At 44.2% G+C, this 144,179-nt stretch overlaps 1 protein-coding gene across 2 annotated transcripts; it reads left to right on the top strand.

Moving 5' to 3' along the window:
* Window positions 1-23,740: 23,740 nt before the first annotated feature.
* CHL1 (cell adhesion molecule L1 like) lies at window positions 23,741-141,450 on the top strand. Of its 2 annotated transcripts, XM_058678959.1 has the most exons (28): window positions 23,741-23,934; window positions 88,815-88,899; window positions 90,878-91,041; window positions 93,225-93,330; window positions 96,928-97,115; window positions 103,233-103,355; window positions 104,609-104,779; window positions 105,409-105,456; window positions 107,118-107,238; window positions 110,024-110,208; window positions 113,927-114,058; window positions 115,931-116,071; window positions 116,687-116,798; window positions 117,957-118,123; window positions 119,857-120,022; window positions 123,642-123,766; window positions 123,997-124,098; window positions 124,237-124,434; window positions 126,147-126,217; window positions 129,327-129,549; window positions 130,662-130,777; window positions 130,893-131,097; window positions 131,206-131,328; window positions 134,325-134,504; window positions 137,199-137,360; window positions 137,967-138,098; window positions 140,151-140,223; window positions 140,770-141,450. In XM_058678959.1, the coding sequence occupies exons 3-28, from the start codon at window positions 90,951-90,953 to the stop codon at window positions 140,984-140,986; spliced, it is 3,678 nt and encodes a 1,225-aa protein (XP_058534942.1). In that variant the 5' UTR covers window positions 23,741-23,934; window positions 88,815-88,899; window positions 90,878-90,950; the 3' UTR covers window positions 140,987-141,450. The 2 variants fall into 2 exon arrangements, with proteins under 2 accessions (XP_058534942.1, XP_058534943.1); XM_058678960.1 differs by lacking the exon at window positions 137,199-137,360.
* Window positions 141,451-144,179: the final 2,729 nt, after the last annotated feature.

Genomic DNA, 144,179 nt, shown 5'->3' with positions numbered 1-144,179 from the left:
TTTATGTATAGATCTCACAATTATTCTGTAAAGCATAAATTATTGTTCATGCTTATTAATGAAAAACTGAATGGAATGCAAATGGAATTCATCCATTTTGAACTAGTTGACAAATGATGAATGAAAATTCAAATGAAGCTTTTTTGTATACAGTATCACATGATTTTAGTAAGCATTGCATCTAAATAGCAAGGGTCTAAAGTGTTTAAAACTGAAAGTACCAAAACCACCAAAACCTTCACCAGAATCCCTTCTAAGGATCATGGGAGAAATCACAGTGGGTGACCTGTGAAGGAGCTGAGTGATTGAGTGAGGGAGGACAGGTGAGGGATTCGATGAGTGACAATGACAGTCGAGGTATCTGGAACAGTGATAGGGACAGGTGAGGAAGCTCAGTGAGGGATGCTGATGCTAGTTGAAGAACCACTGTGAATTAGTTAGGACAGGTGAGGGTTCACCGTAACCTACTCTGATAAAAAGCTAGAGTCCTTAGCACACAGAGGGCTTGTTCCCACCACTGACTGCTCTGTCCTTGTCCCCAGAAAAGGACATGTGATCCCTGCGTTTCACCTGGGCGTTACAGTCCTGTGGTTTGATGTTTCTCTCCTTCCTACACTGAACTTAAAGACAGGGAATATGGACAAATGTAGCTCTTTGAGAAGAGGTGTTTGTCTCCATTCTCCTCCCAAAATAGATACATTAAAATTAATGAAGCAAATCAAGTCTCTTAATTTCTTGGGGTGAGGCAAGCAGCAAATGCAGAAAGCAAGTGCTCCAGCTGTCCCGTACAGCTACTTTGCTGGTTCATAGAGAAACAGAATTAAAACGGATGGATAACAAGTTGTTTAATGAATAGTTAACATTAGCAGTGTGATAGTAGGTATCTAGATGTTCAGTGGCCAGAAGTAGACAAAATCACCCTAATAGCCTGAAGCAGTTTAAGGCAGGTCTGGCACAGACAGCCCAGACAGCATTTAATCATTGATCATTTATGCTTCTACTGTTGGCCTCCTCAGGCGCTGTCACACTTCCCCCGTGGTCTCCATTCATGGAGATTCCTTTACTTCCTCATGTAGACAGACACACAGTGTGTGCCCAGGCTCATCATGGCTGGAGATGCAGGGGCAGCACTGGCAGATTCCCCCTTTCCTTGAAATGAAAATCGAGAGTGACTACAGGTTCAGATTTTACTGTGAAGTGTCCCATTTTCTAGATCACTGTGTACACATTCAAGAGTGTGTCAAAAGGTTTGTGAAGAATGTGAACCAAGCACAAAACTGACCTCTAAGGCAACACTTAGTCATACATGTGCTGTCCATCACTCAGCCATAGCCTCAGACCACATGTGTCAAATTAATGAATGGATTTAGTAAAGAAATGTAGCCAAAGCCTAGAAAACAGACTTTGACTGGCAACAAGCACCTGAGGGGAGATGCCCTGGTCAGACCTTGGGGTTGGCATGGTGGTCATGGGCATTCATCGAATGGTGTGTGTCAAAGGCCACATTTCTAGACCCCAAGAATTTGGACAGTTAAAAACTGAAACACATCATAATGGCAGGGGAAAACTCAAAGCACAAGCAATTAAATGAAGCAAGTTGTATTTCCAGTGACAATGAATTATAACATGGAGAATAACAAAACAGAATTGCAGAGAAGCTACCAAGAACTTCAAGACTGGGATACATGCAAGCTGAAATGGGATAGTCTCGGGAGCTTGATCAGGAGAGTCCATAATAGGATGTATTTACACAGATCAATCCAGGAGAGGAGAAGAAACTGGGACTGGAGATCGGCAGGCTGGCAGATTGGCAGAGACGGAGGTTGTGCAGACCAACGCAATGGTGACTTAAACCAGGGTTGTTGCTGTCGATTCAGTCTTGTTAGGTCTCTGAGGCAATTTAGGAGCATGTTCTTTGAAGAGCAACAGGGTCACACCCAGGCAACCCAGACAGCTCAGTCAAGCACATCTTTGCTGTGATCCTTCTAATTTCAGAACTGCTAACACAATGACAAAAAGGCTGCCTCCTTATTGTTTACATTGCAGGCATGAGGAGCGCTGGAGATAGCTCTGAAATTCTCCAGGTTGAATCCAGGGTGGTCTTCACATCACCCAAACCTGACTGAGCCTCACCTGTGGAAAATGGTTTTGTATCTTCCCTTCTCCTACAGGGCACAATCAAATTTCATGTCATGGTCAAGAGAACACTTTAAAATCTGGGTTTGCACTGAAGGGTGCTCAGTCTGAGCAGTCTCTCAGGCTCTTTTATGCCCTGGCTTCCCTCACCTCCATTACTTCCATTTCAGTCTGTCTTTGCTCAGTTAATTTCCACCCCACCCTTTCTCGTTTTATCAGCTCAGGGCTATGAGTGCTACTGTCTATAGATTCTTCCTCTAGGATTTGTAACTGTGGTGCAGTTACAGGCTGTGGCAGCACTGGTGCATCTTCTCACTGCATGTTGTACACATTTGAATGGCTGCTTAGTTAAACTGACCTCCTACTCCCACCACCCCAGCTGCACTAAGTTCCTTTAGGGAACAGACCAAGTCTCCTTTACTTCATCACTTGCTGTCAGCGTTTGACAATGTTTACACATAAATACTGAACAGATGGATGAATACATGTGTAATCTGATTGGTTTAGCACTTAAATTTTGGGGCTGGCATGTTGGCTCAACTGGCTAATCCTCCACTTCCAGGCATGGCGTTCCATATGTGTGCTGGTTCATGTCTAGGCTGCTCCACTCATCCAGCTCCCTGCTTATGGCTGGGAGAGGCAGTAGAGGAGGACCCAAAGCTTGGGACCCTGCACCCATATGGGATACCGGGAAGAAGCTTCTGGTTTCTGATTGGCTTAGCTCTGGCTTTTGTGAACATTTGGGGTGTGAACCTGAGAATGGAAGATATTTCTCCTATCTCTCTTTTTCTCTCTGTAAATATGCCTTCCAGGTAAAAATAAATAAATCTTTTAAAAAAAAAACTTCAGCATTACTTACCTTTCTGTTTCTCACCCTTCAGTGCAATTTGTTTTCTTGGAAGGATGAGTAGAAAGTCATTGAATAGAAAACTGCTGCCAAGTTGCACGGTGTAACTCCCTGGGAGAGGAGAGACTTGGCAAGGCCCAGGCCCCAGCCCCTTCCTTCCCGTACTGGCCTGGGTGCTTTTCAGACTGGCACAAATGCAGGCAGTCGAGCAGTTTAACTTCCTGCTGGGAGGAGAGGCCCTTGGCAGCCTGGGTGCTAATGGTGCCAGGCCAAGCCCTTGGGCTGCCTGGAGGTGCACTCTGGGGACTTGGAGGATGGACTTTCAGGGGGACTGGGGGATGATTCATTTTGGGGCAAGCGGGGACCTGAGGATTCATGGCCATGTGTGGAATGACTACTGAGGGACTTTCATAGGCAACACCCATGTATTTGCAGGTAAGCGAGGGGACTGAGACTGAGTGGCTTGAAGTGAGGGTTGGGGCGGGTCTTTAAGGGTCAGACTAAAGCATCAGAATGTGTAGGAGGCTTGAGCTGGGGTAGTTAGCATTGACCACCACTGGACACCACTCACTTGCCATTAGCCACACACTAAGCTAGAGCTGGGGGCCTACCTGGTGGATTAGATCACAGTACCTACCAGTGAGATCTGGAACAAGGGATGGGTAATATCAGGCTGGCCTATGACATGAACTAGCATGTGAGAGAATCAGGTCTGGGTACAGTATCTGTGGGGGAGTATGTGGGCTCATTCTTATGGAATGCAGTTTTCATTGGCTCATGCAAGATCTGTGGCTAGGAACAGGGTTAGGAGATGCCCTGGTTGGACTGGGGTTTCCGTTGGTGAGCATGGTGGTGCGGTGGGGTGGAGATGGGAGCAGTGGTCTGGCTGGACATGGCTGCAGTTTCCCTTGACATGGGTGTGGACTGAATCTGGGGAGCCCCAGACTGGGACAGATTCCAGCACCCACTGGTACTTGTGAGACACAGGGTGGGTGTAGAACAGGCTGGGTTAGGTCTCAGCTACTGCTGAACCACGTGAGAGCTGTGGCTGGGAGTAGCTGGATTGCAGCTCCCAGAATGAGTAACAACCAGAATGGGTATGGGCTGGCTGGACAACGACATTATACCTGCAGGGCAAGAGGTGGACTAAGTCAAGGACTCAGTCAAGGACTCACCTTGCCTTTGTTCTTGTGCTCACCTGTAGGGACTGCATCATGACAAAGGAGTTCCCCACACTGCTCTATCCGGTCTCCTCCCAGTGGTAGGTCATTGCCAGTGTTGGTCGTCGCATGAGGCTGCTGGGGAGGAATAAGCATCACCAGGTAAAGGCCACTGGAGACACATTCTTTGGGTGAGTCACACTGACCACCACTGGCAAGTCTCATTTGCCAGCCCAGAGATGAAGGCTTTATTTGCCTGAATTTGTGCCTGGCACAGTTTGAAACCAAAGTGAAAGAGCTGTATGATTTTAAGCAGCATCTAATGTTCTTTAATATTAATTCATCAAGTTTTTGACATTTTCATGTTAAAAAAGTGAAGTGAATTATAAGCAAGATTAATTCAGTTATTTTCAAACTGGTTGCCTTTACAAACGTTACCACAAAACTTTGAGTAAAAGCAGAAAGTAGTCTTATAATATCATAAAAGAAACATGAACAAAACAAATTAGTGATATTACATGAGTTTTGACTAAAATGGCTTTACATACACTAAGATAAATATGTTATCCTTGGCCCAACGTTGTAGCCTAGTGGCTAACTCCTCACCTTGCATATGGGCTCTGGTTCTAAGCCCAAGCAGGCTTCCAACCCAGATCCCTGCTTGTGGTCTGGGAAAGCAGTTGAGGACGGCCCAAAGCCTTGGGATCCTGCACCCACGTGGGAGACCCGGAAGAAGCTCCTGGCTTCTGGCTTCAGATCAGCTCCTGGCTCCTGGCTTCGGATCAGTTCAGCTCTGACCGGTGTGGCCACTTGGGGAGTGAATCATTGGATGGAAGCTCTTCCTCTCTGTCCCTCCTCCTCTCTGTATATCTACCTTTCCTAAAAATAAACAAATCTTTAAAAAAAATATGTTATCTGAAAGGACTAAAGAGATTTCACCATGAATTGTACATGCTTAAAAAATTCTGTCAGTATTTGATTACTCAGCTGAAGCAGGATGTCTCAATTTTAAGCACTTCTCATAAATTCTGTCTCTTAATTTTTATGTAAACAGGCTTGTATATGCTAACAAGCAATTTAAATATATATTTTGTATGGGATTTGGGGTCTTTACTAAACCAGGTGAATAACCCATAAAGGCAGTTGGTGCTGATAACCGTTAGAGCAGTAAATACAAGAACAAGGGAGCAGAAAGCAACTTGCATCTGCTGAAAGGGAAGAGGCTAGGAATACTGCTGAGACGCAGGCAGAGCTCAGCGGCAGGGAGGGTGTGGGCAGCACTCAGGCTGCTGGTCGGACAAGGCAGCGCGAGGTCTGGCAGCAAAATCCCACTTGAAGAATCGTCTGCACTTTGTTTGCAGTCAAGAGGGGACCGAAGAGTGCATTTAATGGTAAAGATGTACTACTGGGAGAATTTAGCGATTTGAGGTTGGCAAGCAGGAAATAGAGGAACCTCACAGCCCTGAGAGTAGCTTGAAACCAATCCGGTGCATTTGCTTTCTTTACATGGGACACTGGGAGTTAAGGAAAAGGAGAAGTCACCAAATCATTAGAAAACCCAGCCACAGGCGAGACTTTCCTGACACAAAAATCCTGATGCGCCTACTCTGGAGTTACCCCTTCCCCAGAGGACACTGGGCTGTGGCCTTCAAAAATATTTGTTTCCTTTCCTTGTTTTGTATCTGCCCCTTTTGGTACTGATCTGTATGTGAATCAAATGAGATATGCATATGAAAAAATGAGCATCATTCCTGGCCCACAATGATCAGATCTTACCTTTTTTCCTGACCTCATTCTAGTCCAACCTAGCTGTCTTCTACTGTGTTATGGGGGAGAACCACAGATTTCATTTCTGAGAAAAGCATTTACTTCTAACTTCATTTTAAGATGTAGAAACTGACTGTTCAGGAAAACCACAAAGGATGAAAATCATACATCTGTGTTTCTGTGAGGGGTGCTCTCCCAGGGCTCAGGCTCAAACTTGAGCTAGGGTTGTGTCCAAGGCACAAACAATGCCTTGTTCTTTGAACTCTGTCTTTTTTGTTTTTACTTTTTTTTTTTTAACTTTTAAAGATTCTATTTATTTTATTTTATTTTAAAGGCAAATGTACACAGAGGAGGAGAGACAGTGCGGAAAATCTTCCATCCAGCCTGAACCCTGTCTTTGCAGTATTTTTTCCTGTGTGGCACATCCCCTGCCCTGTTGTAGCTGCCTTACCAGAGTCATCTCCTCGATCGTTTCCCATTGCCACTGTCTCTGCCAGTATATCTCACTCATCCTTGAAGGACAAACTTTTTGTTCACTTTCTCTACAGATTCCCAGTTTGACTTAGATGAGTCTGACATCTTTTGCCTCACATGGGATGTCCATTGCTGTTGGCTGCCAATTTCCCAGTTTATTCTTTGAGCACAGCTGCCCATCTCATCCATGCAGATGTAGAAAGGGCAGCTGTGCTGGGGTAGAGCCCTGACCCTTCCGTGACCCAGCACGGTCCCTCCGTTCACCTCACAGCTCCTCACTTTACTCCCAACTTCTGGTCATCCTTAGTCAAATGAAACCTGGAACTGAAAAACAGAAGAAATGTAAGGAAACTCCAGGAAGTTGCTTGTGTCCATTCATACCAGTTGCTGCACACAGTACAAATGTTCTGTGAATTAACCTACTTAAAGGCATGTCTCCTTCATTAAGGTGTAAGTAAAATTTTCATGTGAGTGAAGGTTCAAAAGGAAACAAAAATTAAGGCATTTTTATCCATGAATTTTCTCCACTTGCAGGATAACTTTTTGTGTGTGGAAGAAAAAAGAATTGAACTTATGTAGCTGATTTGCTTTTTGATCAGCCATGCTTGGCTGTCACTCATTCCTTGATATCTCCTCTGTGCTTGTAAAATGATTTTTTAATGAATTGTTAGGAGGTGCCTCCAAGTTCTTCTGGTAACATTACATTTCCTGCTTATTTTTCACATCCAAGACACCCCACTCAATGGTTTCAGCTCCTGTTGGATCCAGACCACACACAGACCACCAGGGTCCTCCTCCCCTGAGGTCTTCTACCACAGGGCTTTCCTCGGTGTCTTTAGAAAAAGCTTGTGAACAGTGCCACAAGGCCAGGTAGATACGCTGGTCGAGGATGCATTTGAGAACATATATAGGCAAATTAAAAATGGCTTTTAGAGTTTTAATAACATTAAACTCACCATTGATTTCTTATGCAATACAAAAACAAATTTATTCTACTTGAAAGCAAGTTTAAAAGATTGACATTTTTAAACTTAAAGACAAATCAAAACCTTCATTGCTAGGAGGTTCACTTCTGGGCAGTTAACGCTGCAGCTTATTCAGATTTGAACTTGAACCAGAGCTCACTCTTGGAGAGGAAGGACTGCACTGTCTCCAGCTCCAGCTTCGTGAAGCATAGATTCTGAGAGACACCAGATGAAGGCTCAGGTGACAAGTTCTGAGAGCACACTTTGAAAAATCGGTGGATGATCTCACCGTTTCTATCTGACATTGGAGGATGAAGGCCACAGTCACAAAGTCGAGCCTTGGAAGAACTTAAGAAGTGAGAGATCACATTACCCTTCTTGACTGAACAAAGTGTGTTTTTATTTTGACATGCCACAGACTTCTCGGGGTAAGTACAGCTTGGATTAATGTGTTCATTAATTTGATTTATAACTAATACTATTATTTTAGGCTTAAATTTGGAATTTAAGATAAAATACTAAAGAACTTTATGGGCCAGTGTGTGGTGTAGCAGTGTAAGTCCCTGCCTATGGAGCCAGCAACCCATATGGGCACAGGTACAAGTCTTGGCTGCTCGACTTCCAGCCCAACTCTGTGATGATGTGCCTAGGAAATCGGTGGAAGACACCCCAAGTGCTTGGGCCCCTGCAGACAACTGGGAAACCTGGATGAAGCTCCAGGCTCGTGGCTACGGACTGTCAAGCTCCAGCCATTGTGGCCATTTGGGGAATGAATCAGCAGATAGACAATCTCTCTGTCTCTCTGTAACTTTGCTGTTCAAACAAAAATAAATGCATCTTCAAAAAATTACAAATTGTAAATTTATAGAATATTATTAAGCCCACCTAAATGTATAGAATATAAGAAACATGTTTCCAAAGCAAATCAAATATGTATCATCTAGATTCTATTTTAAGGTATTTTATGTAAGGGAGGGAGAGAGAGAGAAAGAGAGAAAGTGAGAGAGAGAGAGAGAGAGAGAGAGAGAGAGAGAGAGAGAGAGAGAGAATGTGAATGAATTATTTTGCATATGCTGCCCCTAATGGTCACAGTAGCCAGGGCTAAGGCAAGGTGAAGTGTTGAAGCAAGGGACCTGAACTCGGGGTCTCCCACACGCAGCCATCACCTGCTGCCTCTCAGGTGCTCATGAGCAGCAAGCTGAATCAGAGGCTGAGTGGTCAGGACCCTTTCCTAGCCATGTCACCAAACGCCCACCCCACAAATCCTGCTTTGTTCTGCAAGTACAGCCATCAGAGGAGAGCACTGTGGAAACTGATAATTTGGATTGAATCCAGGCTTGTTAGTTTCCTGGCAAATCTCTGGAAAAACTGCTTCGTTGGAAAGAAAATTTGGTATTTAAGACTGGGTCTCTGTCTTCACTTGCTCCCCGACACACTCAAACACACACAAGCACCCACATGTACAGCATTCCTTCTGCATGAGTTATCCAGATAATTTCTTAATTAAATACTTGGCTCTGCCTGTATTGCCATAATGATCTAAGAATGGAAATGATGCTGAATCAGAGGAAAACACGGGATCGTTACTGTTGTTCTACCCAATTAGAAGACTCAGATTGGCTAGTGAAGGATCCATGGTGTCTTCACAATGTCCGGGAATTCGGGACACTCATTCTCAGCGGGAGCAGGCGTAGCAGGACTCATACATGCACTCAAGCAAGAGAGACAATAATGCCAAGTCCCAACGTCTCTGCTCTGAGAATGAGGACTACAGTAGCCTTTTGGGCATGAAATTGTGGTCTGAGTCTTCTGCATATTGCATAGCTTGGATCATTAAACAACTGAATATAAGGCTTCATTTTCCCTTGGACCATTCAGAGCAAATTAGCTAGGCTATGCTGCCTGAGAAGAATCTGAAGTGAAAAATTCTTTTAATAATAATAAATCCTACCTAAAATTTTCAATACTTTAGTTAAAAACTGTGTTGGACCTAGCACAATGGCCTGATGGTTGAAGTCCTCACCTTGCCTGTGCCAGGATCCCATATGGGCACCAATTCTTCCAGCTCCATTCTGGTGGCCTGGGAAAGCAGCAAAGGATGACCCAAAGCCTGGGCCCCTGCACCCATGTGCGAGACCTGGAGGAGGTTCCTGGCTCCTGGCTTCTGATCTGTGGAGTGAATCAGTGGACAGAAGATCTTCCTGTCTGTCTCTCCTCCTCTCTTTATATCTGTCATTCCAATAGAAACAAATAAATCTTTTAAAAAATATAAGTTAAAAATTTTTTGTTAAATAATTTCCATGTTAGCCAAGCACCTTATTTCAAATAGCACTCATATACCATAAGGTTCTTTAATATAAACTTAATTTTACCTCATAATTAAGAGATAGATGTTTAAATGGTAATATTTCTCTTCTCTCGATAACAGTAGAGGTCTCCATGTATTATGAAAAATGATTGCCTGAATTTCAAAGAATCTTTGCACCGAAATAAATGTATCTTTTAATTCGACTTTTCCACAAAACTTGGGATTAGCCCCTTACATTTTATTCAACATGTAATGCCAAAGATTTCTTTTCCAAATATCTCTCAGTATAATACTTTGACATAGTACCTAGTAAAATAATTCACAACACTAATAATCTTAAATTATCAATACTGTATAAAGGCATTAATTCCCAGAAAATTTGTTAGCTAAGTTTTTTTCCAAAATTACAAATGAGTATTATAAATTAATAAAACATAAAGTAAGTAAATACATAGCCATTTTTCCTACTGATTCTTAATTTATTAATCACATGTATGTATATTAACAAATAAGGGCCAAAGGAAGCATCTGATTAGAATAGCTTGAGAGTTGTTATAAAATATCACCTTGGTTTAATTCTTCTACATAGAAATAAGCACAGCAAATTTTTGATTATTCCAGTGGAATTAGTCTAAATTTAGCTTGTGAATCCCAGGTTAATGTAATTTCTGAAATATTTGTAAGATTTTATTTTGCAGGTTCTTTGCTACCAGTTCTGCACTCCTACATTTTAGGTTGTTCTTTCTCTTTCCTGCCTTTACAATCTCTTTTTTTTGAGGTGGTGAAGTTTTCTTAATACATAAATTTTGTTTTACTATTATCATTTTTTATACAGTTCCATAGGCTCCTGGTATTTCCCAGCCCCATTTTCCCCCGCCAACCTAGTTCCTCTATATCATTACTAAAGTATAGTTCTTCATATAAAGTCATATGTCCATCATTGTGGGCATGGACAATGGCAGAGAGTCCAGCATCCTCTTGTCAAGATATAGTGAACAGTTTCATTGTAAGTCCGTCTTTTTCTGGAAGTAGACTTGCATACTACGTTGTATCCTCACATCTAGATATGTTAGTCTCCATTTCATAGCTACTGTACATCCCCTTAAATGAAAAGTCATAATACAAGATCAAAAATAGAAAGAAAAGCAGAAATATACAATGCCATGAAGTTAAATAACATGTTACTAGATATGACAGTCTCCATTACACAGCTCCTATATATCACCTTAAATGAAAAGCCATAAAACAAAATCAACATCAGGAAGAAAAAAGAAATAACACCATGCAGTTAAATACCATGCTACTAAATGACTAACGTGTAGCTGAAGAAACGAAAATTAAGAACCTTGCAGAAAATGATGCTACTGTATGATCTATGAGTCATTGAAGAATTTAACCAGAAGAAAGTGCTTTGAAGAGATGAAACAAACAGAAAACATCAAAACCCATGTGATATAGTTTGCGCTGATTTTTGTTGGTGAAATGTGTTACTTCTAGACAACAAATAGATGAGTTCTGTTTTTTAGTCCGGTCTACTAAACTATGACATTTGAGCTTAAGTCATTTACATTCAGGGTTAATATGTATGGGTGGTACTTTGGTCCTGTCATTTTAGGAATGGGTTGTTCATTGGTTTAGTCTTCTGTTGTCATTTTACTGGGATGTTCTTCCCATTTGCCTTTGATTTTGTTTGGTGCTATTCCTCTTCTCTGTCAAGAGAACATCTTTAAGTTTCATTTGTAGGGCAGGTTTGGAAGAGGCAAATTCTTTTAACTTTTCTTTACTGTGGAAGAATTTCATTTCATTTTCAAAGACAAAGGAAAGCTTAGATGGAGATGTTATCCTAGGCCGACGATTTTTGGCTTTTAGAATCTGGAATATGTCACTCCATTCTCTTCTTGCCTGTAGAGTTTCCTGTGAAAGATCTCCTGTGAGTTTAACTGGCATTCCTTTATATGTCAACTGATTTTTTTTTACATGCACATTTCAGGATCTTTTCTTTATGGTCCATTGAAGAGAGCTTGATGATCATGTGCCTTGATGAAGATCGCCTTTGATCAGGCCTGTTGGGAGTTCTGTGCTCCTCCTGGATCTTGTTTCCCAATTTTTTCTCTAGATTAGGGAAAATTTCCTTTATTATTTTATTAAATACATTTGTAAAACCAGTTTCTCTTTCTGCACTTTCTGGGACTCCCATAACTCCTATGTTAGGCCTCTTAATAGCATCTTTCAATTCTTGAATACTGTTTTGGCCTGATCCAGCTCTGCTTCCAGCTTTTTGTTTGCTTCCCCTCAATGACAAGAAATACCTTCCAATTCTGAGATTCTTTCTTCTGCTTGCTTCATTCTATTTTGGAGACTCTCCATTGTATTTTTAATTTGCTCTACTGTATTCTTAATTTCTGATATATCAGCCTTGATTTGCTTTATTGCTGCTATTGCTTGTGTAAAATATTCCTTAAATTCTTTGAACTCTTGTATGTGTTTCTCATTGTTGATTAGAAGCTTTAAAATGAGTTTTCTGAATTCTGTGTCCCCATTTTCTCGATATCTTCCTCAGTTAACTCTGAGGTTGGCATAGGATTTTGCTCCTTTGCAGGGTAGTTTTCAGTAATATTCTTTGTGCTTTTGTCTCTTCTGTTGCTCTTGGTTATTGTACTTCTGGTTAGCAGAGTCTTCTCCTTGGGGCACGTTTCTAAGCTGTGTCACCCACAGGTCTGCAGTTTGATTTTACTTATTGCAGTTGGTACACAACACTTTCCTTGCAGCCAATTGTGCCACTCCCTCCAGCAAGTTCCAGTTCTGGGTTCTCATGTCAGATTTCCACCGTGGTCTCCACAGCCCCAACTCCTGACTCACCAATCTCCACCTTCTGTGATACCATGGAGAGGCTGCACCATTGTCTGTACAACCTTTCTCCCACTTCCAGTTGGAGCAGGTCCCAGGATTAGGGTCATACCATGTGCCCTATATAGCTAGGTTGTTGGTGGCACTGATCTTGCCGGAACCTGTTGAATGTTAGGTCTGGGTGCCACACGGACCTATTTTGACCTGAACAATGCCACAGTCTGTATTATTTTCCTGCAGGACCAGTGCAATCCACTAAGCTCAGTGTGTTCTCAGGAGCTCAGCACATGCGCAGTTCACTGTTGTCCCCTGCAGTCCTAAAGCTTTTACCCCAGTGTACAAAATGGCACCTGATGTACCACTACTAGAGTTATTGATCTGCTGGCTGTCAGGTCTGAGGGCTATCCATACTTGCCTTGGGTGGAACCTGTAGGATGCCACATTGATGCAGTTCACTGAGTCAGAAATGAGTTCACTCCCAGCTCAGCATATGCTCAGCCCTTTCCCTTGCCTTTGCCTCCTTAAGCAAAATGGCACCCAATTTAGCTCTAGGGGGCTGACTGGGCTGTGAAATCCACCCTGTTCTCGTACTGCCCGTATGGGGTCTGCTGCTCAGTCTCTGCTCCTAGTCAAATCAAACAGACCAGCAGGACGGACAGTTCTTTGTCTGGGTTCACCTCCCAAGCTCCCAGTGAAAGTCCCTTCTCACCTGGTTGCTGGTGGAGTTTCAGCTGCTGATGGAGTTCAGATGGCCATTAGCTGAATGCTGCTGGAGTATCAGTCACTGCAACACCATACTGTTGTGTCCGCTGCTTTCCTGTGTCTGTCAGTCTCCAGGTACCCCTCTGCTGTTGTTCTGTGCTTTCCTATTTCCTGGAATATGTCCTCTGTGCTTCATCCTGATTAAATGTTTCTCCATCCGTTTAAACATGTCCTTACCCTATTCCACCATCTTGATTCTCCTGCCTTTATAATCTTGGTTATCTTCTCCCATCTCCCTAGATTGTTTTCTCTGAAGACAGTTGATGATATTTGAGGACGTGGTCTAACACTTGATGTAATCTAGCATCTGTACAGTTGCATTTCCCAAAGGAGCTGGCTGTAACCCTGACAGAGCTTTGGCAGTTTCACATCACTGCTGACACAGTAGGGAAAATGAAGCTGAGCAATGTGGCTACTTTGTCTTAGGGCAAGAGAAAGGGATGCTTTGGGAGAAATTTGTCATTTTTAGTGTCCCAGCAGTGGTTTGCAGCCTGATGTTCTGAGAAAATCAGACTCTGTTCTCTGTTTGCCCATCCAGATTCTCTGAATTACCAGTTCTGAGTGGCTTTAAAGATAAGAGCTGGATGGATTCTTAGTGTTGAATTCAACCCCTGATGCAGCTTAAAACATGGGTCAGAGCAGCAAGCTGTCCTGCCTGCTTCTGTCGCTACAACCTGAACACCATCACCAGCCAACCTACAGTTTTCCTTTTGAGATTTCCTCAGAAGATGTTCAAAGAAATGTAAACAAATAAATGCTTTAGAGAAAGGGACAATGTTAGCTTAGGTCAAAACTCAAACACTAGGTTAATTGAGGGAGGACTTTCTCAGCCAAGACAGATGCAGAAGAGCAGGTTAATCAGGAGCCATCACTCAATGTCATTTCCACATTAGATTAAGAAAAGTCCATTTGAGCACTTCATCTTATTTTCTCAGAGGTCATGATCTGAGGCACTAACCGGTCAGAACAAACAGCCACAGCCACTCTGCGTTCACTGTCCACAGCCTAACTCAGCTTTAGTCTTGCTTTCTTTTCGCCAGCACACCTTCTAAGCAAATTGTAAGCATCACTTAATTTTGAAGAACTTTCTACAGCAGCTCTCATATATCGTTGCTCATACGCATTTTTTCAAACCAAGGCAGATAATTGGAAAAAAAATCCAAAGACTAATTTTTCATCAGCAGATTGCTCAGAATTCTTCCAAGGAAAATAAATTCATCAATTTTGTTAACATGCTGTTAAGACCATGGGAAAAGTGAGGTTCAGGTGTGCGTGTGGGGGCTGACATTATGGCACAGAGTGAATGAGGAAGCAGAGGCACGAGCTCTCTCTCTCTCTTGTTCACTCTCTCTTCCTGTCTCTCTACATATCTCTGATGCTCAAATAAATACATAAATTTTCTTTCAGTATATGTGCTGCTAAACTGAGCACTAGATCATTTAACCTTTAAAAAATGGGTACCTGCAGAATTAGTTTTGTGGCTTCAACCAAATTAATGTGATAACATCATTCGAAATTGTTTTGTGTTCATTGATCAGAAATTGAATTTTGGTCAGAGCCAGTCACTTATGCACTCAGCTGCTGCCTCATGCATAATTTCCTTCTGAGCCCTGAAAATATGTCACTAATTAAAGATCTAGAACTCATAGCAGTATTAGTTCAGAAGCAATGCTGCCTCTGCATGAGTAAGGTGAATTCAATGCACAAACAGTTCAGAAACAATTGGCAATTTCATATTAAAATCAACTGGTTCTGAAGTTGATTGTTCACTTTGCTTGTTCAAGTCATGGCAGTAGAGTGAATGGATATGGCAATTTTAAAAATAAATACATAATCTAGTTTCAGATAACAAAGAAAATGGTGAGTTTTTCATTTTGTATACATATCTAATCAAGGAAACAAAACAGGCAATTTATGTAATGGGTGAAGAATTCTGTGTTTAATCTGGTCACTACATAAAAGGGGAGGAAAGCAGACCATATTTGGAAGCCATAAAATTATGATGCTGAGGGTAAGAGGAAAGATAGCACGAATACCACTCCTGGGTAGTTTCCCTTCCCTTCTCTTTAAATATTCATTGCAACAGTGAAAACATGATAATCTTCTTGGTTAAATTTAATGATGGCATCCTTTTCTATTTGGTTTGTGCTTACATCTTGTGTGGATGCACATGCATGTGTCACATAGGAGGAGGTGTGAGCTGTGGCACATCCACTCACAGCACACATTGGGGTGGGCACGGAGCTGCCCCAGATGGTAAACTGTGGGGTTGTGCAGTGGCAGAGGCCATTGACTGGCCACTCCTGTTCTGCAACATGTCCAAGCAAGCTTGTGAGAGTTGTGTGTGAATAGCAGAGGCAACACTGTATTTTTTTGGGGGGGGTCATTCTTTTTAAAAAATTTTTCCATTTTTTATTATTTATATTTTATGATACGGTTCTATATGATCTGGGATTTCTCTTACCCACACCCCAAACTCCCTTCTCCCCCACTGATTTGTCTTATATTATTATCATAGTATAGTTCTTCATAAACAGTCATAAGTCCATCATTGTGGGCATGGACAATGGCAGAAAGCATCCTATTGTCAAGATATGTTTAACAGTTTCATTGGGAATCCATCTTTGAGTTGGAAGTAGAGATGCATACTGCATCGTATCCTCACATCTGAATATGATAGGCTCCATTGCACAAGGCAAATGAAAAGCCACGAAACAAAATCAACAACAGGAAAAAAATTGAAATTTACAACACATGTCAAATAACATGCTACTGAATTAACTACTGTGTCACTGCATAAATGAAAAAGAAAATCAAGAGCTTTCTTGAAGAAAATGATGCTACTGTATGACCTATGAATCAGTGAAGAATTTGAGAAAAAAAACTTGTTTTCAAGAAATGAAAATAAAAATAAAAACATCAAAACCCATGAGATACGGTTTCCGCTGATTTTTGTTGGTGATATGTGTCTCCTATGGGCAACAGATAGACAGGTTTCTTTTTTAAATATAGACTGCTGTGTGAAATAGAATGCAACTAGCATAAATGAATCTTAGGTTGTGTGTGTAGATGGGATTGTTGGTGAGGAGGGAGCTGAGTGTGCAGGGAACAGAGAAAGTTGCTTTGGTATGGAACCCTTGGGCAGGAGGAACCTCTCTCTTGTGCCTTTTTTGTAGGTAGGAGATGTTCCATATCTCCCTCCATCCTGAGTGTTCTCTGAGCAAACTTGTATCAGAGCTACATTGGAGGTGAACAGGGCCTCTATCATGTTCCAAACCGAAAGTCCCCACAGGACTTAGGGTTAGGCCTCTTCACAGGCCATGAATCTCTTAACCTTAACCTGCAGAAATGATCCAGACCTCTTTAGGCACGCTGTTGGAATATTGTCCACTTTCACTTAATTTAACCACGGAGGACGTTTAAGGACATATCAATGTTCCAATTATTCCAAATGTTTAGGAAAAAGTTACTCCGGTCCATGGAGAAACACCAGGAGGAGAGACAGAGCTCAAGATCTTCCATCAAATGATTCCCCAAGTGGTTGTAACAGCTGGGCTGACCAATCTGACGCCAGGAGTCTGGAGCTTCTTCCTCCAAATCTCCCACACGAGTGCAGGGTCCCAAGACTTTGGGCTGTGCTTGACTGCTTTCCCAGGCCACAAGCAAGGACCTGGATGGGAAGCAGAGCCGCTGGAATTAGAACAGGCACCCATATGGGATCCTGGTGCATGCAAGGCAAGGATTTAATCACTAGGCTACCGCACCAGGCCCAATGGCAACTTTTAAAAGCAGCACAAAGCTGGCAAATACAAAGATATTTCAAACAGTCTAACTTACATTGCACAACTGTTTAGCAGTATCTTGGCACAGTTAATCAGGTGGAATTTTGGGCTATTTTTTACTTTGAAGGTAGTTTATCTGAATGATATTGTCTTTAATGCTTTGCTTGCAGAAATCACTGCATAGTGTGAAGTTTATGAAAGGAACTGGCTGTCTGCTTTGAGCCTGTATATGTTTCCCTTACCTTTTAAATGATCTTCCTTATGCAATTTACTTGGATCTCAGAATGCCACTTATTTTATGGCTAGGACGATATAGTTCTCAAGAAGTATAGCATAAAAATATTTTCTGGACAAGACATTTTGGTACATATCATGCAATTTGTGCCTTTTTTCTTTTCCTCTCTCCATTATTTCTATTTAGTTTGGGAAGCAATGTTGGCTTCCTTGCTATTTGCTTGACTTTGCTATACACGATGGTTTCCCTGTTGAGCAGTCTCCCTGTACCCTTCTACCCAAGTTTAATGTCTTGGGAATCAAGTATAAATCAGTTACCCATCTTCAGCAAACACAAAACAGCCTTACTGATGGCAGTATACAAAATTGGCAGTGTGTTCCATGGCTGGAATCCCTTTTAACCATCATTTCCCAAGGAAGCTGAGTCATTTATTGGAGAATAGAAACAAAACGAGCCATTGTTTTGGAGAACATATTGTATTTTCCCTCTTTGAGGTAATTCCAACAAAGGGCTGATTCTCCTTGTATCTTGAGCCACATGATGCTGAGAAAACGATGTGGGTTAAGGGGTTGTAGTTTATTACAGTAAGTGTAAAATGGGACAAAACAGTTGAGCTTCTGGAACGTTTTACGGGAAGCCTCTTCTGACACTCCTGTGAGAGTTTCTTATTCTATGTGGTTTGCTCCGTCTTTGGTGTTGAGTTATGGTTGGGATAAATTCTTGCTAAGGGTTTGAAGGTTGGCATGGGGATGCCTTTGTTTTTGAGATTTTGTAATGAATGTGTGTCATTTGTCAACTAGAGGGATATGTCATGCTTTATTTACATTTAAAGAAATTGCAAGCTATCACCTTCAAAACCTGGCACTAGAATTTGATATTTAAATTATCTGAATAAGAATCAGTAGCAAGACTTTCCAACTTATCCTTAGCAAATATGAGTATACCATTAAATAAAATTAAATCAAGAGGATTTTAAGTTTTCAAAAGCTTACTATGTATTATTTATGCCTTATTGCATTTCCTGGGAATCTTGTCAGATTTTCAGTGTATCTGGATTTTGGAGTATACCAGTTATAGATATAACTGGATTCCAACATATTAGCAGGTTTCTAAAACATCTAATTTGCATTTTATTTGGGTAGCATTTGCTACAAAGTTGTGTTTTTTATATATTTTATTGATATAGATATTTATTTCTCAAGGGATATGAAATAAAAGCATGCCATTTATTTTCTAGATGAAGCACTTTGTTACATCATGTTATTTATGCTTTTACCTTTTGATTTTTCTCTCTTCTTGGTGCTTTTGCCATGGTAGATATATGGCATTTTTTATATGTGTTAAATTCTCTCAATGTTTACTTCATAAAGTAAACTTTTAAGAGTGTAAAGCACCTCACAAAAATGCATTTTGTACCACACCTTTACAATTAAACATTAGATTATTGTGAAAACATGTAAATTTTATCTTTGTTCTGCCCCTGGCAACTAACTTTCACACAAGAGCACAGGTGTCTGTGATGTCTGATGAAATGCTGTAGGGAGATCCTTGCTTCTTTTTTCTGTTTTTTCTTTTTAAGATTTATTTTATTTTCATTGCAAAGTCAGATATACAGAGAGGAGGAGAAGCAGAGAGGAAGAGCTTTCGTCCGATGATTCACTCCCCAAGTGGCTGCAATGGCTGGTGCTACGCCAATCCGAAGCCAGGAGCCAGGAACTTCTTTCCGGGTCTCCCACGCAAATGCAGGTTCCCAAGGCTTTGGGCCGTCCTCGACTGCTTTCCCAGGCTACAAGCAGGGAGCTGCATGGGAAGCAGGGCTGCTGGAATTAGAACCATAGCCCATGTGGGATCCCAGCGTGTTCAAGAAGAGAATTGTAGCCATTATGCACTGCGCCGGCCCAAGATCCTTGTTTCTTTCGGAGTATTGAGTCTAGTCCTCAAACAGCTGTCAGCCAAGAGTGGAAACTTTAAATTAGCAGTCCAATTTTGAGGATAAAAGCTGAACTTCCCCACATCGCTCTCACTAGACAAAGCAGATGAAACCAGTGAGATTTGTGAGAGTGAAGGCAAACTCCAGGATGTAAGGTGTTTACCAATCAGGTCTGTCTGCATCCGCAATGGTTTTCTTCTGGGCAGGCTCAGAACATAAAACATACTTCCTCTTAAGCATTCTCAAATTTATGTAGATTTTTAAGTTCTTTATTTTTGAGTGAACTAGCTGTATTTATCCTATTGTATTTGTACATGCAAATGGTTAAGCATTTTGCATTCGAATCGGTAGGCAGCCCTTTTACTAAGTCATAATTTAACTATCTCTTTCTTCCTATTGAGGTGATGCAAAATTTGGATCTAAAAAGAGAATTTTTATTTTTATCTGGTTGAGCTGGTCTTTCTATAAAGTCTTTGCAGGCTTCTTGGGTTGTACTAACTATAACACATTAAGAGAAATCAGCATCTGTGATAAGTGATGTGTTTTTATTCAGGAAATACCTTTGTATATAACATGATATTTTTCATATATGTGTGATAATGTGCATTTTCTTAAAATTTTTTTAAAAATTCCATTCTATTATTATTTACACAATTGAAAAAGATGCATTCCCATGTGGGCCTCTGATTAGTGTGGGGAGGGTGGAAGTAGAGAGGAAGGTGGGTGGGACAAAGGTTTTGCTTCTTTTAATTCTCCTGGTTTGTTAGTGAGGAGGGGGCGGAGACTGCTCCTTGCTGTCAAACTTCAGTATTGGGTATGGAGGACAGTCGTTTGATGATACCCCAGAGACCTTGATGTTCTCTGAGGTTGGAAATTGTCTGCTTTACTAGGAGATAGAACAAGGCCTTTTGGCTTCTAAATAAAATGGTAGAAGAATCTTGGACACTTGCTCACATGTTTAGCACATTTGCTCTTTATTTCAGGGATCCCAGATGAGTCCTCTGGGTCAGTCCATGGAGGCAGGGCATTGAGGTGGGTGGGAAGAGGGGAACAGAGGCTGGCTGGCTGGAGTGTACTCCCCACCTACTATGCAGGCTCTGGTTGGCCAGCTGAGCAGCAGGTAGCCTGTGGTAGGCAGAAGGAGGGGAGGGTTCCTGCTTGTCTTATTGTTGCTCTTATTGCAGACAGCATAGCAGCATTGGTGAGGGATAGATGTTACAACAGACATGCTAAGTTAGGGTGAAGGATAGAGCTTACAATACACAAGGGCCCAAGGGAGGCCGCGTGTAGGCTCTGACATCACAGCCATTGCTCTCTAGCAGTTCTTATGTTACCCTTCACAGTGATGGATGGCTTCAGCATAACCAGAGGGAATGGAAAATCCAACTGGGATTTTAATCCAAGATTAGTCATAAGAGAGACTGGGAAGTACAGTTTTTAGGAGGCCATGGGCCTGGGGCAAAGAAGTTAACCTGTCTGGGGTGAGGGGCTGAGGGAGGAAGCAGCAGCACCACCGACTTTGAGGGCTGCCTCTAACACCTCTCTTCCTCTAATATGTTTCCTTTGCACCCAGTGGACTCTGCAACAGGAGGCAGCAAATGAGGGGGTAAACTCAGTCTCTCAGGGTGGCTGTTTGAGTCTGCAGGGCAATCCTGTCCCCTGAAATCACCACTACTTCAAAGTGTCTGCTTCATTTGTTGTAACAAAATTGGAATAAATAAAATCTTTTCAGAAGTGGCAAGGGATTGTCATATCCTGAGTGAGGCAAGCCTAAGAATCAGAGACATTGTAATGCAGTACAGGTCACTAGTCAGTTGCACAGACTGGAAGATATTTCATAATCTCAGTTTCCTCACTTACAAAAAAGAAAAGTGGGAAAGGAAATGTCATTTGGGGTCCTTTCCAGAATGGGAAGTGTTACATTGGAAACAGAGAGGTGGGGACAAAATCTCCATTCTCCAAAAATTCTAGGACTTACCCTACAGGTAGGAAGTTATCCTACAATCCACTGCACAGGTATTTAAAATAAGATTGTCTATGATGGGGTGGTGGCGGGAAACAGCTTTTCAACTTGCACAAGTGACCCTCCAAGGGATGTCTTGAAGCGTGAGGTCTGACCACAACCCACCATCCCAGCTATGTGAGTGCAACTCTGTGACCAAACCCTTTGAGAATCCACAGAGTATTCCAACTCCATGGCATTTGAGTGCTTGGTTTCACATGCTAGACCACTTCTTCAATTGCTCCAGGATGGTTCCCTCTGATTTTTCATACATGTCCCTTTGTTCTCTTATTAAAGGACAAGGTGCAGGGATATCGACTGTCTGCAGTTAAGGGGGTCGTTAGCTTTGCTAATATCCAAGCCAGCAGTGACTGCTTTGTACATCCAGTTTGTCTTTGAAGGGCCTTTTCTCAAGGGAACATCCTCGTCCCTGTGTCACAGGCTTATCCAGGAAACCTTTGGAACTGCTAGATTGAAATGTTGCTTCCAAAACTCCTGCGCTTAGCTAGATAGTTTTTCTAGGAGTGATGCCATATCACTAGCCACTTGGCACTGCCAAAAGGCACAGTTCTTCCACTGGCCCTGCTCTGGGAATGGACCCAAATGATGGTTCAGGCTGCGGACAGGCAGTAAATCAGCAACACAAGCTGAAAAAAAACCCTCCAGTTTTTTAATAGCTTTTATCTTTCTTCCAGATGACTGGCCTATCTCTCTCCTCACCTTCTGCTTCTTCTTAGGGGAGAAGCTCCTACCCCTTCTTTCCTGGATGATTGGATTTTCCCTTTACATTGCCTTTTTAATTGTGGGAGAGAAAACCCACACCTTTCAGGGCTAATGCCATCCAATTTTCACAACTCGAAAGAATGTGTAGCCTCTCCCAGGCACCTGTGTGCTACCATGCACAGTAGTCTGGGATTGTTTGTCAAGTGGGAAATGGGTTTGAACAGAGTGTCAGACAGTAGGATCAGGGTCATGAGAGGGTCTGAAGCAGTAACGGAAGGTATCTTTCCGCTGCAAACATCAGCTTGCCTTTGGGTTCCAACAAACTCAGGCCCCGACTTTGTGAACTGCTTTGGCCAAGAAACCTTGATCTGTTGACTGTAACTGAGGATTTATTGGTAATGTGAATCCATCATTGTGATGAAAGCATTTGCCTTCATTTTTGACTCCTGTAAAACTATGGTTCTTCTTTGGTTCCTCATTCTCCTACACCCTCCCCTTCCCTCCCTTCCTCCTTTTTTCCTTTACCCATCTTTTCCTGTCTGGTTTCTTTCTTAAAATTGGATTGCCTGGGGTAAAGTGTATTGTCTATAAGCTGCCTTAATTACTGTTTCTGGAAGCTGTGGGTGTCTGTTATTTCCTCATTTATATGCAGTATCAGAGGCTCAGAAGGCTGTCTGCCATTTTCCTTTCTGATATTGGACACTCAATGTTGTGCTCTGGATGTTTGATTTAAAGTGCAGTGCCTTGCTAGCGCGTTTCCCATGGTGTTCTGACGCTTGCCCAGTGACTGTTTTGGCAGGTGCTTTCCCTGGGTGGGGATGTAGCGCAGCAGACTTGAAGTCGATCACTACATCCACAGGGACCACTGAGCTGCATTTTGAGGAGCGCTCTGTGGTCTGGCCAGCATGGAGTTTCCAGTCTTTTTTTCTTCAGAGCTCTCTGGAAGGTGCTGCTCAGACAGGATCGCCTTTGTCTCCTGTGGCCTTTTGACCTTGGAAGTGTTTTTCCAACAGGCACAGAAGTTTCCCTGTTGGAATTTTATTCAGTACCCTTTGTTTCTGTGTTAGAAAACATGCCACATGAATAATGACACCTCAGCAGCACAATTTAAGCTTCATACAAATCCTGCTCTCACTTGCATTTTCAGTTTGCCGAAGCAAACTGGTAAAGAATGGTGCCCACACACGAACGGAGGGAAGGGTGCCCCCCGAGGTTAGGAGCTATTAAAAGTCCATTTATTTGCTCTCAAGGTATTTCATTCAGCTGCTTCTGAGTTTTCTCCCCTTGCACCTCAGGGTGATGCCCCAGAGCTGGGGCATTGAGGTGTGCATGCTCAGCACCTTCCACCAGAACCTCAGGGCCCTGGGCAGCATCCTCTCCGCCTCAAGGAGAACTTCACTCCGGTGGGGACAAATTAAAGGGATTTACAGATAACTTGTGCAGCAGCCAGAGGCTTTGTCGTATTTGAGACTCTAAATAACCATTTCCTGTTGTTGTGTCCTTTAAAGGCAGCAGAAAAGGCTTTTTGCGTGGAAGCGGGGATGTGAGGCTACTGGTCATAAATCAACAGAGAATAAGTCGGGGAAAAGGTTATGTAACCATATGGCAAAATTACCGACTGAATATTGGGGCAACGTTGGAAAGGGTGAATGGAAGGTTTTCCAACATTTGCGTGTACTGGCCTGACGGCTTAGGAGGCGGCATCTTCTGTAGATTCAGCAGCAAGCTCCCCCCCTTCCCCGGAAAGAGCCGGGAAGCAGAGACTGGCATTCAGCCCGCCAAGCACCACACCCCTCCGCGGCTCAGCTCTGGTGAAACCCTGGCTGGCGGTCGTGCGCGGAATAAGAACCGTGAGAAACCTCAGGGAGGGGCCCCAGCAAGATTCCTCGTTTTCGTGGGGGCAGAGATCTCACCTCGCTGGACCACGAGATACCGAAAAATGAGCAGCGAAGTTTCGGCTTCCACCTGAGAGCAAGGCTTAGCTGCGTTCCGCGAGGTGGGTCAGGGAGGGGTGCTGGGCGCTGGTTCCGCGGGAACCTCCCCCGGGTCCTCCCTTAGGGCCTCCCCGAGCTGCGCCTCGGCCCGGACCCATTCCCTACTGCAGATCGGCTCTGTGCACACGTCCCCGGGGACAGGATCGCAAGGCGCCAGGACGCTCAGGTGTGCGGGAGGGGCGCGCGCGTCGTCCTGCCGGCCCCATTCTCCCGGGCCGTTGACCAGGTCGGGGCGTGACACCAGGCTGGGTTTGCTAGCGGGAGAGCTGGGCGAAGGGTCGGGGCGCAGCGAACGCTCCTGGGTCGGAAATCCTTTTCCCAGACCGGCCAGGAACAAGCTGGGCTTGATCATGCAAGGTTGACGGAGGGAGGAGGGGCCCCAGCTATCCTCTCCATTTTCAGGAGTGGGAATCCTGACCTACACCTTGTGGTACAGTAGGTCTCCAGGAGGTTAGCTGTCTGCGGGAGCCTGGTGTCAGTCCTGGCCTCGGCACCCAACCCTGTCCATCTCTAAGCTCTTGGGATTCGTGGCGGGTTTTTAAGAGGATCCTAGGTCAAGGTGGGGTGTGGGGTCCTCGAAAGCTGAAGACCTGCCTTGGGCGTCCCCCCGCTGTGGTGGTCATAACCAGAAAATGGGGAGGGTGCGTACTCTCTTCTGCAGACCCCTGTAGGGGCGAGCGCTAGACTGGTTGCCATGGTTCCCGGCTGCTGGGCGCGGGGAGCAGTGCCAGCCCTGGCGACCCTTCCTCTTTGTGCGGCGCCTACCCCCTGCCCCCACATCTCTCTCTCTCTGTCCCTGTCTCTGTCTCCATTTCACTCTCCTGCGTGGGGAGTAGAGAGGAACAGATTGGGTTGGAGCTCAGGGATTGGAGCGGGAGGCTGGGAGCGCCCAGTCCTCCCTGAGCTCCATGAGCCTCATTCCTATCACCCGGGCAGGCTGAGGATCTTGCCTGGAGCCAGAAGCCGTCGCCGCGTGGGCCCAGGTGCGCAGCCCAGGTACCCTGGTGCCCAGCAGGGCAGAGAGCAGGGAGGATGCAGAGTGGGTGCGTGGGCGGGAGGGCGGAGCTCGACCCGCACCAGGGACTGGCATCTACCGGACAGGTGCAGCAGCACCGCGGGGTGCTTGGCGTGGGTGTGGCTGGCCTAGCACTTGGTTCAGCGCCCCGCAGGGACGAGCCAGGTGGGGGTTTCCATGCGCATATGGGTTGAATTAGGCCTCAGGCCTACTGCTGGATCCTGCAGTGCAGAGTCTGAGGGCTTCCACGTGGGTTGGGATTTCAGCTCCACCATCGCTGAGCTTTCTCAATAGTGACGGTATCAACTTGCGCACCAGGTTGTCGCACGACTGGGCAGAGATAGTCCAGGCTGGCGGGCTCAGCCCTGACACACAACACACCTGGAAATTTGGTCACCGGAGATCTAGCAGTACTGCCAATGCTGATAGCTCCTCCATTTCGTTAGGTTCAGCGAGTTATTTCTTGGCATCGTCAGTGCAGGCAGGTTTCTGTTCTCTAATTTTGGAGGATAATCTCAATTCATGTGGTCATTCCCGCCTTAGTCCCACAGAAAGGAAGTAGCCAATTGCAGGGCACTGGTTCGCAGTGAATCCATGCAGAGGGAAACTGGAACAGTTGCCCTGGGGAACCTTGGAACCAAGAAAATGAAAAGCTAGCTCCACGGCTTTGTGTGTGGGATTTCCCACTCCTTGAGGTGACAACAGGACTTGGTTCTGGATTCTGGTGGATCCGCAGCACCACCTGTTGTACTCTTGTGTGCCACACTGGGTCTCCCTCCATGCCAGTTTCCAAATGTCACAGGAGAATAAATGGAGACAGATTATTAGTAGCAAGCCTGGCACTTCCTGGTCTTTCAGGGTTTGCCTGTGCCAGACCATGGTGATTCCCGAAGGAAGGGCTGCATCCTGCGTGGGAGCCCTCCAGCCCTGGAGATGTCCCCTCCCTGGTGATGTGCACACTTCCTGCCCTGCAATGAGCAGGTTTCCACTAAAATTTAAAAGGCCATCCTCTTTTTAAGATGCAGACACAGCTTACTGTATTTAAGTAAAGCCAGGAGGGTAGCATCAACCTGAAGATTTTTCGTGACTTTTATGTTAGATAGAGTTTAATTTTCTAATGACTTCTGAAGTCTTTGAAAATAGGAGTTCATTTCAAACAATATGGCTGTGTTGAAATAATTTAACCTGATTTACTTTGTGGAGACCTGAAGGTGATTTTTTTTTAAAATATTGAGGCAAAGCATAGTGAGAAGAAATACTGAAGAGAACACTTGTCAGAGAGGCAGCCTTTGAGCCTTAAGCCAGATTAGAGACATCAGGATCTCATGCATGTAGGTATGGGCTCTCCTCCTTCCTGCTGAGAGAAAGGCTTCCTATGCCAGAGGTACCTACAGCTTCCCTCAGAGGTCTTTAAATGGCCCCGTTGTGGTGTGGAGGGTTTTTTCTGTCCTGGTATAGGTTGGAGGTTCTCTCTGTCCTGGTGTAGATGTGCATGGTCTCTCTGTGGTGGTATAGGTTGGAGGTTCTCTCTGTGGTGGTTTAGGTTGGAGGTTCTCTCTGTCCTGGTGTAGGTTGGAGGTTCACTCTGTGATGGGGTAGGTGTGTAGCTTCTCTGTGTTGGTGTAGGTTGGAGGTTCTCTCTGTGGTGGTATAGGTTGGAGGTTCTCTCTGTGGTGGTATAGGTTGGAGGTTCACTCTGTGGTGGGGTAGGTGTGTAGCTTCTCTCTGTCCTGGTGTAGATGTGCATGGTCTCTCTGTGGTGGTATAGGTTGGAGGTTCACTCTGTGGTGGTGTAGGTTGGAGGTTCACTCTGTGTTGGTGTAGGTGTGTAGCTTGTCTCTGTCCTGGTGTAGGTGTATAGCTTGTCTCTGTCCTGGTGTAGGTTGGAGGCTCTCTCTGTCCTGGTGTAGGTGTGCAGGTTCTCTCTGTGTTGGTGTAGGTGTGCAGGTTCTCTCTGTGGTGGTATAGGTTGGAGGTTCTCTCTGTCCTGGTGTAGGTTGGAGGTTCTCTCTGTCCTGGTGTAGGTTGGAGGTTCACTCTGTGGTGGGGTAGGTGTGTAGCTTCTCTCTGTCCTGGTGTAGATGTGCATGGTCTCTCTGTGGTGGTATAGGTTGGAGGTTCACTCTGTGTTGGTGTAGGTTGGAGGATCTGTCTGTGGTGGTGTAGGTGTGTAGCTTGTCTCTGTCCTGGTGTAGGTTGGAGGTTCTCTATGTGTTGGTGTAGGTATGCAGGGTCTCTCTGTGGTGGTGTAGGTTGGAGGGTCTGTCTGTCCTGGTATAGGTGTGTAACTTTTCTCTGTGCTGGTGTAGGTGTGCAGGGTCTCTCTGTGGTGGTATAGGTTGGAGGTTCTCTCTGTGCTGGTGTAGGTATGGAGTCTCCCTCTCCTCCTCAGAGTGTAGTTTTTCTCCTCATTTATGGAGTCAAGTTGTACAGATTCCTTCCCTTAGGGAAGGGGAGCAACCTTTTTCAGGTCATTGAGAAAGTGTTAAACCCATCATGTTTCGTTTCTTCCTTCTACATGTTTCTACAATCCCCCACAGAGAAACTTCCTGCTTCGCCTTCAGCTTCTTTTACAAAAAGGTTTATATTTTTGTTCTTCCTAAATATTCCTCTATCCAGAGAAGTATCTTGGGGTAATACAGATTAATGTCCTTCCTACATTTTCTTCAGAGCTGACACATGGGCACAGGATTCTTGTGGCCATTCTCTTGTGTCTGTCCTACGGTGTTCAGAGGTAACCTGAGAAAATATTGTCCCGTGCAGTCCAGGGGGCTGATCCATTGTACACTCAGGATGGACTGAAGCCCTGGGTACTCCATACACCTGTCGTGAGGTGAAGCAACCATTTGTAGCTGAGAAAGAGCCACTAGGTAACAGAGCTTACGGCATCCCAAGTGGATGACAGCTGTCAGCACATACCGCTTCCAGCAGTGGCAGGGACATTGCTTTGGGTTTGGCTTGTGCAAGACGACTCTCTCATCTCCACGGCGCAAATGCCACCTCTGAACGACAGCTCTAGGGATCTCTGACAACATGTCATTTGCATACTGTTTCCCAGGATTTTTGGCATTTTGTGTTTCATTTATCAGAGATTATTTTATGTTTTGAGTGACGGCAGCTAATGGTGGGATAGAATCTAATGTATTTTAGAAGCAAGAATTTTGCTTTCATCTTTTTTGTGTTTTCTGCAAAAATCCAAGCAGTCATGTGTCTGGGAGGCTCAAGTAAGTCCAAGACAAAGGGTGACATGAGAACACAGGAGGTTGTGCGAGGGTGAGTCCTGAACTCAGGAGCTAATTGACATGCAGAGGTGTCAGGAGAGGACGCGCCCCTCCCTGACCAAAGCCTGCTTCACAGCACACCACGGTGTCTGATTAAATCAGTGCTCCTTGTTATTTTGTCAGACCAAGACTGAGAATGCTGTAGTTTCAATTATGAACATTTTGATTACAGCTTCATTCTAACTAATTCAGCCTGAAGAGAATGCAATTATTATGGTGATTTACATACAATATGCTAAGTTAACACAGCTAATGAGTGAAACCGTAATATTCTTTTTATTCATTCCTGGAAAAATATTGTGCTAAGCATTCTTTCAAAGAAGAGATTACACGTTCGCCGGCATTTTGTGTCTGCCTACAAGTGGACCTGGCACCGAGTTGTATTCTCTGCTCGGAAGTGAAATATCGCGTTTTGATGATCACGTGTGTCCACCCGGCACGGGGTGGGCAGACACAATTCTTTAGTTAATTATGTGGGGTGCTTTCTCCTTTCTGAACATCTTTATTTGGGAAAAGCTTTTGCATTTTCTAATTTTGGAGGCCGGCTAACACCTTAAACATTACTAATTACTGCATTTTATTTTATGTGTGTCGCAATAGTGTAGTTAGTTAATTACAGCTTTCTCATTAGCACCATGTAGAGAATAATGAATTAACACATCCCTTTGATCAAAAGAACATCTAAGTTTATCTTCTGAGAATAAAAGTGCTATTGTGCTGCCTAAAGTCACTATAATTTTCCCAAGAAACAAATTGGTGGAATTCTGCAGCCAGGTTAGCAGGCTGATGGATGATACAGGCTGATCACCCGCAGGACTAGAGCTCGGTGGTTGCCTGGCAACCCGGTGTGACTCTGCGATTCTCTTGGTGCATTTATCCAGTAAACTAGAAAATTCTGTTTTGTTAACAAATATTTTTAGTCAGTGCACAAATAGACCATAACTAATTGAGGTTTTATATATTGTGGATAAAAAAATGATCCTTCTTACTTTCTTATTGAGTTTACATAATAAAAATACAAAGAAGCAAATTATGACTTCCGTTTTTAAAGTTTTCTCTGAGAAATGCTTATTTCATCTAGAAGAATATTGAGAGTCAAATTACTAGCAATGTGGTTGTGTTTGTATGCATAATTTCAGCAAGAGTTGTGAGCAGCCTCTGAGGTGAGGGAATTCTTCAGAAGTCATGGCTTCCTCGATGAGCTGAGCAGCGGTAAACTTGGAGTGTGTATAAATACCTCGTTAAGTGATGCCGGCAGATGAGAATACGACCAATGTGCATCGGATCTGCAGTTGTGTGGGTGTGGCCTGTGTCTTGACTGGACTTTCTTCTCCTGTGTTGCTATCACCTCTCCCATCTGAGGAGTGCTGCTCATTTTCTCTGTGATCAGGAAGCGTGTGTGTGTGTGGGGGGGGGGGGGAGCAAAGCAACTGTTCTCATCTGCTGACCTCCATCCTCCTACCTCCAGGAGAACAGCCAGACTGTGTCAGTGTCATCATGCGTCATCAGTGTGCCAGGTCAGTGTCCATCATGCGTGTTCTCTGGATGGGAAGTCTCTTCGGGATCCTCCTGCAAGGCCTGTGTCTGAGGCCGTGGCGGTTCCCGCACATTGGTGCTGGCTTAGTACACTGGCTGCACAGCCCAACCACCAGGGTTCAGTGCCAAAGTGTGCCGTCTTGGAGCTGTATATTCTTGGCCAAACAATTGCAAGTTCTTTGAGACTGAGTAAAATCAGTTCTTGCATTCAGTGAACCACACTGACACAGAATAATTTGACCAGATCCAGACCCAGGTATTCAGATTCCAGTGACTTTTGAATTCCGAATGCATGTGTATTTTTCCTTAAAGATTCAATTAAGAGAGAAGAGTTGTTATTGAATAAGAAGCAATTGCTTGAGACTTTCAACCATATTGCTGTTTTTATGTAGTATAAAGAAACATAGACTTGCTGTTTCTAAATTGAAGCCTCCATAGTGTCCTTGGAATCCAAACCATTACTCTTTGAACCAGATCTAGCTGATAGGAAATGGCTCCAGACCAGTGGGCTTTCGGGTAAGGACAGGCTGCATAGACTGTGTCAGGTGGCCAGACTCAGATCTTGTCCAGGGTGGCCAAAGCCTAGCAGTGAGAGCAGGGAGCCAGGTGGGAGTGGCTTGAGAGTCTTTCTCCTGGAATAGAGCAGTGTGGGGGAAGAATCTTGGCAAAACTGGAAGGCTGGCTGCTTGTAGGAAGTGAATGATGGTGGAGAGGAGGGACAAATTGGAATCAACAAAAACCGTGCCAAACAGAATCACTGAGTTTGCATTTAGGGGTACTCTCTTTCTCCTTCTTCCCCAGTTCTTGCCTTCTTCATTAGCATTGGCCCAGGTGGGCATTAGCTTCTGCCCAGAGGCCAATTTTTGCTGTGATCTCTGGACTTGAAGACAATGTTTCCTGGCAGTGTCTTTGTGTCCTGCAACAGTGCTGATGGGCAGGCTTTTAGGGAAGCCCCTCCCATCTCAGGCTGCACCTGCGAGTGGAGCCTCTGATGCTGGGAGGGACTTCAGCAACCTAAGTCTCTGTCTCTGGAGGGAGGAGATGTGAACCCCAGCGAGGGGGAATTGAGCAGGTACGGACGGGGGGCAATATTGGATGGTTTGATGCTACTGGAGTGAACTCAGCTTGTTGCTGTGTTGGGGCTTTTCACTGAAGAATGGAAAGCAGCAGTGTATCAGCTTATTATGGGACATTGTAGACTGAGGCATTGAGAAGAAATACGCACCTCACGTGCAGAAAAAGTTCACAGGGAGGACACATACTGCTCTTTTCTGAGACTCCAAGTTTGAGACTGCATTTCCATAAATCTAAGGGTTACCTGTGAAGATTTCTATTAAAAATCACAATATCCTGCATTGTTTGAATGCTTCATGCTTTTTAGAGAATTTTCCCCCTCTCATCTTTGATGACATAACGAACAAAAGGAGCAGGTTGTTAGTTAATTTTATGATGACAAAATGTTCATTAGCAGAGTGGGCCACCAGTGTCTGAGCTCAAACACCTGGTTTGTAAACTGGTTCCTATCCAACTCTGCTGCTTTCAGATCTCCTCCGAGGCAGGCAAGTTCTTTTGCACAGCTGTCAGTCAAGCTTTCTTTTTTTTTTTTCTTCTAAGCAAATCCAGAATCATTGTGTGAACTGAGGGCTATAGTGGTCTGAGGGAATACTGAGTATGTCATTAACTATGTTTCCAGGGTTGAAGGTAGGGAGAGCATGTTTTCATAAGACCCCCAAAATTGTAATACTTGGTTTCATGTTTTAGTTTGTTGTGGATCCAGTGAGACACAGACAGCAACCAGTGATTGATTGCAAAAGCATTTATTGACTTCCCAGTGATGTGGCAAGGCCTGACTGGCAGGAGCTGGGACGATGCTGTGAGTATTGTGTGGGCACTGTTCTAGGCTCTATCTCAGTGCTCTGAGGGATGTGATGTGCTTGTGACACTTGGTGTAAGCTGGGAGATGCTAGCCTGCAAGGGGAGAGAAGTGCACTAGCCCAGCACCATGGCTCCATCATGTGGGCTTCAACCATGCTGGAGCATAAAGCTTAGCTTACCAAGAAGTATATTCATTTTTGTGTCAGAAACTCAAGAACTTCCAAAAATTGTTGTATAAGATTGTTCTTTTTGGCACCATGGTGAATCCTTTCTTCAGACTTAAATCCACATACTGCATAGAACATTTAACTCATTGTATGATGAAAAGAAAGAGAAGATATTGCCCCGAATGATAAACTTAGGGCCAAATGAAAATAACAGTGTTACATTCATAATACACACCTGCCTGAATAATATACTCATTTTACACATACACTGTTTTCTTTCCTTAAAGAAGATATGAATGAATTGATTGAAGTAGAAATCACTTCACTGTATTTTATTTTGTGATCTCTGTGGTTCTCAGAGGATCCAGATTTCAAGGGGTGTTCTTTTTTCCCCTAGCATACACATTTCTGAGTGGAATTGATTTGGGCCCAATAGAGTTTGAATACAATTGATTTGTTTCAAGTAACATTAAGAGACCAGTGATGAGCAGCAATTCAGGTACAACTCCTGTGTGTGCTTCTGTGAGTCAAGTTCAAATAAATTAGATTTGACCTAAACCACCATCCACTTAAAGAAAAAGACATTGGAGTGGTGTCATCCAGTTGTACAAAACTGGTATGAGCTGTGTGAGTTGGAAACTGTCTTGCTCACACAAAAGCATCTTCTGAAGATTCGGCCATTCTTGTCCCTCTCCTGTTTCATTAGCAGCAAGCTGAAGATAGACACAATATTCACGGCTGCCTCCCCTGGTGACCAGAGATTGATGAGCTGATGTTTGTACACTGCATTCAAGATAAAGGTACCAGCTATTATTATTACTAATAAACCATTTTTCTCCAGGGTGATTTTGGACAGCAGACGTTAAAAATCCATTATTGTATTTAACCTTAAAACAACCCTCAGCCTAGTATTTACTGCCTCAATTAAGTCTGTCCCCCATTTCCTCTGCCCTACAAATTCAGTTAGTTTGGGTGTACAGAATGATACCATCACAAGTCTGTCTAAACCACGGTGTGGATCCTCTGCTTCAGCGAGAGTAGTTTGGGCTGCACCCCTGTCTCTGCCTTAGGAATGGAGTGGATGCCTGGTTCTGAGCTTTTGTTCAGGTGTTGGCATGATGAGTGAAGTGGGTTTTCCTGGATGGCTGTGCGTGTTCTGGGGACAGAGAAATGTGTGCACAGCTCACACTGACATTGTTCCTGCTCAGGTGGAAAACCAAAGTGATCACTCAGCCATTCCCAGTCCACACACATTAAAAAAGAAGTTTGGGGTCTGAGTTATTAGTTATAAAACTAGATTTTCAGTGACAAAAAATATTGTACTTCACGTACGGCATTAAATTCCACCAATTACAGTTTAATGGTCTTTAAAGATGTTCTAAAATACGGCCTGATTCAGGATAGTGCAGATGTTTTTTACATGTTACCAAGATATTGCTCATTTTCTGCTGAGGCTATTTTACTACTGTAAATCAGATATCAAATATTAATCTGTGACTATCATGATCCTGTCCTGGCTTATCGCCAGTCATCTCCAATGTTTAAATCCTAGTCCCATATTGACAGTTGAGCAAAAGAGCTCTCATAATGTCCTAACTATTTCTAGAAAAATTTCATTACCAGTGTTTCACTATGGAATGAATTTTCTAGCTTGGCCATTGTCCACTCTTAATTTAGAGCGATTCTAACAACCACATCTGCCTCCTTTTCAGTGTTGATAAAAGTATAAACTGAAAGCACATAGGAGGGGAATCATATATTAATTCACACCTACAATCTTTTCAGTGAGAAGACAAGGAGAGATTGATAAAATGCAACTCAGGGGTCATTATGCCCGCATGGATGTTCCTGAGTGGTTAAAAAATCACAAAAGGGCCTGGCACAGTAGCCTAATGGCTAAAGCCCTCACCTTGCATGCGTCGGGATCCAATATGGGTGCCAGTTCGTATCCTGGCTACTCCACTTCCCATCCAGCTTCCTGCTTGTGGCCTGGGAAAGCAGTTGAGGATGGCCCAAAGGCTTAGGACCCTGCACTCATGTGGGAGATCTGGAAGAAGCTCCTGCCTCCTGGTTTTGGATCATCTCAGCTCCAGCCATTATGGCCACTTGGGAAGTGAGCCAGCAGATGAAAGATCTTTCTCTCTCTCTACTTCTCTCTATAGATCTGACTTTCCAATGAAAATAAATAAACCTTAAAAAACTCACAAGGCGTTTTAAGGAATTTAAAATAAAAGTTAAATGTTGAAGTTCATATATGTATTTGTGTTTATTCATTTGTAAGAGCGAGAGAAACAGAGAAAAAAGAAAGAATAATGGGAGGAAGGGTTAAAAAGAAGGAAGAGAGGAAGGGAGATAGGGAGTGGAAGAGAGGGAAGGAGGTAGAGAAAAAGAGAGACAGAGGGAGAGAGAACCTTTCATCCACTGGCCCCCTCTAAATGTATTCAACATGGGCAAGAGTCAGGAGCCAGGAGCGCTGCTAGGTTTTCCACATGAGTAGCAGGGACTCAAGTACTCAAGCCAGTATTACTTCTGCTACCTCAGAGTGTGCACCAGCAGGAAGCTGGAGCAGAAATGGAGGTGGGACTTGATCCCAGGCACTCCAAGGTGAGGTATGAGTGTCCCAAATGAAGGCTTAAATACAATGCCTGGATGCTCATTCCCTCAAAACAAATTTGGAGATATTACTTTTGGGAATATAGGTTGTTTGACACTCATGTGGAACTATATCTTTCCCTAGTGGTCTTAGCTGTTCAAGATGCTACAAAAAAGGTCACAGACAGACTCAGCGTATTGGCTCAATTGGTTATCCTCCACGTCATGCAACACAATCCCTTATGGATTTATGATCCCGCTCTCTACTTCCCATCCAGTTCCCTATTTGTGACCTGGGGGAGTAGTGGAAGATGGCCTAAAGCCTTGGGACTCTGTACCCACTTGAGAGACCTGGAAGAAACTCCTGGTTCCTGACTTTATATCAGCACAGTTTCAGCTGTTGTGGTCCTTGGAAAGTTAACCAGCCGATGAAAGATCTTTCGTTCTGTCTCTCCTTCTCCCTGTAAATCTTCCTTTCTGGTGAAAATAAGCAAACCTTATTTAAAAACAGAAGTCCAACAAGGCACACACATTGAGAAGGCTTCTTTTCAGGGGATGGCACTGTGGTATAGTTGGTAGTTACTGCATACAACACTGGCTTCCCATTTGGGCACTGGTTTGAGTCTCAGCGTCCCCAGCTCCATGCTAGTGGCCTGGGCTTTGAGCTGGCACAGCTCCAGTTGTTGAGGCAATCGGGAGTGAAACCAGCTAATAAAAGATCTCTGTCTCTTCTTCACTGTTTCTAACTCTGCCTTTCAAACAAAATAAATAAATTTTTAAAAATATTTATTTTATTGCGAAGTCAGATGTGTATAGAGGAGAGAGAGAGAGGAAGATCTTCAGTCCATTGATTCACTCCCCAAGTGGCTGCAACAGCTGGAGCTGAGCTGATCCGAGGCCAGGAGTCCGGAGCCTCTTTCAAGTCTCCTACGCAGGTGCACGGTCCCAAGGCTTTGGGATGTCCTTGACTGCTTTCCCAGGCCTCAGGCAAGGAGCTGTATGGAAAGTGGGGCTGTCGGGATTAGAACCGTCACCCATATGGGATCTTGGCGCGAGCAAGGTGAGGACTTTAGCTGCTAGGCTACCGTGCAGAGCCCAAAATGAATAAATCTTAAAACAAAAGGTTTCTTTTCAGAAGCAGTACGCTAATATCTGTCCAAGGTGTCTCGTCCCACAGTAGGACTCGAGACATGTTTTTTTTTTTAAAGATTTATTCATTTTATTACAGCCAGATATACACAGAGGAGGAGAGAGATATACACAGAGGAGGAGAGACAGAGAGGAAGATCTTCCGTCCGATGATTCACTCCCCAAGTGAGCTGCAACGGGCCGATGCGCGCCGATCCGAAGCCGGGAACCAGGAACCTCTTTTGGGTCTCCCATGCGGGTGCAGTGTCCCAAATCTTTGGGCCGTCCTCGACTGCTTTCCCAGGTCACAAGCAGGGAGCTGGATGGGAAGTGGAGCTGCCGGTATTAGAACCGGCACCCATATTGGATCCCGGGGCTTTCAAGGCGAGGACGTTAGCCGCTAGGCCACGCCACCGGACCCTCGAGACATGTTTTTAAAGTCCGTATAGATAGGACTTAAATTTTTTTTAGTTGTTTAATTTGAAAGAGTGTGCTTTCACCTGATAGTTCACTCCCCAGATGCCCAAGAGAGGCAGGGCTGCGCCAGGCTGAAAGCAGGAGCTGAACTCAACCTGGGTTTCCCATGCAGTAGCTGAAATCCCAGGATTTTGTCATCACTGCAGCTTCCAGAGTGTCCACTAGCATAAAGCAGGTCAGAAGTCAAGGAGAAAGGACTTGAATCAGGCACTTTAGTCTGGTCCACAGGCATCCCGATTGCTAACTCCCTGCTCCCCCAAGCGTCTGCCCGCCAAGGCCATGAGCACAATCACCGGCTTCGTGGAGGCATTTGCTGTTCCCTGGTCTTCCCCAGATGAGCCTGTGTTAATTTTGTCAAATGTGAAGTGTGTGGAGGAATTCACCATATAGTTTAAGCCTTCTTAAGACCTCAGTAGATTTGTGCTGTTCATTGAAGGCTTTTGAGGTTTCAGGAGAGAAGTAAACAGGCCACTTGCTGCTTGTACTGAGAAGGAAAAGTGCCTGTGTCCATCTGTGAGTCAAGAGGAACGCTGACAGAGTGTGTCTGATAGTCCTTTGTGTAAGTTGTGAGGGACACTTCCTGTTTGACTCATTTCATGCTAACCCAGGACCTAAATGACATCATTCAGCAACAACCACCTCATGAAAACTCCTGACTGTGGGTCAGGCCTTCAGGCAGGGCTCACTTGGTGATAACTGGGTCTTATGTGATGTCCAGAGGGGACTGGGTTGGGCTGGTGGTCTCTTTACAGATCTCGTGTTGTGCAAGGCAGGCTGAGCTCTGATGGAACCCTCATTCCCCTCTCCCCAACCTTGCTCTGCCTTGGTCTTGGCAGCAAAGTCATGGCAGTTTTCACAAGTTGTCTTGGGGCTCCAAGAGTTCCACTTGGAAGCTTGTGAGTTCTCTTAAAGACTGGTCCTGCACAGCCTGGATACACAGGAAGTGTACCGCAGTCACCTGGCTGGGGAAGGCATGCAGAGATGTGCTTACTGACACCTGTGATTGATTGCAAAGGTGGAGACATGCGCACCCGCGATGAAAGTTCCTCTGTTCCAGGAAACCCTTCTTTTGCTCCTCACTTCCTGAATGTTCCAGGCCTGTTTGACTTGGAAGAGTTCAAAGGCAGTGGTCTTTGGGCAGCTTGAGGTTTTGTGACTGTGAGGAAGGACGTGTTGGGTGGCCAAGAGCACTGGGCTTTCTCTGATGCTTTGTCTTCTCAAAACTTGGATGTGGTTTGAACTTGGGAACATCAAGAGTCCCTTCACTGTAGGGCTGATGGGGAACCCCAGAGCAATGAGCAAGGAGGAGGCTGCGTAGATTTCTCCAGGCATCAGGTGTGGGGTGAGAGAGGACGGGCTCCCATTCCTTCTGTAGGCGCTTTACAGGCCCTGTGAGAGGCAGGCAGCCTTCCTGCCCGGATGTGATGATGGTGCCTGTGGTGAGACACCTCCTCACTTCTGGCTCCCAGCAGCATGGCTGTGGTGCAGAGGGCAGTGATGGAAGAATGCCAGTGTTGTTCCATGTTTCCCTACAGTGCTGTGAGAACCCAGCGCAAGACTGGACTGAGAGGAGGTGGCTGTGGCCATGCCTGGAAAGGGCTGCGTGATGACCGCTCTCTTGGTGGGTGCTGCAGCCAACCTGCCGAAAGAGGTAGCGCAGGTTCTGCCTGTAGCCTTGCTAGCAACAGATGTAGAGCACTGTGTTGTATTTTAAATGTTGCAACAGGCCAGATGCAGCATCTGTTACTCTTGAACGCTGTAATTTGCTTCTTGTGTGCTGTGGACAGTGCTTACAGGGTTGCTGTGTTTCACATGGCCCTCTCAGTTGTGACCAGCACGGAAGGGTTTCTCCTCAAGGCCAGGCAGCTGGAACCCAGTGGGTCTGTGTGTTTGTCTTAATGTCAACTCATCCAGGTGATGGAAGATTTCCTCAATCAGAAACCTGAGATTTTATGTCATATTCTAACATAAATGTTTACACATGTTAAATTCTGCTTTTTTCGTTTTCGGAAAAAAAAGTACTAGGCACAGCAGGGCTGTAGTGGTTAGGGTCAGGGGCAGCAGTGGTAGCTGAGACCCTGTAGCGAGTCCAGCTTCAAGCTGTGGTGCACAGGGCCCCATGGGAAAGCCTTTTTTCACCACGGCTCCTTCTCCCTATCTGGCTCCAGCCCCGCCAGCTTTTCCCTGCTCTGCTCTTTTCTCACTTTCACGTGACCACAAGATCTGCGTCAGCCTCCTCTGCACATTTGGATTTATTTCTTCATCAGCAATTCTGGGAAATTCCCCATCGAGGTTTCTCACTCCAAAGCCACTGGGCCTTCCACTTGCTGGCCCTTTGCCTCCCACTACTGCTCTTCCCCACGAAGGCCAACATGAAACCGTTAAATCCCTTTTCTGCTTGTCACTGGGCTGAGCTGTTTCTTCCTGGATGTCCTTGGCTTTACAGGCCAGCAAGCTGTCAGCCCAGCTCCCTTGCTCCCCTCTGTGTCTTGTAGCCCTGGAGACCCTCTGTCTTCTCACATGACTTCCTGCTGTCCTCCCTCCCCAGTCACCTCAATCTCTTCCTTTCCTGGCTTGCAGTCCCTAGGTCATATATTTTGCTGCTTGCTGCAGCTCACTTGAATTTTAAACAACTCACTAAAAAAACCTTATTTAAAATGGAGGTTTTATTTCATGACTGTGAATGAAGCACCAGTGTCAGAAGCAAACAGTGACTGGTAGATGCAAATACTAACTGTGATACTCAGGAACCTGAGGCCATTTCAGTCCAGTTCATGCTGCTGCCCGAAGGGCAGTGGTTTGGGCTTGAATCCTACCAAGTCTTCCTGAAGACAGGTGATTAACAAAGTTAAGATGCTGTTAGTGAGGGCAGTACCTGCCCAAGTTTGCAAATGCAGACATGGGAGACCCTTGTTGCTGTGCTTGCTGGGTCCCAAGCATGATTTGTTCATGGTACTATTTCTCTTGACAGCTCTAACTTGAGTTTGGGACAAGGTGCATTGCTGTCTATTGAACAACACAAAAGTGAAATTTACTTCTGAATTTGTCATTTTATGATTTCTGGATTTTTTTCACTTTCAGCTTTGTTAGTGATGTTTTACTTGCTGGCTCTGTGAATCAACCAGTTTCATGAAATTTGTCATTGCCAGCCCAAATCTTTGGGAATTGGTATGCTGAATCTCTGTATGAAACTAGGTGTCTCAAGGGATGTTTTAAATGTGAAGGTGATAGGACTTGAAACTAGCTACCCACAAAACTGTGGCAGAAAATTTGTAACAAAAATGTTCCTCATTCAGAGGTATAATGTGTGAGATGCTGTTTAAAAACAGATGCTTTGATGTTACAATTTTAAATTGAGGTCTTAGGATAAAACGGTTTTTGTTGTATTGAAGTTTTTCCTCATTAAAGGTGAAATGAAGGGTGAATTATAATTCTAAGGATATTTGGCACAGTCCTTCTGTTTAGGTGAGAGCAGAGACATCCACAGAACCAATGGCTCGCAGCAGCACAAATGAGGGAAGTTTGCGCACTGTGTGAGTTCAGTAGTGATAATTAGAAAAGGCAGGACTGAAGCTACAGAAGTGAGACCCTCGGGTAAGTTGAAGAATGAGTTTTTATGTCTTGGAATTGTACCTCAATAATGTGATACGAAAGTCAGGATGAGGACATCGTTACCACTCACTGAGGGTCATGGTGATTACATCCAGGAGGGCATGTCCGGGGAGATTCAGGAAGTGGGTGCACTCCTCTGTGCTGGTGTGGCGCAGGAGAAACGGTGCGGCTGAGAGTGTATCTTGTGCTGTACCAGCTATTCCACCACTGCACCATCTTCCAGGAGGAACACTTGCCTGTGTGTGCAAGGAGAAGCATACAGATGTGTCATGCACCCACAAAAAAGCGTGGGGAAAGGAAGCAGCCATAATGTCAAGTGATGCAAAAATACTTTGGAGTATATTCAAATGAATGACCCAAGTCTAAGTGTAGATTTCTTTCCATTTAAGGGGATGTACAGTAACTGGGAAATGGAGACTAGCATATCCAGATGTGAGGATACAATGCAGTATGTATCTCTACTTCCAGACTAAAGATGGACTCCCAATGAAACTGTTTACTATATGACAATAGAATGATAGACTCTCTGTCATTGTCCATGCCCACAATAATGGACATATGACTGTGTATGAAGAACTATACTTTAGTAATGATATAGGGGAACTTGGGTGTGGGGGCGGTTTCTGGGGAAGGAATAAGGGAAATCCCAGGGGCCTATGGTACTCTATCATAAAATGATAATAATAACAACAATAATAATAAATAAAATATTTTTAAAAAGAAAAAATTAAATGACATTTTGGCGAAAGCTTTATGGTCTATTCATTATCACCCTATGGATATAAACAGGAGTCCCTAGGGGAAGACTTCAGGGACAAAAGTCTAGAGAAGGAAGTTAGCGCAAAGATCCTATTAGTACTGATTCATGAGCCGGACTAACTTTGCGTGAACGCTACTACATCTTTTCTTTTGAGAGTAGTTTACCATTCAAAATATACTAAATTTTTATAGAGTGGACACTATTATCGCATGAGGTATAAGGAATTAGCCCTGTCTTGGGAGGTTGTTGCAGTTAGTAAACGAATTATTTAGATACTATTAGAACAGTGACTGCATATAACCTTTGCTTTGTCTGCATTTGCTGCAGTTGTTACTATTACTAGGGCCACCGTGGGTATTTGGCTCAGTGGCTAAGTCATTTGTCTTCCATCTTGGAATGGCTGGCTTCAAAACTTGGTTCTGCTCTTAATTCCAGCCTGCTGCTAATGCATGCATCGGGAAGCAGTAGAAAATGGAACCCACCGAAGACACAAAGTAAATTTCTAGTTCCTGATTTTGGTCTGGGTGAAATGTGAGATTTGGGGGAGTGTATCAGTAAACATGAGCTCTGTCTCTGCTTCTCAAATAAATTGAAAAGTGTATGTTATTAGAAAAATGTGACAATCAAATTCACTGGAGCTGTATCACATTGAAGAAATAGGTGAGAGGTGAAAGACCAAATATCCAATGAAAATTAGTTAAAGGGATTATTTTAGGCCTGGATACACTAAAGGACGGTTATATTTATAAACATTTTATTCATTCAACATGCAATTACTGAAAGTGGGAATACAGCCAATCTGTTGTTGAGTTTGGGAACAACAGTGAGCAAGTCATGGTGGTCTCTATCCTCAGGGGACATCCAGTCAATCACAGAGGCCAATGGCTCATAGAGGGATGGTGGAGGTGACGGTCTTTTTACAGGATCATGGTCTTTTTACAGGATCCTAGCAGCTAACACCTGTGAAGTCTGAAAGTGAATGCAAGTTAAACCACAACATAGGCTTTAATCAGTTTTTCAATTACATTTCTTGTTCCTTGTGAGGCAGCTCATCAAGCGAAAGTGGAGACTGACTCAAATACAGTACAGTTGCTTAGACAGGCTGTACCTTCTATGCACATGCCAGTGCCTGGAACCAAGGCATGGGAAGTTAAGACAGGTCATGAGGATGGTAGTGGGTGGTCTTCTGCCTTTTTTAAAAGAAGGAAACATTTCCATGACTTCCTAGACAAAATTCTTTTACCCCATGTCGTTTTATTTCCAAGAGCTTCCTTTTACTCTAGTGTTTAGCAGATAATTCAGTGAGATTATTTTCTGAATAAATTTCCTATGGGAGAGTTTTAAAAGTAGGATTATAAAGGTGGTTTAGTCTTGTCAAAATATTTTCTTGTTGAGAACAGAAAAATTCTTGATGAAAGCTAAATCTGTGGCAGGTTAATTTGTGCCTATTATTTCAGATAACTAATTTCACCAGGAGTCTTCATGGACAAATTAATGCTTATGTCATATAAGAAATAGCAGGTGTAAACCAGGGGTTGACAGTGCCATGCCTGTGTGCAAGTTTCGATGCCCATTCCTTTAATCAAATGGAAAGCACTGCATGTCTGAACTAAAGGGTAAATACAAACTCTTAGCATTTCCGGTCACTATTGAAGAAAATCAAAGGCTAAAGCCCGACTAATTTTGATTCATGTCTACAAAACAGAAGCAGAAAGTATGGGCTGGGAAACTAGGATGTGTCAGAGATGCCTGCATATGGACAGGTTGTGCAGTGCTGATGCTGCTAGCCAGGGAGATGCCAGAGCCTTCAGTCCTTCAGCTGAGTCGTACCACGTATTCCTTGCTCCTCTTCAATTTTCCTCTTGTTGTATCTCCCTAATTTTTTGCACCTTTTTATATTCCTTTGAGTACTTGCTCTCACTGCTCTCAGTTTCCTGTGAGTGTTTTTGCTGCAGTGTTAGTGGTGTGGCCAGCATGTGTGTGTGTGTCCGCACACATGTGTGGCTGGCAGCAGCTCCTCAGGATCAGGGCAAGGTCCATGGAGGCCCACCCACACTCATGCCTCCGACTACATGGCCAGGTGCTATGATGAAGCTGAGACCCAACACCAGATGTGGAACCAACACCAAAGAAACCAACCAGTGTTGTTGGGGGCTTGGCAAGCCTGTTGGCCATTCATTTACTTCTCTGTTTATCCATCTACCTGTCCATCTGTCTGTGTTGATCTGTTCTTCTGTCCACTCTTCATCTGTCGATTTTGGCATCTAGCTACATGATAAAAGCAAACAATGCTCATATGGATTTGATCTACAAAGCCATAATTGGGATTGAAGAATTAGGATGCAGAGGAAATTAAAACAAGATATAATGATATTATTAAAATGTATAGTTTTAACAAATTATATTTTCAGGGCAAATTCAACTCAAATATATGCTAAAAACTTGGGGGTGTTTTAGGAATCTTTTTTGTCCTACTCCAGGTAGCATGCTTTTGGATAGAACTCGATAAAGTTCGAGGAGTGAAGGATAAAAGCCTACAGTCCTATTGCAGCCATTGCATCCATTTTTCTATGTGTCCTGTGCTCAGTGGTCAGCTCAGATGTGAAATACACAACGGGTCTGTTGCATATGGTTGTGCTCATGTTTATGTAGTCTGTTGTGTATAAATGTGTACATGTATAGTTGGAGTAATTTGAAATCAGAATAGTTGAGTAACTATTCTAAATAACTTTTCTGTGCAATAAGGCAGACTGTAACTAACATAAGTGAAATACGCATGGAGCCACACATCTTCAGGTGGTGTCAAGCACGATAACCCAGTCATTTTGTAATGGCTCTGCAGCCTTGTGGCATCCCAGTGATATGAGGCAACAATAAATCACTATCAACTCCAGGAGAGTGATAAGGTGCATCTTATGTAGATTTCTAAATCTTGCATTACTTTGAAATTAACTCAGAAGTGTATTTAGTCACAAGATAGACTGTCTTCTGGTTCCTGATGGTTGATTTAATGGCAGATTTGGCCATATATGTATTGGATAGGAAAGTAACGTCCATTAAGCAGAATAAAAACGCTAAGAGGGAAAAAACGTTGGTTTAAATCTTCAGCTCCTCATAGGATTTCATTAAAGTTCTCTCTTTAATATACAGTACAGCCCATGGTTGTCAGCAGCCTTGCAGTATGCTTCGCATAGGTTTTGCAAGAACCAGCATAGCTGAAAACTGTATTTTGCCAGGGACCATGTCCTGCAGGGTGGAGTCACTTTTCACTCCAATTAATTGTAATTTTTGCCAACATATTTTATGCCCAATATTATCTATCAAAAGTCTTTTTTAATCTTTTTTTTTTTTACTTTTTTATGTCCTTGAGAAATTTCATTAGTTTTGAGCAATGATGTGTAAAAAAATGGCAGGAGAAAATGACATTCTTGAAAGGGTCTTTGCTCAGCTGGTTTCCTCATTCTTTCCCTGAGAAGTTGCTTTAATTCTTTGGCTAAAACATATAACCAAGTTCAGCTGCAGACACTGCATGCCTGCTACGTGAGTCACCAGCGTAAGAAATATCCACCAAATATTCATCCGAATCTGGAGGCCTTCACAAGCCTCCAGAGTTCCAGGGTCCAGTTGGCTCTTGAGCACTGAGTCCATTTCTGCAGTGTGCAGTCTCGTGTATTGCAGAAGTTGCTTGTGGGCCTAGAGAGATGAGAAGAAATGGTCTATTGGATGACTTTTCAGGATAATTAGTTTAACATTGAACTATATTGAAATTATGAAGTAAGCGTTAGAATTACAATAGAGCTGTTGAAATGGGGTCAGAGTAAACGCAGTGTTCAAAAACCCAGAAAACATGAACTGCATGTAACTCAGAAATTAATCTTTCAACATTTTTGTGTTGAACTTGAAAATGTCTGGCTGTCTCCCCTGAAATCCCAGATGTGAGGGATAAAATCTCACTCCTGGGCCACATTTATGGTCTTTAGAATGGGAGGGACTGCACCTCCTTGGTTCTGCCCATTTGTTTTGTTTTGGGTGGTCATATCTCCTCTTTTCCTCTCCTGCCCACCTCCTCTGTCTCTTAATGTCACAAAAGAGCTGTGTGAATTGGGTACTTGGAATGTGTGCTGTGGGACCAGCTTGAGCCTATTCCCACAGCTTCCTAAAGAGCTCGCTGCTGAAGGATCAGGGGACCTGGTGGCTGATGAATTCTGAGCATTCACTAAATAATGAAGGGAGGATAGGGTGCCTTTTAAGCTTCTATCTGATGTCTGGATTATGTGGAGAGACAGGGATGTGGGGACTCCGGTTTTACATCATTCCCATTAAATTGGAATAGATAAAAGTGAGGGATTAAAATGGACAAAGCTCTACATGGGGAAGCTCTCTGCCCACTGTTTGTTCACTTGTGTGCAACAAACCACTAGCTGATAGTTTGAAACAACCATTTGCCTTTCATAAAGAGAGACTGAGTTTATTTGGTGCCATTTTGAACTACCCTCTTTCATGCAATGTCAACATTTGCTCTTCATGTAGAGCATGGATTGTCACATGGTTGAGAAATGACTGGAATTATAGTCATAATACTTGGAACCTATATTTCAGTACTGTCATATCTTATGTGTTACAGTCAGTAAATGATTTAATTATCTGAGTTTTAATTTACTTCATTTATGGGTGGACTTAATTAAATTAACATACAAAGTTCTTTCAAGTGTTGGGTAAAAGCATCTTTTTAAAATGTTGTAAAATGAAGCTGCTCTCTCATTGTAGGCAAGTTGTAAGCACTTAGAGTAGACTGTAGGTCTCTGGATTAAGGCTGAGTATCTTTTTTACAGTTCAACTTTGTCTTCATCAGAGGTGAGTTTTGACTGTTGTTACAGTGTTCAACATGCTGTATGTGTGTTTCTAGACTCTTAGACATTTTTAGGAGCGTGATGGTGTGATAAGCAACTGTTGGAGAGTCCTCCTATTGCAGCACACCCTGGACACCTGAAGGTTAAGCTTGTATGATGATTTGCACGTACCATGGGTGTTGTCTAACAAGAATCCCCAAGTTCTCAAGGGAGATAGTGCCAATCATGAATCTGAAGAATTCCTCTCGAGTATTTATAAAAAAATTAAGATTACCCTGGTTATTTACATATTTAAGGCAGATTTTTTTACTCCTTCCTGTCCCTCTTTATACAAACACTCCTTCTTTCTCTTTTGCTTGAACTGGATAGATAATTGCAGATAATGTTATAGAGAAATGAAAGATAATGAACTAGCCTATGAGCGAAAGAAGTTTGATATTTTACGAAAAAGGTTGAATTCCACATAGTTTATGGTAAAGTTGATTTTTAATAACTAAAAAAGTTTACTTTAATATAAATTTTCAGCTGGGAGTGTGTATCCCTCCAAATATGTCATGCCCTCAGTGTGTTCGTGTACCTTAGTTGTGCTTTCAGCTCATTTATTCCAACCCACATTTTATTGTAATGAATAAAATGCATTCCGCAAAATTAAAAAATTACAATCTCATTCTACACATCAGCAAGCTGTTGAAAACTGTGTATTATTAATTTTAAATTTTGTTTCTTTAAGAAACAGAGAGAGGGGGCCAGGCAGTGTGGCCTAGCGGCTTAAGTCCTTGCCTTGAACACGCCGGGATCCCATATGGGTGCCGGTTCTAATCCCGGCAGCTCCACTTCCCATCCAGCTCCCTGCTTGTGACCTGGGAAAGCAGTCGAGGACGGCCCAAGGATTTGGGACACTGCACCCACGTGGGAGACCTGGAAGAGGTTCCTGGTTCCCGGCATCGGATCGGCACGCACTGGCCCGTTGCGGCTCACTTGGGGAGTGAATCATCGGATGGAAGATCTTCCTCTCTGTCTCTCCTCCTCTCTGTATATCTGACTTTGTAATAAAAAAAATAATAAATCTTTAAAGAAAAAAGAAGCAGAGAGAGGACTGACACAGTGTACAGGGTGAAGCAGCTGCCTTCTGTGTCAATGTTTCAAATGAGAACCGGTTCAAGTCATGGCTGCTCCACTATCAACATAACTCCCTGTTAGTGGCCTTGAAAAAGCAGAGGGAGATGGTCAAGTGTTTGGATCCCTGCCGTGTCTCAATCGTTCATAGATAAATAAATAAATAAATATTTTAGAAAAAGAAGCAGAGATGCAGAGATCTCTGACCCACTGGTTCATGCCCCAAAGGCTTGCAGGGGTGGGCACTGCGAAGTTAGATGCCAGCAAGTCAGTCTGGGTCTCCTGTGTGGTTGGTAAGGTCCCAATCACTTGAGCCCTTATGTGCTATTTCCCAGGCTCTGTTAGCAGGAGCAGAGCCAGACTTCATTCTTTCATGCAGGCTTATCCATAAATTTGTTGTTTCTTCTTGTTTCAATTTTAGCATAACATATGTTGCTATGATGGGGACTCTTCTTAAACTCAGATCCTGTCCAAACATGTAACAACACAGTATGAGTTTATGTTGGTATTCATAATTCTGAAATCAATGTGTTCATAGTATGCATTTCCCATATACTTTTTGGGGAACTTTTCAGACCTGCGTTTGTGCCTGTGAGTGCAACTGCAGCACTGAGTATTGATGTATCAGTTGGGAAAGAAATGCACTCACATGTTGTTAAAGTTATCTTTGACAGGTGATTTCACTATAGTGCATTTCCAACTACATGTCTTTGTGTATTTACACATGGACATAAATTTGTGTACATTTATGGTTATATATTATGAGATCTTTGCAGTGAGCGTTCATTACATTTTGTTATCAGTTATTTAGATTAATTCTATGGTATTTATCTCCGATTTGTGGGGATCAAGTGCATTTGTTAGAGCAGAAACAGGTCACTCTGGCCCTGGAGCTGTGGCACAGCCTTGGGTTTTGGTAGTATTTTGAGCCCACAGCTTTCTCAGCACCCTCACATTGCATTGTGTATGGGCTTTCATGGCAGCTGCTACTTGAAATACATGTTGGGCAGATCACTGTTGATGCCAGCTTTTGAGGAGGTGGTGATAGCAGATTTCTGGTGTGTTCTACGCAGAGGTATGGTCACAAGCAGCTGCAGGATTGCTCTTGTACTTGTGCACATGGGAGGACAACCAGCATGGCCCCAGAGGGTATGCTGGCCCTCAGCTTCCTCAAGTGCTGACTGAAGGTTCTTTGCTGTGGCTCAGCAGCTTCTGAAGAATGTGCCAGTTGGACGGGCATCCAGATTTTTGTGAAGCTTAACCACCCTGGTGTCACCACTCCTAGTTCTGAGAGAGCAGCCGGAATCTTCTCCCTCTCAGTGTTGTTGCGGGAGGCGAGCATTTACTCTCGCACATGGTCCTTCTGGAGCATGTGGCAGATGCCAGTGTCTGCCAGTCCTTTTCTTAAGGACAGGGTTTGACTGCCATGAGACTTCCTCTTCTTGGGATTTTTATTCCTAATGACTTTGCTGCTGGCATTGTCTGCCTTCCTGGCCAGAGATTTCTTCTCGGTGTTCAGTTTTGGAGGTGGAGTTGTCCATCCTTCATTCTGCAAGATGGGAAAGAGCTATATAATCAATGGAAAAGACCCGCGATTATCAACCTAAGCCTGTTAGGTTTTAAACGCACTTAAAGTTCTTAAAGATCTTACGTTCTTGCCCACAGCTGATTTCCGCAGCTAAGTCCTCTTTTACCATAAGCTGAAAACACCATACGCGACGAGGCATTAGGAGGTCCTTTTACTCTTACAGGGTAGGAACAGGAGTAGGGGCGGGGAGAAACAGGAAAGGGAACAGAAAGGGGACTGCCATGGGGAGGGGGCAAGATGAAGGAGGACAGGGGATAGCCAGGTAAAAAGGGAAAGGAAGGGAAGAGAGAAGGGGGCGGAGGCGGGAGGGGTTGTGACAGGCCCCAGGGACTGGTGGCTGAGATTATCTGAGCCACAGGTAGATGTGTGGGGACTACAGGTGATGGGCCTAGAGAGATTGGGGTGGTGGGTGGGATTCCCAGGTAAGACTCCATGAGATTACATGTCCTTGGTGGGTAACCGGAACAGCACAAATTCCGAGAGCTGTGGGTAAGGGGAAGCAGGGAGTAGAGCTGGTTCCAAGATGGGATGTTCAAATCACTTCACACAAAACCAGCTGCATTCTCCTACAAATCTTTTCTAACATGATCTCACAGGTAGAAAGTGAGCTTGTCATGGCTGGAATAGTGGAGATTCGTTATTGCATCCCAGGGCTGATACAGCATGAGACCTTAAGGGGTTGTCAGGGCTAGAATATATGCGCAGAGCTGGGAATGTCTGGGGAGTATGGAGCAAATTTTTAAACTTTGCTGACCTTCAAGAAAAGTCAAAGAGCTTAGCCTTTGGTTTGCTTTGGGGAGATAAGATAAAGCTAAGATTCTGAGATCCACAAACCAATGGTGCAAGGATTTAGGGTGAGGGTGGGGTGGTTAGGGGGTGAAAACTCATTGAACAAATAGAAACGGCAGGTGCAATGGCTCAAGCAGGAAATGGGGAATAATATTTCGGGATTTAATTTGTTTAGACAAGTTCCTAGTTGAAAAATACAAGACTTGCCATCCACAAATGTGTCTTGAATGAATAAGCAAAGACTTCATTGTACAATACTTTGTACCATAAAGTCCTAGAAATAGAAAAGTTAACTGTTTTCGTGCCTAACTACCCCTGAAAGACTTATAGGAAGTTTTCACAGGAATTTCAGTGTGATGTTTAATGGTTTATAATTCTGTTCTGTTCAGTCACAATTTAGAATATTTATGCCAGAAATCTTGCAGACGTCAAAAACAAGTGTACCTGTTAAAAGTATAGTGATTCTGTAAGAATATCTTTAGCAATATTTAAAGCTTTCAAAGGGACAAAGCTTCGTTTTAGAGCTGGTTCTGTGTAATTTTCGGCCATCAATAACGATGTGGTTTTCATTTTCTCCTATGCAAATGATGTTAGTAAAAACCGGAGTCTACCTGCTCAGACAGTAGACAATACAAGTTAATAAAACAAAAATATTTAGGGCAGTGCCAGGTGGGAAGTTATATCTGTACAAATTGCCCTGCTATCTCAATGAAAGTGTTAGAAACTTGCCCCAAGTCCACTGGTTCTACCAGGCATTAACCAGAATCCTTTGTTCGTTGCTGAGAGGACATTGTCACACAATGGGACATAGTGTTTCTCTGTCAGTCATTTCCAGAACTGCTACTGCAGATTTTCTTTTTTGGGGGGAGGAGTAAATGGAGGGTGGGGACATTTTCTTTCTGAGGGAGGCCATCTCTGAGTACATTTGAAAATCATGCAAAATCATTATGTATGCTCTACTGGAGGACATCACGTTGTCATAACACATATTCTCCCTTGTATGTACAGCCAACATTAAAAAAAGAGGGAAAAACAAAGTGGTTACAGATGTTTTACTACCATACTTTAAGTGAACTTTGATGACTTTATAATTTACTGTATGTAGGTGAGACGGTCATTTTTCTATTTAATTGTTGTTTTTAGCCATTGTCTGCATTCCCACTAAACCAAGATCTTTTTACTTTACACCTTGTTAAAGTTCTTATTTGGTGAAGTATTAAGCCTTTTACTGTGTTGTGAATCTAAAACATGCTATCTCAAAAGTAAGGACAAAGAGAAAGAGAAAAGGAGGAAGAAAGGGAGGGGGGAGAGGAAGAAGGAGAGGAATGTCTGTGTTGTTCGAATTGTGTTTTCAGATCACATTGAATCTATTAAATATTAACTAGCATTAAAATAAAAAAGAAAGTAATGCAAAATCAAAGCTATAGTCTACTTGAGTTTCAAAAAAGTAATTTGTTTATTTTATATTTAAAACATTGACATTTCTGCTCATTGCTTTCAAAAGCATTTTATTCTTTTTTTTGCGGAGTTGGTATTTATTTATTTATTTATTTTTAATTTATTTTTTGACAATCTTGACGTAATTAGGGTAAAAAGGTTCAAGCGCTGCAGGAAGATGGGCGAGACAATTGTTTCCTTAATATAGCTGATGTAAAAGGGGATTTTAAGGGAGAAGCCCCACCTAGTCTCCCACCAACCCCAGGTCCCGGACGTGCGGCATGCTCCGAGGGTCTGGATTAAGTGGTTTTGATAGTTCAACAGTTCTGAATCGCTGCCACGCTCACCACCCCAAGCACGATGAAAGGCAGTTGCAAATGAAGAGATCTTCAGTCACTGGTTCATTCTCCAAATGGCCACGATGGCTGGTGTTGGGCCAGACAGAAACCAGGAGCCAGAAGCTTCTTCCAGGTCTCCCATATGCGCATCTTCTGTTGCTTTTCCCAGACCACAAATAAGAAGCTAGAAGGGAAGTGGAGCAGCTGGGTTAAGATCCGACACCTACATAGGTTATTAGCATTGTGCGTGTTGGCTTCATGTGCTATGCTACAATGCCAGCTCCCAAACCATTTCTACCATGATTTATTTACACTCACATAACCTTTCACAATGTTGAGAAAACAAAGATTGTCCCTGTTGGGCCCGGCATGGTAGCCTAGTTGCTGAAGTCCTTACCGCGATTATGCCACCATTGGGGCGTCGGTTCTAATCTCAGCAGCCCCACTTCCCATCCAGCTCCCTGCTTGTGGCCTGGGAAAGCAGTCCAGGAGGCCCAAAGTCTTGGGACCCTGCACCCGCATGGGAGACCCAGAAGGAGCTCTGGGCTCCTAACTTCAGATTGGCTTAGCTCCTGCCATTGTGGTCATTTGGGGAGTGAATCATCAGATGGAAGATCTTCCATTGTCTCTCCTCCTCTCTGTATATCTAACTATGCAATAAAAATAAATAACTCTTTAAGAAAAAGAAAAGATTGTCCCTGTCATCATACTCCCAAGTGACAAGTAGGGCTCCTTCAGAAGAGGCTTCTGGCTGAGGGGACGGGGCTTCTCAGCTGTCTGACTTGAGAAGGCTCTGGGGTCACAGCACTGAGGCTTGAGTTACGGTTCTGCTGAAATGTGGCCTCCAGCATGCTGCTGCCTCAGCTTTCATGGTAGGAAGACCTCTGAGGGTTCACAGGGATCTCCGGCTCAGGTTGCACAGGCCCTGTTTGCCACCTCAGCTTCCCATCACAGTGAGCTCTAGGCCTTAGCTGGCTTCCCAGAAGCGTGGTCGTGCCACATTGAATGTAAACATGAGCTAAGTAATTTACCCAAAGTGAGGCAGCTAGCATGTGGCAGAGCTCTTCGCTTCCTTCAGGAAGTACTTAATGAATGCCCACTGTGAGCTGCACTCTGGAGCTCCGTCCAAACCACAAGCGCCTGTAGATTTCCACAGTCATCCACCAGAGACAGATGCTTTTAGACCGGCAGAATACAGGAAGATGTACAGTTCTCCGTAACGGAACCAGACCAGAATCCTCCTCCTCACACGCTGACTGCACCCTCCACTACTCTGGCGGGATCTTCTCTGTTCCCGGTGACAGAGACCATGTCGTAGTCATCTTTTCTTGTCTGTGTCTTGTGAGATTTCTTATTTTGATATGGCTGTTTTGGGTATTCATTTTCCCACCATGATTATAAAATTTTAAAGATATATTTATTTTACTCGGAAAGCCAGAATTAGAGAGAGAGTGAGAGAATCTCCCATCTGCTAGTTCGCTCCCCAAATGGCTGCAATCGCTAGAGCTGGGCCAGCTCAAAGCCACAAGCTAGGAGACTTCTCTGAGTCTTCCATATGTGTGCAGAGTCCCAAGGCTTTGGGCCATCCTCCATTGTTTTTCAAGGCCATATGCAGGGAGCTGGATTGGGAACGGGAGCAGCTGGGACATGAACTAGCATCCATATGGAACCAGCAGGCAGAGGATTAGCCTTTTACATCACCCTAACAGCCCTTTTTCTTTTCTTTTAAAATTTTAAAACTGATCCATAAATATAATATATGTCTATAAGGTACCATGTGATGCTTTTATACATGTATGCATTTGGTACTGTTCAAATCAGGGTAAATATATCTATTTCTTCAGGCATTTGTTGTTTATCCATGACAAGAATGTTCATATCTTTTCTTTGAGATCTTTGTTAAAATGCACTGTAAATGATTGTAGTCTGTACTCTGCAGTTGCTCACTGCTGTCCAAGTATGACTAGGCACCACGAGTCGACCTTTCCCGTTCTCCCCTCCTCTCCACTCGCACCACTCATTGGCAATAACCATTGGTGCTTCTATTTCTAACTTTGACATAGAAAACCTCCATTTAGTTTTCCATAGACTGTACTAATTCACATTCTCATCAACAACGTGCAAGGGTTCCCTTTGCTTCACATCCTAACCAAGATTGTTTTTCAATTGTTTTTCTTTTTGATAATAGCCACTCTCCCTAGAGAGAAGTGTTAACTCATTGTGGTTTTGATTTGTGTTTCTGTATGATGAGAGATGTTGAATTTTTTTTCCCTACAACTGTTGGTCTTTTGTATGTCTTCTTTTCAGTGGTGCACAGTAGGTCAACTATTCATTTTAAATTAAGCTTATTTAGGTTATTTCTTTGTATTGCGTTGTTTGAGTTTATTACATATTTTGAATAACTTCTTGCCAGATATTTACTTAAAATACTTTCTCAAATTCTATAATTTGTCACTCTACTGATTATTTCTTTGCTTGCAGAAACTCTTTAGTTTGATGAAGTAACATGCATGTATGTTTACTTTCATTGCCCTTGCTTCAGAGTCTGAGCCCCCTGCCCTGACCCCTAGCCCCCCTGTTGTGCCCATTCCAGTCTCTTAAAGCATTTTCCCTATGCTGTCTTCTAGCAGTTCTATGATTTCAGAAATTACATTTATGTCTTTAATCAACTTTGAGATTACTTCTGGATATTATGAGGTCTGTTTAAACAGGGGTCTTTTTCATTCTGCACCTGAGTGACCAGTTGTCCCTACATCATTTGTTGGAAAGATTGTCCTTTTCCAATTGTGTATTTTTAGCACCTGTGTTAAAGATTAGTTCAGAGCAGATACATGGATTTACTTCTGGGCTCTCTATTCTGCTCCATTGGTCTGTACACCTGTTTTTATGCTAACACTATGTTATTTTGATTTCTATAGATCAATAGTATATTTTGAAATTAGACAATATAATGTCTCTTACTTTGTTCTATTTGCTCAAGTTTACTTTGGCTATTTGTTTTATTTTGTTTTTCCATACAATTTTAAGATTCATTTTTGTGGTTTTGTGAAAACTACCATTAATATTTTGATAGGTAATGCATCCAATCCTTATAATTTGGGTTATTATGGTCACTGCATGGTATTGATTCTCCTGATTCATGAACACAGGATAGTCTAACATTTTCTTTGTGCTGTGTTCATTTTTTCATAGCTGTTTTGTAGTTTTCATTTAGAGAAATTTCACCTCTTTGGTTAAATTTGTCCCTGGTATTTTATTTTTAGTAGTCATTGGAAATGAAATTACTTTCTTAACTTCTTTTTTTCAGATAATTTGCTTTTGATGTGTGGCAATACTACTTGTTTTGTGCACTGAGATATTATGCCCCTTTATAGATTTAAGAAATTAGTTCTAGAAAGCAAAGATTGTGTCGTACTCTGTCTCTTGTGCTGAGACAGAGTGCTTTGCTCCCATTACTGTGTGGGAAAGTGATCACCCTTGTCTTCTTGTTCAGATCTTGGAGTGAAAACTTTAGGCTTCGCTCCATTTAGTATGACAGTATTAGCTGTTAACTATTATCTAAGTGTTACATGTTCTTTCTGTTTCTCATATATTATCCTTTTTGTTGTGAAAGGGACTTTATCAGATAACTTTTCTACATCTGTTGAGATCATTGTATGATTTTTGTTGATGTAATATATCACATTTTTGATTTGCACATATTGAGCCATCCTTGTATCCCCTGCATTGATTCCAGTTGGTCACGGTCGATAACCTTTTGAATATGCAGTTGGATTCAACTTGTTGCTACACTGTGGAGGGTTTTGAATTTGTGTTCGTTGCATCAGTGCACAGCCTTCGTTTTCTGTTTTGTCTTTGTCTGGTTTTGATTTTACATAATGCTGTCCCCACAGAAGGACTTTGCAAGAATCTCTCTTGTTAAATTGCTTGAACTAACTTAAGAAGAAATATTGTTAGTTACTTGATAATCAGTATTTAGAAAGATAAATGACATGTTTTTTGCATAATATTCTCTAGAATGTAGCTGTTTAGCTATTATAGCGTAAGGCAGAAATTATTCAATATTCCTAACATGAAATGATGCACAGTGAAGTGAGAACCAGAAAAAAAAATATATATATATAATGTTTTTTCCATCGAATTGTAAATGCAATAAGAACTTTGAAATTCACTTTTTTTCCATCAAACATTTTCCATGAACTTTTGAGAACTTCTTGTATGTAAGACTTTCACTCAGTTTTTTTGTTGCACTGAGATACTTACCTTTAAATTCCATTTTTATGAACTTTTTGAAGTATCCCTGTTTGTATATGTGTTAACTTCACTTTGGGTTTCTTTTCTTTTTTTTAAAGATTTATTTATTTTTATTAGAAAGTCAGATATACAGAGAGGAGGAAAGAAAGAGAGGAAGATCTTCCATCCGATGATTCACTCCCCAAGGGAGCGCAACGGCCGGTACTGCGCCGATCCGAAGCCAGGAACCTGGAACCTCCTCCAGATCTCCCACGTGGGCTCAGGAACCCAAGGCTTTGGGCCATCCTCAACTGCTTTCCCAGGCCACAAGCAGGAAGCTGGATGGGAAGTGGAGCTGCCGGGATTAGAACCGGCACCCATATGGGATCCCGGTGCGTTCAGGGCGAGGACTTTAGTCACTAGGCCACGCTGCCGGGCCCCACTTTGGGTTTCTAAAGAACTCTGTCATATAACTCATAGAGAATCCTGTGCCTAAACATGAGGGAATGAAGGGAGTTTAATGATACTGCTATGATCTCTTAAGTACACCAAGTGCCCTCACACACATACACATACATGCTACTCAACACACACACGTCTTAGATTAGCAGCACAGAACTGACAGTCATGACTAATGTGAACTAATTTTCTACTGAAGTTGAATGAGGCAGAGGATGGTTCAGTAGACTCGGTTGAGCTGGCGCTGTAGTTTGGTGCTACATGCTGACAGTGTCTTGGGAGCCCTGGGTGAGAGCAGCTCACGCATACCCCTCTGTTCTCACCATGTTCTTGGGAGTGGTAAGAAGTTGAGGTCTCCTGGGCAGCTGCACAGTATGGCCAGGTTTGGAGATGTTTTAGAGATTTTTTTAAAAATTGTTTATTTATTTGAAGGGCAGAGAAACAGAGATGAAGAGCTATTTTATGTCTGCTGGTTCACTTCTCAAATGACTACAGTAGCTGGGACTGGGCCACATTGATCCAGAAACCAGAACTCCATCTGAGTCTCTCACAGGCGTAGCATCGGCCCAAGTGCTGACTGCCTTCTGCTTCCTTCTAGAAACGTTAGCAGGAAGTTATATTCGAAGCAGAATACCCAGGACTTGAAGCAGCATTCTGACACGGGGTGCCAACAATGAGAACTATACCCCAACACCAGCCCCTGTTACAGACATTTAACACTGGAACTGTTCAGGTAGCTTCAGACTATGGAATATATGGAATTTGTGATGTTTATATTCACTAGGGCATATGCGGGGAGGCACTGGATGTGTCAACAGAACAAGAGGGTCAGCTATTCTGGTCTGCAGTACCTGTGTGTGACCACTGAGGTAGCTGGCCTACGGATAAGGCATGCAGCAGAGGCGGGGGCAGTGCCTGTGTGTTCTGCTAGGGCACGTGGCTTCTGTGAGACCTGTGGATGCCACCAAGCCAGTGTTCCTAGTGCAGGCTTCCTGGAGCCTGGGGCGGGTCCCTGCTAAATACTGTTTTGTGCATCGTAATTGTCCCTAAGCAGTTTGTCTTGCGGCGATGTTCCGGGTAGGCCTAGCAGGGTTGCAGTCAGGTTGTTAAGCAAGTGTACTGTGTAGGTTTTGTGTGTCCCTATTGGTGGGCACTTGTCTTCATCGGTGTAAGGGTCTCTCCAGAGGTGCTACCACCTGTTTATAACTTCTCGGCAGCACCTTTGGGAACAAAGCCACAGATATTGTCAGTCACTGCACAGAGAGGGAGTAGGGTACTGAAAGGTTTTCTCAGCTGTCCTTCTTAGTGCCAAAGAAGCTATAGTTTTGTAGATCTTCTTGGTAGTTTCTACAAGAAATAGCTGGGATTTAGCTCTTCTGAGTGATTTTACTAAAAGATGGTAGCTGGTATGCAAAAAATATATATATATATCCTGGTTTTATTTTTTGATTCTCCCAATGGCTAACAAAAAATTTTAGGCTTTCAAAGGTGTGTTTTGGGGTGGTGTTGGAAACACGTATATTTGTAGTCTTTCTGCTTGTGTAGCCCATTCTGCCCAAGCCAGTTCTTTAGTCATCTCGGAGTTAACAGTGAAAGGACTCTGTGTGTTGCTGGGACATTTCCTTCATTTCACTTGTTGCTTTCTCACTTATTAGGATGGCAGCTTTGATGTGACCACATCTGGGAGAGCATGAATGCCGGCCTAGTGACTCAGAAGCCTAGCATCTGGGTGCTTCCTGATAGAGCTCACCTAGTTGCAGCCCACGCAGCTCTGTGGAGCAGAGCTGGCTCTGTCCAGTCCATATGGTTGTGTGGACAAAGGTTGGCACAGCAAGTGGCTGTGGTAGGACTGCAGAGGGCAGCACAGAATAGTCGGCTGTTCCTCCCGTGGGCAGGTGCTTTGTGAATGTGATGTTTGCCTGGGGGAAATTCCCACTTAGCAACAGAGTAATGTTACTCCTTAGTTACCTGGCTGAGGATTTGGGGGGCAAGTGGTGATAAAGAAATTTAAAGTGGTTCTCAGGTTTTTAATTTTTTTTTAAAGAAAAGGTGAAAGTAAATGTAATAGTGGCTCCTTAGACAGAAAGTATTTCCCAAATTACAAGTTGTAAATCTTTCCACAGGTGTGGCAAACTGCAAACAACAATCCTGTCTTAACCAGGAGAGCAATCATAACTGGGAGACTTAACTTGGTAAGAACATTTGCCTCAGTTCATTGCTCCATGTGTCCTGGGGTGTGATCAATTATGGCGGTGTCTTGTACAGGAGCAAGGAGGGTGTGGGGTTACTGCACAGCATGGTTCTGGATCCCTGCATGCTTTGAATGGGTGTGAGCTGGTATGTGGTGCTGGGTCCTGTGGGCTCGGTTTTAGTGCTGGTGTGGTTCTGAAAGGGCAAGCCCCTTGGCAGGCTGAAAGTGACATCTTGATGGTACTTGTATTAATGTCACTTTTAACAAATGGGGCCTGAGGTGGTTAGAGTCTTAGGAGACTTGAAGCTGGGAGGAAGAGGCCTGTATTTTCAGAGTCACTCTTCTTTGCCGGAAGAGCTTCCAGCTTCAGTAACTACCTTCGTAGGTTTTGGATTCTGCTTCATGTAATGTCTCATCTAAGCCTGCCTTGGCTTTGTCAAATTCTTTGGGTGAATCAACGCTGAATTACAACTGATTGCAAGGAACTTGGATTAACGAGTGAAGGCTCACTTGAGAAGGACAGGTAGAGCTGGGTGGCGGGGGGCAGCTGTTCAGCCCTTCTACCTGCTCTGCCTGGATCGTTAATTCTAATTATGGCTGCATTTATTTGCTTTGACAGATGTCAATAGCTTGTGTAATTATTAGTATTAAAATCCAAAGCTGTCTGCAGTGATGGGGCAGGGATTTTTGTCAATGATATGAGTGATAGAATAATTTTCTTCTGACCTCTCAAGATCACATTTTGTCAGTGGAGTGTCTTAAGAATTACAGTGTTCGGGCCCGGCGGCCGTGGCCTAGCGGCTAAAGTCCTCGCCTTGAAAGCCCCGGGATCCCATATGGGCGCCGGTTCTAATCCCGGCAGCTCCACTTCCCATCCAGCTCCCTGCTTGTGGCCTGGGAAAGCAGTCGAGGACGGCCCAATGCATTGGGACCCTGCACCCGCGTGGGAGACCTGGAAGAGGTTCCTGGTTCCCGGCATCGGATCGGCGCGCACCGGCCCGTTGCGGCTCACTTGGGGAGTGAATCATTGGACGGAAGATCTTCCTCTCTGTCTCTCCTCCTCTGTGTATATCTGGCTGTAATAAAATGAATAAATCTTTAAAAAAAAATAATAATATAAAAAAATAAAAAAGAATTACAGTGTTCCTGGGTGCAGGCAGAGCTTCCCTGTACATTGGTTGTGAGTGGGGCCTGTGTGAATCAGCCGGTGTGGATGAGTTGGAGAGAAGGCCTTGCGCTTGGCTACAGCTCCTGGCTGCCCCAGTACTCAGGAGCCATGAGGAGCTGCTACCCCTCCACTGGGTTCAGGGCCTTCCCTAGGAAAGGTGCCCTGTGGATGCTTCCCAGTTGCAGATGAGCAGCAGGTTCTTTACAAGGCTGGAAAGCATGCAGAGCATATCCTGATCCACCCTACCCGGAACCCCTCCGTGAGGAGTGCTTACAAGGGCATGTTTACCCTGTTAAACACCTGGATGACTTCACTTTAAATGACATTCTGGTTCATAAGGAAAATAGGCAACTTGTCCAGCAGGAAATGGAGCACTAAAAGAGAATGTTTCCATGCTGCCTGGGAACCCTGATTGGAGTTAAGCCATGGTGATTACTGCTGATGTCATGTAAAAAGATGGAAAACCACAAAACCCACTGTTTACCATCACCAATTCTTCCTTTATTTGATTGAATTGCATTTACTTGTTGTGCTCCTCTTGATGGTTGATCAGGTCAATACTGAATTATACAAAACTGGGGTTTTTGTGGTGGATTTCAGAAGTCAAGAAGGGTAACAGGTTCACTGTCCCAGGACAGGCACTTACTGCTTGATTTTCCCTTAAGGACCTTTGCTTGATGCTTCCCCTTGCTGCATCATCCCACAAGAATTTTGTTTGAAAGGAGGGCAAACCCCCAATGTTCCGATTCTATCATGACCCTGATGCTTATTTTGGTTTTCTAGTTTTCAACACTACCATTGCAGCCGGTTATAGAACAGTCTGCCATCTCCGAATTAGAGATTTGGGGATGAAGTCCGTGCCTGTCAGAGGCTGATTATCAGTTGGAACCTGGTTTCAGTACAGCACACACAGCACAAATGAAGCCTGGGGGTGGAGGGAAGTCCTCTGCCTTGGTCTAGGTTGTACCTTACATTCAGGTGCAATGAACACATTTATCTCATGGACGTGCATTTGAGGGCAAGATCCAGGTCAGATTTCCATCCACCTCATACCGAGCATAGACCCATTTCACAAAGATGGCGGGGCAAAGCGAGGGAGGGAGAGGAGCTCCTTCTCAGTGGCTTCCGGGACGCTGTGCTGGGAGCCTGCGCTGGTTCCTCAGGCCCGTGTGTTTCTCCACTGTGGTGATTGAGGCTTGTGGTTGCACCGACCCTCAGCGCCTGTGCCAGTCAGGGCTCCATTGGCTGCATTGGTGTTGGCCTCTGACTCACTTCTCAGGACAGCTGGGCAATGAAGGTGTGAGTGGCCAAGTGTGTGCTGTGCAAAGTGAAGTGCTCCCCTTCAAGATGCTAAACCTCTCGGAACAAAGTGCTGCTGTTGGGAGCTCAACGCGTTTTCCCATGTCAGTGGTGCTAGTCCCATGTTAGTCAGATGCTGGAATCTCATGCATGACTAACAGATGCTTCCTATTTCACGTGAAGATGCCAGCAATGCAATGCCTGTTCTATCTCTTGCTGTGACAGGAGCATCCCCTCGCCCCCAAATCAATCACTCCTCTTTGTCACTGATACTCACATCTTTTAAATTATTCATGGGCTGTTATGCTCCTTTATTATTGCCAAGCACTTCAGGGACATTCAGAATTGTAGTGTTGGAGTTCTCCATTGTCTTCCCAATTGTCTTGACTGTGCTTTGGATTACCTCCAATTTGCATACATAATTTTGGTAGTGAGGTGCCAAAAGTACATTTGTGTTAACTGGAGTCTCCTTGAAGTTGCTTTTATTCAAATCATGTACACAAATAAACATGTTTTTCAAGGCATGAAAATTCAGTGAGCACTCCAAAGGGAAGCTGAGATATACAAATATGTTGTTATATGTGATAGGTAGTTTTCAAGAAACATCTCAAAATCCCAAAGATCATGGAATGGGTTCTTATATTTTGAAGGCTAGGTCTATGATTATTTTACAGGTTTCCTGATTCTTGTAGGCCTGTGAGTTTTCCTTGATAACTGATGCACAGAACAGCACATATTTGTTGTGCATAGTCAGACAGGTCTGGACCCATAAGCACCTGTAAGACTGTCACAGATTGAGGTAACAGCTATATGCATCATCTCCAAAACACCTCTATATTCCTTTGTTTTTGTTGGGTTTTGAGATTTTAATGGATTTGGATTCTGTCCTCACAGATGTCTGTCCTTCCTTCTTGCTTTCCAATTTCAGAAGCCTGGGTCCTTGGTTGCTATTGTATTACAGAAAAAAAAAAGATTTAAAAAAGTGACCATTAGAACATTAACTACACAGTCACTGAAACCCAACAAAGTATGAGTGATTTCTTTAATAAGCAATTCTTGGGACTTATAAGCTGATATTCCAGGGGATTATTCAAGGAACAACTGAGAAAACAGTAAGTTGTGATAATATATAGCATAACCAGACAAATGACTCAGAGCAAAATCCAACAAAAGGAGAAAATCATGTTTCCTCTGCAAATTGCTGTTTGCTCAAGGCAAGCCACACAAAGGAAATAGCAAAGGTGCCTCCCTGGACAGAAAGTGTTCTTGGACTCCACATGTATGCACGTGTTCAAGGTTTTGAGAAAGAAGCAAACCAAAGATATGCATCACAACTGCTCTCCTTTGACCAGGCAGGGGCAGCTCAGGCCTGGGGATAACGCAGGGCAGTCAGAGCAATCAAAGCCTGTGCTTGGATCTCAGCCAGCCTGTCCTAAATGGTCTTGCAGTAGAAAGGCACTTATGTACAAAACTCAAATATTAGTGCCTGTACATATATTTCAGCAGAGAGAAGATAGGGAGTGAAGAAGAAATGCATCAAGCTCACTAAGAAAAGTCTGTCTCCCTTTCTTAAAGGGCACATGCACAAATACAGAAATGAAAATAAACCTTGGTGAGGTCTACTTGAACTCTTTTGCAATCTCAGAAGCTGGCACTGTTGGCCTAGTGGCTCACTAGCTTTCCTGCACTAGTACAGTAATGTAGGTAAGCCTTGTTAAGGCAGCTTGAGTTCCACTTTGAAATTTCAGGCACTGGTGTTGTTGGTTTGGAATCCCTAAGATTCTCTTCATGACTGCAGACAGCAGGTGAATAATCTCAAATTTGGGAAACTATCATCTAGTAAATTGATTTCAGAGCTGACGGTAATAAAATATGAATTGCTAACTTCTAATTTACCTGCTCCACCAATAATCATGCATTTTTGTCATTTCACTACATACTGTGAGTGCAACCAGTTCTAGCAATGTGTATGAGTGCTGTGTACGGGAGGAGAAAATCTTTCTTCCTCTCCTAGTTTCTGTGGCTGGGCCTGTGAGTTAACAGAAGACAAACTGACAGGAGAAAAAGCATGCAAATTGTATTTGGTGTTAATATTTTAATTTTAACTTTATGTCCATGGCGGCTATCACAGAAAAAGAAGTGAAAACCCAAACAGTTAGAGCTGGGGCACATGTACCATTTTAACAAAGGGTGATGAGTGGCGTGGACCCGGGACACTGAATAGGAGATGAGGCTGATGTTGGGCAGTTTGTGCAGATCTACCTCAGTGCTGACTCATCTGCACGGCTACTCTGGCTGCTGTGTGAACTGGGAGGGAGGGGGCAACCTTCCCATAGCAGATTGTGTCTTACTCCCCAAAGGGTGTGGGAGGGCCACACCTGCGGTGTGTCTGCCATTCCCTAGCTCACCCTTCAGTTCCTATACACTCCAGTGTCCTGTTGTGCCATATAGTCCACAATATTCAGAATTTGTGCTGTCTGTACAGGCAGGGAGAGCAAACGAATCTTCTGCCTCTCCAGTTGTCTGATTCTTGGTCACTTTTTCAGTTTATAGGAATTAAACTCTTGCAATTCAACAATTCACATGCTTGCTAAGATCTGCTGGAGTAGGACATAGTAGCCACATCACGAAGGTTATGGTCTGTGCATGCACACTCGTTACCCATCACACCTCCCGACTTCTAGCTGGTGCACACTTCATGTCACCTTGCCGAGTTTCCAATGTTTCACAGCCCCACTTGCTGGTGGGACACAAACTCCTGACATGCACTCAGTCTGGGTGATAGATCAGTCCCTGTGGGCTGGGTCCCCATGATTATGTGAAACTGTCCTTTGTGTTCTCCCAAAGCACCAAGTAAGTAAGAAGGTAAGATCATGTCCTACTTTCTGATGAGGATCAGGTCATTCCACACACACACTTCCTGCAGGCACCAGAGACCCAGTCCAAGTCCACTTGAACTGCGTGTCCAAACCCAGGCTCATCCTTGCCACGGCTGGTTCTACAGTCCTACTGTAGTAGCTACAGTTATCTCATTACTGCAGTCAATCCAGATTAGGAAATCTCCCGCATGAAGACATTCACAAGTTCGGCAGCGAGAACAACCCCTTTCCTCTCCTCCCTCCCTCACGCCCCTCGGCCCATACAGGAGAAAAGGGAAGAAAAAGAAAATTGGAAGCATTTGTCCTACCCAACTTCCCCATTTGATGGTGCTCAGGTCAACTAGATAAATAACATCAAAACTAAAAGAAAAAAAATATTTAAAAAAGCCACCCAGAGGCTGACAAAATGGGAAACATTACAAGGAAGAAACAGTGGGGGTAGAGACTTGAAGGACCATTTAATGCTGCAATTATTCAGGTCCGTTCCTACATATTCACCATATAGAAAAGATAAACTCAAGATGTATTAAGGTCCTGACTGTAAGACTTGAAATTCTGACATTACCAAGCAGTGCTATTTTGGAGAAGATCTGAAAGAACAGGGAACAATACCAAACTAGACAAAGCAAAACTAGCTTCTGAACAGTAAAGGAAAGAGTGAAAAGACATAATGGGTGAAAATATATGCAAGCTGCTTATCTGACAAAGAATTTATATCCAAACTATATAAAGAACTCAGAAAGCTCAACAAAGTAACAAAATAATCAATCCTGTTAAGAAAAAAATTGGGCAATGGCCGAATTAGACAATTCTGGAAAGAAGAAATACAAGTGACCGACAAATATAAGAAAATTTGCTTAATGTCAGTACCACCAACTATGAAGGAAATTTAGATCAAAACCACACTGAAATATCTCTCCCCTGTAAGACTGGCTATTATAAAAAGTCAGAAAATAAAAAATGTAGGCAAGGATGTATAGAAATATTTGTGGGAATGTAAATTAGCACAGACACTATGGAAAATTGGAGAGTTCTTCAGAAATCTGGAAATAGAACAGCTATGTGATCCAGCAATACCACTATGCACCCAGAAGTATTCTATCATTGTATCAAAGGGACGTCTGCTTTGCCACAATAGCTGAAATGTGGCATCAACTACGGTGTCTGCCTCAGTTGGACGAGTAAAGAATATGTGGTGTGTATACATATGGGCATATTATTCAGCCATGAAGAGATTAAGGGCCTGTGCTTTATAGTAAAATGGGTGAAACTAGAGATACACTCATTCGTACCGCAAGTCAGACACAGCAAGGGAAATATGTTTTCCTTGTTAAGTAGCAGCTAAAACACAACTTAATCTGCACAGAAAATGGTGACTTCTAGAAGTTGGAGGGTGGAAGCACACAGAGAGTTTGGATAACAGATGCCAAGCCAGAGTTTCACTGGAGACCAAATTTCTACAAGGACTGCAGCTCACAATAACCTAGTATCTACTGCATGAGCAGGTGGAAGAGGGAAGCTCTAAGTTCACAACCATCAGAGACGTGGAAAAATCTGTCTCTTCCTCTCTGTGACTCTTTCAAATAAGTAAATAAATCTTTAAAAAACAAACTTATCCCTCCTCAGCAGTCAGTTGAGCTGAGGCTGGGAAGACCTGGCATGGAGAACTGTCTTTCTCATGCAGTTCCCACATAAGCCTCAGGGTGAAAGCAGGAGCATTTTTGAGGATTGCGCTCCTGGTGCTGAGAGATTGGGCTTACAGGCTGGAGCCGATCATGGCTGAACTGGATGGCTTCATGTCATCAGGGGAAGGACTGTGTCTTCAGCAAAGTAGTGAGTAGTGAGGACAGGAGACTATGGGTGTATCCAAGTGGGTCTCCCTGCTCTGTGTTTATTCCTCAAAGCTCTTTTCACATGGACAGCTTCTGTGGGCTAATGTTTCCTGCCCCTCTAATATTGGGACTTCCTAAATGATGGGGTGGACAAAGGTGGTGAGACTGAAAATGATCAAAGGCAAATGAAGGTTGATCAAAGTGAAACAAGATCTAACTAAAGCAAACATTTTCCCTTTTAAGTGGTATCTTGTGTTTTAATTCTCTTTCAGCATTTCAGATGACAACAAGGCTTGCTTCATTCTTATGTCTTTAAAAAATGTTAATACTACCTCTTTTTTCATAAAGGAGAGATCACAAAGTATGACTCAGCACCACAAAGAAGGTCTAGTTAGAATTCCATTGTTTTAGTTTCAGTGTGTACATTTTTATGCTAAGTGGTGCTGATTTTTCATTAATAGCAGCGAGAAAACATAGACAAAAAGTCAGTGTAAAGTAAGTGAAAGTAATGCATGCATGCGAAAAAATCATGGACTAAGAAATACTGGGTTTGTTATGTTGTACTGCTTTGTCCCCACAAAGGAAGGGTCTGTAAGAAGAGCAGCTTCCGGCTTTCTTTCTCTCGTCAGTGGCAACATAAGGCAGAGGAGCAAGACACAAATGAGGTTTGGAAGCCAAGCTGACTTTTAAATGCAATTATTTTTCTCAGACTTTTCCACAAGGTGCCAGAAACTCTGAGACCACCAGTTTGCAAGAGAGCAGCCTAATTAATAGATGGTTTGAGAAACCATCCTGTCTCTTGCTTATTAAATTGGCCGTACGTGTGTTTTCCATAAGTAGATGAAACTCGTCTGCATGAGGGGCTCAGAAGTGAAACCTGAGGGCCTGGCTGGTTCTGGTCAGAGGCGCTGTGTGTTCATCTCTGTCTTCACAGATTGTGACCAGGGTCAGGGCAGACGTTACTGAGTGCAGCTGTGTCCTGGCCAGTTCATCACGCTGTTTATTGCTATTTTAACCTCTGCATGAGCTTGGGATCTCATGCAGAGAGGAGGGAAGAGGAGAGTGCAGAAGCAATGAGCAGAAGGGAGAAATTTATCAAATGCAGAAAATCATTTTTTTCATGAAGCCTGAAGCACAATAAAACAAGTCAAACCAATGGCTACTAGAATTAGGCATTGGACTGGGATAAAAAGTCATATTTCTATCTTTGAATTTTATATTCACTCTGTGTTACCTCAAAATTTATTAGACTAAGATCATATAAAACTATAATGAGAGCTTCATGATCTTAAAAATCCCAGCATTGAAAATTCTTTGATTTTAATATATCAAAGAGCTCTGGCTTTTTGAGTTTTTATTATATCTTTCAAATTTGAAACACAAAGAATAGAATGAGTGCTTCAAAATTTAGGCTGTAAAGCTAAGGACCAGTTCTGAAAGCTCTAAGTCAATATACAGAAACAGAAATGCATTTTGTATAAAGTGTAGTTGTGGCACAAACTTATTGCTATATCGTAACTTATGTTTCAGACTCTTGATATAAATGAGACAACATATATTCAGAATAACTCCAAGTCTATAATTTAGTCTCAGAATGTCAGTGAACGGAGTCTGTTCTTTTCTGGGTCCATAGACAGATCTGAAAGCTACAGGCCTCGAGGCAGGTGTGGGGTGTATGGGTTGGCAAAGCCCCGAGCACCTGCAGGCCTCGAGGCAGGTGTGGGGTGTATGGGTTGGCAAAGCCCCGAGCACCTGCAGGCCTCGAGGCAGGTGTGGGGTGTATGGGTTGGCAAAGCCCCGAGCACCTGCAGGCCTCGAGGCAGGTGTGGGGTGTATGGGTTGGCAAAGCCCCGAGCACCTGCAAATGCTGCATCATGAGCTCTGCTCTACTTGGAAGGTTGTGGCCAGGGAAGGAGGAGCCAGTCTTATGGGCCTTTATGATTCTAATATCACGTGTATTTCTTCTTAGTTGTTTGAAGGGAAGTGAAGGAGAGGGAGCAGAACAGACGAGGGGGAGAGAGAAGGAGAGGAGAGAAGTGAGGGAGGCTTCCAGCTGATGCTGTCTTCCCCCACAGCGTGCCACAGGCAGGGCGAGGCTGAAGCCAGGAGCCATGCCCTCCATCTTGGTCTCACATGTACATGGCAGGGATTCAAGTACTTGCCGAGACCATCACCTGCCGCCTTAGCAGGAAACTGATCAGAAGCTGAGGTGGCTCTTGGTCACAGGCATTCTTGGTGTGAGATGTGGGTGTTCCAAGCGATAGCTTAACTCGCTGCACCACAATGCCTGTGCCAGGTTTCTGCCTCCCCAGAAAGTGCAAAAATTAGAATTTAATGTTAAACTTTCAGTGAAAGTGAAAGAAGCCATTGTACCAACTCAACAAAGCACATCTGTGTTTTTTTTTTGTTGTTGGTGGTGGTGGGGTTTCTGGAATTGTCTTTCTCTTTTCAGTTATGAGGTGAACTCTAACTTGTCAGACTTTATCTGGTTTCGTAATGACCTTGTTTAGCTGTTTGGCAAGTGTCTTTCCTTACTGAATTCAGAGTGGCCCTGAAATGGAAGACCAGCCCAAATGCTATGTAAGTGAAGCTGATTCGGAGAGTGATTCTTCTAAAGATTTCTCTGCAAACCCAGTTGCATTAAACTCAAATCCCGGTGCCTGGGCCCCATAGTTGCCACCTGGGAAGGGCCATGTCCATGGCCACTTCTGTATACTCAGATGCCCTGGAATAGATTCATTGAATCATCCAGCCACCATCTGAATGAGCTAACTCAGCCTCATGGTGCTAACTGGGGCATCAGCAGCTTTCAGCTCTTAGAACAGTTATTGAAAAAACAAAAATCTAGTGGCCTCTGAGACTCAACTGAAAAGTATTGTGTTCTGTTTGTTTCCTATTTGCCGCTATTTTCTTTAAGAAGAATCATGTCAGGGAGAGGGAATGTTGTTTATTTCTGGGAAACTCGCAGTGAGGGGAGGGTCTGAGCCACTGATATGAAAGCCCCTGTTTCCACCTGCCCTGACCACCATTCAGAGCCATCTCTGCGTTTACAAGCCTGCATCTCATGTCATCGATTTATCAAGTTTGTTTTCTCAAGACATGAACCATATGTCCTCAGGGTTTACACATGGACTTCTTTTTGTGTGTTTTTGAACTCCTGGAGCAAGAGAACCATCCGCCTCTGTGCTGTTGCTCTGCTGGATGTTGAGTGGATGATTTTAATGACATCACATGTTTTCAGAAGATCTTAGCAGACAGTGGTGTGCCAAATGGTGACTGTGCAAAATACTAGTACTGATGGTGAACCAAAATACTAGTACTAATGGTGAACCAGCCTTGTTGGCATCAAATAGAACTGGTGGGCTGTCCTCTCTCTATACAGAATAGCCTGAGAGCTTCTGTCTCCCTTGGGTGCTGTGCTCTGTCATCCAGACCTGCTGTAAGAATAACCAATTAGCAGTTAATGAGTCTTTTTATGTCTTCTGTGCAAATGACCCTAAAGTCATTGCCACATGAATGGGACAAATAAATTATTTCTTTGTGTACCTTTAAAACAAGCCTACATGCAGATGATTCTCACCATGTTCCTGCTTTGGTCTCCTTTTCACACCCAGGGTTCCCTTCTAAAGCTAGACTTGTGGATCTCCTGTGTCTCATTCCAGGGGGAATATGAATCCAACATTAATAAGACAAACAGATAACAGGAAGGCAGAGGTGGTTTTGAAAGCTGTTGCTGGGAGCTGGCCTCCTTTAGAAGTGCCTTCTGTCAGACCCAGACACCCCAGCTGTGTTGCAGCCTTGCAGCCTGGACCCACTGCATTCTCACGAGGAGGCTGCAGAAGTCAGTTCTCACTTTCCTTTTTTAAAAGGTGTGTTTACTTACTTGAAAGGCATGGTTTCAGAAAGAGGAGGGAAAGATGGAAGGAGAGGGACCGTCCGTTTATTGGTTCACACCCCAAATGGCCTCAATGACAAGAGTTGGGCCAAATTGAAAAAGCTAGGAGCCTGGAGTTCCATTTGGAGCTCCTACATGGGTGATAGGGCCCAAGCATCTGGAGCCATCCTTTGATGCTCTCACAGGTCACTAGCAGGGAGCTGGATAGGAAGTGAGGCAGCCAGGTGCTCGACTTAACCAGCTGTACCCCAGCGACAGGCTTGTTGTCACTGAGATACATAGAATTTGGGGTACTGGAGGTCACTACCCACAACCTGACCCTCAGAATGAATGATCCATGGCCTTTCAACAAAGGACTTTTGATGAATTGGAATTCAGGGGAAATGTGTCATTCTGTAAAACAATGACCCTCTGTGCATTTTCAGAATGGATTATTGGCCTGAAAGAGCAGTGTGGTTAGTCAATGGGCATCAGGAGCCCTGTGCAAATATGCCCTTCCTATCATTGCTGCTCAGGTCATTCTGGACCTTCTGAAGGGCAAGTAGCTACAGCTCCGGCAGTGGACATCTGTGTAACTGTCAGTAGTGAGGCAGTCCCATGCAGCTGGGTGTGGTGCCTGTCCAGTGTTTACAGCCAGACCACCGCTGTGCTACCAGATACCTGGTGTGGGCACTATGTGTGTTCACTGTTGCCAGAGTGACCTATTCATGGGGTGGGCTCCCTGCCCAGCTGCACTGTGCGCTTTACAGACTACCCTAGCTCACCTTCCTGTGCACAGCATTGGTATGCCTGTGAGGGAAACATGTTGCTATACAGAATGTGGAATGTGTCTCAGTGCAGCCTGCCCCTCCCATCCTGTCATTTTTTACTGGGGCTTTATCAGAATTTAGTTTTCAGTCCTGAACTTCAGCTGAAGTTTTAATAGTAGGTCAGTCAGTGTGAACCTGAGTTTCTCACCTGACTGAGTCATGGTGACTGGAAAGTGATGGCACGTGACTTGAGTGATGCAACAAACTGCACACTCCCTCATGTGCTGAGTTCTCTGTGCGCCTTCTGGTTCCCTTATCTGGTAACTCATCTGGGACATGGTCCATCTCCACATTCCACAGGAAATTCTCGAGACCAAGAATGAGAGTTCACATGGCCAGTGCTGGGAGGCAGAACAGGGACCTGCACAGACACTAACCAGGTACCGTTCTTGGCTCTGAGAGAGATCAGTGGCAGGGGCACTGCCAGGTGACTAGTGAAGGTCTGTTTTCATCCAGGATGGCCTCAAGATTGCCACACAGATTTGGGAGGCTTGGAAGGAGCAGGACGTGGAGGCTGTGTCCATGCAGCAGGCATCCTTATGTGTATGTGAGCTCGCATTGCTTTGGAGGTGATAGGACTCCTTCCCCTAGGTGCAGGTTGCCACGACAGACACTTTTTTTCCTGAGCCCATCCAGTTTTGGCCTCAATTCTGATCATGTTAGGCTACAAACTTGCCTTGTGGTGACCTGCTAGTTAGGGACCTGCCCCAGAAGGCTACAGATGAAACAGATGTGACCAGATGAAATAAAAGTTGGTGCAGAGTGCCTGAGCACATTGGCAGCTATGAGTTCTCAAACCTTTTGGGGTGAGGCTGGGTGACCTGAGTTTCCATGGGTGCATTTCCTCACCGTGACTGTACAGCAGCAGTCAGCAGGACTGGGCCCTCCCTGAACAGCAGGATACAGGAACCCACTTACACCATACCCAAAGGGTTAGGGTGAGTACTCGCCTTGGGTGCTTTCCTGATGCAGCAGTGTTTAACCAATGCCTGCTGAAGGTGTGGATACTTAGATAGTGAGGGTTGTTTGAGCAGGTTCAGCGGGCAGCAGGCAGCGGAGCTCTAGCATTTGTCCCTTGGTGACCTTGGGGCTCAGAATCTGACAGGAATCCCTGTGCTTTTCCTGGAAGCAACTTCCTGTGTGTAGCACCCTCATCACCCACCACAAAGCCTCCAGGGCCTGAGGGGCACCCTCATCATCTGTCACAAGGCCTCAGGTACCCAGGGGGCACCCTCATCATCCACTATGAGACCGCCAGGACCCAGGGGGCACCCTCAGCACCCACCAGGAGACCTCTAGGACCCAGGGGCACCCTCAGCACCCACCAGGAGGCTGCTGGTGGGGCACACCCTCATTACCCAACATGAGGCTGTGGGTGTTTTCCTCTACACTTCTGGATATTGCATTGATTTCCTCATAAATTTTAATATTAAGTTTCTAGTAGTTAGTATATTAAAGTTATGAAGATAATTTTTGATTATTTTGTAAGTTGAAAACTATGTAATTGTAAAATTCCCTCTTTTGAGGATCAAAAATTAGCTTATAAATTACATCACCTTATGACTTCAACCCTAATGGGTTTAACCCTTCTGCATATTTCAGCATAGAATCTCACTGATTTCCTTCATTAAATAATTGTATAAAGCTCAAGACAAATGATAAGTATTTTAAAATCATTGTTTGGACAACAAATATCCCTCCTAAGAACCAAGAGATGTTTTCTTAATAAAGTAGATTTGTATTGTGAGCTATTTCTGAGAAATAATGAAAAGCAAATTAAACTTCTTCTTGAATGAGAAAATAGAACAATTATTGTCGTAGTGTGTTTGCCTTCATACTGTCAGCTTTTAGCTGTGAGTTGAAGATCAACGCAAAGATGGCATTTCCCATGGAAAACCTCTCTTCGCTTTGTGTCGCAGCTGGTAGTCAACTCTTGTTTATTGTCATTATCACATTTCTGTTTATTCATGTTCCAAATGTGTTTTGCTACAACACGTGTTCAGAAGATATGTTCCCTTACACAAAAAATGGCAGATTTCTCAAACTCTATACCTCATTTATGTCAACATGTAAGCAGAATAATTTGGAATAATGAAGTGTACTTACACTGGTGAGGGAACATATGTAAGAAATGAAGATTACATTATGCTTACGCGTTTCACATTTCAGTTAATACAGATTTCTTCTTAAATTTAAGATTGTGATAACGTACCATAACTATAGCCTGTAAAATGTAACAACTCAAACACAAGCACTGGAGGTTAGGGTCGGTCACTGGTTCACCCTTCCTGTGGTGGAGCAAATGTAGAGTGCCTTCAGATGGCGGCCACACAGCGGCTGCTGTGGCCTCCCCAGAAGTTCAGCTGTGTGGTCTTGTCCTTTCCCCTTTGGTAACTGAAATTCCCAGCTGAACACAGAGGGTAACCTTCACTCATCCAAGTCAGAAATTGGAAATGGGGCCTGAGCCCGTCCTTGAGGACTTCTGAGAGTTGAAGGGAGGACCCCACACCCCAGCTTCTGTAGAGCCCCTGGGAGCAGGGGGTGATTCAGTATCCAGTTCACTCACTGCTGTGGGAGCAAGGCCACCTCCACAGCCTATTTCCCTTTCCATTGGTGCTGGCTGGAGCACCTGGAGGAAGGAAGGACCGGCACTGGGCTCCTTGCCTGGTCCTCTACTCTGCAGACAGGTGGCTCAGTTTGTGTCCTGGACACTGTCAGGCAGATGGCAGAGCACAGGAGACAGGCAACAGGAGAGGGAGTCCTGCATTCACGCCTCGGTGCCCACAAGGCCTTGCAAATGCATTGTGGACCTGCTCAACCCAGAGCTGGGCACTCGGCCTGAGTGTCCTGCTGGGGCCCTGCCCAGCGGGGCTGGTGGCAAGGGCAGTGACTGGAGCAGTAGCTGGGGTGGGGTGGACCCTGAGCTTTGCAAGGGCTGACTCCCAAGAGAACCCAGGTCATTCCCACATCTATTGGGGGGCAGTCAGAGACCCTCTTCTTTCCCCCATTGAGGCTCCTTTCAACTCCTGCCCAGGAACTGGGGAGGGGCATCCAAGTTACTCTCAGTTTTGTGGAGTGAGAGAACAGGCCCTGCATGGTGAGAATAGAGAATTTGTCAGAACTGATTTAAAAAAAACCACACATTTTCAGAATTTCAGGCTGAGGCACTGCCCTGGTGGGGGTCCTGGGAGTGAAGGAGTCCCAGGACAGTGGGGAGATTAGAGGGGTGCGGTGGGAGGGTGAGTTTCTTTGACCTCTGCTGGCATCACTGCAGTGTGACGGCAAGGACTTTCTCAGAGGACCTGACACCACCATGAACTTGTGCCTGGGAAGACCACAGCACAGCCCACTCCGAGGTGGTCAGCTGGTCAGGGCCTGAGTCAATGTGCTTCAGTTTCCTCGTCTTTCCCACAGTTCTGAGGATTGGTGAACCCACAGAGGTCATTATCATGCCCAGACATGCTCATTCACCCTCAGCCCATGTGGTAATCCCACCCAGGCCCAGAGTCCCCAAGACCTTTACTGCTTTGATGTTAAAGCCCTGTTGATATTTGCTCAGGGCCAAATTTAATCCAATTGTATTTTTCCCTCCCCCATTTTTTTTTTCTGGGTAAAGACAAATTAACTGTGCCATGACATTATCAGAATCGAGAACTCGGGTGTCAAATTTCTGCTTTGTATCATAATGACTCCTTCCGAAGAAATAGAATATATATCTAACAAGAAAAATCCCTATCTCATTATTTTTTTAAAGAGTTATTTATTTTATTGCAAAGTCAGCTATACAGAGAGGAGAGACAGAGTGGAAGATTTTCTGTCTGATGATTCACTTCTCAAGTGACCACAGTGGCTGGAGCTGAGCCAGTCCGAAGCCAGGAACCAGGAACTTCCTCCAGGTCTCCCATGTGGGTGCAGGGTCCCAAGGCCTTGGGCCGTCCTTGACTGCTTTCCCAGGCCACAAGCAGGGAGCTGGATGGGAAGCGGGGCTGCTGAGATTAGAACTGGTGGTCCATATGGGATCCTGGCATGTTTGAGGCGAGAACTTCAGCCACTAGGCCACCGCGTTGGGCCCTATCCCCTTATTTTAAAATTGCAATGTCGTTGCCCCTGTTTAAATGAGAGGGTTGGGAAGCAGCATGCCTGTGACAACTTGGCCTCCCTCGTGAGTGTACTTCCTGACTACTCAAGTCTGCTCTTGCCGCGTGATAATTCTGTCTGAAGTACAAGTGGGCACACGCCCATTCTGCCTGAAGTATTTCAGAACTTGCTGCCCTCATTGTGTTGGGAGAGGTGAGCTCCTCACCTAACCCAGAGAGGCTCCAGGAAGGGGGCCCAGTTCAGACCATGCCTCATCATGTCATCATGTCATCAATGGCATCATTGTTTGCTCATTCTGACATCCAGGCCCTGACCCTGACACCTCGGCTGTGCTCACATGCGGCATCCGTGCTGTTGGCACCTTTGCTTTCCTAATTGTCCTATCCGTGTCCCATGCTTGGATCCTCATGTAGCCCAGGTCATTATGAAATTCTGCACTTCCAGCTTGCAGGGAAGTGCAAGATATTCCAACAGGAACCTGTGTCCCAAGTTCGTCCTGCTCACAACTGTTCAGCTAATCAAAACTGTCACTAGTAAAGCAGAACAAATACACTTAGCATTCAGAATGGAGAAAGACCTGCCTGGCGAGGCCACACACCACAGGGTTCTGAAGTGATGCTGAGCTTTTCTGGTGGACTCGTTCAGTTCGGTTGTTTCATCCCAAGTGGCTCCTGTTGATGGATTCGGGTTGAGATGTTTTTAATATGATGTTCAAAGTTTAAGCAGAGTTGGTCCGTGACCTTCAGGGTTGTCAAAGCCACCTGCAGTTGGAGAGAAGTACAGATGTCCTGCTTACCCTGATGTGTGGTTTTCTCTCCAAGCTCCTTTCATTTTTTTGTGCTAATTCACCAAGGTGCTAAAATGCAGAGAACGTCACTGTCACTGTCCCGAGTCACTGTGCTGCCTGTGTGCCACTGTGCGCTTCCCTATCCTTGTCCTAAGTTATCACAGGCTTCTCTGTGAGACAGCGCTTCCCCTCTGCTCTCACTATGCCATATAGTATATGGCATATATACTATATTCACATACCACAGAAATTCAGTACATATGTTGAGTATGTATGGAGCATGTGTGGCAGCCTCGCATTTGCGGCTGCCCTGCAGTAAACTGAGTGTGTATGTAATACGTGTGGCATCCAGTGCAGTAGACTATCTGTGTAGCACGTGTGATATTCACACATCATAATCTGTAGACTCTGTATGTATACAATGTGTGCGTTATTCACACACCGTAGGCATGCAGGGTATATTAAGTGATATAATTTACCTGACACCCGCATACATCTGCTTGGAAACATGAATATCATTAATAAATCTTGGGTATTTTCAGAGGATGTTGTGAAATGCTTGTATTCTGAAATGATAAAGGACTCCTGGAGGAGATTTGTATTTCCAGAAAGTAACCATGGGAGGCAAGCCCCAGCTTCCCTGTCCGTGTGGACACAGCCCTGCCACATGGTGTGGTTGTCCATAGAACTCAGCCCTGTGTGGCTTTCATGTTTTCTTCCGCTGTTGACTGTTTTCATTTTAACATGTTACTTTTATCTTTCTCAGGATGACAAATCACTGATATTTCAAAGCATAAACATTGTGCTTTGATTTATTTCTCTTACCTTAGATTATGAGAATTATGCAAATAAATTGCATTCAGTACATACACATTGTTTTATACTAGGAATTCAAAGAAAAGAAGTCCCTTGTTTATGTGAGTTCATTTCTAAATGTGAAATTCGCTTATTCTGCCATTTCTCTATTTTCCCACTCCTTACTGTTATTTTTGACATTTGATTTTGTACAGGAGAAGGAATTCACTCAGCTCAGAGATCTGTGAAGTAAGATGGTGATTCATTTATGATATGCTTTGCTCTGTTTACATCTTTTTTTAATAGGGAATTTTACAGCTACAGCCTACAGACTTGATGTCTTTGTGGATGTAGCCTGGGCACTTTGTTTTCTCGTGCCAGGCGGAGGTGCAGAGTGTGTGCTGTGTCTACATGGCAGGAAGCACGTTGCTCTAATGCTTGCTCACCCTGTGACTCCTCATGGCAGCAGAACAACACTGAGCACACTGTTGACTGATGCATGGAAATCACAAGAATATCCAAGACAGAAGTACATTGCTTAATGTTTATGTGTCTGACCACTGCCTTTTGTGATTTTAACCTCTTAGATATTTTCTTTGTTGATGGATTTCCTAATGGCCCATTGGAGACTGCATTGAAATCATTTATGGGAGGCCCTGCTTCTTCCCGCTATCCCCACCATGCTAAGTGGCAGCTGCTCTGGAAGCTGTCATGTTTGGAAAGCACCATGAAGCCACGAGTTAATTTCATACCTGTCAGGAGATTGTGCATGAGAGATCCCAGGGGCTGTTGGTATCTCAGCACAGCAAGCCTGCATTGCTCCCCTTCAAAGCAATGACCCATGGCCAAGAGCTCATGTTGCAACATATGGCGGCATCAGTCACTGAGTTTCAGGATTGGTATACAATTAGCCATTTCCTCTCTTATTTGCTGTGACTTTACATTGTCCATGAAAAAGATGAGAAGAAATTTGGAAGTAACTGATCAGAGCTTTGAACAAGGAGCTTAGTAATAGATTTGGGCCTGCTCTTGTGTGAGCAGCGCCTTTGTGGAAGCTTGTCCTGTCTTCCAGCTAAGACTGTCATTTAGGAATTTCAGTGGTGATGGGCAAATTTTACACGGGCAGTGATGCTGCAGCATCTGAATTCTGCCAGGCCGGGGATGGGGCAAAGAAGGACATATATTTAAGTCTTGTTGAGGAAGAAAACCCCAGGAAACCTGGATTTCAGCTACGGGATTGGCCTTGCCTTTCAAAGGTGTTTCATACACTCAGGTTTGTAATCTAATGAGGACGTGCCCAAAAGGGGCCACAGAATGACAGTATTCAGAGTGACGACAAGTGTCTGAGGTGGTGGACGAATGATGTGTTCACCTTTCACATCCTTTGCAATGTGGCAGGTACTTTGCACGGTGAGCCCAGAGGAGAAGGCAGGCAACCATTCTCTTGCTTTCTGTCTGCGTGAAACAGTACAGGCTTTTGGTTGTAACGTTTCTCTGATTCCCCGAGTCACTATGGCATTTTGCATCTTATCTGTCATTTTAAGCTGCTTTAGCTTCTTCAAGTATCTATTTTTAGTTGAGAGAAGAATGATATTCTGTGCCTCCCCTCTCTTGCCCTCTTGGGTCTTAGTCTGTGAGCTTCGACGCACAGAAAAGCACGAAGATGACTTTAGCAGTCTCACTCCTGCCTCTCCCTGCCAGGGCGGAGGGGTGAATGTTCTTCTTCCTCTCCGGTCTGCTCTGGCTGTGTGAACTCTGGAGTAATTCATTTCTCCTGGTGTGTCTCAAATGGTCTTTATTATTCTGTGTGTTCCCTGTGGACATATGAGCATTGGTTTTTGCTCCATGGTGTTGGAAATAGATGGCTGTTGTTCTCTGAGGACATGGAGCCAAAGTGAGTGCAGACGGCAGAGGCAGGGAGACGGTGACGGGGACAATGGGGTGGGGGAGCACGGAGCAGGGCCTGGGGACAACAGGCTGCACAGACATGATTAATAGGTGCCGTGAACACGAAACGCTGAGCCACAGGGAAAAATTGCACTTGGGAAGTTACTTGAAACGTGTTAATGCCTTCACTTGGCAAGCATTGTTTTTTTTTTCATATTGGGTGTAAAATTATTGCATGAAAATAATTTCTTTTTCCACCTGTCCAAGTAGTTCTTGTAAGCTTCTGATTATTGTTACATTGTGGTCAAAATCAGATTTTCAGTCTTCAAAAAGAAAAATCCCAGAAGAAACAAAATAAAAACAAATAAAAAGGGACAAACGCATTACACTGTGGTGTCTAATTTCACTGGCTATTCAGCTGAGACCTTGTGTAATATCTCTATTGAGTTATGATCAAGAGCCAATTTAAACATAAAACAGTGAGTTTTCAAATGTCCTTGGTAGATAGAAGACATGTATTTTAATGCCAGCCTCGTAGTTGAAATGCTAGCTTAGACAGTCATGTCCCACACCGGAGGACCTGAAGTTGAAGCCTTGTTCTGGTTCCTGCTGCCACTTCCTGACACTAGATGCGGGGAGGCAGCAGGGATTGCTCAAGTTGGTGCCATCCTCATGAGAAACCTGGAATGAGTTCTTAGCTCCCATCTCCCTCTGGTCCGGCTGCGGCCCTTGCAGGCATTGCTGGAGAAAAGCTGATGGGAGCGTGGTGATCAGTGACCCAAATGCGATGATCTTAGGAGTCCTGCCTGCCAAAGGCTAGGAGCTGTTGAAAGCACAACACATAGGTGAGGCTGCCATGGTGACGGTTTGTGGGTGCAGAGCAGCACCCTGAGAATGTTGGCTTGTCCTCCCTCTGACCTCCATGGTTCCGAGAACATGAACTGTTTTTGTTTTGTTTTAATCTTGCCTTCAGTCTGAGTGGGGCCGAGATACCTGGTGACAAACTGCAGGCTGATTAGACCAGGCTGTGTTTCTGGATAATTGGCTGTGGTGAGAAAAAGGCTAGGGTTAGGGTTAGAGAAAGGTGTAAACTGGCACATTCATTTCTAATTCCCTTCATAACAGATAAGGGCATTCCATACCAAAGACCACAGAGTCTGCCCCATCATTCTTTGGGCAAATACTGTCTACTTACATCCATGAATGTTTCCTCTGAGTAGTTCTGTAAGAGTGGGCCTGTGGGAGGTTGTCTGCGGATGACCTGAAGTATTTGTTAGAACAGCCACTTCCAAGTCCGTCTTTCCCCTCTGCTCATATCCTGAGCTATGGCCAGCACCCCCAGGAAAAGGGGCTCTGGAGGGGAAAGCAATCAATCCCAAAGTCAAGTCGTAAGATCATTCTTTTCTTCTTCTTCTTTCTAAAAGATTTATCCAATTTTAGTGTAAAGTCAGATATATATAAAGAGGAGGGGAGACAGGGAAGAAGATCTTCAATCCACTGATTCACTCCCCAAGTGGCCGCAATGTCTGGAGCTGTACCGATCTGAAGCCAGGAGCCTGGAGACTCTTCTGGGTCCCCCACATGGGTGCAGGGTCCCAAGGCTTTGGACCATCCTCGACTGCTTTTCTAGGCTGTAAGTAGGGAGCTGGATGGGAAGCAGGGCCACTGGGATTAGAACTGGCATCCATATGGGATCCTGGCACATGCAAGGTGAGGAGTTAAGCCACTAGGCTACTGTGCCAGGCCCCGTTCTACTTAGGAAGATGCCATTACGGCTGGCCAATTCGGACATTTAAATCAGATTTGATAGAGTCTACAAATACCAGTTGCATTTAAGCAATGTCACCAGAAGCCAGTGTATAATTTTATATCTCAATTAAGCAGCTTCCCACAAAAATTCAATAGGTCAGCTTGCTGACTAGCTTGGGAGCCTCTGAAAGAGCTCAGCTCCCCACAGTGGTGTAACCTCAGGCTGCAGCTTGGGCTGCCCTCCTGCCCCTCGCCAGTTTAATCCACTGTGAGGAGGGCATATTAAAGGTTGTGGAGCACTGCACCTAATGTGCACAGACCATAGCCAGTTCTGGCTGCCCAAGAGCTTCCTGCTGAGGGCATTTGTTTTCTCAGAAGTGGCAGCAGTGGTCCTGTGGTGACTGCTGAGCATGACTGTGCTGTGACTGCTGGGAGAGGAGAGTGGACACTGGGGAGAGAGCAGCACCCACCGGCTGGGGACAGGTTTTGTTTGGTTTCCCCTTCCCTGTGTGCTCCAGCCACTGTTCTTCCTGCTTTCACAGTCAGACGGCTGGTGAATAAACCCTTGGTGAACTTAGATCCTGAAGCCACTACTGTCATTTCCATAATGCTGATGCCAAGGAGCCTGAGCTGCTGGCGGCTCCCGGCCTCCTGAATCACCCGTAATGGGGTTGCCTGCATTTCTGTCCCATCATTGGATGCTGCTTCCTTTGGTGCAAGGAGGAGGTCTCTCTGATCCTCTGGTCTGTCCTTGGGGCTGGCATTGAGCAGGGTGTGTGTGCAAATCAAAGAGCTGAGACACGACTGGTATGTGGCACTATGGCTGCTGTATTTGCAGTGGGGTGTGCTTCGTTCAAGATGAAGATACTCAGCTGTAATCTTACAATCTGCTATAGACTTTCTTCTGCAGAGATTATAGATGCCAGCCTTTGGTTTAATGTATTTATAATATGTGATATTAACCAATTTTAATAAGGAACTGAAGTATGATCCTTTGGGTACCAGATGTACTTTTAAAAAAAAGACTTTTTGTTGTTGTTATTCTTGTAATACATAGATGTTCCATGACTAGTTTTATTTTATTTGGATTCTGAAATATCTCCAGAGAATTCAGGACAAAGCAAGATTAATTTAAGGTCAATATTTAAGGCTTTTCCACCAGGAAATTACTCTTTACCTTAAAATTTCCTTTACATTTTCTATTTCAAAGTTTGGTTAATACAGTATCTCTTATCCCCAGCTTCAATCATCCTGTTAAATTTTTGCAGCTTTCAGATGCCAAGCACATATGCGATTTGCACACACAGAGCTCTCTTGACATACACACATATGCGATTCACAATATAGCCACAACCAATTCACAGTTGGCTGCAGTTGGATGATTATGAGGTCAAGGTTATAGATCCAGCTGTTCTGTCTCTTGGCCCAGGTCCAGGGTCACAGGTCTCAGTCTAACCCTCTGGTTATGGTTTGACAAGTGCAGTTTGCCACAGGAGAGTTGAGCCAGCAGATGTGCCAGCTCTCTGCCAACTGCCCCCTGCTGGCCAAGGCTGTCAGCGTTCTCTCAACAGGTGTCTGTGTAAGGGTCTGCTTTCTCTCCATGGCAGCTTTTGCCCAATGACACAGAGATGAAGATTGTATTATTTTTTGGAAACATTTTCCTTTTCTTAGTTTTCTTTTTCTTCTGTTTTTCTATTTTGAGATGTGATTTTAATTTGCAATTTACTATAGGATTTGGCTGAAAATAGAAACATTTGGCTAATTCTCATTCTTTATGATACCTGTTTTGTGGCCTCAGCTATAGCTCTCAGGGTAGGCAAGCGTTTGGTTTTCATTTGCCTCTGGATACAATTGATCAACTGATGGATGTATCCTCTTTTGATGGTCTTTTCTGCTAAGTGATGTTTATGGAGTTTTTATGCTTGCATGGCCACTGCACAGCAGCTCCAGTCTGAAGGGTTCAGCAGGCATACGTGGTCTCAAGTGCCTCCATGTGGCCAGGCAGCACGTCAGGAGCTACTGCCCCTGAAGGACACTTTCATTATCCGTGTGCACACTGAAAGGAGGATGTGGGGCACCACCCAGTGCAGCCCCAGGGGGTGGGGGGTGGGTTCACAGACTTGCTCCCTCACTGCCCACGTCTGGAAATGACTGAAAAGGACTGTATTAATTTCACAGTTGCAGAAAGATTTTTGCAAGCAGGTGGATCTGCCAATAAATAATTTATAATAATGAAGTTTGATTCCATGTTAATTTTAGGTTAGAAGATTAAAAAAAAAGAGCTCACTTAATGAGTCAATGAGAGAATGGCATTCAGAATTTGGCTTTGTGTCATGGTTGCCCATTTTCTTAACTGAGAAATTCTTAGTTATCTGACAGGTGTAGTTTAGAAGGCAGCCATGTCCTCGTCAGTCTCTAGTTCTTTCCCTTGGCCTTGTACTTGGAATATGGCAGGTGTTTAGTTGGTGCTATTTGTGCCTGTGACCCTTACTTCATTTGGGATTTGATAATACTACAGTGAACCTTAGCCAAATGTCCATAAACTGGGTGTAGTTATATGCAGTTTAGAATGTTATCAATAATGATGATTTTAATAATTCTTAGCAACATTAATTAGCATCAACTTTAAAATGATGTTACATAGTTTAGTAAGTTAATACAGGATTTTCCTTTGGCTACAAAAAAGTATTGCTTGTTTAATATATGACATAAATATAACTTGGTGTCTCCTTTAATTCAGGGGGCAAGAGTAAGGGGTTGTTTAACAAAATAAACTACTAGTTTCGCAGTTGAAGGGAGGGACTTTTGAGTTTATTCTGTGAAACAGAATTCAAACCCACAATCACATCACACATCGATGTCTCATTCTTTTCCCTGTTGCTACAGTTTTTTATTTGAGTGTTTCCACCATTGTAGCTAAGCAAACTATACCATTTTCCCCATGTTAGTCTAACTTCTTATTCTTTTCTGCTTGGGGGACTAAATAGCCTGTGATAGGAAGAAGTCTGACCACTGTGGGCCTGTTCTTGGCTTTCCTCTGACAGTAAGCCGAGGGCCCTGACACAAATTAAGATGCAAGTGATTTGGGTCATAGAAGTAGGCAAACAAAAAATCTGAGCATTATTATTTTACAATTAAAATAGGAGGTTTTCTACATTCATTGGTCCCTTCTTTTCTGAGATGCTGACATTTGTACTGGCTGACTCAGTGTTTGGTCTGTGGTTTTCTAAGCGCTTGTGAGAAGCAGCAAGCCACAGCTGGGGGGCAGGTTCACTGGTGCTGGCCTCACTGCCCGGGCTGGTGCAATCAGCTTCAGAGAAGGAAACCTGTCTCCTGCAGCCTGGCTTAGACACAACCTTAGCACTTTAGGAAAAGCCTTCTCTGAGCCAGGATGTGTGTTTGCCCTTGGTTCCGGGTGCTCGTCTGGGTGTGGGGCTAAGCAGGAGGAAGAGAAGCTGAGATTCCACTCGGCATGCTTCCCTTCCTTGTGGCATCTTCTGCTGCACACAAGCTCTGGAAATCAGGGCTTCTTCACAAACTCTGCATCCTGCCTCCTGGGTGGAATAAACCGTTTCCATAGCAGACACCTTCTGTCATGCAGACACAGGGCAGAAGAGGAATGGCTGCTGGCACCAGGCTCAGTGCTTTTGGGCCTATCCACGGTACTGATTTATAAATATGCATATAAATCAAAAATATATAAATGTAAACAAAAAGGCAAGCTATTATTTTAGGGAAGAGCACTAAGTTATTTTAGGCCAGAAAATACTAAGAGTTGTTAAACATTAACAATACAGATCAAATTCAGCAATTAAAAAAGGTAATATATCACACCCAAGTGGAAGGTTTTTCAACATTCAGAGCTTAATCAACATGAGCCTACATATGTAATAACAAAATCTTATTTGTTTGCCAATAAGTTTATCAAGATTTTTAGTTTTTTACATATGGAAGCAAGGAGCCAGATGTTATCATTTAGCAAATTCTTAAGCAAAAATTATTGCATCAGCGTGCCAGCACCACAGGTATAGCTGACATACCCTGGGGAACTGAAGCAGATACTTCTTAATGGTTTCATCAAGCTGACTCATAGTTTAGTTAGGCCGAAGACATGTTTATAGTTCAGTTGTTTGGATATAAATACACCACAGTGCTTTTGGGTAGATAGAACAAATATTGTCTGTCTTTAAAATAGCGAAGTGGTGAAGCATTTGTAAAAGTTTGGAAATGCTGAGATATGAACCATCAAACAATCCTTACTTAGTTGGAAAAAATACCTTAAATTCTCAACTTACTCTTCTCACATTTGCCTGAAAGAAAAAACAAAATATAGATTAAAAAATACCAGTAGACATGAATGTTGAGGCAAATGACCGCAACACAGCAAACTCCCTGCTTGGAAGAGGAATCCTTCACAGGAAAAGACTCCTTTACTAACGTCCTTCAACTGTGCACCACAGCACCTGCCAACTCCACATCTCAGTATCTGGTGTCCATCTACCACTGATTTTGCCCTTCCTGGTCACCTAAGATCTTTGGGTGTCTTTTGGGGATTAACAAAAAATAAACCACCAAGTGCTGGTGGTAGGATTCCTGCTGTAATGCCTTGGGAGTGGCCTCAGTAAGGGCTCCCGGTGTAGTTTCCTTGGACTTTATGGCATTTTACTGCTTTTAAAAATAATTATTTGAGAGACAGAGAGGAAGAGTGAGAAGGAGAGAGAGACACATGCAGAGATAGACACAGCTTCCATCTGCTGGTTCCTCCTCAGGCTAACGCCAGGATCTGGGCGCCAGTCTGGGTGTCCCCTGTGGCTGGCATGGATCTAGCTGCTGGCATCATGGCTGCCTCCCCAGGAGTGTGTTAGGACTTGAATTCAGGTCATCTCATGAGAGAGGCAGGTGTCTCGCACGGCATGCACATCACACTCATCTGTTTCTCTGGAGAGGCCTGCCACACACCCCTACGGTCTCATGCTGTGTGGGTGAGTTAAGTGTGGTGCTGCCTCAGAAAACATCCATCTTCTTCAAGGTGTTCCAATTTTGGTAAATTATGAATGGAGTCATGGCATGCAGATTTCATGTGAATATAAATGATGAACTCCTCTGAATATGAACCGGTGAGTGTGGTTGCTGGTGTCGTGAGTCTGTCTAGCTCTGTAGGGACCATCTGACTAGCCCCACAGTGACTTCCAGCAACAGTGCATGCAGCACCTCGTGTGTGGTTTAGCTCCCCAGCCGTCACCTCGCTGAGCTTGCAGCAGTGCTGTCTGCCTTCCCGGGGCTGGTGCTTTTGACGGAAGTCTTCTTCACAGGAAAGGGTGCTGCTGGACATTCAGCTCATGTAGGACCACACTGCCACCCGTCAAGTGTCATAGGTACTTCTAGCGGTCATGACTGCCATCTCCGGCCTCACGTATCCCTCCTGAGAGGATCCCTCATGCTGAGAGCTGCTGGGACCCAGGAGCACCAGAGGCAGCTTCTGAGGTTTCCCAGGAGTGAAGCGGGAGTGATGGCTTTGTTGACCGAGAGTCCTTGGGGGTGTGGGGTGGGTTCACGGACTTGCCACATGTGAAAATGCTAAGCCGCATGTTTCGGCTTTGTGCACTTAGTAATCTGCGCATTTTCCTTAGTTAAGGATAATATCCCCTTGGCCATCGGTGGTAGATAGGGGTTCTGGGGGAAGATCCAGACCCAGAAGATAATTTGCACATTCCACTGTCTCATGACCTGGATTTCCTGTGGTAATCTATCTTATCCTCCACTGTGAAAATTTCAATTCAATGTCATCACAGAGTACTGCTTGTAGAGAATTTTAAGTCCCCTAGTAAACAAAGAGGGGGGATATCTGTATCTGTACCTACACACACGCGCGCATAGACACACACACATACACACACACGTCAGTCTAAATGTATGTAATGTATTCAGCCATGTTCCCATCAGAGCTCCATCACAGTATTTTGCTATCTAATTAAGTAGTGGTATTATGGTATTAGCTTATCCCACATAATTACTAACTAAAGCTGACATTTTCCCAATAAAATTAATTTGCCTTTAATGGAATCTGCTTTTCTCTGAGCCAGCACTGAAAGGGCGGAGGAGTAATCATTGAAGTGATCCCTGTCTTGTCACAGTGACATGAGGCAGAGTTTGAAAGATGAGGCTATAACGCACAATATTCCCTTTGCTTTCAGAGTGAAAAGCATTAACAGCTATTTCAGGATTAATGTATTTATGACACTTGTAAATTGATTTATGATATTAGCTAACCAAGTGACTCAAAAAAAAACCCTTTGGCTTTTCTTTGTGTTTATCCTTCCAGCTGCAAGGTGAGGAAGGATTCAGATCACGTCTCAGGCTTATGGAAATGCTGGGCCTTCTCCCTCAGCCTGATCCTGGCCAGGGGAATCATTTACCTTGGCCTCACAAGGGAGCCTGGAGGTCAGAGGGAGGCCAGGAGATGTCCTTCCTGTCTCCGAGGCATCCGGTGGCTTCATGTGGAACTTGAAGCCTTTTTGTGCGGAGTCACAGCACTGTCTGAGACTTGCACACATGCCCACCGAGTCGTTTCTTCAGCTGAGATATTTGGATGTCAGCATCATTCATTTCTTCCTGTTGTTTATACCAAAGTCTGTTTATGGTTTGCATCTCCCCTGGCGGAAACTGGTTCAGGAGCTACATGTTCCAAGGTTGTTCTGTGCCCTGGATTTGGGGTGGCCAGTTGCTATTTGGGGGCAAGAGCAGTTCTGTCTAGCTCTGTGGTGTCACTGGGTCCATGTGTGTGTTCACAGTGGCTGATAGATGCCATGGGTGTTTGCTGCTGTGGAGATGGGAGTCAGTGATATTTAGATCTGGCTTTTCTTTAGGAATTTTACTCAACTGTGTGAGTAGTTACTGAGAAAAGATGCTTAAACTTAGAGAAGGATTCCTGGCTGGGGATACCTGTTCCTCAGAAGTTACTGCTTCTCCACTCACCACATTGGTCAGACCCCTGCCCTTCATAAGAAGTGAAGCCCCTTCACCTCTAAGTTCCAGTGTACAAATTTCAAAAATTTTCAAACGTTTTCTAAAAGGAAAGGAAAAGCATTTGCAATACATTGAGATACTCTTGTCAGAGCAGTATCAAAAAAAGACATCATTTTGACAGGTGGAAAACATGGACTATTATGTAGAAATTCAACGTAGCCAGAACTCTCTGAGCTAACTTTAAGATACTTTGGTATTATGTTCAATTTATAAAGGTGGAGTGAGGACATAAACTTAACCCACTTTTCTGCATTTTTGCCTTTCTATACTTAATCAATGGAATTTCAATCTCCAATAGAAATTGTGCAAAATTGGTGAGTCAACAATCCATGCATGGATGGCAGAAGCTGCAAAGATGAAGCACTTATTCTAAATAGAATTTATATTTTTTGCAGCTGAACTATGACTTTCCAAACCCTCAAACAGCAAGGGAAAACCACAGAGTTCCATTTTCCCTTGTGTGGTACACATAGAAGCTGCACCCTGGTGCTCAAAGTGACCCATCTGTTCCAGTTCCACCCAAGAGCATTGGGTAGCCTGATCGCCTCAGGAGGTCGTGTCTTCTGTTGGTTCTATTTTGTTTCTTACTTTTTACATGTAGGCCAGTAGGTCCGGCAGCTTTGTGTGCTTCCTGAAAAACACCTTGCTGCTGTTGCAAAATCTTAGACTTATTTCTACAAAATAAATAAGCATGAAAACTACTTCTGGGGCCTGGTGCAGAAGCCTGGGGCTAAAGTCCTTGCCTTGCACATGTCAGAATCCCTTATGGGAGCCGGTTCTAATCCCAGTGGCCCTGCTATCCATTCAGTTCCCTGATTGTGGCCTGGGAAAGTAGTTGAGGACGGCCCAAAGCCTTGGGACCCTGCACCCATGTGGAGACTTGCAAGTGGTTCCTGGCTTCAGATTGACTTAGCTCTGGCCATTGACGCCACTTGGGGAGTGAAACTCTTCCTCTCTGTCTTTCCTCCTCTCTATATATCTGACTTTCCAATAAAGATAAAATAAATTTTAAGAAAATACTTATGTTGTAGAAGCACTATATAAGCCCCCACAAAAGTAGTACAAAGAATCTCCCTCCATGTATGTACTACACAGATTCAGTGTTTGTGAATATGCATGTACATATGATGTACACAGAATGCACTTATACACTGTGCATGTACTGCACAGCTTCAATGACTGCTGCATATATGTACACGAGCTATGAGTGCAAGCTGCCTGTGTACATGTATGTGCAGTGCATATTCAGCTCAGCTTCAGTGTGTGAACACAAGCACATATGTAAGCTACATGCATGTATATTTGGTGTCTATACTGCAGAATTTTCATAATTGTTATAGTTTCATGCCATGCTTTATCATGTCCTCTCTGTATCAAGTAGCTATTTTCTCATTGTCACCTTCTCTTCAGGTTGTCCTAAGAAGAAATATTTACTGTGTGTCCAGGTCTGCTGTCTCCCTGGATGCCTCTGATGGCCTTGCTGGTTATGTCTGACTGTGTGAGCTGGCTGTGCCACATGTGGTTGTCATGGCATTGGGCTATGTTTGGGGTAGCTCTACTTGGATGCACATGGGCTGTGTAGCAATTGCTCAGGGTCATGGTCATGAGCTTTAGGAGAGCAAGTCTTGTGGTCAGGAAGGTGACCCCAGGGTTCCTGGAAAGGAAAGAGGGAGAAAGTAGAAGAATTACTCATCCAGTGGTCAAAGCCAGGTTCAAGAAGGGAGCAACGTGCTACATGGGAGGAGCTACCACTCTGTAGTACAGGAGTGTGGCTGCAAGAAGGGAAGTGGCATGGGGGCCCTGGAAACTCACCCACCTCATTCCGCTGAGCGAGAACTCTTGAAGCTGCTGTGAGCATGAGCTCTTCCAGAAGTCGAACAGGTCAACCAGTCTGTGACTCAGTGCTGTTACTGGACATGGCTCATGTCACCATCCCCACACATGGTGATCATCATTGTCGCCAATGCTGACAAGTTTCTCTCAAGCCCTGTGAATGTGTTTCATGTGCTGGTGGAGGTGGGCAAACCAGTTTTACCGAGTTGCTCATGCTGACCCCGTTCACCCCACTGCCTCCTATTGGCCTCAGCAACCGGACACTCACCTGGAAGGTCTGGTTGAACTGGTAAAGGCTCTGCCACCTCTTCTCCATTTCTAAAAATGGGGAGGAATGCAAACTATGGGCATGCATTGTTCTTAGATTGCCACCACCAGACTCTAAAAAAGCATTTGCAATGTCTGTAAGGTCGCCTGTTGCACTGCTGTTCACTGCAGGCTTTTGTTCTGAAGGGAACACAGAGTGTCATCCCCTACGATTGTGTTTTAAGCAACCCTCTGAGGGATGCAGGCTGTCCATGGTTCCATCAGTGTCTGGCGTCTTCCTAATCCACATGCACAATACACTATGGGCAACCTGTGATCAAGAAGTGTCAGATATTTAAAGGACAGTGAGAAAAAGGGAGATAAGGAGAGTCAGGGACTCTATCCTGGTTTGCTGCATGTGCATGTGTATGTACATTGCATGTTTCGCTCAGCTTCAGTGTGTGTGTGTGTGTGTGTGTGTGTGCAAGCCACATATAGGTGGCAGGGACCCAAGGACTTGTGTCACCTTCATCGACCACCGAGGCAAGTGGAACATCCAGGACTTGACTCGTACTCTGCTATGGGAGACTGGTGCCGCAGTGCTGGCTTAATCCACTTTCCCAGGACACCAGTCTGTTTGTTTCCTTTCTTTTTAGGTAGCCTCTCGATTTCAGCCTATATCCCCTTCACAGAATGTCATTTATTAGTTTTAATAACATAACAATTCTTCCTACCACCCCTCGTTTCTTTCCTTTCTATTTTTCTTTTAATCAGTGAGTGGCAGGGAGGATTTTCTTCGTTTTAAAGATGAGCTAAAATTGTTGCAAGATTTAACCCAGTTTATTCAGATTCATGCAAGGATTTCTCCTGGGTTTAAGGCAATATTAACAGAGCTATTAGATGCCAACAGTGAGTGGTCAGAGCTCAAGAACATCTCAGTGTGTTTTATTCTTTTATTAGTATCAGCACCATCCTGAATTCAAATAATTGCTTTTCTGCTTGAGGTCTGCCATAAAGATAACTGGGAATATGGTCTTACAATTACCTTACGGTTATAAAGCAGAAGTAGTGAAGAGTGGGTTCTTTACATGGTCTGATGGCAGACCATTCAGGCTGTCTTCCTTTTTCTTTTCAGACTGAAGGTGAACCAGGGCTTCTGCCGTTCTTTGCTTCTAGCAGTCACGTGTTGACCCTACAACCTGTGGCCACACAGGCATCAGGTAAGCAGAAGAAAAGGTCAAATGTCGAGTGAACTGCACCATGTTCTGGCAGCTGATGATGTCATCAGTGGTTATCATGACTCTTAATACCTGGTTCTATTTTAGTGTAGGTGTGCCCCATGGCACCCATTTATGGGAGAGAATTTGCTACTCACCACTGAAATCCCTAAGTCAGGTCACTGATACTGACCAGTTGGGATCCTTGAGCTGACTGGGAACCTCTGTCCAACATGAGGCAGTCGGCTGAGCCTGTTCTCACTTATGAGGCTGTTCTGTGGTTTTCTTCCCACCTCAGGGTGGAGTGTGGTGAGCCTGGACAGTATCATGGGCTGGAGACCAAGGGTGCCTCCCAGAACATGGCCTTGGTGCCTCTGAGTGTGAGAGTGGGGCACACAGGTGCAGGTGAGGTGCTAAACCCAACAGGCCAGCACTTCTGGAGGCTGTGACCTCACAGTTATAGAGGGAGATGGAAGCAAAACTGAAATGACCAGCACCGGCATTTCCTTCAGGCTTTTCATTTTAGAAATTTAAGACGGCTGGAACTGTTTCTGTGGTCCAGTCAGTATTCTGTTTCTTCTAGTGAGGCCAACATTTAACTTTTTCTGCTGATTAAAATTCTTCATTAGGAAATCAAGTGTCAATGAACCAGAATGGATTTAATTTTTAAAAATTTGTATTTATTAGAGAAACTAGGACACACACACATGATCAGCCATCCTCTGGTTCTCTCCCAGGGCTGGGCCAGGCCGAAGCTGGAAGCCTGGAGTCAGGTGCTTCCTGGGGCCTTCTGTGCAGGTGGCAGAGCCCGTGTGCTTGGCCCTTGCTTCCCAGGGTTTGTGTCGGCAGGAGCTGGAATCAGGAGCAGGAACTGCAGCTGGGTGCTGAGCCTAGGTACTCTGGTATGGGCGGTGGGCAGTTAAGTACTGAGCTACATGCTGTCCTCTCACAATGTTTTAAAACATTTCCAGTGTGTGTGTTATTTTAGCAAGTATTTTTGCATTAAACAAGAATAGCTTTTACAACTTCAGTCTTACAGATGGGAATTGGATTGAGATCAAAGTAGAGTAATACCATTGTTGTAATTCCTCTTTGTTGTAGTGGCTCTTGGGGGCACCCTGTGAGGGAGAGGAATATATTCTTTCATGATCAAGACGACTTTTCTAAAAGATTGGCTTTGCTGTCCCTCAAGACTCCCAAGCTGTAGATGGATAGGTGCTTAGATGCACCTTCCTGTACGTAGGTCTGGATGTTGCAGACTGTGAGCTCTGAGAGGCACAAAGAAGCCAAAATACTTACAACTAAATGTGTAATTAGTAAGCTTGGCTAGTTTATCAGCAGTTCTAAGGGAACCAATATTGATTAAATTACTGGATGGTCATGGTTAAGAAGACATCAGAAACAACACTCAAGTGTCTTCACAACGTTCCAGGAAACCTGGAGAGAGTGACCGTTGTTCTGGCTCATAAACCCAGTAAATGACAGTCTGCTTCAGTGGGAAGCACCCGGGCTGTTACTTCTGCTTGGGTCAAGTCAGTTAAAATGGCTGCCACCACTCACTCGTCTTTATTTATGTCTCTGCTGCGTATTCCTAAAGCTATTTGCCTCCTCATATTCTAACAACATAGAATATTTATTTTCCCTGAAAAATATCAAAACATGGTAATTGCAATCCTCAATAGTGACTGAAGTCAGGTAGGTGCCTGATGAAGAACTGATTGAACTGACTGAGCCATTTCAAGAACACAGGGAGAGAGGTGAGGTTGTTCTCCTGGTTCCTGACACTGCAGACCTGCCTGCCAGGTGAGCAGGTCTGGGGGTTTCTGCTAAAGTTAACTTCTTTCTGTTATATGTGAGGAGGAAAATGTGTTTTATTTTGATGGAATTGCTAGATGATAGGTTCATTAAGCAAAAAAAAATCCTATAACCTCGACACTGTAGAGTGTGCGGATTAATGTGTTACAGAGCTTGTGTTTTCCAGCTTAACCACATTCTCCTCTGAGTCGGCTCTGAGGTTTCCAGTGTTTGTGGAGTGTCTTCTTCCTGCGAGCGCCATGGAAAGGCCACTCTGTGGGAGAGGACCAGCCTTGGCTCTCCTCTTCCTCCTGCTCAAGGTCTCGGCAGCAACTGACATTCCACTGTCAGGTACAGCAGCACAGCTCACTGCTTGCACGTGGGACTGGGCAGCTGCATCTTCATTTCTAAGAGCTAATACTCAGCTTTTGTCATATTTTTATGTGTTGTACAGCCATGCACTGTCCATCAGAAGTCACATCTGCCTTTTCTTTTCAGGCTGGTTGCTGTTTGGCTGATGTAATAATTTATGTAGTACCAGTTTTGCTTCTCATGCAAGCTTGGTGCGTGAGACAGCCGGCAGCTCAGATGGTGTGTTGCCATGTCGCTAAGCTGATCTGTGATAATATAGCCTTTGCTTTTATATTCTTAGGTCAGCTTACTTGAGAGAAAATTGTGATTTGAAAATTATTGACATCCAACTGTTCTTTTTCAATATTATTATGTATCTAACAGTGAAAACAATGAATGAGGAAAGTAATAAAAGAACACTTTACAACTAAGAATGTAAGCTGATGTGAACTCAAACTCTAGATCTTTATGCAGTGGAATTCAGTGGTCCTACAATTATATATAATAAATATGTGTAGACACACACACACATATATATGTATTTTATGTTGATAAAAATGGATGTTGATTTTTAGACATCATAAATTATTGTGAATAAACCATAGCATTTTACAGTATAAAAATACATGTGTAGCACAAAAAATGGAAAAACATCAGACAGTGAGGTGGGGTTAGGAGGAGTTCTCCCATTCTTAGGGCTCAGATGGAATTTTCATTCATGTGCAGGGATTACAGGTTATAGCATGAGAGGCACTGGTTACCTGTTGGAATCTGGATCATACAGATGTCATCACGTTTTGGAGAATTTATCTTAAATCAAAACATTTAGTACATGTCAGAAAGGAAGCAGCATTGGGCTGAAATTTTGATGTGTTCAGAGTGAGAGCAAAAAAAGAGCCAGGGCTGTGACATGTTTGAAACCTCCTGAGGCCACTGCAACCAGTGGATGTGTTTGGGCCCATGCCCACCTGAGCTAGCCCCACTCTGCTGCCCATGCCTGAAGAGTCCGGCTTTCCCACCCAGACACACTGAGTTTCCCATGCAAGTGGCTTAGATCCTCAACCTGTGCATGTGATACCAGGTGTCAGAGCTGACTGTGTGTGTGGTTCCAGGTGTCATAGCTGACTCTGTGTATGTGGCACCAGGTGTATTCATTGACCCTGTGTGTGTGGTTCCGAGTGTGGTAGCTGCAGTTGCAGTGGTTTCTTGTGGTGTGCATGACAGTGTGTGTTGGTTGGGATTCCTGACCCTTTCTCTGTGCCTTTCCTCTACATCTCTTTTCACTTGATCTCTCAGTGGTAAAGGATGTGGAATTCTGTGTGAATACATGACACATATGTTTCTTCTAGTTGTTTCAGTTACTTATGCATTTTTGTGTTCATTGAAAAGAATTGCTATAAAATATTAATGTGCAGCTGAATGTTACCCACTCATTTCCATACTCTAAGGCTCTTAACAGTGAACACAACTAAGGTATATGGTTTGAATGTCATCTAGTCCGGGGTTGCTATAATTGGTCTAATTACAGAGGAAAGATTTATTGAGTAGCATATGTATTCTCAGAAACACACAGAGGTTATTAACTCCTCTCCCTGAGTAATTAGTCATTTCTGCACTTTTGCAGTCTTAACAAATATAAGAAAGAATATGTTGTAATGTACAAGGTGTTGCAACTTCTTTGCTGGCATCTCAGAGACTGCTGCTGTGCATGCCTGGAATTGATCCTAATAATTAAACAAAGGGTTTAATGTTGAAATAGTTGTCAAGAAGGATATGGAAAATGATTGAGGGTTCAACAGTAGGGCAATTATTGAATAAGTTATAACGTGTCAATAACAAATAATAGCAAAGCAATAAACTAATTATAACAGTTGTATGGAAGTACACCAGACTATAAGCAGAGATTTAAAAATGACTGAAATAAGTAAAGCTGTATTTAAATATCAACATTGATTGAGTACCAATAAATTAAAAAATATTTAAAGTGGAATAATGCCACAATTCTTGTGCCTTAAAACAATGTTTATGTCTCTGGATTTAAATGGAATTAACGTATTTGGCACTAGGAAGTGGGGCTTTTACTCCTGTCTTAACATACAAACAGCATTGAAGTATTTCTGTCACCTCAGGCTCCCCCTGCCCAGTGTGCACAGCACACTCTTGATATGTGCTTTAACCTTTAGTCCAACAGGTCCCGACAATCACCAAACAGTCAGAAGTGCAAGTGGCCTTTCCCTTTGATGAATATTTCCAAATTGAATGTGAAGCAAAAGGGAACCCTAAACCAACGTAAGTGCCCCTACATCCCACATGGTCGTACCTGGATCTCTCTCTTTTATGCCACATTTTGGAATGGGCTGCGTGTGTGCATTGGATTGTAAATATGCTTGTGATGGAAGCTGGGGGTTTCCAAGTGAATGATTACTTTTATCTATAAAACTGGAGTTACTGTGCTATGTTCCTCTGTTGGTTGAATATGTTTTTACCGTAAAATAAGATGTTGTATGTAAAATACTGGGAGTTACTTTTGGTTTGTGGAAACACTCAACCACTCCTCACTCTAATAGTAAGAAGGTCATGACAGTTCAGGAGACTCTGCTTCTCCTTGATAATGGTAACATTTATTAAGTCAAAACACTTTCATAAACAACATTTAATACAAATGTCTTCACATCTTAATTCATAGATTAGAATGTTTTATTTATTTTCATTTTATTTGAAATACAAGGGGACAAAGAGACGGAGATCACTCATCCACAGTTTACTCGAGAAATGCCTGCAGTGGTCAGGGCTGGGAGGTTAGGAGATGGCATAACTCAATCCAGGTATCCCACATGGAAGGCAGTGTTGTGGTCACCTGCCACTCTCAGGGTGCCCATTAGAGCCAAGACATGAATCCAGGTCCTCTGCTCTGCAGGCATCCCATCCGCCATCTAAGCAAGAGTGTCCAATGTCTGACCCTCTGTGGACATGCTTAGTTCTCACAGAAATGTTGATTTGTGACTAAGACGTACATTAGTAATGAAACAATTATTACGTGAGATGATCAAAAACTTACTGATTACTTTTTGCCAAAGAATCTTCTGTATTTTAGGAGGAAGAAGGATGTGTAAGTGTGTTACTAGAGACAGGGCAGGAAATGTGTTAGGGGTAAGGGGAAGAAGTGTCAGTGTGCTAGGGGTGGGATAAAGTGTGAGTGTGTTAGGGGTGAGGGAGGAAGTGTGAGTGTGTTAGGAGTGAGGGGAGGAAGTGTGAGTGTGTTAGGGGTAAGGGAGGAAGTGTGAGTGTGTTAGGAGTGAGGGGAGGAAATGTGAGTGTGTTAGGAGTGAGGGAGAAAGTGTGAGTGTGTTAGGAGTGAGGGGAGGAAGTGTGAGTGTGTTAGGAGTGAGGGAGGAAGAGTGAGTGTGTTAGGGGTAAGGGAGGAAGTGTGAATGTGTTAGAAGTGAGGGGAGGAAGTGTGAGTGTGTTAGGAGTAAGGGAGGAAGTGTGAGTGTGTTAGGAGTGAGGGGAGGAAGTGTGAGTGTGTTAGGGGTAAGGGAGGAGGTGTGAGTGTGTTAGGGGTGGGATAAAGTGTGAGTGTGTTGGGGTGAGGGAGGAAGTGCGAGTGTGTTAGGGGTGAGGGAGGAAGTGCGAGTGTATTAGGGGTGAGGGAGGAAGTGCGAGTGTGTTAGAGGTAAGGGAGGAAGTGTGAGGGTGTTAGGGTAAGGGAGGAAGTGTGAGGGTGTTAGGGGTGAGAAGAAGAGAAAGAAATGTGAGTGTGTTAGGGGTGAGGGGGATGTGAGTTTGTTAAGACTGAGGGATAAGGCTGTGGGGAATTTTCCAGCTTTAAAACCTGTAGGGGGCTCTTAAACGAGAAACAAATCTCCACAGTTTTCCTTGGCTGCTTGATCATTTTATATTCATCAAGAAGATGCATTCTTACTATTTTTATCTTTTATTGCATTTTTTGTTTATTTTAAAGTCAGAGTTGAGAGAGAGAGTGAAATATATCCTCGTTCCCCTGGTGCGTGTACCAGATGGAGCCAGGCTGAAGCCAGGAGCACGGAGCCTTATTCGTGCTCCCACGTTGGTGGCAAGGGCTCAAACACTGTGGTCGTTTTCTGTTGCTTTTCGCTGGGACATTAGCAGGATTGGAAAAGAACAGCCAGCAGGTGTGATGGTGCTCATCTGGGATGCTGGTGCCCACATGGGCTGCTGGTGCCTACATGAGATGCTTGTGCCCACCTGGGATGCTGGTGCCCACCTGGGATGCTGGTGCCCACATGGGCTGCTGGTGTCTACCTGGGCTGCTGGTGCCTACCTGGGCTGTTGGTGCCCACCTGGGATGCTGTTGCCTCCATGGGATGCTAGTGTTTCAAGGGGTGAGTTAATTCACTAAGCAACACCTGTCCTGATGCATTCTTAATTTTAAAATTCTCTTATGACTCACATTACTTGAGGTGACCATTTGATATTCTGATAAATAATTATTAATGATTCATTAACATGCTAAATTATCATTTTAATATTTGACCAAATAGAATATGCTCAATCAGTGTAGGTAAATGTCAGTAGAATTACAGTAGAATGAAGGATTAGACCAATCAGCAAGTATCCTGGTACACATGCTAATGTGAATATGAATTAACTGAATTATGTCAAAGATGATGCCAAATCACCAGCAGTTAGTGTTGAAGGTGACTGTCCTGGTGAGAACACGTGTCCTGTTTAAGGTTAGAGTTAGTACATAAAAGCATGCTACACACGTGTATGGTCACGCCACACACATGTCCTGGTAAGAAGACGTGTCCTGTTTAGGGTTAGAGTTAGTACATAAAAGCATGCTACACATGTATATGACCATACCACACACAAACTCCCAGTGGCAACACATGTCCCATGAAGGCTTGTGACTAACCACACACACACACACACACACACACACCTCCCAGAAGTGTAAGGTTGTTGATCACAGTATTATTCACAGTATGGAAAGTATTGACATGGTCAAGCAATTACAAATAGCGATCATATTACGGCAGGCAATGTGCTGTCTCTAGCGGTATCATAGTCACTGAAAATATGTGTCAAACACGCCACAAACAAGCCGCACATAAAGGTAGGAGATATGATCAGTGGATATTGTGGGGTGACGCAATTTTGGATTTTGAGTGGGAGCTTCAAGTGTGTGCACACATGTTACCATAGTGTCTGTATGCACAGGTGTGCACATACATGATGACGCAGCACTTTGTGTGCAAACATACTGCATATGTGCACACATCACACACAGTGATACACACATAATACACAGTGCTGTGCAGATGCATTACACACATACTCACACACACAACACATTTGTGGTCACTTGCTCCATTTGCTGGTTTCCATATGTAACCTTGTGTGTAGTAAATTTGTCTACATGTGTACATTTGTGAGGCTGTACGTGTTCTTCGTGGAACAGGTACTATGATGAACACTTTTGCATTTGTTGCTCCAGTGGTTGGCAAAGTCAGTTCTGCTGCTACTCCCCCTAAGCAGAGAAGCTGAGCTTGGTCGCTGAGGCACAGGGTGCTGGGGCTGGGTGACACCTCTAGGGTTTTTGGCCATGGTGCCTCTTCTCCTAAAGTCAGGATGCACGGTCTACCTTTTCAAATAAAAATATTAAACTCTTAAATACTAGAAAATAATTCTGCATTATCTTTCTGATTGCAAGAAAATTTAAATAGCTTGTTTTATGTGGCTTAAAAGATGTATTGGATTCCCTGGAGACCTTGAGTTGTATTCTGCTATGTATATTTGTACTGGAAAATGTCTTGGTTTTGTGATTTTATTCATAAATATTTAAAATCAGAAAGAAATATGTTACAACTGTCAGAATTATCAAGGTTCCTTTTTATGTTACAGATTTCGTTGGACTAAGGATGACAAGCCCTTTAATCTCTCCGACCCTCGCATAATCCCATCCAACAACTCAGGGACGTTCAGGATCCCCAATGAGGGCTCAGTATCCCACTTCCAAGGGAAATATCGCTGCTTTGCTTCTAACACGCTGGGAGTTGCTATGTCAGAAGAAATAGAGTTTATAGTTCCAAGTAAGTGTCGTACAGAGGTTTCAGTTGACAGCTGTTTCAGTGGATTATCATAGAGTTAGAGTGGGCACTAATGAAATAAGACATTATTAACTTGATTAGCATATGTACAGGTCTTACATTTTGTTTATGCATAAGGGAAATTCTGTCCCACATCTTGCTGCTTCATCGGGGTGACCCTAGGAAAGCAACACACCTTTGCCACGGTTCAGATGGCAGCTTGTGACTGATGAGAATCAGGGTCAGGCACTGCCAGCTAATCTGCCCAGAAAACGCCATGGTCATTCCAGAATGTCATCTTAGGGATGCGGTTTACTGTGGGTCTGGCATTTGCTTGATGGCTGAGCAGGTGGTGATGCTGTCCCTGTAGTGTGTTACAGAAACTGGTCACCTTGGAGAAAGCATGTACTCAGCACTCCTTGCTCCCAGCAGGAAGTTCCCTTTACTCTAAGTATTCTGGCAGATGCTGCAAAGCAAGTTGTACACATCCCCGACTTCTACAGCAGGAGTTATAGCTTAGTTAGAAGATGATCTGGACAATGCGTTGATGACCCTGAGGACTGAAGGGTTTTAGATAAGTCACATTGAAGCTATAGTTAACTACGCTGGTGTTGGATCCTCAGTTAATTAACAAGGCGAAACAAAACAAAAACAAAAGCAAAGTCCAAAAAGTAAAAAGATAAACACAAATTCAGAAGAAAATTATAATTGACACCTAATAGTTAAAATAACATGTATTTATTAATGATTTTATAAATTCAAAACATTTCAAAAATGACAAGTGGCAAAATATGTAAACTTAGATCTTAGTCTGAAATGACCAATAGAAATGTGAGAATGTACTTGACAGCATTGGTAATCAGAAAGAAAATTGGTGGACCAACAGCTGCTCCTGCATCATTGGGAACTACTACAACCTCTGGGCCTGAGGATGCTAGTGGCAGTAGTAGCCCTGAGTGTTGCTCCAATGTGGAGATGGGCCTGGCTTGCTGGCCATCCATGAGCACCTAGATCCCTGCCTAGGGAAGGGATCCTCAACTGTGCCCCAGCCCTCCATGACCAACAGGTACCAAGTGCACCAGCCAACCGGTAGAAGTCTTATTTCACTAAAACTATGCTGGAGAAAACCCCACAGTTCCCACAGACGGAATGGGAAAAGGAGGACAGAATGAGTAAATGAGAGTGTGTGCTCACACTCAGAGCAGAACAGATAGAGGAAATGGTGTGGGCATATAGAAAAGGCCACCGGACTGTGGAGAGACCCTTAGCAGTAGGTCAAGCAATGAAGGGAAAGTTTTGAGAAGCACATTCACATGAATCAATTTATGTAAATTAAAATATATGAGAAGAAATAGCTTGTTGATGAAGAGTAACCTGATGTGGCAAAGTTCTAATGCAAGGCAAGAAAGTGATTATATAATACCGAAGAAAGGCAGTCGAGGGGCTGGGCTAGACCCTGACAAAGAAAATAAGTGGTAACACCCTTCTCATGAAACAATGGGGAATGAAGAGATTTTAGTAGAATTTCTTTATTTTCTCGCAGTATTTACATTGATTTCATAAGTAATCATGTTGCATAATCTTAATGAGTGATTCCTCGGAAGTAGCGGTGGGCACAGCCATAGTCCCGCTGGAGTAGATGTGTCTGCAGCACAGTAGGTCCCCACAGGCTGTGATATGTGACCATGAAGTTGTGAGGCACAGAGCTGTGTGTGCTCACACGACTCCGCCTTGGGGGTTGAGTTTGGGAGGACATTCAGTGGTGGATGTCCATGAGCTCTGGGTCAGAAATCGTGGTTGAGAATGTGGAGCTGTCTTGCCTACTTAGCTGACCTCCACATCTGCAGATTTCCAACTGCATGTTCAATTAAATGATGAGGGAAAATGTCCAGAGAAAACACTGCATCTGCTGAGCATGTGCAGACTAACTTCCCAGTCATTATTCCCTGAACAGGGCAAACAGCTGTTGCATAACATTTGCTTTCTGTTGGACATTTAAATAACCTAGGCACATTCAAGGTCTGTTAGAGCATTTCACAGGCTCCATGCAAACACCATACCAGTTAATACAAGAGACTTGCATTATAGATTTTGGCATCCACGGGGGCCATGAAACCAATTCCCCTCAGACACGGAGGGGCGGCTTATGTGTGTGTGTTTATGTGCAGTCAATTCAGTTAGGTGTGACTGGAAATTTAAAATGAGATGGAGACAGAGAGATTAAACTCTTTGGCAGACAGCAAAGCACCGGGGCATCCCTAACCTGAAATCTAGTGGTTGCTATGGAAACTCATAGAAAAAGGCAGTAGCTAAGCCTATTGCAAGAGGAGAAATGGTGCAGTTCAGCCTACGTTTCTGTGATTAGAGGATTTCTGAAAATATTGTCTCGTTGTCTAAGCAGACCAAGCAGAGGCATGCAAAAATAATTCTTACCAGAGTATACCAGCCTGGCAGGGAAGGAAAGAGGTGGAGTTTATGCTCTGGAGTGGGTAACTGCTGCTCTCCAGTTGTTCAGGGAGGCAGCTCCATTTCCATGCTCTCCTGAGAGGACTTCACCATCTGACAGCTCCTTGGGTAGAACAGAACTCTTTCCCCTTTTTGAGGTTATGAACCAGAGACAAAAGCTTCCCACAGTCTTCTACAATTTATGCTTCTTGAAGCTGTGCAGAATTTACTCTACTTTTACGTTGATGGGAATTTTGCTATTTGAATTTTAGAATTTATGTATTTCTTAGTATGCTGTTGCTACTCTCAACAAAAGAAATCTTTATGCACAATATTTAGTTTCCTATTTTCAAAAACATTGTGGTTCAATTCATAGGAAACGACTAGAAGATAAATAAACACTGACCAAACAGTATGTATAATTTTCAAATACGTGAAAAACTGCTTAAGTACATGGGTTTTCCTTGGCGGTCTATGCAGAGTCAGTCTGAATTTTTCAGCATATCTTTAGGAAATTCCCTCATGTGACAGATTGTCTAGAAATTTGGGATGTAACTGTGAGAAGCACAATGTTGCCCTCAAAAACAGACACTCTGTGGGTCTAGGGCTGTCTGGGAGGAGTGGATTCTGATCTCTCTGCCGCCCATACCCAAAGTCAGTAGAAGTGAAATGACGATATAAATAATTCTACCATATTATTTAGCAATACCCTCCCTCAAAGTACAGATCGGCTTTCTCCTTCTCCTCTTTGCATTCCTAGTCCTTCAAAAACTACTGATTTTTCTATTCTCTGATCTTAAAAATAATTTGTTTATGAGATAAAAAGGGAGAGAGACAGATACATAGACTTCCCAGCCACTAGTTCACTCCTGCAGTGGCTGAGACTGAGCCAGAGTTGAAGCCGGAGCTGAGAACTCCAGCCTGGTCTCCCAGGTGGATGGCATTTACCAAGCACATTCAGGCAGCATGCAGTGCACTCCAAAGCCCTAAAGGCCAGACCGGGAGTCCCAGTGAGAGGAAAGCTCCTGGGCCTTGCATGATTGGCCCTGGTGTAGCACAAAGGAAATCATTCAGGGAACAGATCACAGGTTCCAAACAGAGACAGGCCATTTTCGCCCTTCTGCCCTCCCCACCTCTTTGGTGAAATTTCCATTCTATCTTTGAAGAACCAGATGCTGCAGCAGCAGCAGATGTCTTTGAAGCCCTCCTCACTTTATACCCTTTATTGTGATCATGTGTAGCTCAGAGTGCAACTGTTGGAATGGCAGCTAGCATGAACTTAGAGCTTCCTCAGTGATGGGCACTGCTTCTATCAGCTCAAGTGAAATACTGTATTTACACTTGATGTAAATCAACAAGTTAGATGTCTTTACCTTTCCATTTTATGGGAAAATTCAAGATCATAGAAACCAAGCCAGGCCCCAGTCTCAGGCAGCTGATACAGGGTTTTGTGTATAGATTGGCTACCCTAAGACCACTCTGGTGACATATCTCTACAGGTGAACTGTAAGGAGTTCCTCTTCTTGTCAGAAGAATCTTTGTAGTGGCAAATGGGAATTGTAGGGGTAGGAGACACAAAGAAACGTGGTGCTGTTCCTCAGTGCTGGAGGACGCCAGCTTGCATGCCACATGTCTGGGTAGTATGTAGGGTGCCAATGTCATTCTCATTCAAGTGGTCTCTGAGCATGAGTTATGTTAGGCTACATGGCCCTGAGGTACACTGTTGATTCTTTCACTATGCAAACGTGATGGACTCTGTCATTCTCATTCAAGTGGTCTCTGAGCATGAGTTATGTTAGGCTACATGGCCCTGAGGTACACTGTTGATTCTTTCACTATGCAAACGTGATGGACTCTGTCATTCTCATTCAAGTGGTCTCTGAGCATGAGTTATGTTAGGCTACATGGCCCTGAGGTACACTGTTGATTCTTTCACTATGCAAACGTGATGGACTCTTACAGCTTAGGTTTGTGATATCCCTGCTGTTCAGAAGCTTCCACTTCAGTGAGGCTTGGGGTTCTCCTCTGGCACAGTGGGATCTACCTGTGGACATGACTACATGCTACTTTCATTTTTCACCCATTTCCTTCTTTTGCTCTCCTTTGCATCTGAACACAAAGAGATTCAACACTGCCCAACAACACTCTGACTTTTGTGCTTCAGTTGTGCAGGTAGTACCAGGCAAATGGTCAGTCTGGTGCTGTAAGTATAGTGCTTTGTCAGTCGCTGTGCATTATTGGCTACAGTGTACAGCACTTCTGTTAAATGACTTGCGTCACATTTGCTTCTGTCACAGCCAAACCATTAGCAGGCAGGAATGTGAGGCTTCATCTCCCGGATGGTTCTTTACACAATGAAGGTGACAGACATGCCACCTGTCTTTGCATGGGAATTTCACACAACCTATAATTCAAAGTTGATTGCCATTCCAAATGTCCCCAGATCTTTCAGTTGAGCTCTGGTGGCACATGGGCCCAAGAGCTAGAAAAACAGTCACCACCTTGGGGTTCAAGAAGAGAGCTGGCCTTATGAAGGCCATGTGGCACACACACAGTCTTGCAGGCCACACCTCCTCTGGCCTTTGGGTTTAGATAGCAGCTGACATGTGGTAATTAGTCAGTCATGGATAAGAGGAATACCAACAACTTCCTCCAATGGCTGAGTCTTAAGGTGAGGGGTGGAGATCAGGGCACATGCAGGAAATACACCATGCTTGTCAAGGAGAAACTGCCCAGCGAACAAATGTGTCTTCAGGCTCCAAAGAGCAGTAGTGATCTACTGTGAGTTACAACTCTGAAGTGGGGCACTGCTAAGCAATTCCCTGTGGTCAGGACAGGCAGTCAGGGCCCCCTCTGGGTTTCTTTTCCACTAGTCTGTGAAACTCTTATCAGGAAAAATCCTGATGAAGTTCAAAGCCACCAATTCAGACAGAATGCACTGTGAATGGTACTAGAAATAGAGATACTTTTATAAAATCTTGTAACTGGTGTTGCACCAAAAATTCTGCACAATCTGACCTTTAGTTCCATGGTGAGGCATTCCCCTTAGGAAGTGGACCGCAGGATGGGAGAAGCAGTGGGCTAATGACTGATTCTCCTTTCCTGCACCGGTTGCACTCCATTTAGAATTTTATTTACTTGAAAGAATTCTGATGTAGACAGTGCTGCTCGCAACTAGAGTGGGCATATTTTGCTTTTCATTACATTCTGTCATTTCCCCTGTTTTTATTTATTTATTTATTTAGTGTGGTTAATGCTCTGAATGGAATATTTGCCAATCACATGCAAGACATTCTCAGCAAAACAGGAAATAGAATATGTAACTTCCTAATTCAAAATCCAGTGTTTGGAGGAAAAAGATTTCTGATTGGAACTGAAACGAGTGACTCTTAAGACTCAGGGTTTACACCTTTCAGAGGAGCAAGCGCTAGCATATTCTTGCATTATTATTGCTGAGGAGAAATATTTCTTGTCTAGGGTTTCAGATGCAGATTATTTGTGAAGTTGTGGAAGAACGCACAGATGCTTAACAGAACTTACCTCTGCAGGCAGATGTGAAAATTAGACTTTGGATGGTAGAATTTTCAATTTTAAGATGAAGAATGTTTTAAGATATGACTTATGACATTAAAAGTAAATTTTAAAATAATATATGAAAATGACTTTTTATGCTAGGTGTTCCCAAATTCCCAAAAGAAAAAATTGAACCTCTGGAAGTGGAGGAGGGAGACCCAATTGTCCTGCCATGCAACCCCCCCAAAGGCCTTCCACCTTTGCACATTTACTGGATGAATATTGGTGAGTAACATCTTGTCTGTCATTGAGAGGTACTTTGACTCAGTAAAGCCAGGGATAAAATATTGACATAGTCATTCCTCAGTGTCGGCCGGGGTTCTGTCTGTCTCATCCCCAGGATACTGAATCCACAGATGGTCGAGTCGCTAGGTGTGTCATGGAAGCGCTAATCATATTAACCTTCTTTGTATCACCTAACATATGCAAATGCAATGTGCATGGGTATTGTACTGCACTATTCTTGTCAGCATCATTCTGTGCAAGCACAGAGCTTTGCTTGTTTGAGTCTTGTTTACCCTTGTTGGAAGGGGCAGTCTGTGGCAACTGTATCAGGTCATGTGTGTGGAATCAAACAGCTTTTAGAGACTAGATCTTCAAAGCGAGAGCCTTTCATAAGTTCTAGACACGCCCTGATGAGTGTATGCAGCAACACTGGAAATGAGGAAAACTGCTCTGTGTTTTGTATCCTGCTTGGACAGAGGGGCGTTGTAGATGAAAGCATCCTTTGTCTCTCACCACCTCCTGGCCTTTGGGATGTGGCTTACCTATGTATGTGTTGCCAGCTCAATGTTTTCATTGCAGTAAAGTTCTTCCCTTGAGCATAGGAACCACCAAACACACTTTGGTCTTCGTTGTCTAAAAAGCGTTGCTGACTTCCGGCTTGACATTCATTCCAGCCTCGTGTAAAGCCTGCTTCTGCTATACGCACTCTGCTCTGGGAGTGTCTCCTCACCAGGGCCCAGCAAAGCACATGGAACTCATGCAGCTCACAGAACAGTGCCAGCAAGGCTCTCTCAGCTGCCACAAGTTCCAGGCTCCGGGCCACCTAGAATCTGTCAGTCTTTCCCCAGGACAAAGGGTCGAGCAACACAGACCCAGCACTTGGGTCCTTCGTTTACACAGATAAGAGTTGGAAACAATAAAGTGATCCTGGGATTTATCAGTGCCAACTGGTTTTCAGTTAAACCTGTGCAGCCCTGTGAGCCAAGCTGGCGACAGAGATGGCGGATGGGGTGCAGGCTGCTTCTCCCCTCAGCAGTCTCTGATCAGTGGTGAAGTGTATGCTCTGGGACTTTGCTGCTGTTGTTCGTGTTTCTCTTTTTTCTCACTCATTGTTCCTTTAGTAAGAACAAACCTGATAGGAACAGGATGAGCACAAGAAAGATCTCCAATAAAATGAAAGAATATTAGATAGAGGGGAGTGATAAGGCACAAGGAGGGAGAGCAGCGCTTCCATGACAAATACTTCTTTGCAGAACTGGAACACATTGAACAGGATGAGAGAGTGTACATGAGCCAGAAGGGAGACCTATACTTCGCCAACGTGGAGGAGAAGGACAGTCGGAACGACTACTGCTGCTTTGCTGCATTTCCCAGGCTGAGAACCATTGTGCAGAAAATGCCAATGAAACTGACAGTCAACAGCTGTAAGTGTGCACCCCGCCCACCACTGTTCATGCTGCGTGCAGGTACGGCTGCCCTCTTGTGCTGCTGCAGCCAATTAAATCTTGAGTTGTTCAGGGCCACCCTACGCATCGAAGGGTGTCTGTGATGCAGCTCCATGATGGCCCTGCCTCTTGCAGATGGTCAGTCTTAGGACAGGGTCCTCTGTGTCTGAAGGACCTGGTCCTTTTAGTGGGTAGGATAATCAATGTAATTTTAGGGCTTTCTATCAAGTCTTGACCATTAATTCACAAGATCTTGCAAAAACCAACAAACTTCCACAAATTGTCTAAGTTGTTTTAATGCCCACCCCCCCAATTGATTGATACCAGCAATGCTAATGAGAAAGTTACTGGCGGGAAGAACGTGGCCTCAGTGGCTTGGTGGGAGTGCTGGTGGTGTGTGGTTGGGAGTTGGTGTCACCATTTCACCGCTTGGAATGTGGTCCACTGTGTGCAGTTGGTGCCAAGGCTTCACCAGAATGTCCCGGATGGCTGAGACCTGTTCTGGTGAAGCATGGCTCTACTTTGTTTGAAGTGTGACTTTCCATTCTGTACCAGAATTAGCATCTACCATCATGTTTGTGGTTTTTTTCTTCCATTTTTTATTTCAGTAAAGCATGCTAATGACTCAAGTTTATCCACAGAAATTGGCTTGAAGGGTAAGTTGGATGTATGTGGCATGTAGATCTTTATTTTGTCACCCTAAATAACTCATTGTCATCTCAGAATGTGACTTTTTCCTCTAGTTCTGTCACAAGTTTACTAATACTCCTGTTAGAGAAAAATCCCTAAGCCTAATAGAGGGCTCTACTGTCCCACTTTCCTCTTGATTATATGCAAAGGGCTTGTTCTTTATGAGTACGTAACTAAGAATATCTAGTGATATATCTATATGCAATGTAATTCGCACACACATATACATCTACATGTGAGAGAGAGGTAGAGATAAGCGTAGAAGTGCATGTAAATGATATAGATGTGGAGGTGGAAGTGGATGTAGCTGTTGATGTTGGAGTAGAAACAGGTATTCAATTAAGTCTTTATTTTGGGTGTTCCAAGGTATCATATGGAATGTAAGAGAGATAGTTCTACATAAAGAAAGAAAAAAACAAGATGGAGAAGTGTCAACAGAAATAGGACTGAGTTTCAAAAGTTGAATGAATGTTTTTGTTGCAAGATTTCTTGGGATATTTAACATGAAGCTATAAATTGTGACACTGAGAAAGAATTGACAGCACTCAAACTCATTGTCTGTGGAACATTTTAACTTTGTTCCATAAAGAATCATCACTTTTGTGCTGTGGAAATGCCCGCGTAAACCTGGAACACATAGTTTTCTGTGAGAGGAATCTTTTACACGAGTGCGTGAATGTTCTTACTACTCTGGGGGCCAGTGGCTCCAGTAGGTTCTCTTTCATTGCCGGGGCAGCAGAGGCCCCCTCAGGAAGTGCCTTTAGCTGTGAGGCAGCCTGATTCATTGCTAATGTCACCGTGGCTTGAGATCTGTGACTCAAACCTGCTTGTTGCTTTGTCTTCACAGTGCACAGTCACCAAACACAGCATGTGCTCAGTAGCCAAGGAAGCTCGTAGCACAGGGTGGAATGTTAGCTACTGATTCTCTTTCTGCATCCTGTCAAACATGTTGCCATTGGATGAGAAAAGCTCTTTGTGTTAGCTTTTGGTAATGAAGTAAAACTTTTCAGTGGGTTTGCCATGGTACTTGAGGAATATTAAGAAAACAAGGGACAGGAAGCAACAGTCTGAGGTGGTGAGGGTGACCGCGTTCCCAGGGGAGGGTGTCTCCTCCAGGGCTGTGGCTATGAGGGTGTTGCCTGAAGGGCCAGACAGATTACAAGTGGTCAGTCAGTGTCCAGCTCAGCCACCTCAGTCAGGTTTTCTGGGTACAGGGCTTGGGAAGCTGCCATTTCAACAGGAAACTCATTGAAGTACACAGACACATTAAATCATAGGGAAACAGCCAAGAGAAAAGGATAACCAAAGTGCAGCATATAAAATCATGGCCTGTTCATTAACTCAAGGGCTTTGCCAAGGAGTTTATTGCAAATGCTGTCTGAACTTCCGAAAAGAAGGGATGATTCAAAGCCATCATGAACCATGTGCTGCCCTTAGCTGATGCACTGGAGACAGCCTCGTTTACCAGCCAGGGCAGGGATGAGTATCTCCAAAAGGAAATGCGTCAAAATATGCATGCCTTCTTCTGTAATCCTGCATCCCACACACAGATGCATGCTTTAAGGGGAGTGGAGGGCTCCAGAATTCTTAACTCACTTTGAAAAAGTCTGTCTTTTCTAATTTGTAGCAAACTCAATCAAGCAGAGAAAGCCCAGGCTGCTGCTTCCCCCTGCGGAAGGGGGCGCCAAGTCTCTCATCACTGTCCTCAAGGGGGACACCCTACTGCTGGAGTGCTTCGCAGAAGGCCTGTGAGTAGCCCGATGCCCACACACACTTCGTCCACCCTTTGCTGCCCTCAGTAAGATGACCAGGAATGCACTTGCAGACTGTTATTTTATTTTATCATTATTATTATTGTTGTTGTAATTTTTAACTGCTATGCTACTGTATTTCTGGGGGAAATAACCCATGCTCCATGCTGCAGATGTCAGACTGTGGCTGGGGTTAACCAGTAGTTATAACTGTCAGTTTGTGGTCTTGTAAGTAGAGGGCACAAGGATGACTTCGTGTTGAGACCATGTGATCCGTCGATGTAAGGGGTTAACAGCCATGGCTGCTTTTTCTCTCTGTCCCTCTCCTGCTTAATGCATACCAGCTCTGTTTCCTTATCAGGTTCGGAGGAGCCCCATTTGTCTGTATTTTCACTTTTATGCTTTGCACACAAGTGAGGCCAGCCTAGAATTTAAGAGTTTCAGCATGGTGGCTCTGTGAGCTGATCATCCACCTTGCAGTGCTGGCATCTCACATAGACTCTGGTTCATATCCCAGCTGCTCCACTTCCCATTTTTCAGCTCCCTGCCTGTGGCCTGGGAAAGCAGTAGAGGATGGCCCAAAACCTTGATACCCTGCACCCATGTGGGAGACCAGGAGGAAGCTTCTGACTTCCTGCTTTGATTGGCTCAGCTCCAGCTGTTGTGGTCATTTGGGGGCAGCCTTTAAAATGTTTAGCCATAGACAGGCCTGTTCTCAGTTCTAGACTGGTGCTTTCTTGCCATTGGGAAGGGCCTGGGATAATGTAGTTAATCTTCTCAGCATCCTGTATACTCACTTGAACCATTGTGTGTAAACTGAGGATGCTGGGAATTGAAATTTGAAAGCCCTATTTATGTGTAGTTCACCATATATTGTGAAGGACTGGTTTCCGTTAGAATATGAAGAGACAGAGCTGATTGGAACAGTTTTACAATACCACTCTATGCAAATTCTTCAATCAACAGTGTCTTTTTTTAAAATTATTTTTCATTAATTATTATTTTGCATTATGTGACAGTTTCATAGGCTCTAGGAATCCCCCCACCCCCCAACGCCCCTCCCCCCTAGTGGATTCCTCCACCTTGGTGCAGTATTACAGTTCAAATTCAATCAAGATTCTTTCCTTACAAACATATACCAAGCATAGAGTCCAGCTACTTATTGTCCAGATGGGTTGAACAGTTTCTTGGGGAGACCATTTTTGGTCCAAAGTTAGAGCTGGTAGAATATCATTCCAGTCAATTAAGAGTCCCAATATAACATTAACAGCAATTTGTAACATTATGGAATTGACATGGTTTTGCGTAACCAGTGTGTTAAAAAAAAAAAAAAAAAAAAAACAAGTTCTTAACCATAACCTATGATTTGCTCATTGACATTTCAATTTTAGTTTGTATACAGGACCGGCTGCTATATACCTTAAAATGGCTATAAGGTACCATTCAGCTGTCTCGTGTCTATTTCATTTTAGTATTTAGCCATTTGTTGTGTTGAAATACAATTTTGCTGATCTTGGCAGATTTTAGGATAATCTAGACTGGCTTGTAACTCTAATAAACGTCCTTCGGGACCGGGGAGGAGAGCTTTCTCTGGTCCGAGCCTGGCTCCACCTCTGGACCCCCACCCTCCCTTGCAATGACCATCACGATCGCTCCGAAAACCCCTCATAGCAAACAAACAATCATACAAACTAAAAAAAAACTAAAATAAATAGACAAACAACAAAAAGTAGAGCTTGGAATCTGACAGGAAAGAGCTGGCATGGATTGGCTCATGCCTCGCTGGGTGGGACACTAAGATTAGTCACTCTTCGCCGTGGTGTTGGGGACTTTCCTGCACACCCCCCCCCCCAAAAAAAATGTTCTGCACCTTAATTGTCGACCAATCAACAGTGTCTTGATGTGCTGAGACTTGGCCTCAGACCATGGGGGTTTGGTACTTGTATTATTTCAGATCAATGACTGACTGATTAGTTTAAATCATGACAATAGCCACCTCTCTCTTTTTGTTATTAATTATTTTGCATTATGTGACAGTTTCATAGGCTCTGGGAATCCCCCCACCCCTCCCCACGCCCTTCCCCCCTGATGGATTCCTCCACCTTGCTGCAGTATTACAGTTCAAATTCAATCAAGATTCTTTCTTTGCAAACATATACCAAGCATAGAGTCCAGCTACTTATTGTCCAGATGGGTTGAACAGTTTCTTGAATAGCCACCTCTCTTGCTGGCCGCGTTTATACATGTTTAAAGCAGTAATGGTTGAATCTACTGGTTGTATATCTTTAAGGTGGTAAAAGTTGAACCCTTTCTGGGATGACTCTTGGCCAGGTGGACCTTTCAGTAATTTATTTTCCACAAATGCCACCATTTACCTCTTGTGTTGGAAATCACACCAATCTTGTTCCAGATGGTAGACTTGTTCTCATATACTCATTAGTGGCCGTGAAACCTTGTTAAAATCAAGTGGAAGGACTGGTTCTGTGGTTTTAAACATTGTTCACAGTGGGTTTCACACTTACCGATCATCATGTGCATCTGTGGCTCCAGTTACTCAATGCTCACCCAGCTACTCCTTGGCAGTGCTGTCATGAGACTGGCTTTCATAATATGGGGGACAGAGATGCCTGAGGCAGAGCCATCCAAGAGCTTGCTGTGAAGGAGACTGACTGGGCCCAGAAATGGTAGAGTGGGGATCCTCTCACTAGGCAGTCTGGTAAGAGTGTGTGTGTGTGCTCAGGGCTTTCCTGTATTTTATGTTCCTTTATTTTTTTTTTCGCAGTCCAACTCCACAGATTGAATGGAACAAAATGGGTGGAGATTTACCCAAGGGGAGAGAAACTAAAGAAAACTACGGCAAGACCTTGAAGATAGATAATGTCTCCTTTCGGGACAAAGGAAATTACCGCTGCACAGCCAGCAACTCCTTAGGGGAAGCCACTCATGACTTTCATGTGGTGGTGGAAGGTGCGTTTCCCTTGTTAAGTTCTCTTTTTTATTTTCATCCAAATGAGAGCCAATATGAGGTGAAGTGTGACTGTCCAAGCACTTCCAGCTTTCTGTTCAGTCATGTTCCACACTCAGTGACAAGGTCAGCCTCCACCCAGTCCAGCTTCTAGCTGAGTCAATGATGCACACCCATCTTCTCCTCTTGCAAGCCCAGATACACCCAAGAAAAGAACAGGTCTGGTTAGAGATCATGCAGAAGCCTTCTGTGATTTGTTCTGTTAAACACCCTAGCCTCCTCTATCATGATGTGAGAGACTACCTGCAGTGCAGTGCACTCGTAGTGTGTGAGAAGAACACTAAAGGAAGAGTGCCCAGGCTCCATAGCTGTGGGTTCAAAAAAAAAACCACACCTGTGAAATAATTGTGACCATACTGACCATGTCTGTCTTTTTCCTTGTCATTTCCTTAAACAATTCAATGTAACAACCCTTCACATTGTATTGTCTCAGTTATCGTAAAGCATATAGACAGTGTAAAACCTAGGGCAGGATTGTGTATGTTCTGTGTGAAAACTACACCATTTATAAAAAGGGTTTGAGTACCCGCAGAGTTTTGTATCCCCACAGGTCCTGGCAGCCACTCCCTTTTGGTACCGAGGAAGACCATGTTCAGACAGGTCTGGAAGAAAGTGGTTGCTGTATGCCTTGTCTCTGTCCTGCACAAGGGAGGGTTGGCTCTGTCTTAGCCCTTTCCTAAATGGGCTTTTCCTCTGTGTTTTGGGTTTTGATGATGTTCACCATGTTATTATGGGAAGAGAAAGACAGACTATGTGCTGTGAGTGTTATTTCCCGTAAAACTGTGCAAAAACACATGGTATTCATTTTCTATGCAAATCCAAGCTTTTTGGCCAACTGAAGTCTGACTTGTTTGTTGTGTTGATGGAGACACGCAGACGATGATGATGTATTAAAAGGAGCAGCCATAACATGCAAATGCTGACTCTGAGGCTTGGGCAGCAGTGAGGGTCCTGTGTTTTTGGAAATTCGGTCAATGCCACATCACACTGGGACCCTTGCTGTGGTTTCAGTGACCATCGATCAAGTTAATTGGAAGATGGCCATATTTGTACTTATTAGTGCAGTACAGGCTTAATGACTGTAAGAAGAGTCTCTTCCAAGTTGACATTTAGTGATGGTGCTCCAGGGCTCTGTCGATATTCCACTGAGGTTCACTTCTTAAAGCTTTGATCTGCTCAAGAAACATCTGTGTAATGATGTGTTGCCTTAATTGATGGGAAAATGAGTCAGTCACAAATTCCACACACAGTAAATGTCGAGAATTGATTTAGTCATGCCCTCTCAGAGTAATCTCTCCACAATATGATTTAGTGATACAAGGTAGGAAGAAAGGAAAATCAGAAACTGGAATTTCTTTTACTTTGGTTCAAATAAAGGCAAGACCTACCCAGAAGTCCAGTATTATGCATTAGTGTCAACACTTGTCAGCAGTGATGTATCCCTTGGACATGAAGGCATCCAGGGAGGAAGCATTTAAACAATTTGTTTTACCTATTTTTAGGCATTGTTCAATGCTTTTTTCTAGCGTGGCTATGTCTGTACTCCTCATGCCTCCTGCACATACCCACGAGCCAGACACGTCTAACTCTTAGCTGCTCCTGATCCAAGATGCTGACTGTTAGAGATTCTTCCAGATGGCTGCTACACACTATGCTAACTGAATATTTTAACAATCTGGCCATGGGTTTCTTGATTGTCAGAATGAAGCTTTAAAAAGAATTGCAGTAGTGGCAAAAAAATTAAAAAATGCAAAATTAATTGTGCAGTTTAAAATCTTGACTGTTGGAATTCCAAAGATATAGAGACTTTCTAAATACAATGTTTTCTATTAATTTTATGGAGATGTAAACGTTGTTCTATGAAGAACCGATGTGCTTTAAGCATTTCTTTTGGCATGTGCTGTGTAGGGCTAATCGTGTCTAAGAGATCGTCTTTTTCTAAGTTGTGAATCAGTAGATGTGCTCTGCTCACTCATCACTTCACTTTCACTCGATCTTTCTGCCTGCCTGTAATCCTGAACTCTCTTTTTTGTCTCTTATTAAGAAAATCAAATCAGAACAACGATAAGCCCTATGGGGGAAGTGCACTTTGAAAATCCAGTGCCTTCTGAAAACGTGCTTTGTGCTTCCGTGGAAGCATGGACTGTGTTCTGTATCATATGTTTCTTCCTACGAACACATTCCACTTCTATGAATTATTAATTTAAGCTACAACATCCTAAATATGAAATCAAGCTAAATATAAATCATGTAACAATATGCATAGCCAACAATAGTGAGGACATCTTGCGTTGGCACAAGCATACCCCACGTATCCATGGTAACGCTGTTTGCACATTCGGTGAATGGAGGTAGCTGCTCTCCAAACCCAGAAATCAGAATGTGGTTTAGATTTAGACTTTAGCTGATTACCCAAAAGTGAATTCACACTAGAAATTTTCATGTTACTAGCTCTTGACTCGTTTAAGGCTTTTCAATATTAATAAATGTGGTAATTTATTTGTGATTTTGTATCTATAATCCAATCCGGATGTTTTGGCTTTGATGGTTTAAAAGGTTATCAAGAATTCAATTGCCATCCAATGAATTAATCTTCAGAAAATTCTGATCCAGAAAATAAATAGATTCCTATCTGCAATGAGGTCTGCTGACTCCTTGGCGTGTAGACATTTTGTAGGGTTAATGCAATCTGCAGGATGAGAAAATAAGTAGAGATCCTGCATTTATTCCTCCTCTCTGTGTGATCCTTCTGAGATCAGGGGCCATACTTGTTACTACACAGAGTGTTTCCCCTAATTTATAAACATTGGGTTTTATTGATTGTGTGTGTGTGTGTTTGTGTGTAAAAGATATCCAAAAGGAACAAATAACATTGAAAATGCCTCTGAAACTGATTCCCACTTTATCACCTTGAAAACTGCATTTTAATTAAAAGTTCCCAGATTGTATTATAAGCACACACATCATCGGCTCTTGGAATTTAATGGTTAAGTCCATGCCAAGTAGAGTGGTTTTGAAAGCTTTTAAGCTTACTCTTGCTGGGACTTGAATTTGCTAAAATTATTTATGCACTTTCATTTTCCCTAACAAATTTTTGAGTGCTTTCCTTTCACACAATCCACCTCCCCCATATTTATGCCAACAAAATTATGTGTGGGGGGTGGTTCATGTTATGCATATGTCTGACGATTTTGCCCCTCCATGTCTTGGGAGACAGAACCAGAACTGTTACCTGCATGGTCGACTGGTGACTCCCTGCTGACTCCAGGGACAACACATGACAAGGATGTGCAGGCTGGGAAAATGCCCTGTCTGTGCTGAGCCACACGGGTGACAGGGATGTGTCCACTCTGTTCTGAGCCACACTCAGGGCAGCAGGGTGGAATGCTGGAGTGTCAGAACCTGGACAGGTAGTGTCACAAAATCCCTCTTCTCAAAGCTTGGGGCTTGTTGCTGCTTGTGTGTACACAGGTAGAGATCAAGATAGATGCAGAAATGTTTAGGTACTGAGAAGTACCTAAATGTGGACTCTGCTGCTTCTGTGAAGAGATGCCTCAGGCACCATACACCGTCTCCTCAGAGCCTGGCGCCAGTCCTGCTGCTAGTGTATGCCCTCTGCTGTGCCAGCGTTTGGCCTTACAGCTCTGTGCTTCTTTGCAGAGCCTCCACGATGGACCAAGAAGCCACAGAGTGCGGTGTACAGCAGTGGCAGCAGCGGTATCCTGCTGTGCGAAGCAGAGGGTGAGCCCCAGCCCAAGGTTGTGTGGAGAGTCAATGGTGGCCCAGTGGATGGTGAGTTACATGGCTTGGAGCGAGGGTGTGGGCAGTGGCCAGGTGCTAGTCAAGACTGAGGTGTGGGGAGCTGGGGAATCCTGGAATCATTTCTTGGTTCCATCTGAGAGTGACCGTGCCCATGTGGCATCTCCCACAGGGACCAGGGGCCAGCTGCCGCCTCTGCCAGCTCTAGTCCCATCTCATCTGCCCAAGGCCCAGCAGCCCCCAGTCTTCCCTCATTCCCTCCCCGCAGAGAGTCCAGGCCGAGTCTCTGCTCCAGCCTGGAGGGTTCTGAGGGTGTTGGACAGGCAACAGGACAAGGCCTGTGGATCGACCACCCAGGTGACCCTCATTTGAGGAGAGGAGGGCATGGGGGCACTGTTCAGGGTCGCTTTTGCTTACCCACACACTCCACTCATCTACAGAGGTCAGTGTCTGCCCCTCTGCCAGCATCCCCAAAGGCTGCCCCATGACCTGTGCCCTGGCTCAGGGTCTCTGGCTTTGTCACGGTCATCATCTGCTTTGGTTCTGACAGGGAATGGCTCTTACCTGTCCCTTGTTTAAAATTCCAATCCTGGGCTCTGCTCCCCTCTGCAGCTCCTGGGCCACAGCTGGGTTAGCACTAAGGAGCAGACAGCTTGCCCCACTGTGGTCTTTGGGTCAGAACTGAATCCACAGAGATGGACATGCAGTCCAGTTTCTGCTGCCGCTGGACATCGACTCCCTTTTAGTTAGGGCTGGGGTGGCTTGAGGTGGATGGTCTGCTGCCTGGGACTTCTTCAGCACCATTGCATCTCTTCTTAAGTCATGAATTGGCAAAATATTGATCTCTTATGGGTATCATACTCACAGACTTTTTTTTATAAAGTATTAATGATTTCACTGTTTTCCCCACATCCTAAATGTGATGTTTGTCCTGAGATCAATTTTAGCAGAATCCATGTTGCCAATAGCAGCAGATCTCTTCAAATGATGTCTTTCTCAGTATCTCAAACTAGATCCAGCTGAGGAATATTACAGTGAGTTAGTGTTAATTGGTTCTGGTGCACAGAAGTTCAGCTATCCAGGCATGGCTTTCTGGTTTGCATTATCTGTGAACTTTCTAAGCTCCCATGTGTTCATCTTTCCTCTGCTCTTTTGCAGCGTCATAGCAAGGACACACGGTAGAGTCAGCCATGTGGTCACATTGTGGGCTGCATCAGCCCCTGAGGTGATACCAGGGCCTCCAGCTCTGGAACAGCTAGGACTGTGCTGTCTAGGAGGTGCTGGGCATCTGCTTCTCTTGGGATTCTCTGGCCCCAAATAAGTGCACCAGAAATGCCCAAAATGGTAGTTACAGAAGCACACTTGGGTAGGGAGAAGAGCAGGTTCTATTGCCAAAATATGAGAACTGGTCCTTGCTTGCAGGGAGGGTTTCTGGGAAATGGACACACAGAGCCAGGTACCAGTGAACATGCAAACGGAAGTGCACAGTGCAGCTGAGGGATTCAGAGGGCTTGGAGGAAGGCAGCCTGTGCTGGTGGCTTGCAAAGATTGCAATTTTGTGCCCTTAGTATCTTTGCTGGATGAAGTTGGCCTCTGAGTTCAGAAGAATTAGCAAGAGTGGCTTGACAGTGGATTTGAGTGTCAGAGAGGGCATTATTGGGTGTGGGAGGAGAGAGCAGTGAGCTGTGAATCAATGTGTCTTTTGTAAGTCAAAAGAAAATTAACAATGCAAGAACCTGCAAAGAAAAATCCATAGTTGATGCTATGAAAAGGAGTTGTCTTCAATGAATGATGATTTTTCTTCCTAAACTTATTAAAATATAAACACTGTGTGACACATTTAATAAATGGTGCATAAATACTTTATGTCCTGTACTTCATCAAATCAATATTCTTTAATCGCAGGCCATCCTTTTGCTGGCGATGTTATCTTACCCAGGGAAATCAGCTTCACCAATCTGCATCCAAATCACACTGCTGTGTACCAGTGTGAGGCCTCCAATGTACACGGGACCATCTTAGCCAATGCCAACATCGATGTTGTTGGTAAGTGTGCCCTCTAGCAGGTGGCAGCTGGACCATCCTGAAGCAGTCGGCCCAGTCACAGCCCAAACAGTTGATGGATCTTGGCATGTGAAAAGTGGGGGGACCAGAGCACCTTACAGCTTGTGTTTGGGTGTGCATGTGCTGAGCTTGGAGCTTTTCTGGTGTAAGCATTCCGGCAGAAAATTCTGGTTGATAGCACCAGGATATAGGAAAACACAATTTGCATGTCTTTCTTTTCTTTAAAAAAACTATTTTTTTATTGCAAAGTCAGATATACAGAGAGGAGGAGGGACAGAGAGGAAGATCTTCCATCTGATGATTTACTCCCCAAGCCGCCGCAACAGCCAGAGCTGAGCCGATCTGAAATCAGGAGCTGGGAGCCTCTTCTGGGTGTCCCACATGGGTGCAGGGTCGCAAGGCGTTGGGCCGTCCTCAACTGCTTTCCCAGGCCACAAATAGGGAGCTGGATGGGAAGTAGGGCCGCCAGGATTAGAACTGGTGTGCATATGGGATCCTGGTGCATCTAAGGTGAGGACTTTAGCCACTAGGCTACTGTGATGGGCCCCGCACATCTTTCTTACATGAAAGTTTAGAACTAATTTCTGCTGTTTTTAGATGTTCGTCCATTAATACAGACTGAAGATGAAGAACATTACGCCGCAGTGGTTGGGTACAGTGCCTTCCTGCACTGTGAGTTCTTTGCTTCGCCTGAGGCTGTGGTGTCCTGGTAAGCTGGCTGTTTGCTATTGAGGATGTCATGGTAGACTTTGCCTTGCTCTCTTGCCCTTCACTGGACAGACCATGAGGAGTCCACATGGTTGCTTGAACTCAGTGCCTCAGAGGTAGGGAGACACACCTGACTCCCTGTCTCTCCTCAACTCTAGTTCTCACCTGGTAGAGTAAAGGCACCCATGTGCATTCGTGGAGGAAAGCAGAGACTTGCAAGGTGCCATGGCACAGCTAAAGGTGGCGTTGGCTGTCCCTTGGGAATGTCTGAGGTCATGTATATGTGATCTCACCGTTGCTGTTTGGGAATTGTCTGGCTACCTCTGTAACATTGATCTTTATTGTGATTTCTGCATGTTAATTAGGGTCACAAGTCCAGACATCTGGATTTACCTTACTGGAAAGCCTGGTTCTGCCCTACAATAACCTTGACGTCACTCTTGCAAGGCCACTCAGGTGCAGGGCTGGATCCCATCCATACTTGTACTGTTGTTGCTTTGCACACTGCCTCCTTTCCATGTTCTTTCTGATTTTTAAATTTTAGAATGGGGTTTATTTTTATTCCAGCCTCTCCTTAAATATGCACCTCCAATAATCCCACTCTCAGCCCACTCCTGCCCTGAGGGATTTTGTGTGGACACAGTCCCCCACAATGCTGCTAGCTCTGGCAGTCACTGGCAGACACATAAAGTCAGTCGGACCAGCAGATACCTAGGATGTGGATAAGGGTTGGGAAAGTACCCAGGGCTTGAGAGGGTGCTGTGTTGGGATTGCAGGGTCCCCCAGCCTCTACCATTTCTGAATGATCACCCAGGGCAGCAGGTGGTTGGGAAGTTCATTGTCTGATGGCTTCCGGCAGAACCCTGGAGCAGTGCTCAGCTAAAGCTGGTACTCAGGAAGCCAGAGAGCATGTATTAAGTTCTGATGCAGAAGGGTGATGGCTGTGGGAGCCCTCTGAACATGAGGGGGCTCAGCTCTGCAGGCACAGTCTAAGTGGGCAGTTGAGACTCATAACCACACTGGGAGAACATCAACCCCTGGGCAGCATCGTGTGAGGTCTTCTAGGCTACTGGGAAGCCATCAGCCCAAGGATCAGAAGACCTGTTCCTGTGTGCTGCAGGAACCCCTCACTCGCACCCCTATTTTCCTGTGTCCACAGGCAGAAGGTGGAAGAAGCCAGCCCCCTAGAGGGTGGGCGGTACCATGTACACACAAATGGCACGTTGGAGATCCATGATGCCACTGAAGATGACGCCGGGGCCTATTCCTGTTGGGTGGAAAATGCTGTAGGAAAGACTGCAGTCACAGCCACTTTGGATATCAGAAGTATTTCTATTTCATTTTCACGTTGGCTTCTGTATAATGTCATTTTACCGAGCAAAAATACACAATTTCAGTCTGAGTCCCTGTTAAGTTTCTTTAGACTGTTCTGAACACCTAAGCTTTGTTTCATCTGAAAGACCACAGCAAGCAGGAAATGAGACATCGACTGCTGTACACAGAGTTAAGAGGGAGCTGTATGTCATCTAGTGGCTTTTAAAACATTCACAAATTCCTTGCCTGGGTGCATTTCTGTAACTGCATTTCATTTCAGTAGCCAATTGGAGGTTATCCATAATGGACTCTGAGATAAAAACTTCAAAAATTCATAAAAGCTCAGTTTTATAAAGACCAGGCATGGCAGATCTGGGCTGGTTTTGTTGTTTTTTAAGCTGCTTTTTAAAATAGGTCATTTTGTGTATTTACTTTTTATTTGAAAAACAGGGTGACAGAGAAGGCTAGAGTTGGGCCAAGCTGAAACCTGGACCTCCATTTTGGTGTCCCTTGTGGTTAGGAATGACCCGATCACCTGGACGATCACCTGCTGCCTCCCAGGATGCTTAAATTGCAAGCAGGGGAGCCGGTAGTGGAACCAGACACCACTGCGTGGGAGGCTGGCTTAACCCGCTGCACCACAGCTCCACCCATAGGTGGCTTTGTACTCTTTCTTCAGCATAGAGTCCTGGGGAGTACTATCAGTCTGTTGGGTTTCATTGATATTTTGACTTGGAAATCTCTGAGCAAATCCTTTCAGGAAGCCCCAGGAACAGAAGTGACCTGCAGTGGCAGTAGGGGAAATTGCACTTTCCAGAATCACCCACAACAGTTGTGAGGGTTGCTTCTGTTTTTATATTTTAAGCTGCAAACTGATATTAAAGCTGAGCAGTGCAGCCATGGTCATTGTCATAAAGAAGGAAGCCTGAAATGGCAATGAGACCCCATTTCCTGATGTCCAGCACGGGGCACAGCAGGGTGGACCGCCGGCCACAGGCAGGGAGGTGGCAAGCCCATGAGCATCAGCACCACCAGTGTGTGCCATGTTTGTGAGGAATACATGGAATTCCCACTAGTGGAGGGCCAAGGGCAGGATTTCAGTGTACAAAGACCAAGTGTGAGGATGGAGTTGAGTCAGAAGCTGAGCTGCAGGAATGAGAAGTGTGAGCTTGGTCTGCCCCACAGTTAGGAAACCTCTCTCAGTTTTGTTTTGGCTCCACCCCCTCTTCAGGTGGGGATATCCATAGCTGAGGATCTGCTGTCATTATATAAAGTTCGCAATGATTGCGAACTTCTCGGTGGAGTCCTGGTGAATAGAGTGTTCATTGAACGATCTCTTGTTACGGAACAAATTTCTAACTTAAAATTTAGAATCAAGTGTGGGATTTTAAGAATCCCTTTAAAACTAATTCAGTGTACGGATTTCTCCAGCTTTCATGCTTGTGCCACTGAAACTCCATCTTGGTGACATGCTTGGTTTTTACTCGGTTCCTTGAAAATCACCTAGACAGCGAACATGAGAGCTGGCAGTGGGATTGGAGGCCAGCATGCATGGCTTGGGCTCTGGCAACTCATGCCACAAGAAATGTACCCTCTGGCACTGAGCACCCCCTGTGCATAGGCCTGGCCCCATCATGGGTCCCCTTCCTGAGTCCCCCTGTCCTGGTGACAGATAGTTACTGCATGCAGGGGACCACTGTCTGACCCCAGCATTTACAGCTCTGAGTACTATCTGTTGAAAACAGGTGCCACAAAGCTGAGCGTCTCCCCAAAGGATCCCCGAGTCCCCAGATCGCACGTTCTGGAGCTTCACTGTGAGAGCAGCTGTGACTCCCGGCTGAAGCCTAGCTTGAAGCTGTCCTGGGGCAAAGATGGCGAGGCCTTTGAGGTGAATGGTACAGAGGATGGAAGGTGGGTAATCCCTGATTCACATCACAGGGTCTGCTGGATCTAACATCTCACAACTGAAAACATGCTGAAAGCATCTGCACTGCTTTTCAATGCATGCATGTATCCGCTGCTGCTGCTCCTGCTGGTTCTCCATGCACCTGTGTCATGTGTCACCGCTTGGTGCAGAAACCACCCCAGATGCATGAAACCAGCTCAGCCCATGGGTTGGAGCACTTACAAAAGTCTTGGGAAGGCCGGGAACTTGGGCTTGGGGGCTCCTCACTCCTGTGAGTCCTAGAGCATGTGGTCTCAGTTTGGGCATCTGGAAACTGCCACAGTCCTCGTGGCCTCCTCACATGTGACCAGCCCTGCCCAGGCTGCTCACACAGCCCAAGGACAATGCTGTCTGCTTCTCTTCACCTCCCAATCTCACGTGAGTCTGTCTCATTTGCTGACCCTGAGTCATGCCTGAGACTCTCTGCTCTTGCAAGCATAAGGTCTGTGTCCATCGGTGTTTGAGGGGACTGTGCTTGGGGCCCCCTGCCCATACCAGAGTCCACGGGTGTCCAGCCCCTTAGCGACAGTGGTGTCTGCAAAGAGTCTGTGCAGACATTCCCTGAGCTTGAGGGAATCTCCTGTATGTGACAGCTGTGTAGGCTGCTGTTCCACTGTACTGGCAGTGAATGATGACTGAAGCCTGCAGGTGCTGAGTTTAGTTTTTGAGGCCTTTAGTTTTTGAGTATTTTTGGTCACCCATTGGTTGAATCCCTACATATGGATGCAGTGAACATAATATTCCTGACCTCTGTAGAGAATCTGGAGCATGCGGAAGAAATAGAAGCAGGCACTAAGGCCCCCAGGAGGGAAGGGGTCCCTGTCCACATTGCTGCCACGCACGGATTAACACTGGGCCAAATCCCCCAGCAGTTGGGTTCTGTGTCTCAGTCCAGAGCACAGACCCTGCTCCAGCACTCACTGGGTGCAACACTCAGATGTGCTGCCCGGTATCTGTGCTTCCATGTGCCTCCTGTGGTGTCATGTGATGATGAAGTTGGAAAGATGCTTTCATCAGTCTGTTAGTGTGAGTTAACAGACTACACACATTCAAATGCCAGCTGCAGGTCTGTCTCCAGGTTGTGATCTGCTCCACGTGCATTCTCGGGGATGGCACTCACTTCTGCCACTGGGTTGGCCTCTGGGGCACTGGTGTACATATCTGTGTGCATGTTGTGCACTTGCATCTGGTGTGTGGATGTGTGGGATAGGTGTGCACATGTGTGCATGTTCATGTGTGGAGGTGCACTGTGCATATGTGTCTCTGAGGTAGGTATACATGCAGCTTCTGCAGGTGCGGGGGTGGAGTGAACGAAACAAATGACAGACCCCTTGCTCTACTTTTCCATGGGGTGCAGACAGAGACCCTACCTCAAAAGGGACTTAGGAATGGGGAAAGTCAGGAGGGACTGCAACTGGACCCTGATGGCTGGCAGAGCAGGCATGAAGATGGGGCCGGGCCGAGATCACAGGGGGTCTGCTGAGCTTAGTGGGAGCAGCACAGGCCAGGGGCTTCTATCTGTGGCTCCAGCAGGTGAATGGTGGGTGGGTGAGGGTCTGAACTAAGAATCAGGAATCTAGATAATTTCTCCAAGCAGAGGCAGGAGAGATGGGAGCTGAGGTATCAGAACATCATGGTACAGAACAAGATTTGTGATAGGTCAGAAACAAAGGAATGGATTTGATGACTGTTATCAATAACAGCCTTTGGGCAGGTGCCACCTGCCAGCCACTCTGAGCTTTACCTCAATAACTGGTGTTACACCCAAGTAAGGTGAACCAGGAGCGTGATTTGTCATAGGAATTTGAGTAGTAATCCATGGAGCTGAGCCTTGAGCCCAGATCTCCAAGGAGCCCAGTTTTGGCATCCTGCCCAGGGGAATGGAGCAGCGCCAGACAATGCAAACTGATGTGGAACGGCTGGCTGGCGGGGTGGTGCCCATGAAAGTGTACAAGGGTTAGGGTGATTCCACTGACTTCTCAGGTGAAGGGATTGAACAAGGACAAGACAAGGAACAGACTGGGAAGCTGCTAGGAGAAGATCCTGTAGCAGGAGGCCCTTGACTGTGAAGGTTGTGTAGCACAGGGGAGAGATGCGCAACTGTTGTTTCAGGCTGCTGGACTTCCCTCAGTGGCTGCATCCCAGTTGCATGTTCTGGTTTAGAACTTGTACTGATGCTATGGCCTGGAATGTTCTGAGCTCCCTGCATTCACCACAGTCACTTGACAGATCTGAAGCACCTGGGGTTCAGCTTAAGCCTGAGAAGAGCTTCACGCACGGGAGGGTCACTGCAAAGATGCCTTTGGGGCTTGTGCACGAATCTTGGTGAGAGTCCAGCTGCGGGGCTATCCTCAAAGAGCTGCTTTCTGCCATGCAGGTTGCAGGCCTTTGCCTAGGTCCTCAATCATTCCAGAAACTGCTGGGGAGTGCAAAGTTCCAATCTGTGCCAAGGGGGCAGCAAGCAGCAGAAACTGGGGGACTCATTCATGTCTAGGATTAGTAATACCAGGGTGAATTTGCTGGCAAGCTATTTGCTTATTGCTGTAGAAATAAGAGATATGTTGTCAACAGTGGGTAGGCAGGCTGTGCCCGCTTTTACTACAATATGAAGTAGCTTTCCATAATTGAGACTTCTCAGAAGCTTATGAATTTTACGTTGGAAATCTCAATTTTCTGAGTCTGCCTACTTGTCTACAAGGATGGCACTATTTAAATTACCTCAGCTAAATTGCCACCACTTTGAATTTTAAGTGTAACAGAGCTTAGACTTCTTGAGTAATTATTGTGATAAAATGTAAGTACAGAGTTAAGGTGGCAATTTACAAAGAGGGAATTTTCAGGTAGTAGTCCTGGTTACAAACTGGCAAAATCAGAACGAATAAGAAGAAGGTAGTTGAAATGCTTTGCACGAAGAAACTTAGGCAAGTGTCTGCTGCTCAGATAAACCACATCGGACCTCAACATGCCTTGTGCTTGGGAGTTGGAGAGTCAGGGTCAGCCTGGGATGGCAACAGGTGGCTGTTCCCCACCCCTGGCTATTGAGATGTTGGGAGGCTGGGTGTAGCTTCTCCCCTAGTCTCTCCCCAAGCCCCAGATATAGGAAGTAGATAAGAAAGGTGTGGAAATAGTGGTCTTACCCACTTTCACATAATGCCTGACCCTTCCCACCCTAATCAACTATGTAAACTTCATCAAAAACAAAACAAAAAGAGTCAGAGTCAGCCATGGTGGAAAGACTTGGCTGGCCTGGGAGGGACCTCCAAAACCTGGGGAATTGCCTGGAGCTGCTCAGGCTCTGCAGGACAGCCCTCACAAGCTCCCCAGGAAGCTTATATGTCCATTGATAACCATGCACCCCAACCTAGTGATCTTGTTAATGGCGCATGCCTGAAAGGTGGGTTTCTCTCTTAGTGTAATGTGTGTTGCAGAGTTGTTTATCTCCCATTGTCACCTGGGTGTCCCATGATGCAATGTACATTTTGTGAAACTGCGATCTTCTCTGAGTCTTTTCCTGGTGGAAAAGAATGGATCCCCTTGCTCCTCTTGTTTTTATCCTTAGTGTAGATTAATCCTGTTTTCTGGTAGGATCATTATTGATGGAGCTAACCTGACCATATCTAATGTCACGTCAGAAGACCAAGGGGTTTACTCCTGCTTCGCTCACACTGCTCTAGACAGCACTGTGGATGAGACGCAAGTCACCGTACTGGGTGAGTGTGCAGGGAATCTCTTCACTGCTGACTGAACCTGCCTGGTCCTTGGTACGTACACCACTCCCTTGGATTCTTTCTCTGGAAAGGAAACCCCACTTTGAAATGCTTTCTGCTGTTCTCACATGAATGGTCAACCCTTCATTTCCCAATGTGTCTGGATGTGGGATTTGGGCAGACAACTGTAGTAACTTGCATGTTCCTTACCTATGTCTTCCATTATTAATCAGATGTCCCAGATCCGCCAGAAAACCTTCACTTGTCTGACAGGCGGAACAGGAGTGTCCAGCTGACATGGGACGCCGGAGACAACCACAATAGCAATATCAGTGGTAGGTGGACTTGGTGTCATTACTGGTAGACTGTTTTTCTGCCGTGCCTGGTGGATCATGTGTCTGAGAGCATCATCTTGAGTTTTGATGCAGGTAAATCGCAGCCCCTTCTAATGCTCCTTTCTTCTTCTCTGCCAGAGTTCATTATAGAGTTTGAAGGAAACAAAGAAGAACCAGGCCGATGGGAGGAGCTGGCCAGAGTCCCAGGAAGGGACACAGCGGTGATGCTGGCTCTGGCTCCATATGTGAGATACCAGTTCAGGGTCATAGCTGTGAACGAAGTGGGGCGAAGCCAGCCGAGCCAGCCTTCAGATCATCATGAGACCCCACCTGCAGGTAAGTGATCTAACAGATGTGTGGGTGGCCCCATCTTTGGGCATGTCAGGGAGGAATAATGGCAGAACAGGTAGGAGTTGCTATCGCTTTTGTTATTGGTTAGCTTGAGAGATATAGGGTGAATGTGCTCTGTCTGCTGGTTCAGTTCCAGATGCCTGTGGCAGCTAGAGCTGGGAACCTGACCCAGGTCTCCCACTGGTCCCAGGCACTTGAACTATCACCTACTGCCTACTGGGAAGCTGCAGACTGAAGTTGGAGTGTGGAGCTGAAGCCAGGAGTGAAACCCAAGGGATTCTTATGCAGAATGTGGGCATTCTAACCATTCATCCAAATACCTGCTCCATGCCAGGCTTTAGATGTCTGCAGATAGCTGAACGTATCTGCAAACTGACGCCCCCCACCGCCCCACACACAAACTCAGAGTCACCTGTACATGCTTGATAGAGAGCGGGAAATTGGGAGGGCATAGGAGAAAGCATCTGGATTTTGTGGCGGCTAAATACTATGTCTAGGAAATCATAAAGTGTAAGTTCTGAACCAAACAAAGAGTTAAGGGGTCAAGTTTATTTTTAAGGATTTATTTACTTACTTGAAAAGCAGAATAAGAGGGCAAGGATCGCAGCGATTGGAAGAGAAGGAGCAATCTTCCATCTTTTGGTTCACTCCTCTAATGGCTGTACCAGCTGTAACGACTAGAGCTGAACCAGGCCAAAGCCAGAAGCCTGGAAAGCTATATGGGTCTTCCCAGTTGGGCAAATTAATAGGAACATGGATCAGAAGTGGAGCAGCTGAGACCTAAACTGACACTCACATGGAAGGGCTGTGTCTGTGCCACAAAGCTGACCTGAGGGCTCAACTCTGAGGCAAAACTTTGACTCAAAATAGGCACTTTGGCAGCTTTTCAGTGACTCTAAACAGTATCAGTTTTTATGTATTTCGGCTTTCTTTGCATTTGGAAGTATTTCTCTAAACTGCCAAGATTTTTTCTTTCATCTCAGGAATGATAACGCCTAGGTTGTGTTAGGGGTTGATATTGGGCGTTGATGTGGCCATACCATGGTGTTTAGTAAATGTGACATAAATACACCAGGGTATAACTACCCTTTTTAGACTGAGAAAAGATTTTGAGGCAATAACGAAGTCAGATAAATCAGATTTCTGTGTGATTTTAGTGTACGTGAAGCTCAACTTGCAGCCCCATGTCTATTTCTCCCGGCGACACGGGCCTGTCTGAGTATCCCTCACGGCAACACCCATGGTGCTCCTCTCTCGTCGATGTCCCTGAAACCTGAGTGTTGATATTGATGGTTCCTACTTTGTGATTCTCCTAGTGGTAAACACTCATGACATACTTTTATAAAGATGTTTATAATAGGAAAAGTGAAACAAGTTTAAAATTGAGACAGATTTTAAGGTAGTAGTGTTTACATAAAAGAGTAGGTTTAAATTTAAGCCATATAATTACACAATAAGCTATTTGTTATCTGCTGAATATTTATTATATTACCCTGAGAATAATATTAGAGCAAGAACACCATTTTGTTTGTTAAAGTAAAATGTATATGTTAAAGAGCTACCTTAAGTTTGCTTAGGAAATAAGCTAGGTAAAAATTAACAAATGCAATTAATTTTTTAAATCTGTTTTTGTTGGGAGGTAATAAGGTATCCTTACTTACCTATTGAAAACTATTTTAATGCTTGCAACTTTTTAGCTCCAGACAAGAATCCTCAGAATGTGAGGGTCCATGCTTCTCAACCCAAAGAAATGATCATAAAATGGGAGGTGCGTATCCGTTCACATGTGCCCTGAACGTGCTGTGTGTTCCTCTGTTTCTTTTTCTTTCCTTTAGATCTGCATCTAAGTACAATGATGGATCAATATTTTCTTTAATAACAGGAAATTGTGCTTGTGAATGAATTCAACTTGTGTTATCATCAGTGTGTATTTTAACAACCTCTGTCAGAAGAACAAGTTGTGAAATAGAGTTTATACTGCAATAGCTGATTTAGATTAGTTATCAAATGCTGCAGATTCCTAATATTTCTACCAATGTTTCTATTACCAATATACCATAGGCTCTCACAAGCAGACACTATTGAACACTTTTCTCTAAGTGTGATGCAAGGATGGCCCCAAAAGAGCGTCCAGCACACGTGCTGTTGCAGAAGTCCTTGGCAGACTCGTGTCTTATCTTGAACACAGTCTGGTTGAGAAAGCATCCCCAGGTCCTGGTCTGAATCAGGTGTGACATTGGGTGACCTGTGTTGGCCTTACTTCAGATGTGGCATGGCCTGGGGTGATGCACATCTTGTGCCATGTTCTAGGTCACCCATGCAGTCATATTCTGTGTCTCACTCGCTGTTCTAGATCAGATGCGACGCTGGGCGATATGCCTCTTGAAGGCCCAGGTTGTAAACACCTGTGACTTTGGTGTCTCTGCTTCACTTTCTCCTGTACTCATCTCTGTCAAATGATTTTATTCTGAAAATTTGTTGCAGAATTCATATTTGCTCAGAAGACGTTAGCTATGTTAGGGTCACGTCCAAGATTCTTGTGCTACAAGGGAGAACTGTGGCTGCAATCGTGGTTTGGATTCACAGTCAGCCTCTTACACAGTGTCTGCTGCTGTGTATAAATATCGACATTTTATGCTTCCTGGAGTACAGCTGATTTACTATCCTTACTTGGCGCCAGGATAGACTTGCAAGAATTTTCCAATGTATTCGCTTTGATTTACCTTCCCCTTCATATAGTGATCTTGTACTTATTTACATAATCACATGTTTACAAATTGTTCAGTTAGTTTTCATATTAACACTAAGTCTTATTTTCATTTCATTGTAGAAAATTTGAGAAAGCAATGTATAAAAATTATTACAACTGCATTGTCATGTGACTCCTCATTGTCTGGGATATGTTAACCGTTCCTTCTTTTAGAGATTTCGGTAGGTCAATAACACAGTGGATTAGAGGATAGTAACATTCGACGGAGTCTTCAGGAAGTTCACAGAAAATGAATATTATGCAAAAACATGCACAGATTTTGACATAGGTTTTCACCGGAATAAAGGTGTCTTTTAATTCTGTTTTCCATAACGTTTTTGAAGTTTTCTGTTGTGGACTGCAGGTCACATCTCGTATCTGTAGGTCAGCCCCTCCGAGAAGCCTACCTGCTCCACTGGCACCGGCTGTCATGAATTGGAACAGGACTGACAATGACATCAAACATGTTCATGCGATTTTGAAGTGCCAGTGAGCCTAGAGTCTCCAGCATGGCACAGGGAATTCAGATACCTTTTTTTTCTTTCTTTCATGCAGTATTATTCTGCATAACTCAGCTTGTCATAAGGAATCAAATGCCCAGAATCCCCCCAAGTGGAGGGACAGAGACCATGGGGGAATTAGCAGACCCCTTCTGAGCCTGGCTCACCAAGTAATGCCCTTCTGCAGAATAATGAAGGAGAAGTGGGGAAATTCTGAGTGTGCCTTGTTCTGTCTGTTGGCACTGAACGCATGGGATTTTAGCTTGATGGCAGAGTTGATCTTTTAGCTACATTACCTTCTGGAACTCACCGTTTTCACGTGTTGAGTGGGTTGGCTGCACCCACCTCTGAGTACTGAAGCCCAACAATAATCTGTGAACACGAATCCAGGCAGGGCGCTTCTTCACACTCGTTTCTGGTGCTCTTAAGCATAAGTGTATTTATGTGAGTATTTAGCATCTTTTAATAAAGTAAAAGATTTCCAATTTCAAAAACACACACACACACAGAGCTCAACAGCTGAACAAAAGAAGAAAAAACTCAAAGTCCAATAAAAATCAGGAGCTTCTAGCATTGCTCGGTTCTATGACCACAGGCTGACTTCTAAGGGACTCAGGTAGATTAATTCTGTTTCAGGGACAAGGAGATCCACCTATGCTAAAGCATTCTATAGCAGAATTAAGTGGAATATGTGTGAGGTGACTGGGTGGCACTGTGTTGTCTTCTTCAGCATTGTTTACAGAGCAAATTTCAAGTGTTTTTTCCATAAGAACTGTGTGTGGGAATGCCTATGATGATTAGAGTACATCAGTGTGTTTGTTTTTAAACAGCCTTGGTGAGCACAGCAACATATGTAATCATTGTCAATTAAAATATGAACCAGTGAAGATATTACAAAGTACAACAGAGTCAAAGCAGTGTGGCAACCTGTCTGATTCTTGATTGGTAAACAAAGCACTGCTTGTTTGCAGGTCTCCCTGGAAGTGTTAAGACTGCCTGGAAATGACATAGAGATCTGGCTAACCGCGTCCCAGGTGTCAGACCCCCTGCAGGCAGAGAGCGCCCCTAGCAGGGGAGTCTGCCCTGTGACCACTCTGCTGTGGCTTTGCAGCCTGCTCGGCTTCTTCTTCTGATTTTCCAGATGCGCTTGGGTTCGGTGGAGATTTTCTGAGTTTCTACTGGCAATTTCTCAAAGTCAAACCCTGGGTTTGGTTTCTCCAGGGTCCCAGCACCAAAAAATAGGCCAGTGCAAGTGAACTGGCAGGTTTTCCTTAGAACTTTATTTTAAAATGTGCTGTAAGCTTTCTAAATTTCACTCTGTTTCTAGAGAAGAGCATATGATTGGACTGCTGATATTTGTGGATGTTTATGATTAGTGGGGGTTTCTGGAAACAGAATGATCAGAGAGGGCTGAATTCCCTTGGACAATACTAAAGCCTCCAGTGAATTTATATCCATGTCACAAGAACTTTTCCCATGAATGCAAGTTTAAAACAATGTGGAAAATCTCAGGAAGGTTTTATTTCATGTTTAATTTAAAAATATGTATTATTGGTCTTGGAGGGGAATGGCCACTCTGCATCGGCATGTCAGAGACCAAATTGGCTGAATGTCAACTTCTCTTCTAGCCTTTGAAACCCATGGAGCAGAACGGACCAGGGCTGGAATACAGAGTGAGCTGGAAGCCGCAGGGTGCCTCTGCCGAGTGGGAGGAAGAGACCGTCACAAACCACACACTACGGGTGATGACATCCATGGTCTATGCACCTTACGATGTGCGTGTCCAAGCCGTCAATCAGCTTGGCTCTGGCCCGGAGCCTCCGTCAGTGACCCTGTACTCAGGGGAGGACTGTAAGTGACACAGCTGAGCTCACATCCACTGCATTTGTGTCAGCAGATGGGTCTGAAACCCTGCTTGTGTGCAGAGGATGTGCCTGCAGAAGAAATTGAACACATGGTTCCACCCTAGGGTGGACCGCAGGATTGCTCGTGAATGTGCAGGGGTGAAGGAAGTGTGTCACAAGTTTCAACTTTTTTTGTTTGTTTCTCAGTAAATCATTTTTTTGATAAAAAGTGAAAAGGCTGATGACATCACTGCACTCATTTAAAAAAATATGTCTCTCACAAGGGCTATAGTCTTTTACCCTCACTTGTCCAGGCACCTATTGCCGTCCCTGGTCTTGCCTGTGTGTTGGTAGTCTTTTCAAGGCCAATGAGACATATACTTAGCATTATACACCAGATTCCTTAAGTGTTGGTGACATAATAATTGCCACAAACCAATCATTGGAAAAAGAAAAGGGGCACTAATTCAGTGTCAGTCCCGATGGGAGTTGCTCTTGTTTTTCCTATGCCCAAGTATTATTTTGATCCAAAAATAGATGGTCAAGAATAAGAAATGGTTCCTTATCCTTCTGCTCCAACACAAACTCCCAGAACCTATGGCCCACAGACTGTGGATCCTGACTGCTCTGTGCTTGACTGATTCCCCTGCAGTGAACACCCGTGTAGAATACAACAGAGGCAGCAGTTCCCACCATATAGGGCTATTCTAAGAGCTGTGTGAGCCAGGTCAGGTGAAGTTCTTACAACAGTGCCTAACACAGAACCTGTGCCCCATTGATGCTGCTGCTGCCGAGAGCTGACTGATCAAATTCCAGCATCACTTTGTTACTAGCGAAGTCCACTGTTTCCAAAGGCAAGGTGTCCACAGCATGTCTTGCTGAATTCTTGTTGAAACTGGCCTGAATCAGCATTCCTTGTTTCTCTGTGTGGTGAACATGATCTTCCCTTAGAACCTGTTGGGCCGAGAAGCTCCTCTGTGACAAGAACTCTCTTTGTTTGGTTTGGAGTTCATGGAAGGGCAATTCCCAGACTGAACACTGAGAAAATCACCTTGAAAGCAGCACTAATGGTCACAACTGGTGGTTATTGGCAGCTAATCAGTGTCCCGTCCCTGACAGATCCTGACACTGCCCCCGTGATCCATGGGGTGGATGTTGTCAACAGCACATTGGTGAAAGTGACCTGGTCAAGCATCCCCAAGGACAGAGTGCATGGACATCTGAAGGGATATCAGGTTGGTTCTTGTTGGTGTTGCAATAGTGTCTTCCCTGAGGAAGCTGAGCTAACGAGGTGCCTGGTGAGAGCCTGACACCGAGGTTCTGTGTTAAACAGCTCACGTTTCATTGCAGATCAATTGGTGGAAAGCAAGGAGTCTGTTGGATGGGACAGTGTTTCCTAAACAAGTGAAGATGCTACGATTTTCAGGACAAAGGAACCATGGGATGCTGCCTTCCCTGGATGCCTTTAGTGAATTTCACCTGACAGTCTTAGCCTACAATTCCAAAGGTGCTGGCCCAGAAAGTGAACCTTACATCTTCCAGACACCGGAAGGAGGTGAGAGTGGTAGGGGACCTAACAGTGATTGTTTTTTGTTGTTGTTGTTTTGTTTTGTTTTTAGGAATTTAGCAGCTTATGATTGTTATTCTTGGACTTGTTTTCCAGTACCTGAGCAGCCAACTTTTCTCAAAGTCATCAAAGTTGATAAAGATACTGCCACTTTATCCTGGGGCCTGCCTGAGAAATTAAATGGAAACCTAACTGGCTATCTATTACAATACCAAATCAGTAAGTGTTAAGCTGGGTAGGGCGATTCTGTGTATGCTGTATTTCTTTGAGAAATACATCTGTTTAAATAACTGCTTAAATCTTTCTTGTATCATCTGTTTAATTATTTGCATATTATTGTGTAGTTGTTTGGATTCCTTATTCTGATTACTAATGCTTTATTAGCTGTATAATTCACAAATATTTTCTTCTATTCTGTAGGTTGATTCTTCCTCCAGTTGTTTCCCTTTTTGTGTAGAAGTTAGAAGCTCCTTCACTGAGTGAAATCCCAGTTTTCCATTTTTTTCTGTTGTTTCTTGTGTCTGAGATTTGACCCCTAAAGGTCTTGCCCATTTCAATGTCCAAAGCATTTATGTGTGTTTCATCCATATAACTTAAGGATTTCAGATATTATCTTTGGTCTTTGGCTTGTTTTATGCTGATTGGCACCCATGGTGATACGTAAAGGTGCAGCCTTGTTCTTCTGCATGTGGCTACCCAGTGTCCCAGTACCATTTGCTGCAAAAGCCAACTTTTTCCAAAGTGTAGTTTTTGCATCTTTGTCAGATGTCAGTCGGTAGAGATGTGTAGCTTTAGTTCTAGGGTTTCCATTGGATCTGTTGCTCTGCAGGTCGGTTTTTGTTTGACCATGCTGTTTTAATTACTGAATTTTGTAATATGTCTTAGAATGAGGTATTTTCTGTCTCTTGCTAGGCTTTTTGGAAATTTAGGGATTTTTTTTTTTGTGATTCTTTCCACGTTCCAATAATTTGTTTTCTGTTTCTGCAAAAAAGTTAATGGTATTTTGACATAATTTCATTGGATTTGTAAATTGTTTTGGTAATGTGGGCATTTTAACAGTGATTATTTCAATCCATAAACCTGGGGTGTCTTTCTATTTCTTAGTGTTTTCTTCAATTTCATTTATTAATGTTCAATTGTTTGACTTGTGTAAATCTTCCACCTTTTTGGTTAAATTTATTGCCAGGTGTTTTATAGACTTGCGGCTTTTAGAAATAAAATTTCTTTTTATTTCTTTTTCAGAAAATTCAACAATATTGTTCAATGATGTTATTTATGTTTCCATTTTGACTTTGTTTTCTGAAATTTTGTTGGATTTGATTATTGGATCTGATAGTTTTATGGTGGAATTTTTGGAAATTTCTATATATGGTTGTGTCTTCTACAATCAGTGACAGAGTAACTTCTTGCTTATTTGTGTGCCCTTTATTTCTTTCTCTTGCCTAATTGCTATGGCTAGCACTTGCAAATCTATGCTGAATAAACATGGTAACAGTGGTCATCCTGTGTTATTCCACATTTTGAATAGAAAGCCTTCAGAGTTCAGCTTTTCACTATTTAACACCATGCTAGCTCTTGGCTTGCTGACTATATGTATAGCCTTGTTTGTATTGAGGTATGTTTCTTCAGCACCTAATTTAGGAAGAGCTTTATCACTGAGGATTGCTGAATTTCATCAAATGGTCCCTTTTGAGGTGATCATGTTTGCCCTTCATTCTGTTGCGATGGTGTGTCATGTTTATTGATTTGCATATGTTGAGATATTCTTGCATCTATGTGATGAATCTGACTTGACCATGGTAAATAATCTTTCCAGTATGTTCAATTGAGTTTGTTAGTATCTAGTTGAGGGTTTTTGTATCTGTGTTCAAGGACATTGTCTTGCAGCTTTGATTTCTTTGTTTTGTTTTGGATCATTGTCCATAGTCTGGCTTGGATATCAGTGCAGTGCAAGCCTTACGGAGTGAGTCTGGGAGAATCCCCCTCGGCGCCATCTTACTCAGCAGCTGTCTTTCTCTGCCTCTATGTCTTGAGTTTGTACATTGATCATAGTATATTTTAGTGGACTGTGTGGTATTTTTACACTCGTACTTTCAAGTAATCTAAATTTTTTTTTATTATTTTGATTCCCCCTTTCGAATGTTTGGCACTCTGTTTCGTTTGCTTGCTGTTCTTTTCATTAGTCTAACTACAGTGAATGGAATATGAAAGGCATTTTTTTTTGGTCAACATTAATACAGTTTGTTCTAATCCTTTCCTAGCCTCTCAGAGCTGTGACAGAATGTCCTTGCTGTTCCCTCCTTACAGTGATCTCACAGTGCGCTGCACTCTTACACTAATCTGTGTACTTATGGTGTTATAAGATTGAAACAATCTGATTCATTGTCCTTGAACACTACATAGCATTATGCATACAGCAGGCATTTTCATGTCTTTATTTCTGGTTGTTGTTTCTGTATACAAAGAGTAAAAAAATGGACCTTGATACACACTAGTTTGATTTACAGTTTTTCTATCTTACGGGGTGTATAGTGACACATGTTCACTAGGAATTGTCCTTTGACCTTGATATTTCCATGGGCTAATGAGAGGCAGCAGTGACAGAAAGCCACAGCCCCCCATCAGCCACGTAATTGTGCGGGTAAGTCGTGTTGCTAGGCTAGTATCTTCTGTGGATATATTAAACGTGGTTTCCACTTAGGATATTTTCAGCTCATGAAGTAACCTCATTGCAAGTCAAGGAGCATCGCATTTTAAACTTGAAGCCACAGAAGATACAAAGATATCATTCTCCAAACTCTCCCTCCAGAAGGAAATTAGAAGTACTTCAGTCAAGTGTGTGATAAAACACATGGCAATAGCATAAAGGCCCCATTTTTAATGGGGGCTCTGAAGGTGGTTGGCTCAAGTGTGGCACACTGGTTGAGAACACAGTCCCAGGAGCCACACACCATGGTTTGGATTCAGATCTCAGCTTGCCACTCCTCCAGTCTGTGTGGTAGACTCGTTCTTCTTACATCAGTTTTTCCCACATGTGAAATGATCATGATAATTGGGTCTACCTCCTAAGATTCAGTGAATTGAAAGCTATGAATAATTAAGAAAACTCTGCTTCTTCAAGCATAAATAAAACAGAAAATAAAGATCAATGTCACTTGGATTGTTAAGTTCTATGGAATTTGAGATGTGTTATCCATGTTTGTTTGTTTGTTTAGTAAATGACACCTATGAAATTGGAGAATTAAATAATATCAACATCACGACTCCATCAAAGCCAACTTGGCGTCTTTCGAACCTCAGTGCAACTACCAAATACAAATTCTACTTGAGGGCCTGTACATCCAAGGGCTGTGGAAAGCCTGCCACTGAGGAAAGCTCCACTCTGGGAGAAGGGAGTGAGTACACAGGGATTGCATGTGCTGTGGCCTTGAAGCCTTGACTGCCTATAAATGACACGTGACTGTGGTCTGAATTTGTGGGCCCCTGTTGTCTGCTGACATGGGTGCAGAGCTGATCAGTGTTGTTTGTAAAACTTGCATGACTCAATTTATCTTTTCCTGAACAACAACAAGCCAAACCTTAGTGTAAGGAACTATAATTCTCACGTTGTTATTCGCAGGGCCAGTGGAGGGATATTTTCCTTGTGAAAGTGTGTGCCTCTTGCTTAGTGCCTGTTCATGTTTACAGTTCTGAAGCATCTCACTTCTGCTTCACCATCCAGTGATTGATCCCAGATCATTAGCTTGAATACATACCATCAATCTGTGGTTTAAATGATTTTCCTAATTAAATTATACTTTTCTGGTTTTTTTTCCTACCCCATAACCATTTCCATTTCCAAATTATTTTCCAATTATAATTTCAATAATGTTCTTAGATTAGAAAAGATGGTAAAAATCAGTGAAAGAAACACCAGGGAGAGGAGGAAATAGTGAGGAAGAAAATGGCCTGTGTTGGCCTTGTCAGAAAATGCTGGTTTGTGAGTTGCAGTTTGTTGGTGGTTACTCTCTGACCTTGCTCCTAAGTAACAAAGGCTCCAGCTTTCTGCAGGAGTCCTTAAATGCCAAATGCTTCCTTATATGGGAAGAGTCTATGAAAGTGCATGCATATGTATATATTTAAATCACTTCTCTCAGAGAACCCATGAATTATTCCCAAGGATGAATTGAACATCAAGTGGAATGAACTCATTTATCATTTTACTCTTAAAAATTAGACTTAAGATGGCAATTGAAAACTTCCTGGATACTAAAATGCTTTTATTTCTCATGAGTTCAAACTGGGGTCAGGTGTTAAATACAAAGAAGTCAGAGGGTCATAGTGTAAACCCTCACCTGCCACATTTTTTAGAACAGACTTAGGCCATGCATACAGTTGCTGTTTTGATAGAACCAAGAACATTACATGCTTGAGAAATGCCAATCCTATTCTTGCAAACTTGTGTCATGATGAGAAAAGAGCTTCAAATATTCTAACACTTTCTAGGCGTATGTTGGGAAAGCTAGTTGGAACTGTGTGCTTTTGTGGTTTTGTAACGGATGTCACTTCCTCCCGCACACGGAATGTTTGAGTGGTGCACCTGAGGCTCAAGGCCCTCACTGCTGTGTGTGTCAGGGATTCACAGGCCCCGTCAGTGTGTCTGTGCTGTTGTGCAGGGAACAGCCACTGCCCCGGCCCCGGCTGACAGCCGCCCCGGCTGACACTCTCCAGGCTCCTCTGGCCATAGTCACAGGGAGAAATCATCATCCTCTTCCCCCCTGGATTCCAACAGGGCCTTAAAAATAATCTGTGTTTCCTCTGAGGAGACCAGCCGTTCTAAAATGATCGCTTTTGTGCAAGTTGGAATCTAGCACTGTGCATCTTTTCCCTGCTCTGTTGAGAGAGTACACGCAGTTTGAGGTTATCTGGCATTTACTCTGAAAGCAGCATTCAGCAAACATTTTCTTCTGATGTTTGCTGATTCTCTTTCCGATTGCTTGGTGGCTCACACTCCATGATCTGCAAGGGGCAGGTATGGAGTTTATCCAAAGCACTCTCTGTCAGGAGTGGTTTGGAGGAACTACCTACTGTCCTCTCTTTTCCAAAAGCTTGCACTACTTAATGATTTACTAATATTTTAATTTTTAAAGATCAAAAATATTTGCCATGTATCTCGGTGTTGGTCAGCTTCTGAGCTTTGCTCTGCTGTGCAAATGCTGTGGTTTTTGCACGGTCCATTTTTCAGTGAAAGCCTTCTGTCATTCAGATCGCGTTCTATTCTTTGGTAAAAACCAAACATTGATGTATAAAACATATCCACATGAAACAGTTTTTTAATCCCCAAAAGTCCTGATAAAATACATAAGGAACATGCTTTATGTATACATTGCTAACATTTTTAGTTTGTCTTTAGTGTTTTGAGTTAATTCTTAGCAAAACTGTGGATCAAGTGTAAAAACATTTTAGGTATTTAGTTTTAAATGCAGAAATTAATGCATGTTTTAATTAAACTTGACTCATTTTCATGAGGTTCTATTATTAACATGTTTACGTATTGATGATAAAATTTGAGAGATATTTTTAAAAATACCTTTTTGTAAATCATTCAGCAAATCATTCCATTTAAATACATATAAGCCTGCGATTTTATCAACTTAAATTGCTACTAATTTTAAGTATTTGTTGTGCGACTATCTTATAATACAAGAACGCATAGTTAATTATCATCATGTCATATGCTGCTAGTCATAAGTCAAAATGTCACGCTCAGTTCCTCATTAGGTTTCTGAAAACAGAAACTGCACAACATTACATTGTCTACGTTCCCAACCCATGCTAGGTTTTAAACCAAGCATGTGCGGGAAGATTTATTTTCACATTTCATTAAGTGTCTCATCTTCACGGGCCATGAATTCAATCCATTTCACCCCCTCATTTCCACATGTTAAAAAAGGAAGCCTTGAAATGTGGATTTTTGACCTCCTGATAATTTGAGATATAAAAATGCTATAAATGCCTCTCCTATTAATTTTAAATAATAGTAATTTTACTTTTTATATCCTGTTTCCAGTGATTTCAAATCATATGATTTAACTGTGTACATTTCTTAGGTAAAGATGTCAGGAAGATGTCTGAAGGAGTAAATCTTACTCAAAAGATTCCTCCAGTAGAGGCATTTGAGCCCGGAGCTGAACATGTTGTTCGCCTAATGACTAAGAACTGGGGTGATAACGATAGCATTTTTCAAGATGTAATTGAGACAAGAGGGAGAGGTGAGAAATAAGCTTATATTTGGGGCTGTCTTAGAAAATGAATCTGTGTTCTGGGGATGATTTAACTTTTACCTATATCCTACGTCGAAAGATAAAAATATGTGTTAGCTATGAAAATAATTTCACTTTATTTTGGCCTAGCGTTCCAAAATTACCTAAAGGTAAACTACTCCATAATAGCCTGACTTGCCCCTGTGGTTTTTACCATTGTAGTGTCTCACATGATCTCCTGCAACTAACATTGCTAATAACAACAACTAACAGGGGAAAAAAGCAGCCAGACCGGGGTGGCTGTCAGGACCTGGAGGCTGCCCAGCTTCTGCTCCTAATCAGGCCACTTTGCCCTTCCACGTTCCCTGTTTTTTCGGCCTCTGCTGTTGCCCGTGCTCATGGCCAGAACAAAACGCAGCTTGAACAAGGCCCTTTCTGAGTGAAGGAGGAACTGCCTGTTGGTGTTCTCCCAAGACACACACCGCAAATCTCTTTCCTCCCGGGGCCTTTCAGAGCAAGTGTGGAATAGGTGCTCTTCTGCACCTTTGGGACTAATGTCTGAGTTTCTGGGACGGGATATTGAGGCCGACGTTGCAACTTCTCTCTCTGCTACAGAATACGTTGGACTGTATGACGACATCTCCACCCAGGGCTGGTTTATTGGACTGATGTGTGCAGTCGCCCTTCTCACATTGGTCCTGCTAACTGTTTGCTTTGTGAAGAGAAACAGAGGTGGAAAATATTCAGGTAAACTTGTTTCTTAACTCAACAAACAGTATTATCTGGGAAACATTATTTAGACATTTTTTCTTTTAATTGCCTATTTAACTCAAGTTTTTATTAGCAATTTAGATCTATAATATCCTGACAGGAAAAATCACTAAATTAATCAGAGGGAATAAGTATGGTTTAAAATGTTATCTCCAGTTACTTGTTTTCTTGTTTCTGGTACTAAGGGTATGTTCTGTAGCTAGTATATTGGTTAGGATACAAGCATCCCATTTTGGAGTGTCTCGGATCAGCTCTTGGCTCTGGCTCCTGACTTCAGCTTCCTGTTCATGTAGATCCCAGAAAGAAGTAACAGCTCAAGGAACTGAGCTCCTGTCACCCACAAGGGAACCCTGGATTGCTCCTGGCTCCTGGCTGCTGACTGTGGTTGTCTCTGGGGCCACTGTGGGCATTTGGCAAGTGGACTAAAGATGGAGAAGTTTCTGTCTGTCTGTCTCACTGCCTGCCCTTCCTCCCTCTAATGAACCACTCAATCAAGTAGGGTTCTGAGATGGTTCATGATATTTCCAAGCTTCCATTCCTGTTTGTAGAATGTCAGACATACTGAAGAGACACTAAGTCACACGTATGAGAAGGGACCCATATGAGTGGTGCCTGGCTCAGAGCATTTCTACAGGTGCTTCCTGCTAGTGGTGGTCCCTTGTGAGCTTGATCAAAGCGAGCCAGTGCTCAGAGCCTCTTTCTTATTCCTGTGATAGATACTGGGTTTTCTGCCTCTTGACTTCGTAGTACATAAAATTTAGGAAAACCGTCCAAGCTGTTTATTGAGGGAGAGATGACCCCATGTTGTCCACTTAGTGATGTTCAGATTCTTGAGACACTCTTGACTGGCTTCTGATTCATCCAGAAAATACTTACTAGGAACCTCTCATACAATAGAACCATCTGGACCATGATTTCTTTTTCTAAAAAGATTTATTTTTAGTTGAAAGGCAGATTTTACACACAGGAAGAAGGAGAGACAGAGAGAGTAGGTCTTACATTTGCTAGTTTACTCTCCAAATAGCTGCAACAACCACAGCTGAGCTGATCTGAAGCCAGGATCAGGAATTTCTTCTAAATCTTACATGTGGGAGTCAGACCCCAAAGACTTGAGCCAGCGCCTGCTGCTTTTCTAGGCCATAAGCAGGGATCTAGAAGGGAAGTGGAGCATCCAGGACATGAATCTGTGCCCATATGGGATGCTGGCACCAGAAGGTGAAGGATTAGCCGGATTCACCATTATACCAGCCCCTGACCATGATTTTAACTCTCTATAAAGTTTAATGGCTAATTTGTGCAGTTAAAGATAAAATATTTTCTTCTGACGCCATGAATTATATCCACGATGACTAAGAAATGTCTTAGGAAATTCACTGGAAAATTTGAGAGAATGAATACCCTCTTATAGGGTCCCAGCATCTGTATTCTGACGAGATCAGGTGCGTTCTGGGTGGTATGGCCGTAGACAAGCATCAATATTCTGAAGACACTGTCTCAGGTCACCACTGTGAACAATCTACAGAGCCAGTGCTGCCTGACAGAGGAGGCAGGGAGCCCAGGGCTCACCCACCACGGGCAGGTGCCACTGGGGAGGGTTCTCAGCACATGGCCACAAAGAGACAGACCCAGGCTTGAGTTGCCACAGCAGATCTGGGTACTACGATGGCTGATGCCATGCTTCTGCTGGTTCAGTGACCTGGCAGCAAAGACAGCTGCAGCAAGCAGGACAATGAAGTGAGTTGTTGCATTTGGTCTGCTCTGAGATGATGTCTTGGCGAGTAGGTCCATGGTGTCCTCCCACCTGCTGCAGATCATGTGGGAAATAAACTGCACTCAAAGAGTCCCTCTACCTCTTGGCTGCGATCCGTTGGGTATGTGATGGGTGTGTGCACACACAATGCTGGGCTCGCTGATTGTCCGCTGTCAACAGCACGACTACCACATCTTTACTTCCGTTGGCCTCCCTTCTCCTTGGTTCTTCGGGTTCTTTGGCTTCATTTTCCCTTTATTGCTTTTCATTTTCTGTAGTGAAAGAGAAGGAAGATTTGCACCCAGACCCTGAAGTTCAGTCGGCAAAAGATGAGACCTTTGGAGAATACAGGTAAGTAGTGTTCCGTCTCAAAGTGGGTTGAAGCACCTACTCCTCAGAGCGAAGCTCAGATGGACACAAGTGCTGTTCCTCAAGGTTCACGTCCTGCAAGTAGGGACCCATGTTCTGAGAGTGCGCATGGAGGTGCTGAGAACCACCAGGGAGGCAAGCATGTGCAGTGCCTAGTCTCCCGGGTTAGAGCGGCATGTGGACTCTAGCTGAGTCTGGCTGGGCCTCCAGAGGCTATAGCAGGGTTGGACCAGGGCTGACTGCTCAGGTGGCTGTCAAATGGTTCTGTTCCACTGTCTGAATGGATTTGGTTCATCACAGCCCAGCGCTCCTATCAGAGGTGGGAAGCCACAAGGCAAGAGGCAGCCCCAGGGAAGATCGGTCCCGTTGAGGCCAGCCTTGGAAGCAATGCCACTCCTCCGCACATTAGGTCAGATGGAGTCAGCCCACAGGTGAGGTTTGGACCCTGCAGGAGGCTCAGAGCCTGCCAGGTAGGGTCCCCACTGTCCTCAGAGAAGCTGGTGCCCACTGCTGGCTTGTGTCTTGCAGCGACAGCGACGAGAAGCCCCTCAAAGGCAGCCTGCGGTCCCTTGGCAGGAACCTGCAGACGGCGGAGAGCGCCGACAGCCTGGTGCAGTACGGAGACGGGGACCACGGCTTGTTCAGCGAGGACGGCTCCTTCATTGGCGCCTATGCCGCGGCCAGGGAGAAGGGCTCTGCTGAGAGCACCACTAGCTCCGCAGCCACCTTTCCCCTGCGGGCCTGACGCGTGGGCGACCCCGACTCCAGGAACCCTGCAGCCGGCAGCTGGAGGGACACCTGCAGCGCAGCCTCCAGAGAAACCCCCACAGCTCCAGCTCCTGTCTCCTTTCAGTCTTGTTTTCCAGGCGCTGAGACGTGGACATAAGGCAGGCGAGAGCTGTGTAGGTTCGCCCCAGCCAAGGGCCCTGCCGCCAGCCACCCTCCTCTGCACCTGTGCGTGTGAGGCCGCGGGCTGGAGGAGAGAGCAAGCCGGTTATTTTAAGTGTAAAAAGGAACATGAATGTCTTATGGAAGCAGCTCGTTGAATATATACAGATAAGTTTATTATTTAAAGTTTCAGTAGCGAAGCCCTAGGTGATCAACTGTATTTATTGAGAGAAGGCCACGCTTGAACAGAAATGTAGCCTTTCAACTCTGAAGGGAAGCTGTGTTGTACCAGGCCATCCACGTGGGTTTTATAGACCCCCCACCCACCCACCCACTCCTAGCCCTGCTTGGATTGTGTGGCTGGAGGAGAGTAGTGGTCAGGGACCCGTTTATGAAAGAATGGGAGTGGGTGGCCGCGGCCCGGGGTCTGGTAGTCACATGGTGTCCTGCCCGCCTTTCTCAGTCGCTGTTTGCCTGTTCCCACGTCTGTGTGATACCAGGCCTGCACATCTTCCAAGAATGCCTTGTGCATACCTTGTTACTGTTTCCACCATCTGAGGTGTATATGGCTTTATTTTGAAGTGAGGGAAGGACCCAGGGCGCTGTGGCTGTGGTCCGCGGGCTCCAAGCTGGCACCAAGCTGGCACCTCACATGAGGTTCCACAGGAAGATCTTCTGTAAAGCATTTGGTTTTGTTCTTATACCGTCTTTTTTTCAGCACTCTGAAATAAAACATCATAAACATTGAGGGAAACGCTTTTACATTTTGCAAAGTAAGTTTCTATTGCTGGTTGCTGCCCTATGCCACCCCTAAAACAAGTGATGTGTAGTATACATTCCCACACGCACCTTTATCTGTGTCGCGTTTTAAACTGCTGCAACAGGGGCTCTTTATTTTCCTTCTGTCAAAGTCAGGAGGAATTCTGCTAATTTGTTTTCTGGCATGCGTGCAGCTATTCCATTTCAAATTGCACACAAAAATACATATTAAGTACTACAAAGGGACCCCCGTGCATGTCAGCAAAATCCACTGCTCAGCTTCTTATTTTATGGAGACTCTTTTTATCGTACTTTCAAATTTTTAACTGTTTTTAAGTGCAACTGGTTACAAATTTCATTTCAATTTTTGTGTATGTGTGCCATAATTTTTGGTGTGTAATGTGAAATCCTCAACTTTGATTTATATTCCTTGGGAACCAAAATTATGGGCAACGGTAATGGCCAATGTAGCAACAGACATGGGTGTCTCACTGTCCTGTTTAACTCTCTACCTCCCTCCATTTGCGCAGGACCACACCCTGCCTTGGGTGTGCTGGGGGATGTGTCCCAGTCCTCACGGTGTGAGCGGGGGCTCCATGCACCCCTCAGGGCTGCCTGACCCTTAGGTGCCGCCTTTCTGGAGGAGCAGTTGTGTACCCTGATTGATCTGAGGAACTTGTGGTGCTCAGCGGCTGCACAGGGGAAGTTGGATTGATGCTCATTTTCCTGTTCTGCTTCCTCTTCTTTGTCACCAGCTAAAAAGTGGTTTTAAGAAAGGTAGATTGGGAATAATGTAAAAATGTCTGCTTAGGTGTAGATGAGTTAGGAATTCCATAACTTTTAAGTCTGATGTTAACAAGCTACTGACTAGACCTCAATACACTGCCTAGGGTCTGAGACAAGTGGGTCTTCCTCTCTCCCTGAGTAACCAGAACTGGGAGTGAGCTGGGACTGGGTCTGTCTGCCCTCGCCTTCCATCCAGTCCTTCTCTGAGTTCTGCTTGTTTTCTCTGAGCATCTTCAGGACAGAAGGAGTCACCCCGTAGGTCTCCCTTTTAGTTACGAAGCTATGTTTGTCATGTTTCTTATGAATCAGAATAGGTTTTGGATGGACAAAGAAAAAAGACCCATGTCAGTTGAAATGGATTCCACTCCTTCCTTCAAAAAATAGGTAACAGCCAGGGTTGGGCAAAATGATAAATCCGTGGTGATAACTTGCAGTTGAGCCACTTGGTGGTGAGGCAGCAGCCAGCCAGCTTTTAGAGCTTCACTCCCAGGCAGATTTACTATCAGTAGATTGCATACGGTGGCTAGGGTGGTCACGGAGAGTCCTGGGAGCTGTCCAGGGTCAGGGGACCCGAGTTCTCTTCCAGTTCCACCAATGATACTGCACATGAACCTTTGGCTCCAAACTCCCAGCTGTAAGTGCTAATGACATCTCAGCCTCCTCATGTGGTCACAGGGTGTTCTTTTATATGAAGAAGAATCTGAAATTGACAACAGCGAAGATGCCTTTCAACGTCATGAGCAAACCTACAGCCCAATTACGTATCCAAAAGTCACCTCCACACACCAATTCAGCGCTTTCCTGTGAGCACATAAATATATTTTTATAGAAAGTAAACCTACAGAAAAAAACACAAATAATCCACTGTGCAGTGAGCAGTGTGAGTTCCACGTGCCATTGAAAAGTATTAATTAGAAAAAGAATTAAAACAGGGTCTTTGCTATACTGAAGTGTTTTCCACTAATTTTGCATACATATTTGTAAGAAAATGTGAATTTGGTGGATTTATTCTGTTGATATAAAGGCATCTGATATTTTCGATGTACCCATATTTATAAAAATGTAGAGCACAATTAAATTATGCTGGAAGCCTCAAATAATATTTTTCCTATTTTATACTCATGGAAGAGAGGAACTAAAGAGAGGACAATAGTGAGAAATGGTGTTTTTCTAAGCATTTAAAATGCAACTGCCAAACAAAACCCTAAGCATGTTTACATACAGTTAAGATGGGATTCGTGAAACTATCTCAGATCAGTTCTAACAGGGCTGGGTTTGCAATCTGTGTAGTGCATGTCCTGGTGTTCCCGGTGTTCTTGGTGAGGTGGACAGAGGTGAGCTCTGGCTGACAGCTGAGTCCAACATCAAGAGAGCGAGGCATGGAGCACAGGTTCACCGGATTGCCTGTTTCTCAACTTAGATCAATATTTCAAGTAGGAGTTTGTTAAAATGTGTTTGTGTCGTAACCGGTGTTTGTATTGTGCTTATGGATATGTATGGTCTAA

Source organism: Ochotona princeps, chromosome 21 (genome assembly GCF_030435755.1).
Source record: "Ochotona princeps isolate mOchPri1 chromosome 21, mOchPri1.hap1, whole genome shotgun sequence".
Taxonomy (NCBI): Eukaryota; Metazoa; Chordata; class Mammalia; order Lagomorpha; family Ochotonidae; genus Ochotona; species Ochotona princeps.
The sequence above is the reverse complement of the archived record's forward strand: the minus strand, read 5'-3'. Positions and strand labels throughout refer to the sequence as shown.

Coding starts and splice junctions, on each gene's coding strand:
- CHL1 (XM_058678959.1), top strand. CDS start 90,951: ATGGAAAGGCCACTCTGTGGGAGAGGACCAGCCTTGGCTCTCCTCTTC. Junction 130,778..130,892: donor GACATCTGAAGGGATATCAG/GTTGGTTCTTGT, acceptor GTTTCATTGCAG/ATCAATTGGTGGAAAGCAAG. Junction 140,224..140,769: donor GAGACCTTTGGAGAATACAG/GTAAGTAGTGTT, acceptor TGTGTCTTGCAG/CGACAGCGACGAGAAGCCCC.